The sequence below is a fragment of the Anopheles cruzii genome, chromosome 3 (assembly GCF_943734635.1).
Source record: "Anopheles cruzii chromosome 3, idAnoCruzAS_RS32_06, whole genome shotgun sequence".
NCBI classification, from domain to species: domain Eukaryota; kingdom Metazoa; phylum Arthropoda; class Insecta; order Diptera; family Culicidae; genus Anopheles; species Anopheles cruzii.
The window spans coordinates 28151695-28286809 of record NC_069145.1 but is presented as its reverse complement, the minus strand read 5'-3'; the positions used below and the strand labels follow the sequence as shown (position 1 = coordinate 28286809).

The window sequence follows — 135115 nt, the reverse complement described above, 5'->3', positions numbered from 1 at the left end:
TCAGAGAATGAACCGGTGCCAAATGGCAAAGTAAAAGCTGATGAGCGATAGCTGCCGTGGATTTTTTTTTCAGCTAGCTATTATAAAATCTGGTTGATTCGAGTCGTATAAGAGGCGTCCATTCCGTCGGAAGATATAACGTGATTCACATAAAAATTTAGCTTTATTCCATTTGAACTTGTTCGTGATATTTGTTCTGGAAGTACAGGTATATTTCTATAATTTATATTATCTTCGGTAAATATTCACTCGTTCTACACAATATTCAATATTCACTAGAAGTAGAAATGAAGTGTCTCTCACAGTAAACCAGATTTTTTCTTAATAATGCTAATTACGTGATGTTATCGTAAAAATAAAATAACGTAAATCCGCTTAAGTTCTCACAGGGAAAAGAATACTCATTTCAATACGCGTGTAATAGTTTAGAAGTGAAAGCAACACCAGTCTCAAAATAGAAAGTCTTTTCCACAGCAGCAGCCAACTTTGAATTCAACTTTAACAACTTCAATGGTTGCGAGCCACACCAACTTTCAATCACCGCAGTATGAAAGCGATTCGAGTCTTCCGAGCCTCCCAAGAGACGGTCCTATAATTTGAAGGATTTTCCACAACATACGCGTTTCGTAATGTTCCTATGAATCGACACCCGTAGGACGCTCCGTAGCATCATCTTCTTCTTCGAGTGAGAGTCATCCATCGGCCGCCATTGCCTCGGTTCGCCAATGTATGCAAAACACATGCGTGCGGTTTGCGGAGTGTGTGACAACAGGGAGTCGGGAACAATGTGAAGGCGACGGCTAAAGTGAGCCCAAGCCGGATCATCCCATCTGTAGGATGGAACGATGGGCGAGAATTAGCGACGAGCTGTTTGCCATTCTGCCTTTGTGTGATTTTTGTTCTGGCAGTAACACTTTTCTTTTCCGAACAGCTTTTCGGTGTCCTTGTGTTTGCGTGTGTGTGTAGGGATGACGATGTGGCCCATACGACGACGGGTTGATCCGTCCGTTCGAGGTGCTCCTGTGGACCGTGGAGCGCGTTTCCGGCACACTAAAACACCAGGAAGCGACTATTAACGCGAGCGCGCTGTAAAACGTGGATGAAATGGAAAACGGAAACGGAAGTAGCACCACTAACAATAACACGGAATGGGGCTTTTTATATGGGCCACCCCAGGCACGGGGGTGGCGCTGCATGATTAGAGTGGAGCCGGGCGCGAATGGATGGATTAATGGGTACGGATGGCATGCACGGTTGGCCACCGAGCAGACAATGATGATACGTTTCCGTGTCGGTGGTGGCCACCTGGGATGGGCGCGTTCGGAACGGGGATTTTAATTTTTACATCCTTATCGTCGGAATCGGCAACCGCGAATGGAACAGGACGGAGCGCTCCGCTGGGTTTCTGTTTCACCACTTCACGTTGCACACGAGCCGGAAAACCTGTGTCCAGGATCTCACGTTTTCCCGGGCAGTCCGGGCATTTAACCGAGGCACGTGCACAAGGTGTGCAGGTCTTGGTAATTAAAAAAAGAAAAAAAAAAGGAACGACCGAAAGGACGATTTGCCGTGTGCAACGTTGCAGCCGTGGGTCCGTCGGGAGTGAACGACGAAAAATCAACTCCGGAGGCACGCAGCATGGGCGGGACTCGAGCTTTACTTTTCGACCGGCCGTGGGCCCGTTTGTTTTAAAACAGACACACAAACACAGCACGGCCATAAAATTGTGCCATCCGTTGGTGTCCTCACGGCAGCCCGAGCCGTTGCCTAAGACAACAAACGGAAGCCCCGGCCCCGGCCTAGGCGGAACGCTCAATACGGTCCACAACAGCAACAACTTGTCCCGTTTCCGAAATTTGGCCACCTTCCACGAGGGGCCGGAGGCTGGAACGCACTCGCTCGAAATATGATCTTTATGAAGAGCAAAATGAAGTAGTCTTGTGTGCCTGAAGGCTGTAAACAGGGCTGCACGGCGAAGATACATCACGGTAGGCTACGGGCGGTAGGGATCATCACGGGGCACCAATCTGGGCCCTGGGATTGGTGTCGTAAAAAACGATCAACATTGTGATTGTTCCACATTGTCCCAAACATCGGCAAGGTATCGGATCCCCGGGCTTCACAACAGTGTTCCGGTGCTCCGTGTCGGGCGTATTTACGCAGCCCGAGAACAATTAAGCTAGAGAGCATACCGAAGCGGGGCTTGAAATGTATAAATTTTGTGAAATGGCATTCTCGTGAGCAAGATTCTTGGGCGTTGGCGTTTTGTATTTAAATTCCTAGCCCAAAACCAGCCGGAAAGGTAATCACAATTAATGTTTATCATCTCCGGACACGCTGAAGTTATGATGCGCAGTAATCTACTACTGGTAGGTATGGTATGTTGCTGGCAGTGGAATTCATTCTTCCGAGCCGAGCAAACAGATGGGCGTCAAAATCATAGCCTCCTATTGTGGGGCTTGTGACTTCAACGGAACGGTATAAAAATCGCCTTCGTTTGGAAGGCGAAATAACTTTCGCCATTCCGACGGCACACACTCGGAGGCAACTACTTATCCCACCCGGCACCCGGCACCCGGCACCCGGGTGGTACATAATTAAATCAACAGAAATCAGTTCACATCGACGGCCCGTACTCGTAATCAAGCGCCAGATTGAATGTTTTCTCTAGCCCGGCACCGTGTGCTACTTTTTTCTTCGTCTTCGCCGCGCTACAACTGAACTCAATTATGTGCCGCTCGGAATGAGAAATCAGTCCCAATTTCATACCCAGAATGACACTTGACAGGGAACCGAATAATGCGACGGAGTCTTACGGCGAGCGGGACGGAGCCCGTATTCGAGTCCGACTGATGAGTTTTCTTCTTTACGGCCAGGCTATGAGTGATACCATTGCGAAACGGTCGTACGGTCGCGGATAAGCTTAGATCGGAATCGATTTAAATTTTAAAATCAATCCCTCCCCCGGCCTGATCGCATCCGGTGCCACGGTACAGCCAGGAGCTGCGCGAGGCTTAGTGAACAAATCGGACCGAAACACCGGAACGACATAATTCCCGACTCGAAGCGACCGGAGATGCCGACCGCTTGTTGACTGATTTCCCGTTTTTCCTTTTTTGTGTGCCTAAAACGAAAATCCGACGAAATCCTTTAAACAGCCCAAACTTTGAGCCCTGTGCGATCATGGCACGGTTCGCAATAAACGGGCCACGGCTTTCGATGGTGATCTGTGACGCTTACGGTTGCGAGAGAGCGAAACGAATTGATTTGCTGCAAGGATTCTTAAAGTCCATTACCCGACATCGGCCAGTAACTAGGTGCAAGACGGAACAGACTCGGAGCAGTAGACTGCAAACGATGCCAGCGATTCTGAAGGTGTCCGGTTGCTACTCCCATTGGAGAAGGAGCTCTACCTCCAGGATGGCTATTGCTTTGACCCGGACCCATGTTCAGGTCAACCGGTTCGGGTCCAGTCCGAACGAACGAACCTCGAGCACCGAAAAGAGGAGATAACGATGGCAAACCATCGTCGGCGTCGTGTTTGGGTTTCGTGTTCCTCGTCGGTCTCGGAGGAGCGAGTGTAACGTTAATCAATAGATCTGTTGGACACTTGGACGACGATGGCACAATGTTGGGGCATCCTTATCGGTCGGCCGACTCACAGTTGGCCTTCGGTGACAAGCTCAATCCAATAGCTGCCCGGACCAGTGTCATCGCGTGTCAGTGTGGTGCGAGATTTCCAATTAAGACACGAACACACACTCGATTTCGACCTCCGGGCGGTTGGTGGGGCGAGATTCCTTCAACCTGATGGCATGCTGATCGTGTGCCTAATAACTCGACGGAGAAGCCGATGGCGCTCGGCGCTCGTAGCGTCGACGATTGATGGCGGGAGTCGGGGCGGGAATATTTGTGTCTCTAACCAACGTTTGAACCGCATCAAGGAACCAGGATCGAGGGCGGTGTTAATTTTCTGCACAAACGTTGCTTTCAACAACAAACTAACTTTCTCGATTCGGCCCTGCATCGGCCTGCGGGGTTTGGGGTCCTGCAGCGCCAGCAAAAAGCAACTGTTTACTGGCTTAAGTAAATATTTTGCCACCGAGATTTGTGCCTAATGATATGCCGAGCATGAAGATCACGGTTCGCGCGGGGAACAGCCGCGCGGCCACAATAATATATTCACTTTATTACGCTGCCACACCAGAGCTGACAAAAACAAAGCACAGGCCACGGCACAGTTCAGCCACCCAGCCGCCTCCCCGCTCGAGTTCGGCGAAGATGTTTGCCAAGAAAAACGAAAAAACACCGAAATTCCACGCAAGAGGAACTCAGAGGGTGGTTCACTTTTTTGCGCTCGTTCCTGCTGTTATCGCGCCGTTACGCAAGTCACGTTTCGAGAGATGCTGAGCTAATACCGGGTTTTTTTTGTGTGTGTTGTTGGCCTTCCTTGAGGGAGCCACTTTTGATACACATTTCGCAACCGTTTCGCCATTGTGCGTTGCTATTAACGTGTGTGTGTGTGTAGACAGCTGTCCAGCCGGGGAACAATAGTACGGAGGCGCGTAGTGTTTGTGTTGTTCGTTTTTTTTTTCGTTCGTGAACGTGTAGACTTTAGAGAGGAACACACTCCAAACAGCAGCACGCACCGGATACCTTTCTGGCGGGACACTGCACAAGACGGGGATTTGCCATTTTATGCAAAAGAAAACAATGATTCGAGTGCCTGGAGCGTTGGCTAGGGCCCATTAAAATACCTACCGCTCAAGTTTCAATGGCGGCGACGGTTTTCGCAACCGTCGTCATCGCCGAGTCGAGTACTCTGGCAAAGTCTATTTGATCCCCACCCCCTGACATGCTCGAGGCCACCACCACCCAAGGGAGTCCAGGCAGCGGGCCTTTTCTTTGATGTCGGGAAGCACTCTAGCTGATTTAAGTGTTTGTCGGGAGTGAAATATCAAACCGTGATAAGCAAACTTGCCAGTGGCACGCGATACACTGTAACGGTGGCTTTCGAGTTAGCGAGTTTTGTTTTGCAAAACTCCCGCTGGAATGCAACACAATCCAACCGACCGACCGAGCCGGGACAATAAACCGGGAGTCACACCCGGAGATCGTTCCATTCGCTTTTTGCGTTATTACAATTTTGCCGCAAACGGCACACATCGAACGCTCGGGCCTGGAAGCATCCAAAAGTTCAAAAAGTTCATATGCCAGATGGATGTATGGATGTTGTGCCGGTTGTTGGCCGAACCGGCTCTCGCCAACCAGCTAGCAATCGATTTCTTATTAGTGTCGCACCAGAAACGACATAAGCTCAGTTTTATCTCTTATTTGTGGTCGCAAGGCACAACATTCAAGGGAACGCACACGGAGCACCAGAAAAATCAATCAGAACAACGTCATCGACCCAATCGCTGGGGGCCTGGCCACTGCGCGACTTGCCTTTTATGGTCGTTCGTTACGGAGACGAAAATCGAGGCCAGCATGAAACAATGCAACGGGCTGCTTGCTGCTCGGGCTGGGGTCAAACTTGTCCCTTGCTGCACAAAAGCTGGTTGCCGGAGAGAATTGGGTTAAATTCCTGTAGAAACCGCTGACTCGGGTCGAAATACCTCTTTCATTTTCTATTCAACAATCCTTCATCATTCTTTGCATCGTTAATGTTTGTTTCGAAAAAAACCGAGAGGTCCTTCAGCATAGGATTCGGTGCGCCGACGGTCGGTGCAGTTTTCAACCGACATCTGCCAATCAACGGTAGTTCCATATTTATTGCGATATTAACATTTATTGGCTTGCCCCTGGAACGGTGCATTACCATTTATTGCGATACTAACAGTGGCGGAGGCCATCGGAGCCGTCAAACCGGCGTGACACTACGAACGGCGCGCGCGACCACATTGATAAGCTTGTCACAAATAATGAATTGTCATAATCAACCCACTTAGGCAATCAGTTTGTCGAGAAGCCAAAAATAAACACCCCCTGGGGTTGGACTCCCGAATGAAGCGGCTGGCGGCCACCAGGGCTACGATCAATCACGGCACGGCTGACGGCACGGCACATATTTGCATTCCAAACATTGCACCGAAATGAGAAAATAGCTATCTGTCCGTGTGTGTTATCACTGCATTATATGCACTAGCATCGCGTCCATCGCCGCGGGGCTACAGTTAAGAAACGCACTGCAACACACCGTTTCAAATTGTGTGCGCTTCGGGTCAGCCACCAGGCGTCTCCATTGCCCGGCGAGGCGAGTTAATTAAACCACATCTCACATCGTTTCCCATTTCCGGCGTGGCCTTAGTAGATTAATCGAATCGCAATGGACCTGACGGTGATGACCACCGTCAACGTGCGTGCGGTGGCTAATTGTGTGCGGACAATGGCCGCTTGGTTTCGGTTTGTAGCCGGGTGCGGGTTCCGCTTCGCAATTGCTTCAATAAGTAATGAAATCCTCCTCAGGGCGCCCGTCTCTCGTCTGTAAATCAAACAATTGGCAGTAAAAAAAAACTCGAGCTCCGAGCGGAACACTTGGAACAATCAAAACCAATACGCAACTCCTAATGAACACGCAACGCAACTTGCAGACCATTGTGTGGAGTGATGGGAATTGAGTTCCGTTCCTGTTCCGGCTCTTTCGCTCTCTCCCAGACGGCCAATTCCATCCCTTAATTGCATTCGGGCAGTTTCCCGTTCCGGTCACTGCCAGATCATCCCCGAAGGAGCCAAAAATCCACACGGGACCAGGCGCCTCCATCGCGCCAACGGCCACATGGCGAAAAACGGAAGCAACGGTCACAAGCACAAGAGTTGCAATTTTCGATCAAAGCCGCCGATCCGAGCGCCAAGAAGAATGTCCACCGGGGAGGTCCGACCAAGAATGGTCGTCGTAGTAATCAAATTAAGGGTTAATAAACACCACTTTTTGTTGAGTGCCAAGTGCCCGCCCGGTCTAGCCCGGGGCCGGCGGGTTGGCGAGTGACGGTTTTGCTTATTGAACGAGACGGCGAAAACGGTCCCCACCAGCAGCAGCACACGCTGGTGCTCGCCGTGCCGGTTGCGGTCCAATAACACCGAAGGTTATGCGCAAAATTACTCCCGGGACGATATACCATAAACCAGTGTGGTCCCGTAGCGAAATCCGCTATTCGGGTCCCGCGACCGTCGGCCTCGAACTACACACACACACACACGGGCGCGCCCGCGTAGGCAGCAACAAGCCCGGTGGTTTGCAATCTAAGCAATATTTGCTGTCGCCAAGGCAAGAGGCCACAAAGCTGGCCCGAAAATCTGGGCCACCTCCTGGGCGAAGATGCCGGGTCGGAAGCCGTCGAAGGACGGAACGGAAAAATCTCGCCAGCATTGGTACACCATTGGCCGGGCCTTTCGCGCAATTTTCGCCGCTCTACTTCCCACCCGGCCTCGCCCCGGGAGTGACAGAGTACAAATGGTTTTGTAATTCCCGGGCCCGTGCCGGCTGGGTTGGAGCGGAAGGCGCACAGACGGACGGACGGACAGAGAGACAGTTGAGCACCGTTGGCCGTTGGCCGATTGGAACACGGGGCTTCCGGTGCGTGTGGGGCGACGGCGACGGGCGCACTTCCGGTGAGTTGATCGACCGGCACTCGACGCCGGGGTGCCCCGGGAAAAAAGATAACCGGGCAACGATAAAGGCCGCATTATTTTCTCCAGGGATGATTCCGCCTTTTTATTGGCTTCCTCGCTAGCCTCGTCATTGAATTAAGTGATAACATCGTTTCGGGCGTGCTTCGGGAGGGCTTAGTAGCTCGCGAGGTTTGCGATCGAAACTCATCCAGCTTTCCGAAACGTACAGCTTTCCACGCATCCAGGCCCGTCGGCCAGAGAATGTTCTGGCAGCTCATTCGGCAAACGGCGCCGCAAGACATTGTTCTGTTGGGGAACATGAGACGAAAAAAAAAATGCGGAGATAGCACCGCGAACCATTACCATTGGCACGAATGTAACGCGCCACACGGCCATCACCATCGTGACGGTGCAAGGTCCCTTAATCCCACATCCTACACAGGGCGACAAATGGGTTCACAAACTGGACTCAAAGTGGACTCCCGTGGCTTCGGTTCGTGTCCCTCCATAGCTTCCGTTTTCCAACATGTTGTCAGAGCTACCTACAGTTACTTCATTTGTCAGTCACCCATCAACACAGAGGGTTTTGTGAAAGGTTTCCGAAATCAACATGAAGATGGCAACACCAGGTAAATGAACGCTAGTGAATTTGGTTGTCAATCTTCTGATTGTGTTACTCACCAAAATTTCGGGTTCTGGACGTCCAAAAACTGCAACAACCGACGAAAACATCGCTAAAGTTCACCAAATGGTGATAGAAGATCTCAGAATTAAAGTGCGAGAGATAGCAGAGGTTATAAACACGATAAAAACCGTGTTCGTCTGCGATTGCGACTTCCCAGTTTTGCTGTTCTTTCTTCAATACCTTGTTTTGACACAAATGATGATTTCCAGGTAAATGATTTCAGGTCGAAAACAAAATTATTTCGGTTTGCAACCCATCTTTGAAAGGGGTTAGACCATGTCAATTTTTGTGTCTGAAAATGACGTTTTGCGGGGATTATAATTTTTCTGCAACCTCTCTTGAAAAAAACTGCTTCGGAATCGCACCAAATGCTTGTCGGGACTTGTTTTTGGAAGATCCCAGTGCTTTAAGTGGTTAAAAAAATTCCAAAATGGCGATTTTGATTCAACAAACAAAGAGCGTCGAAGAACTCCAAAAGACGGACTTTGTGATAGGACAGAAAGGCGTGATGCATCACAAACTCGTAAAATCTGATGAAAACGTTAATTCAGATCGGGACCATGCATTGATCGAAAAACGACCAACATATAATTTCTAGTATTCCTAAATGGAGGCGCCTGGTGCCCCATGGTCTGGCGCTTCCATGAGGGGTGCTATCCTTCCCCCCGTTATTCACCAAGCTTGGGTCTTTCCGAATATCATTCTTTTTCATCGATGGGGCACGTATTGGCTGAGCAGCCCTTCGTTTTTCTACGAGGAAGTCGAAATGGGATGATTAATTAGTTTACTTAAAAAGACCAAGAATTCTTTCGTCTGAGAATCCATGATTTAGCAGTAAGATAAAAGAAATGTATAGCTAGCGATGGCACATACTTGGAAAGAATGGAAAATTTGCAAAGAAAATAGAATGGAAAATAGAATGGAAAATTTGCAAAAAAATTTGAAAACATTTTTTGTGTGTTAAAAATAGTCCGGTTCTCAACGCATAGACCTGTATTCTTGCTTCACCACAACCATCGCCTTCAGGAGTTATTGACTGAGTGTTGTGAAATAACTAATCGTCGGTTGATTTGGAATCCCAAACTACTTATTACTGCGCTAATCCTTTCGAATGATAATTTACTTAATATCACCAAGATGACTGCCAATCAAACGCAGAATTCGGTACCACTCGGGTGGCGGCCAAGCCTTAAGCAACTCCTCACGAACGATTGACTTCCGAGTCGTTCCGGCACACGTTCACCACACCGTGCACCGTGTCTCTGCATTATTGAAGCGCGCGTACACGAGAACAGGAACGGCAGCACCGAACAAAAAACCGAAAAACAAAAAACGGAAAGCTACAACAACATAATCGGTTCGGTTGCGGAAATTCCGAAAACGAAACCCCGTTACTGGCCCGGGCTCGGGTTCCCGGGGCGGTGCTTGTGGACTTGCGAATAGTTTTGCCTCACACGCCGGAAACACGTTTTTACGCCATTTTTTTCGCCATTCGCCCCGCTAAAGAAAACAACAACGACCACAATGGCCACGAGGAGAGACAGAGAGAGGGGGAAGGTAGGAGGGAGATAGCGAGCGAGTGAAGAGAATGAAAACGTCAACTCAACCGTACCATGTAAGCCCATCGTCATCGTCATCATCGTGGTGGTGTCTAATGGTTCGGGTGTTCGAAACGACGTACGGTTCCGAGGCGTTCTCCATTCTTACCTTGATTCAATTGTGGCCCCCTCTCCGGCTTGGTTCCGGGTTGGTTGGCGGTATTTCTTCACGTATTTCCGGTAACGACGGTTGCCTGTGCACGATCAAACGATAACGTCATCAGGTGTGCAGTTCGCTCGGCTGCACGCTGTATCTGTCGCTATCCCTGTGTGTGTGTGCAGCGATGATGAATCGGTTTCCCTCTCTCTCTCTCTCTTTCGCGCTCTCTCTTTTTTATTGTTTCACTCGCTTGTATCCTGTTTTACATCACACTCACACTGCACCAAACGAACGGACACTGGCCATCGGCGAGCCGAAGCCGAAGCCGTTTTTCTTTGCCGGCGCGCGGTTCATCCTTCGTTACAATGCAACTTCGACCTCCGAGGTCACCCCGGGGGCCGGCCCCGGGTTTTTGCTTCACTTCCCTGCTTCACTCACTCACTCACGTGACTCACGTGAGCTCACGGGCCGTGCCAGCTGCACTATCTCCCACCGGACCGGACCGACCGGACACGGACCCGAGAGGACGAGAGCCAATCCGACCAGCACACCGACTAATGCATTTCGGATCGATCCTCGAACCCGATTACGGCACCACACTTTTTCGCCCCGCACTGCGCTGACGGTGAGCTTCGCTGATGTTGCGTTGGCCACGTGGGCGAGTTACAAAACCTGAGCCGCACACCTGTGTGCGTGGGAAGCTGTTCGATGGGCGGCTAATTCGTGACTCGGCCACCGGAAGGGAGCATATCCTTCGTTCCGCAGCCCGCGGCCATCACTCATTGCGGGTGTCGCACAATAATTTTGACGCACTCGAGACCGGGTCGCAGCAGGAACTGGCAGGATCAACCGGCACGGTCCTTAACGGTCCCCTCTGCGTACAATCGTCAACACTCCTGAAGCCGCGTGTATGCTCACGTAACGCGTTGGCGCCTTTTTCACTGGCAAAAATATAATCGGATCGCCCGAAACACACGGCACGGTTACGGCAGCAGCGTCTCAGAAAAGGGCCCCGTCATGTGTGGTCAGGGTGGCCCCCGTTGCAGGCCGCACACAAGCTTCGCATCCTTACGGCGCAACCGGGGCTGGCGAGAGGGAGAGAAAGAATCAACACACGTCATTCACTCACACACACACGGGGCGAAATCGTCAGCACGTGCGATCATTTTGGCCACCCGATTTCCGGTCCGATTGGCCGGAAACTGCCCCCAAAAAAGCCTAAAGAAGTGAAAAGCCCCTAGGCTGGAGGATCGTCCCTGTCCGGATCTCTATCAATAATTAACCGGGTTCATTCCGCGTGTGTGTGTGTGTGTGTTTCGTGTATCCGGCCGCGAAAGTGTTCCACTTGGCACGAGTTGCGCTTATGTTCGATTCACGCTGCTGCCAGGAGTGGCTGCGATTACTGTGAATCCTTCCATCCGTGTGTGTGTTCCGTGTCCTTTATTACCCATATTCGTGGCCGGCTGGCCTGCTGCCAGTGTGCGGCTGTTACCGGCCACCGGAGAGTGTCAAATTGATATTTAACGGGGAGCACCATTTCAACACCTGCGTGGCGTGTGTGTGTCTGTGTGTGTGTGTGAATCGGTTACTTTCCTTCTTCGCGCGGAGTTCGCTCGCGGAGGAAATTCTTCCACGAATCGATCCATGGCCACGACGCGTGAAGGCCAGCGGTGGCGGGGTGTACGAGTGCGTGTTTTGGGGCCCTCACTTGACCCGCGTTAGTTCGGTTCAAGCGCCCGACCTCCCCCCGTTCCTGCCACCGGAGACACCGGCTTGGGTGTAACGGTGGCATTCTGCCCAAACACGTTGGACCTTCTTTTATTCCTTCTTTTATAGCGTCTTTTCTGCACACACACACACACACACGCACACGCGGTTCATGGGCGGACGACGGTTTGGCCCCGAGGTTCCCATAGCAGAAAGCCATTTACGGATCACGACGACCGGCAACGACCACGACGACGACGGACGACGACGATGATGATGATGAAAATGACATCCTTCCAGAAAATTGTTTATCTCTTGAGGGCACTGGAGGGGCAGAGGGAAACTGGTACTGGAACGTGTAACGCAGTGGGAGGGAGGGGGAAAGAAAACCGAGCGGCCACAGATAGCCCGGACCGGTCCCGGCCCCGGGGGCGACGTTCTAAAGACGGTCGCAGATAAAGCGCAGCCCCGAAGCGTATCCTGCTTCTGACGTACTCTCGAAATGTTGGACTAAACACGGGCAACGTGCCCGGCCAGGTGGCTCCCTCGGAGTGTGTGTGTGTGCTTTCGCCCGGACAGTTGGCCGTCTCCGGGGAACCCCGGTGGCTACTCCATCATCTTCACTGGCGTCGCCCATTCTTCATCTCCGTGATACGGCGTCGCTTTGTCACGGATTGCTCCAGTTTGCACAAACAACCTTCCACCGGCGACGGGGGTCTTTGTGTGTGTGTGTGTGTGTGGGTGCACACGTACCGAGCGGTGAATTGCACAACCAACCTCACGTCGGTCGGTGAGGCCCGGTGAGAAGAATCGGCTCCCGCAGATGCTGCGGTCGGTCGGTTGGGCGGCGAAAGAAAGCCATGTGGGGTTGGGTCGGCGGGGGGGAGGGAGGTGAAGGAAAAAACTTACACAACACACGAACACACACACACACAGTCGGTCGGATGAGCACAGTAAATCGCATTCGCTTCGCAAGCTCTCGCTGCGAAGCGGCGATCCTTGGCAGTGGCACGGAACGTCCTGGCAACTCTGAAGCATCCTTCACGCGAGTTTTCCGCTTCGAATGACAAGCTCGAAGCAGCGGAGCTTGGCACACTAGATGCTACTGGCACTAGGAGTGGAGTGCAGGGAACAGAATTTAACCTAATCTCGGTAGGCTCTGTTTAATTTCACCGTCCGTTTAGTACCCAACAGCCGGGCAGAGTGACAGCCGCTGCTGATGACGGCCGGGTGTAGAGACGGGGTCCTGCCTGGTTGCCTGGCTGGTCCATTAGGCCGGTTTAGTACCGTTTAGCGACCACTGGCACCGCTTCATTCCTTCCCGGACCATCTCGCCATCTCGACCAGCCGGGGATGTAATAATTTTTACACATTCACACACACACACTCAAACGGTTAGTGGCACACATTTTATGACGTTTCGTGAGGGATAAACAACCGAAAAGGGTGTAGCAGTCGAAGCACTGGCTGACCGACAATCGCTCATCGTCAGAACAGGCACAGGAAAGCAACAGAAAGGACACTGAGCCCGCACTTGCACACATTTTTTGGGGCCTCTCGGTCCACAGACACACACACACACGCACGGACGCACGTGCGCCACTCTATATCCCTAAGCAGCTTTGGGTTGCGATACATACACCATTCGGGGAAACGGGGGGTTGAGCACGGAGTCCTCCGCAGAGCGATAAGCGCGCGGATCGGATCGGCACGAATGGACTGCGCTCCTGTCACTGCTACTCGGTTGCGCTGGCAAGGACCTAATGGCGGCCGATCTGGCAGGATACACCATCTCGGGACTCGCGAATTACTTGACCAAAATCTCTCTCTCGCAAGCTCCGCGCACGAAGCAGCGCAAGTGCTCGGTCGGGTTGGGTTCGGCATCGTCCTCGAAGTCCTTCGGCTTCGTTTGAGTGTCGGGGAGGCCACGCGACGCTCTCTCTCTCACCCACCAGATTGGGGTTCGTTTTCGGGGTGCGGATGAAAACTTGCGCTGAGCGCCGCCTTTGCCGTGCTCTCTCTCCGGAAGTGAAAAAGAGCAACAGTGACGCACGGGAAAGTGTGTGCGTGTGGCAGTAACGCATCATCGGGCGTGCGACACTACCACCACCAGTGAACCACCCGGAATCGGGCACTTTCGGTGGAGGAGTCCTTCGGAGTCCTGGTGGGAACCGCCGTCGTGTGCCGATGCGCAGTGTCGCCTGGCCCGGTCGCCTACGAATCGATGGGTTTGTTTTTTCGTTGAGCCACATCGAAGAACCGAGAGTGAGAGAGAGAGAGACAGGCTGTGTGTGTGGGTGTGTGCAAGCTGTTCCTGTAACGGCCAACACGGGATGAAAGTGCTCGAAAACGGCCAACGCGGAGCAACATCTCTCATCCGGCACGGGCCACGCACATGCTGGGGGGGGGGGGGCGCCACGAAAATGTTACCGAAAGGGCCCGAAGAAGGCCTCTCGCCTCGCCGTCAGGTTGACTCTGAATGACACCACCGTACGCTTCTTCCTTCCCCACGTACTCCCCCGTGCTCATAGGCGCGTGGTTTGGTGATAAGTTTTGAATTATGACCACCGGAAACGCGCAAGAACGGGAAATCTGTCGGTGGGGCGTGCTGATCGAGGACGGGGCACTCGAACCAATCGAACTCGGCTCGGCAAACACCTTCACCGATCGATGGCCGACACACACACACACACACACACACACACACACACACACACACATTCTCATCAGGTGTCACTGAGTCACCGAGGCTTAGGTTTCGAGCCTTTTAACGGACCATCAGCCCGGGTCCGGGCGGGTGCTGGCTCCCACCGGCCACGTCCGAGGGTTCGGGACATACGTTACGGATCTTTACCGTTCCCGGGGGGCTCATTATCACCGGCAGAGCACCGGTTCGGAGCTGGCTGGTGTGTTCGCACTGGGGCACCGTGTGTATGATGCGTGCATAAAACCACCTTCGCCACGACCGACCTGAGCCAGGTTCTAAATTATAGCGGCCCGTATTCCGCCTCGATTAACACCGGAGCGTGGAGCGGAGAACGGAGAGCGAGTCAGGAGCAGGGACGGGCAACCCACCCTCGGAATGCAGCCACCCGTGATCGTCGAGGCGGGGCCGGTCCCGACCCGACGGAACCAATAAATGTGACACACACACATCGCCCACAGAGAACGCCTCCGGGAAACACATCCACAAGCCCCCCCCCCCCCCCTCCGGCCGCCATGTCAGTCACTAAGACAGACGTCCCCGAGCCAGCAGGGAACAGGAGCCAGATTTGCATAAAATCACTTTTTAAGCTGACATTCTTCGACAACGATCCGGACTCGTTGCGTCCGGGAAGGCCACAAAAGTTGACGAGCCGGCGCTCCCGGCGGCCGGCGCTCCGATTTGCGGTTTCGGACGCGGTTTCGGCTGACGATGGCCGCGCCCGAGAGGATTGTTTGCACGTTTGCATACAAAATGAACAGCGATTCGAGCAGCGATTCAAACCGAGCGACCGTCGACGACGACGACGACGACGGTGATAAAGGCGGCCGAGATTTTCCAAGCCACCGGGCAGGGCCAGGCAAGACATTTCAGTGGCTATCCCTAGCAGCCCGGGGGCTGATTCCAGGTGCTGGGTAGTCAAGTGAGCGCTTTAATCCACTCAACAACTGACGACGCATATGAGAATGACGAAATAAAGAACCACAGCTAGTGCGTAGATCACCGTGCGTTAGTTCAGCCTCCCAATCAGAATACTGAATTGGGTATAGAATCCGAATAACCATAATATTGAAGTGAATGTTCCAAGTAAAGCCATCGACGACTCCTTCAAGATGGGTCGAGAGAGAAGGAGAGCTCCGGCAGGCCTGAACGCGCGCCTAATTGAATATTCCGAAAATAAACGCTCCAATAAACGCGCGGTACGACCGGTGCCGGTGACGTCACAAGAAGTATGCCCAAGTTATGCAGCTCATGTTTCAGGTGATCGGCCCGTAAAGTTCCTCCGCAGCCCGCGCAATTAATGTCGGAATGCGGCACACCATTTCGGGTGAATGCGGACGAGAGGAGCGGCTCACTGACACAGTAAGGAAAGTTTTATCACTCATTTTGTAATTTAAGTTAGAAGTAAGCACAATGGGTTGTGCATAAATGGGTTCGGTGGCGTCAATTCGGTCACCTGTGCCAAGGACATCGTAAGAATTGAGTACGAAACACACGAATGTGTCGCGAGATGTTTTGATCGTGACGTATGATGCTTTGTTATAATGTGGCTAATTAGTGCATTCTTTGGGACTGTGGCTTGTATTAATTACCATCTGAAGCTCTGAATATAACTTGAGATATATGCGATAGCTCATACTTAACGGCGTCTAACGAACGCCATCAGCTACTACAGATCTGTAATGAACTGGAAGGAACTGTACTTCATGCCATCACCAATGCAGCCGAAAGGTATACTACTTAGTCCCTTTCACGACCCACCCGTAAGCCCCCGGCAATCCACGCCCATTCGCTAATCGTCCCACGGTTAATGTTTAATGTCAACGACGGTATGGTCAGCAACGCACGCCGCTGATGCCGGCGATAAGATTAATTAAAATCCCACTGTCCGGCCTCCTGTAGGTGGTGAATATTAGATCACCCGACATGTCATCGTCCCGGAATCGGACCGCTGGCGATCGCTGGACATCGATCCATGCTCTCGGGGCCATCTAACGGTGCGCTTCCTTTGGCCGCTCGAGATCGGAATCGAAACCTAAAAACAATTACCACTCGCACCGGAAGTGTAACGGCTGCCGTGACGTGTGTTTGCTCAGGCACGCACGCACGCACGACACCTGCGTCTTGCGGCACTAGCGCATCGTCACGATCAAACTTTAATTCATTAACCCCTAATTAGGTAATTAATTAGTGAACACGATTCATCTTCTTCGGACGCTCGCGAGGGCGGCATCTGGCGTCGGCGTCGAAAGGACAAGCATCCACCCGGCAGCAGCATCGCACCCGCCTGGCCTACGCTCCCGGAATGGTAACTGTTTTTTTGTCCCGGCCCAGACCCGGCCCAAAGGATCCCGAAAATTACGGCGCCAACGTTTCTTGCTGATGACTGTTCCGATTCTCCGGTCCCGTTCCGGACTTCGGACGCAGGCTACTTAGAGAAGTGGTACCCGGCCAGGTGGACAGCAAAGGCGATAAGCAGGCGCAGAACGGGCGGATCTCATTAGAATATCAAAAGCTTCTTACGGGCTGCTGCCCCAAGGCGGGATGATAAGTTTCAATTTGGGATTCCAACGGTAATGAGTTGTACTTTGGGCCAAGGTCGGCCGGCGGCCCTTTGATCGTTGGCGCGCTGGCTCTCTCTCGCTCTCTATCCTCCTCTGTCTCGGTATGTCTTCCAAAAGTTCAACATACTTTCGGGGTGTAATATCGCCCGAAGCATTAACGCCGGAGCCAGAGCGCAGTTTCGTTTTTATCGCGAAATTAATTGAATGTGCGTCGGCTTCGGTTCGCGTCGGCTATCAATTCAAAACGGGGCCTGGCCGCGTCGAATGATGCCGGCGGCCACGAGGTTGGCGCGCAAGTGGTTCGATAAGCGTAAAAGTGTGCTTAGTGTCATTAAATAAAAAAAGTTTACTATATCGTTATCGATAGCCAGTGTGCCAAAAGCGGCGCCTTAAGCGGCCACTTTACGGAGGCCGGTCCCGAGGCCGGGCGGATCCTTGATGATATTGCCACCCCGCCCCCGGTTTGGCTCGCGTTCTCGATGGTTATTTAATGATTTTTTCGTCGATTTTTTTCCCTATTCCCGGTCTATTGTTTTGTTCGAGTTATCTGTGTTCGTTTTGCCGACCCGTTAAGCCGGCACAACAGAAAGCATGATGGGGTTTGTACCGAAAACCGATAAATGGGCTTTCAAGTGGTAGGGATTACATCCGGTGCGTGCCGCAGCGAGCAATAGGCACTTGTTGAAATGTCGGGCAGCGAATCGGATCGGTTTGAGGCCACTGTTTTAGCAGAGTGAAGTGGGATTTTCTATTTATTTTTGGCTGCTTTATTTGCATTTTAGGTAGTGTATGGCTACAAACTAATTGTATTTTTGGTTTCAATCAGCACCGCGAAAGAGATCAAATTAAGGTTGAAGCAGAAGTTTTCGCGTCGTGCGTTTCCGTTCATATTTAGACAATAGACCATTGGGCCCCAAATGAGCCAGTTCAATATACCGTACAATTGAATTAAAGTGCAGTGCGCAAACTTTAAACATAAAATTTCATAATACGTAACTTGGACCACTTCCTTGATAACACATCGATGATCAACCCAAAGCGTTTCGCGTTATCGTTTAGAACCGACCTAAAGAAAAAGAAACAACTTGAAGTTGTTGTCTTGCTTTTCCTGTTTTGAATGCTGCTTCACGCCACTCTGTCCGCTGGTGAGTTGGGATAATGTTTTGCGGGGAAAACTTCTCCGGCACACACGGATCCTGGAATCGACAGGGCCCATCAGCGGTGGGCGCGCGCGCGCCCAAAAATCGACTTTCATGCCCTCTTCAAACAACAACCGAAACAAGCGAAGTTTTATGTGCAATCATGTAAATGCCCAATCTCGTCCCTCTGTCAGTGGACTGTTTGGGCAGCGTGTTTGTCCAAGGCGAAGATTCGCCCGCCAGGCTACACCTGCCACTAGAGTTTGCCTAAACGCTGCCCTAGGCCTGTGGGTTCGACAGTCTGAGTTTTGGATACACAAATTGGCTCGTTTTACCAACACGTACCTTAATTTGTTTGACCGAAATCATTTAACTAGTCGCAACTTTAAATGGTGAATATTTTGTCAATGAAAGGTTGCCATCTCAGCCGTGGCTTCCGTTACAGGAAACTTTGCACCACGCATAGATGCATGACGAGGGCAGAACTATGGCAGCATTCTGCGTGCTCGTTTCCGGTCTGGCAAGCATCTTAGAGCGGAAATCGACTCCGGCAGTGCATGTGTTCGCTGGGACCCCGGACCAGGATAAATTAATTTTGGGCCACATTCGGGGAGCGGTGCACATTAGTCCGAAAACTTTGTGACAAGCTCGCTCGTGGCGGGCTCGGTGGGTGCTGCTTCCGCTTCGGCGGATGCCACACCCAGCCACAGCCGCACCCAAAATTTGGGCATAAATACTTTCGATAGGACAACAAAACCGGGCAATTACCCGGCCATATCAAGACGTTGTCGTCTTCCCGTTGGCCCGAAGGCTTCTTGCTGTAACCAATTAACTGAATATTCCGTTCCGGATGATCTCGGGCAAAGCCGGGAAAGGGCCACGGAAAAATCTCTGGCGCGGAACGTCGATGGCTGTGACGACAAACTTTTCCGATGCGATCGATGTGGACGTTGATTTATTCGGATTACTTCGGCTGCAGAATTACTAACGACCGAAGTTTGCGGGTCGGTTTTACATAATAAATACACACACACTCTCTCTCTCTCTCCTTCGCTCTGTCTCTCTCGCTCGCACTCTCTTTGTGTCATGTTGTCGTCCCGCAGAAAAGTGACCTAAATATCGGTTATTTTATTTAAATATGTCGCTGTCATAGGAGAGTCGTAGCACGGACAGCGATTATCCAGCCATTGGTGCCATTATGGCGTAAGTGCACGAGAACGAAGTTGAACGGATCAGAGAGATAATGTCCCGAAGTGGCTCATGTAGGAATGCTAATAACTTTACCGTAACATGAATCATGGTCTGCTTAATAGAGCGTCACAGAAAGATCGTCATTAAAACGGTAATGGATAGGCTGTTGATGTAGTTAAGTCACTCGCTTCCGGTGTAATAAACACTTCTAAAATAGAACAGGGCATTTGCGTTTCCTCAGCTCGTCGATTTCCGGGCCGGATATAAAATTAAACTCTTCTTCAAATGTTATACTTAGATTCGGTAAACAGACATTTCGAACACCAGCACGAGGTGCCTCGGGCAACGGTAGCTCCTTATCGATCCGATCCGGTTCGTGGTGTGTGTGTGTGGTAAGCCACGTACATTACACAAATAATGCCCAACCACCCTTTGAGGGTTGCATTTTAAAGCATGAATTAATAATTGTACCGATCAATCCCGGTCCGGGCGACCCAAGCTGCACTCGGCCGTTCTCCATTCATGTGAATCGAAAACTGTGTATCCCCCGGAACGCCGTAAAGACGCCGAGAATGGGTTAAACCATCTCCGCTGCCTGTTTGCGTCACTTAATTTACAAAGCTATTCCTGGCTGGGAGACAGCAGCAGCACCAGCACCATCCCACACTCCCGCAGCAAGAACACACAGCAGCAAGCACAAAGGAAAGCCAACCGACCAACGAAAGCCGCAGGCATTTAGGGAGAATTCATTAATTACAAGCGCACGAAAATTAAAGAAGGGCTGGGCGCCAGCGTTTTTGGCCGCTTTTGATCGCCCGCAGGTTAAGCGCTGCATATTTTATGTGCGGCGCGATGAGTCGGTAATGCGGCTCTTAAGCGTTTCTAGCGTTTAGGGGTGGTGAAATAAAAAGGACGCAATGACGGGGCACCCCAAGCCAACCGAGGATCTGGTCGTGTGCTCCTGGGTTGTGTTTATTTATTCAAGCGCTGCACATACAAAACGAATGGGTACAAGTGATCAGCTATCGAAGCATATTTGTTGAAGGAGCTTCGACCAAAAAGTGTGCACATCAGGGTCAGCATGTCAAGCATAACGGTAGTCTTTACGAGGAGTTGCAGTTTGCAAGAAGAAGTCACTAAGGAGATTCAATCACCACATACGTTGGCAGAAGGCTTACGCTACGTTACCCTGCGCCGCACGTAGCCCCAAGGACTCTCTCGAGTGGTGGTCTGGTGGCAGCGTCAAGCATAGCTTTTAATTAATTGACGTTCCGGTCGTGGTTTACATTCAATCCACTGTGGAACTATGCACTTTGGGTCGGCTCTTACCGGATCCGAAGTGTTACTTACCGCATCGGGTGCAGCAATTAGAGAAATGGTCAACTAGAGTATCAGTGTCTGTGAATGCTCTCGCCACAGAAACATGTTTTGCATGGACTTTTCTCCGGTTCCAGAGCAAGGAAAAACAAAACTGTAGAACTCGCTCACTTGGTAGTCGATCTCCCGCACGACCCGGGGACGACAAAAAGGAATAAGTTGAGAAAAAATATAAAAAAGGGATATAAAACGGAAGGGGTTCGGGAACACCAATCCGTCCGCTTTGAGTGGCCAACGTCTTCGCCAACGGAAAATCAATAATCTTGTGCTACGCGAATTCGAACTCCGTAATGCACCCGAACGGGTGGTGATTCAATCACTCGTGTCCTTCCAACCGCTGGCTGGTGGTGCACGAAGCCACGGTACGTTTCCTTACGGCATCGACGTCACGACGCGATGAACATTTGTTTTTATTCGTTGTTTGCTCGCGCGAACCATAAACGAATCTTTCGATTTCCGAGTCGTCGTCGAATTGTCTGCCCAAAGTGAATCGCGCCCCTAGACCGTAAACAGAAGGCCGGCCAAACGTCAGACGCTCAGCGCCACACGACGGTTGGCCGCGATAGGTACCAAACAAAGCGCACCATCGTCGCGTTGCCATGGGCAACGGAAAACAACAAACAACCCGTGCCGACACTTGGTTCCCAAATTTCCTTCCGGCAGTCGACAGTTTCGGTGGTCAACGACGCAGAAATGGTCGTCCTTTTTGGTGGGTGTGAATTTTTTATCACCCGCCACTAATTAAAAGTAAACAGTTCGCGGCCACCCGGCGCTCGGGTGACATAACCTCGAAAGCGTGTGTCGGAACCGTGAACTGGCGAAGGCGAACCACCGATGGACGATTATATGCCCTCGCGGTACCAGCCGCTGGGGCGCATCGGCGAAGGCGTCCACGGAGTCGTCGTGAAGGCGCGCGATCTGCAGGCGGACGACAAGATTGTGGCCATCAAGAAGCTGTCGCTGCGGACCAAGTTCGGGGTGGTGTCGCTGAACGCGGTCCGGGAGATCCGTGCCCTGCAGCACTGCCGGTGTGATAACGTAAGTCGCCAGTGGGGCCGCCAGGTGGCGCCACCGGTCGCCGGGTCTGTGTTGACGTTCGGTGTTTGTTGACCCTTCGCTAGGTGCTGGAGCTACTCGACATGTACCCAGATCTGGCCGGCATCTCGCTGGTGTTCGAGTATATGCCCCACACGCTGCACAGCAAGCTGCGGGACGAGGAGAACCCGTTGTCCCGGGCAAGTGTCCGCCGGTACGCGGCGATGCTGTTGCGGGGCCTGGCGTACCTGCACCGGTTGCGGTTGATGCATCGGGACGTGAAGCCGGCCAACCTTCTGATCGACCGGCACGACGTGCTGAAGATAGCGGACTTCGGGCTGGCCCGTATCTACGCGGACGGGCAGCCGGACAAGCCGTACTCGCCGCAGGTCACCACCCGCTGGTACCGGGCGCCGGAGATCCTGTGGGGCTGCCAGCGGTACGGGCCACCCGTCGACCTGTGGGCCAGTGGGGCCGTGTTCGCCGAGATGTTGCGCGGGGTGCCGCTGTTCGCCGGCGCCACCGACATCGAGCAGCTCGCGCTGGTGGTCCGGACGCTCGGCACGCCCAACCTGAAGGACTGGCCCGAGGTGCGAAGCCTGCCGGATTATAACAAAATCCGCTTTCCGAATGCGCGTGGCGAACGCTGGGAGGACATCTTCCCGAGCTGCACGACCCGCGACGAGCTCGGGTTGGTCGACGGGCTGGTGCGGTATAATCCCGCCAAGCGGCTGACGGCTGACGAGGTAGGTCCGATGTGTCTGTCGAGCCGTTTTGGGTGCCCCCTTTTTTCCCGGTCACGGCCCAGTAGCACCTCCGCAGCACCTCCTTAATCCTGGCCCATCCGGGCCTTCCTTCCTTCCGAGCGAAGGCGAAGGAATCGCCGCTGGTTCCGTCGATCCGTCGATCCTCTCGCTTTGTGTGCTCGCTTGTCGTTTTCCATTATCGCAATGTCCATTCAAACCCCCACCCCACAAGTCCCCTGCGCTGTCCACCAACCGCCCTCGGCGGTGCTTCCGGTGCACGTGCCTTGCCGGGATAATGCCACCATTGCTCTAGGCTACGGTACCCGCTTTCGGTACCTTTTCACGTTTTTATACCCTAACGCTTCCCCCCATTTCTGGCCCCGTCGTCTAGGCCCTACTGCATCCGTACTTCAGCGAGGCGGGCGGAGAGTGAAAATTAATTCGCAACAGGCACCACCACAGATCCGTGGCCGGGAGGGTAGCCGCACCCCGTACATGCGGTGGATCAGCATACTTCCGGCAGCCTATCAACGAACACAAACATCGTCGTCCAGGCGCGACCTGTGACCTGTGACACCGGAGACGCCGTAGTCAGCGACGACGACGAACCGAGTGAAGCAGATACGAGCGAACGGAGCACTCATCTCGGGCCAGCAGCCAGCAGCACACACCATTAAATGGCAATGAACTTTCTGGCACTACTCAGTGCCCACAGCCCCATTTCACCGGGAGGTGTTACATCGTTGCAGTGCCGTGACGGGGGTTGGCGACAACTACTGGCCGGACCGGAGCAGACGGTGGAGGCGAAAGGAGAGCCAGCGCATACTTCAAAGTAGCACGGCGCCACCCGGACAGTGCCAACCCATTGCGAGCTGAACCATTCCGACACGTGACCGGGAACGGGGTATACGTGTGCATGTGCAACGGGAACAGCATTCCGCGACCGCCCACCGGTGCTCCTTGGTGTGCGCTGTTTTCTTATTAATTTAAACGCTCATCCGAAGGCAGGAAGTCACCCGCCAACGGGAAGATAATGTGGGTTAAGGGATATAAATGGGCCACGAGAAACGATTTCTGGCGCCCGGGTTTGATACGGAAAGGAGCCAAAATCCACTTTCTAATATTTATGGAAAACGTCCGGTGGCGCACCAATGACGTCCATGCTGGCGCATCGTTTCGTTCGTAGAATCCTTGCGTTGAATATTGAAACGCCTCTTTAGAATTGAATAAAATTTTGAGTAACCCGACGGAGTCCCGTACTAAGATCCACTCAGTTCGAATCTTGACTGTGAATATCAACTTGACGTTTAGTTGATGCTCAATACGGCTCTGTCCGTTCTAATAAAAATATTAGTTAATTATCTTTCGCTGGACGGTAGATGAAAGAAATGATGATCATAGGAGAATCCGACCGTTGGTAAAATCTTATGATGAACTCTGGTAATTAGAATCTGATGCAGATAATGACCTGGAGCAGTGAAAAGGCCCTACGATGAGGAACTTCGGAAGTTGTTGGATGCAAACCCAACTTTGAAACACAACAACAATCGGCAGAAACACTGAATGTGCCACACAAATTGAGCGGAAAGCAAATGGAGCATTGTAAAACCATTTTTGAAATGCTTCTTTAACGACACCAAAGAATGTTGTTTTTGGTTATCGGATGGTGGCGAAGGCGCCAGGCCATCGCGGACTGGGACGAAGGCGAAGGGACTGGCGAATAAAACAGGATTTATAACGAAACCCGCAAGCGCAAAAAATTATGCTCTGTGCAAATGGTGGGATCTGGTTGATATGAGTGTATCATGAGCTACTAAAACCGTGTCAAACGGTGAATCCCTTCCGGTGGTCAGATCCCTTCCTACAACAAATTAGGGAATTAAATATTGGATTGATGGAAAAACGATCGGCATGGGCCCGAAAATACAGAAAAATGATGTGAAGTGAAAAATGATGAGCTTTCTTCATCGAGAAAGCCCTGTGAACTCAACTTATACACCTGCTACATTAAGTTATTAAGTAAATCGTGAACTAATTAATCAATGGTGTTGTCCGAAGACGCCAACGGGGCTTAAACTTCCCACGGACACCAACAATCAATTCAAACACCTCCCGCTAGTTAAAGATTAGCTTCCCTGAGTGAAAACTTTCGATGCGATTTAGAAAGGATCAACACAGAACGATTAATTCGCACGAAAATGCCTTGCGGTGAACGTAACAAATCCTCTTTTCTGTATTTAAAGTAGCCTCGAGGGCAACAAAATAAAGCAAAATGTAGAAACAACGACGGGCTGGCCGGGCTTTGTCAAATGAAGCTCTTTCAATTCCGACCGATGACGGAAACGAACGATTAAGCTTTCTTTACTAATTGAATTATCTTCATTTTAAATCGCGAAGCGGTCGGCACCACCGGAAGGTGGGTGGCCCGAGTGCTCCATTATTGAACCCTTTCGAGCAGCAGCAGCAGCAAAGTGATTCGGTGGGCCTCGGCCGGCCGGCCATTAATCGTTCGGCTTCGGAGTGTAAGTGATCTAATTATCCTGATCCGGCGTCGCGGCGGCATCGCCGTAAATGTCACGAGCGCACTCGCAACGTGGAGCCATCGGAAGTCGGAGGCAAAATTAAATATGATTCCACTTTGGGCGCCGCCGACGACGACGACCGGTGTGCGCGCACCGGTCGTGATTTTCCGCGTCGTTACTCGAACTTTTCGCGTTAACTTCCCGCCAAGTGGCTGGCAGATTAATTGATTCAACAAATTATATCAACCCGAAATACGCCCGGTGGCCTGGCCGGAAGTTTGCAGTTTGCCGTTAAGCGGTGTTTGCATGCACACCATCCCCGGCCTGCTTTCGATTGTTTTCTGACAGTTTTGTTCACCGAACTCAATTACGGCACCGACGAAGGGACACTAGTTGAGTCATCTTTTTTTTTGTGAATTGCCTACATTGCGCCTTTTTTTATTTCGTTGCCGAGAGCTTCACTTTCGTTCGCGACCCACGGCGGCTGGTCAGTTGCCAGGCGCTTCGGGTGGAAAAAAAGAAGAGTTCCGTCACTTTGACATTTGCTTCATTTTCATAACGCTATTTTGGGGCCTCCTTTTTTCCGGCTGATCCCAGTATGCTTTGAAATTCTAATCCTTCGCGACACGATAGCGGAGTTTGGGGAGTTTGCCATTGTTGGCCTTTGCCTTTGAAAAGTTTCGGCCGGGATTTCGGCCTTCCTTTTTTCCCTGCTTCCAGGTAATTCCAAGTAAATCACCACCGACTGATGATAAAAAGTTGAAATATTAATCATGCTTTGTGTGCGCACGCGGGCCCGTCGAAAGGGTCTTGGGCGGATTTTTTTTGTCGGTCCCTAGTTTTCCTTGGACGCCTTCGACAGTGTCCTGAGAAGGTATCCTTTTTGGGCCAGGCGAAGCAAAACATGTCGCTTCGCGTTCGATTTCTTCCCGACTACGGTGTGCCTGGGCACGTGTGCGTGTGCCGGTCGACCCAGCCCAAACAAACGCGTCAACCGGCCTGTCGGTCTGTCGGGGCATAAACATTAAATATTTAACCACAAAATGGCGCCGTTTAGCGCCATTCTTCGGCGACGCTAACGGTCCGTTCGCTGGCCAACCTGTCCGACTGCTTTCCAGCACTTTCTTTTCGCTCCTTTTGCAAACCCCATTCCGGGGCGACTTCCAGACGTAAGTAGACAGCCTTAAGCCCCCACCCCACATCCCGGGGCACGGAGCTCGTTACACGAAACCACATTTGACTCGCCACGGGACACGGACGTCGCATTTCGCGGGCCCAAAAGTGTCGTTCGGTGGCGAACTCGAAGATGGTTTCGGCGAATTCCTTGGTCGCCCCGCGGTCACGCTGCTTCGCAACTACTCACCGCTGATGGCGATTTGGTTCCGGTGGCCGGTGGCGGGTTTGCGATGGACCGCGCCCCGGTACTTACTCCTTTCGCTGCGGTCACCATCGATTTCTGTCGAGCCCGCGGAGGCTGTGGGCCCGCCTTTATGGCAGGCAGATACGGCACAACTGCGCCGTTTTACGATTTTTATTGTTCGCAACCTCGTTTTTGTTTGGGCCAGTGAAAAAGGGGGAATAAAATTTGGTTCGTCCGTTGCTGATGGCCAGATGGAGACGCGCCATAAAACGCGTGGCGGACGCTTTGGGTTGTGGTTTTACTTTTCGTTTTTTTTTTGTTGTAAGCCGCAACCTCCGGTTCGTAAGGCTCCGCGACCCAGATCGGTGCCGGAAGGTCGGAAGATCGGTTTTGAAAATTCTTTTCGCTCGACCGAAGACCGAGCTGGAAATGATTCCATTTGATTGAGATACGATAATCGTGACACCGATTGGAGCGGATTCTCGTGCGCTCGGCCGTGACGGTGGATCGGCTTTCACCGGAAGGGATTTTTTTTTCTTCGCTGCCGATGGATCTTTCTGGTCGGCCCTGAAAACTTCACACGGATTGCCGATTCTTGTTTTCCCCAACTGGGCGGAAAGACCATAGGAACCGTCCCTTCCGTTTCCTCGGTACAATGGCTACACGGGTCTCCGATTTGATCAGGTTTTTGGTGCTCGCGACCGGTCCCTTGGTTTGGTTTTTCTTTTTCCTCGCCCAATCCGATTTCGGCGCTCGGAGTTCGTTGCGGGGAATCGAGTTAGGACATCGGGTCCCGCTCGAAACCGGGCACTGATTGACTTTCAACAACAACAGAATGGCCCCGGTAAAAACCGAACGAACACCGGCACCGGATGATAACGCCACCCGGACACGCCATTAAAGGACAGATGTTATTCCTTCGCCTACCCCGTGCGGCTGGGGGACCTCGTAACGGACAGGAGGATCCCCAGGGCGTTGGCCCGAATTCTTTACCGCACCGAAGGGCCTACCACTACGTCACGGCACATCTTTCGCTGGGGAAGAAAAGAGACGACATGATCGGGACAGCGACATTCCGTGGTAATTCAATCAGCACTTCAACCCTGACAGGCTGTGATTTTTATACTTCCCGACTTATCCCCGGCAACCGGCCGAATGCAAAGCGAACTATCGAACGAACTGTGGGCCTCTGGGCGGAGATGGAAAACAAAAAAACAGGAACCAATAAAGCAACGATCATCACATTTCATGGCGTGGTTCGTGATGGCGGCAGATAACCCCGCCGTCGACCAAATCCCGACGATTTAGCAGTTCGACAAAGTTTTCACGGGTGGCCGAATGGGTTGCCGATTTTTCGGGTCAGCTGAAAGAGGGGTTCGAGTTTTTGTTGTCCCTCCGTTGCACGACAGGACAGGACGTCCTTCACATTAGTTTCAATGTTTTCCACACGGACACGGAAAGCTTCTTGAGCCAGACATTGTTCGTCCTTTTTTTGCTTGTTTTTTTACAGACTTGAACGGAACCGCAAAAATAATTTCGTACAAATACTATTTTATTAGAATTGACAAAATTACGGGCAACGGAAACAAACATCGCATTCACAAATCGTGCGACAAAGACAAAGTTGTTGTGACCAATTACAAATTCATGAACATAATCATAACTTTGACTTCAAAGGTGCATACCTTCGGCTTTAGCTGTCGACATTAATGAGCTCTTTATGGACGTTGGCACTGTGAATATAGTTTTCAGAAAAACACATGCCTTTTGTTCCAATTAGCTTGCCAACCTCACCATTGTTTCGTCATACTCCGATAATGAAGTGACAATACATAGGCTGCGTTATATTTTCATGCATCGTCGTTATGGTCGAGACGACACGGAGTGTGAAAGCTCGTTTACAGGAAAATTGGTTGTATTTAATTCTCGTAATTCCTTCCTGGGACCGTCGGGCCATTGTGGGCTTATTTCATAATTATGTTTCGCACGGTTGACAATGTAATTTTCAAGAGATTACGCTCGAATATGGAAAACCGATAATCGGGTTCAATTATGCGTTAATCTTATTTAGTTGGCCGTTTATAAAGAATCTCATTAAATTAGTCAATCAGTATGTGTCTCTCGAAACTTTGCTTGTCGCGCGTTCACATGTGTCCCTTAACAGACTGTATCTTGTGGAATTTGTACATTCTGCCATTACATTTAACAACTGTTTACCCATCTCAATCGCCTGACCGGCTGGCCACGAAAGATTTACGGGAAATCCACAAGCATTATTTATCGCGAAACGTTGTTATTAAATCCTGCAACCCAACAGCTGACGGCGGCGCAAAATAGAGCGCATAGTGTCCATTTAAAATTAAATCGATATACACTTAGCGGAGCAAACCTACACCGGTTCTGGGCACGTGTGCGGGTCTCGAATGTGCGCACCGGAGGCTGTGGATAAAAATTACAAATGTGCCCAATATTTCACCGTTGGCGCATTGCCGCCGGTTAGCTTCTCACGAATCTTAAGGAAAAAGCAAGATTTGCTGCGTCCACATTTAATAACTGTGAAACGTTGTTTATTGAGACCGGTTCCAGCACCGGCACCACGCCCTATTCGGCTGTGGCTCATTCGTGTACGATTGCCCGACAAAACAAAACAGAAACAAAAGTTAGGACCGACCCCCCTCGAAACCCGAGGCTTTGGTGAGCTTTTCCTTTTTATTCTCGTCGCATATCCTCCACGCGGGGGCGGCACGGAGTTGCGGCGTTACGAGAGTTACTGCGTAAGCACTGCGTAATGAGGTACCGAAATGTACTTCTCACACACAGCGGGGCAGTAAACTCGAATGTTTTCGGTTGGGCCGCATCATCCGGGGGGTTTACCGGGGCTGATCCTTCGCAAGTAATAAACTTTCTACTTAAAGTATTATCATTTCCTTGCCGTGCCTTCATTAACGCGTGTAACCGGGTTTCGTCTTTAAGACTTTTGTTGCACTTTTTTGGCCACGCTAACCTGCTTCGCACAAAGGAAAACTGCGTCGCCGTGCCGTGGCCTTTAAACTCGCCTTGGAGATGCAAAATTGTACGGGGTTCGAGCTGTAAAGTGATATAATGAAACATTTGGAGAGCTTCATTTGTTTTGAAAATGTATTTCATGTATTTATGCACTTTACAGGCATTTTAATACGGTTAAAGATGATGTGGCTGAATGAATCTCTGGCATTTGCGAAAGATGAACGATTGTTTCGGTTTTGGTTCGGTCAAATTATTCGACAATGGGCAAGCTCCACTGGGATCAAGGGACTCCTGCCACGGTGCGGACAGTCGGTGTCAATTTCCTTCTCCAGAGAGTGGCCGTCCTGGGACTCAAGCAGGACACCGTATGCTTCAGCTGATCCAATAACAAAAATTAATCTCAAGCTCGAAGCTGTTATTCGAAAAGTGTTTCAATTCATCATTCGGGCTCGTGGGGCACGTTTAATGCCATCGCTTGTCTCCCGCGGGAATCCGCTCCGGTTTTCTCTGCCAATGTTTGTCCTGGCCAATGGTTGTTTAATTAAATAGTGTAGTTCGTAATTTACCGGTCGCCACGGGCACCGGTCGGTCCCAGCGGAGCATTTTGTGTGATTCATTCGATGCAATAATATGTCGGTTGCGAGTGGAATGCAAAGTGAATGTTTTGTTTACTGAAAATCAGCCATTCGCTGTAATACGGCCGTGATGGACCATTCAAACGCAGCGGAATGCCATTTTACTAAATATGACTCACATTTCGGGGAATGGGCAGCATAGGCAGTGCATTCCAGTTTCCGATTGTCTACCTTCAAACGGATGTCAGATGGCGTGGCACTCGAATTGTCGAACACCATTTAGTTCGCCCCGTCGTAAATTAAGGATCAAAGTTTCACGAACTTCTGGCCGAACGGCTTCTTCTGTTGTGAAGGTATTTGCTCGAATTATTATTACCACGCACAGCAGAGACATTTTAATGCTTCTCACTTTATTAAATGATTGCTAAATCTTTTACATAATTTGTCCGGTTAGTAGAACATGCCGACCACAGGCCTCGTGGAGACTCAAAAGGGGAAAACCGGAAAACGCGTGCAGATATGATAATGATCAGATGTCAATTTTTGGGTCTATTTATTTAAATTAGTTTCTCACTTTTAGCTTCCTGCTACCGGTGCCCCTAACGCCATCCGCAACATGCCACCACAACCATTGGCAGTGTAGCAAGTTCTCAATCCCGTTCGAAAACAAATTGCGGCTGGAAGTCTATGGGACGAGCGCACGAGCACGACCAGACCACTCCGCAATGTATCTTCATTATCAAACCCGAGACGGAGTCGCAAAACTTCCTCGCAGTCTCACACCCCGCTACCCGGGGCCGGCCGAGGTAAACAGACGCACCAAGCAACGCGATTATAGGGCGGGATAATGTGTAAACTGAAGCCATTCGAAACTTTGAAGATGATTAATTTTCTCCGGGTTAATTTTAATTTTCTCTCGCGGGCGCGAGTGCGCCAGATACGCGGAACGCGTACACTCGGAATCCGAGATGGAAAGACGGCTTTTCGATCCACTTTCCGAAAAGTTATCCGTGTTGTTGCAGAGGCCAGCGTTTCTTGTTTCTTGTTTGTTCGGCGCTCTAATTACGGGCTCCGGCACTATAGCTTAATGCGCTTTCAGCCTCTCGCATCGCCATTACAAGAGCGAGCGCCCGAAGAACACCCATCATCGAACTACAGGCGGCGTCTTTGTGACGGAGCGAAGTTCTCCGATACGCGCGCTCTCTTCCGTGGTCCTTTTATTCGCTGTAGATGATGAAAGGCAATAAAAAGACGTTCCATTCCGATGCTAGAAGCCGGTTTTTATGGCACAAAGTTAGAATTGGGACCACCGGAAACACTCCACTTGATATCCCTTCAACTAATTAATGCAACGTAGAACGCGCTCATACTTACCGTCTGCAGTTGTAGAACGCCACACGCACGTCAACAGTTTACCACGCCGTAGAAGGCGGTGCGGCAGTTCATCTTCATAACACGCTCCAATGAGTCCGTTTTTTTGGTACGATCTTCCACAGTAACATTATTACGATCGTCGTAATACAAAATCACAAAAATGAAACCACAACGCGACCACCCCGTACGCCGATCGATCGAATATGTCATCCACCGTGAACTCTTAACCGCTACTTACCATCCACCAACCGCGGGCGGCTCGGTCGCTTTATTCTGCGACCCTCCTCGGCAGCATCTTTCGGATCCCTTTTCGTCCCGGCCACGGCCAATCGACAGAAATACACATAAAAGTATATGCGAGACACTATTGTCGTTTCGTTATGAACCATTTCTTTTTACAACATTTGCTTATCGTCAACACACACACACAACACGCGCGCCCCCGGTTGCGAACTTTGGCGCGGACACTCTTCCTAGCGATGCCCACGGCTTTGCGTCAAACGGGTCACCGGGTGGTTTCGGGAGGGTTCTTGTCGTAACCATTTTTGCCCTAGGCGTTGGCCACCCCGATTTCTGGCTTCAACGTGCTTGCGGCCCGGGCGGCCACGAGACTTCCTTGCGGGCGACCCTTGCGCAAAACAGAAGACAACCGGTTCGCCGATGGACACGAAAGTCTGCTCCACATCATGCTGCTTTTCATCACATATGTTTCGTTTGCTGCGGTTTATTTCTTTGTCTCTCGCATTTCGTTTGTTTTTTCGTGACCTACTATACAAATACCATCAAAAGGGCTAATGCCATGCCGTTGTAAATATATGTATTTCTGTGTCTGTGTATATGATTTATGCGTAACGCGTCCACTATTTCCACTTTCTGCGAGCGTCTAGAATCCGAAAGTCCTAAGTAAGCGACCACCTTGGGAGAGCTTGTCCGCGGGCCGGCCTTGCGTGCATTATGATTAATTTTACCCCCTTTTCTCTATCTCTCTCTGTGCTCTGTCGCGCAAAAAGGTCCCATAACAAAACGACACACTAATAACAACGGACCGAGCGAGCGGTGCGCGTAGTAAATGCTTTAAATTAGCTCTAAATTAGCGATGAATTGCTTGTTCGTTTCCGGTGCCTCCGGTCCCGGGTCCTTAAATAGTGGAAAACAAAAGGGACAACAACAAAGCGTAGCCACTAAAACCTATCGTATCTCCCTATAGCAGTGATTGCGGATAGCGTATACCGTGCGTCGTCCGTCGTCGTCGTATCGATTTGAAATCATTTGGCAGGAGGAGGTGGGAGCGCCGCAAGCATGTAGGCATGAGAAGGATAATTAAACCGTGGCACGGCACGATCGATACACGGAACGGATTGTTGTCCAGCTACAGACCGAGCTAGGACAGAGGAGTAACCGGATTTCTTAAGGTCTTAAGGTCATCGCGCACGGCTGCCCAAAACAAACTGCAGCGATTCAACACAACTCGCTCCTGCAACCTCGCCCACCGAGGACATTCATTTTTCTTCCGTTCAGCACTCAATTATTGGAGCTATGAACGAGCCGGAACAGCAGCAGCAGCAGCCGTTGTACCTTCCGTTGCCATAAACACCCGCTTCAACACTCAGAGACGGAGACTTGCCGTGACGGCAAGTGAACACCATGGCCATTGGGCTCATAAATTATTCACTTATCGACCTTACCCGACCGCCGGAGTTGTGCCGGAGACCGGAAGGTGTGGGCCACACGGCGCACACCACGCGCGCCCAGATAGTTATGCCGAGTGGTGACAACGGCCAACTGACCAGCGGATGGAAGCGTTTGAAGCGCAAGATGGGTCATCTCTCTCTCTTGTTAGCATTTCGTTACTTATTATGCCGTATTCCGTGCGCACGGTAAGGTGCATAAAATATGCAGAACGATGCGATGGCCAAATGCCGGCGAAAGCGCCGGCGGCAGCAGAGACAGGGCAGGAAATGCAAAACTATCTTGAATCCCAAAGTCCACTCCAGGCCGCGCGCGCGCTCGTTGCGGTATGCACCATCGTAAACGTTACAGGGCAACTGAGTGGCCTCGCACAGTGACAAGCAAATGGCAACCGGGTAAGTGGTTTATTGAAAAATTAACCAACCCACAACCGGTGCTCCGGATCGAAGCCGGACGGTGAAAGAAGAAGAAATATTCAAAACTTGGAATAACACATGAATGACAAAAGTCCTCGGTTCTTGTGCTGCAAATCAATGCAACTGAAGTTCACGCGATCAGACGTGGCTCCAGCGAGACTATGAGATGATTGGCGTTCTGTTGCCGTGTATTGGATTCATCATCCATAGAAATCAATCTCTACGTCAACCTTCATCAACAACCGAACCGGAAGGCAATTTTAAAAGGGTCTCCTAATGATTTGCTTCGTCTGTCTACTCCTGTTCGTTGAGTGTGCTCACGAGAAACGCGGCCGAAAAGCTGGCCACCGAATGGGGTGTGTCCGGTGCCTTTACTAATATTGCATCTACCGGTAACCGGTGCGTGTTTGTCCCATGAAACGTAATAAATAGGCATTGGAGTGAAGCAAGGGCCACCAGCCGATGACTGTGGTGAAAGTTCATAATAACGACGTAAAAGGATAATTGAAATATTCCTCCATAATGAGGCGACCGCTTCCGTCGTCGTCGTTGTTTCCGATTCGTGTCGGGGGGCATTCTTTTCGCTTCCGTTTCCATTCTATTTGTGTGTTGCGAAAGCACGGTACAGTCGTTACGTTCCGCCCACCGTTCCGGTCCACACTTTCCTGGACACGCATTGTTTCGCTAACTAAATATAAATAAGTTACCATTCTAAGGCGCAAGATAAATGAGGCTGTATTGTGTCCATCGTAGTTGCGAAAGTTTGCTCACATCTTTTGCAATTGGTTTTTGTTGTTTCTTTTCGTTTTCTTTTGCCTTCTTCTTGTAGCTCTCGACGAGAAGGGCCTTCTCGTTGGAGGGTTTCGTTTTTATTTTTTGCCGGATGTGCGGTGCTTCCGCAATTGCCGGAACCGAAAGTTCAACCGTGGCTGGCTAGGTGGCTGACAGTTGGTGGTGAAGGCCGGAAAGCAAAACAGGCCCCCTGCCCCATCCCGGGCCGGATGTGGCAATGGACAACGTGATGGTGCGGCATGCCGACTGGCACCCGGGAGCCACACACACACACACCAAAGTCGGCCGGTCAGAAGCGGAAGGTGAAACGATAAGCAGAAGATGATACACAACCCGAATTGATTGCGTGATTGCGCGAGCTCCCTTCCGACGTCGGGGGAAGAGAGAGAGAGAGAGGGATAGATAAAGGAATTAAGGGAAGGAAAAGTTGAAGGAAACCGTAGGCCCGCCGCCACGCACTGAGAGAGGTGTTGCCGTGATCCTAGTCCGAGCGCCGTTTGGACGGTGGCACCAGATGGGGCGGCAGGGCGATCGGCAGTTCGTTGCCATCCATTTTGACGTTGATTAAATGCATCGCCAGTGCGAACTCCTCGATGTCCAGGAACCCGTCCTGGTCGTAGTCGGAAAGTTTCCAAATCTTGCTCAGCACGTTGTTCGGCAGCTTCGATTTGATCAGCTGCGACTTGGCAGCTGAAATGGATTGACGCAAGCAACGCGAGCAGCGCAGGTCAATCCACCGGGGACACCCAGAACAGAAACGGAGGCCATCGAAACGCGGCGGTGGCGGGCAGGAAATAGAACGGAAAAGAGAAAAGAAGAAGAACGCATTAGGGAAACCGCCATTAAATCGAGCCAGAACGATTGATTAATCGCAAACAGCCACTGTTGTGGGATGCGTGCGAGAGAGGGAACGGAAAACCGATTTCTCGGTTCCGTAATGGCGGCGTGATTGCGATTGCGAGACGACGCCACGCCTGACACACTTACCAGCACCGGAAATCTTTCCATCCACCGGCTGCAGCGACTCGAACATGGGATCGGTGCGGGCCCGATCGCGATTGCAAATCCAGTCCACCTCGCCGTACCCGGCGTCGATTCCTTCGCCCTTCCGGTAGCCGAACGGCGAGATGACATCCTCCACTCCGTCGAAAGCGCCACCTGGTGGAACGAGAGGGAGAGAGAGAGAGAGAAAGTGAGAGAGAAGAAGCACGCGTGAAAGATCCGTGAAAGCGACCGCAACCAACCAATCAACCAACCGAACCTGTCGTTTACGATCACCCGAAATACACCCCCGTCGGAAATGGAAATCGGAGGTCCGATTCCTTTGTGGGAGGGGGCAAAATTTTTCTTATCTTTCTCTACTTGCGTCCAATTTCAGAATAATACACACGTTTAGAGGCGTACAGAACACAGAGCAGCCCGGACCCGGACAATCAGACTGATTTCCCAGGCATATCAATTTACAGAGACAAACACACAAACAAACATAAACATAACACAGTATGGTTCCAATTTATGCAGATAGACCAAATAGCCGAATGCCCCGAATTTCTGAGTGGGGAAGTTTGGCGGGAAGTTGGACAAAAGGGAGTGCCGATACACCGGTGAGATCCTAATGATGAAATGGCCGGACAGAGGACACACAGACAACGATCAAAAGAGAATTTAAACAACAAAACAATAACAAGGAAAAGGAATTGCAACAAAATAGTATAGTATTAAAAAGTAAAAGGATATCATCGAACCTGTCAGCAGGAGGTGCCCCAAAAAGTTCGCTCCCGTCGCCGCCGTTCCATTGGATTGTCCTGGAGGAAGGCAACATAGTTTGCTTTAAGGCGAGAGCGCTCTTATTTATTTAAAGCCAACACACACCACACAACATATTGACTGCTGGCAGCAACTTTGACGACTGGCTGACAGAGGAACGCACACAGAGAGAGAACGAGAGCGAGAGAGAACCGATGGAGTAGTATGGGCCGATGATGCGGGAACGTGTGACCGACGTGTGTATGTTTTCCGATGACGACGACGACGACGACGACGACGACGAAGCCCCAACTTGTGGGGGGATGCAAAGTTTTCCACCGTAACAAAGGCGAGAGCGCACAGGGATGTGGCGAACCCCTCTCGTTGTTAAATATTTAACTCCTCCAAGAACACTCCTGCCAGGGAACAACAAACCAGCGGGCCCCCTTGGAGGACCCGTGGCACAAAGAAAGAGCGAGAGAGAGAGAAAGATGGAGAGGAAGAGTTGCCCTTTATCGGCTGCTGGTGGATTCAGGTTTCCGCTTTCGATGTTGGATTTTCCCGGACAACATTGTTTGCAACACCCAAACCAAGCCGGGCCGGCCCTGTAAGAAGCTTGGCCGCCCACGTGAAATAATGCCCGGGCGAGAAAAGCTCAACATTATCTTGTGGCACAACAGGGCTCGGCCTTAAGTTGCGCCAAAAAGAAACATGAAACACATATTTAACCAGTTGGTCAATAAGTGGTTAAGTTAAATTTTAAAGCCACACTCTTTACACATCTCCGTCGGTAGAAGAAATTTGTGGCAACGGTACGTGATCAGATCCCGCAGTGTAAACGTTGTCCCGGTAATGGCAGGAATTGATCCGCGTTTTAAATTAGTATTTAGCTCGGATTTTATATTTTGGATGGTTTTCTGAAACCTTCCTAAACCATGCTCTACTGGTTTGCATTTTATGCTTACTGTCTTCTTCGAAGAGTTGTATATTTTTGATCGAGTTTGAAGCAATGGTTGCTTGGATGGTTATTTTAACAACATACTTTTCATACCGCCTATGAAACATTTCACGCATTGATTCACAATATATTCATATTACTAGAGTGTTAGTAATCCAAACATCATGGTTTGAACTACTTTTCACTTATTCCTAACAGCAGCTGCCAATTAATGACCTTTTTAAACAAGCTTTCAATGGTAGTTTTTGGCAGCTAGGAATAAAGTTCGCTCGTGCCAAAATTGTACTTCACGATACAAGTTTAGTGTCAAAATAACAAACAGTGTCGAAATCAACTTAATTGTACTAAATGGACAGATGATAGTCTAACTGCCAGACCCATTCTTTTTCATTTAATGAGAGGTGTTTAAAACCACACCATCATTCTAGGCCCCACTCTACTCCAGTTAAAGTATTTAATGACCAACTTGATACCTTTTAACGCCGGATAGCACATAGTCTCGTCTAGTCTGAATCGATTTAAATGTTGACGAAAACTGGAATATGATGCTAGTGGCATGGAGTTACGTAACGTGACTTATTTTCGCACACTCCCTGCTGGCCTGCTGTCCACACCTGGCCCACAGCCACCGGATGCTGTTCTAATGGTTGTCATCGCGCTGGAGAAAAAATGGTTTCGCACCGCGTGAACGTGAAGAGAATTTTTCAAGCACCTCCGTCGAGTCCTTGCGTTTTAGCGTACAGTACAATGCCGTGGCACACCGCCGCGGTTCCCCGCTTCGCATCGTGAGTTTCCCTTTTACTGGTCCTGGAGAATTACGTAAGCAGTGTTTGAGCAAAAAAAGCCGGAGAAGCCTTTTTTATTGCTGCCGAAAGGAATTTTCTTCAGAATCGCGATTTAAAAATGCCAACGCCCGGTTTTATTATGGCTACCGATTACGATTCAATACTTACATCACCCACGAAGCGCTACTGTTGGTAGGTGAGAACAGCAAAATAAACAATCTACCCGATTCGCTCTCTCACTCTCTTTCTTTCTCTCTTTCTGTAGAATCGGATTCCACATTATATGGGCTACCAGGCGTCTCCATCGGGCGCGGCATCCACGCGGGTGCGTCGTCAAAATGCAATTGAATCACTTCCCAAAAACGGTGGGAGCGATTTTACAACCACGGCACATCGTAAAACGCGGTTGTTCCGATTGGTGGCCCGAGAGATTGCACGTATTATTTGTAAAACGTGCACTTTCGCGCGACGTGACACGAAAGCTGTCACCGTTTGCGTTTTAATGTCTACCTAATAATGCTTTCATAATACCAATATTAGTGGCCGCCTATCCTGCGGGTGGCAAAAACCCGATTTGGGGCCATTTTTATGACACACACTCGCCCCTCGCCGGCAGCACCACTTCAAACACTGCTCTCTTGGAATAGAGAAACTGGACGGAAACCGTAACGAAGGGTTTGTGGTGCCGAGTGGTATATGGCTGGCAAATTTAGATTGATATCATTCGGCGGCAGAGCAAAATGGGCTTCAGCCGGTCCTTTTCAATGAGTACCGTACCCATTAATACGATGGTAGGCAGCATAGGCTTGGAAAACGCCCGGAGCCTGGGGTCGTGAAAAAAAAACGATAAAGTTCAAAATTCACATACTCCTCCTTTTGGTCGGGTGCTAGGGCAGCCGACCGCCCTCTGCTAGAGCTGTTCTAATGAGAGAACATAAACTGGGTTTGCTATAATAAGCCGTCACACCGGAGGCCAAATCGGTGGCACCGTTTCCGCCAAATTAGTTCACCATCATTATTATACTCATCGATGGCGCCTAATATGGTTATCAAGCCAATAATGAGTTGATAAATTTGATCTGATCCAATTTCAATTATTCATTACCGAGATCCGGTGCGCAGTTTCATAGTTCTCGGTACCCAGCAGTTTGGCAACTGTTAATACTCCGTGTTTCAATTTCGGTGGTTCGGTGGTTTTCCATCCCATCCTGGATCAGCAAACGGACTAAGAGCCACACTCCAAAAAAGCCACTGCCGTGCAAAGTGTAGTAATAACTTTCCTCGGTGCTTTATGGTGTGTGGGGGCGCGCGCAACACACGGCTCAGTGCTGAATTGCAATAACCTTTTAGCTGATTGAATCAACCCATTCATCATCCGATTCGCGTATCCGCACTTCCTCTTCCGCTTATTATTGCCGCGATTCGATTTTAGAATGAAAAAAAAGCGAGGAAAGCGGTATGTCGAACAAGCGAAGATTCCGAACGCCGTCAGCGGATCGCCGTTATTGCATCGCAAATCATCATCGCAGCATAACGCGGGTGGTGAGGACAGGCCCAGACAAAAAAAACAGAGGCATCACCTGTAGATATGCTGCCGCCCGGGGGCCGCCTGCATTCGTTCAAAGCATCTCGCGCCGTGCCCGGTTACAACAACCCATTAGCGTAATGGGGCCTGCGGCTCTGCTGCACTCGACCTGCGGCGGCAGACAGCATCGATGATAAAATGGATCACTTTGAATATCGCTCTGCCACAGACGAGTCCTGTGCCCCACGGGGCGGAAGCGAATGGCAGAGAAATAATATTGTGCTTGGCCCTAGCAGCACCGAATCGATATGGTGGGAAAATGGTGGACCCGTACAGCGATAACCATCCATTTTTCGCTCATCAAAGTAAAGTACAGAAATATGATAAATTATGCATCGTGTATTCGTATTCGATTCCACTTAGTTTGACCTCACAAAACTATAAAAAAAGATAATATCCTGAAAAAGTGGAGATGTTTGTATAAGGCAAAATCCAAAACTAGATTGTCTGTATCATCTAATCTCAAAAACTGCAGTTGTCAGCCTCAGTTCAACGGTTTACAAGTATTATACTTCAAACGGATTAATGAAAAACATCTTAAACAAGGATTGAGAGATAATGATTTAAATGAAATAAAAAACAACCAAAAATATAGATTCGTATGAAGTTGATAACTAAATTGTCGACTGCCGACAGATTGAGAAGTGATTTGCTATCGCTAGTCGGACTTAAGCTGGCGAAGCTAGATGACATAGATGACATAGTTTGCCAGGTATAGAACGGTGCCGAATTTTCACTGTTTCCAAATGTCATCTATTTTGTGAATTCCCGTTTTTCTTACTTTGATCTTTAAAATTGTAGAAATCGCCGGTGCAACAACGCTATTATATTTGGCGCATGGTGAAGTCACTGAATGTACGTCACACTCAGATCACATACCACACTTTATGGAACAAAAACGGGATTTTTAACATGAGTTTCGGGATCGTTATCCACGTCACACAAACAAAGGTAACTTTGATGTGATGTTGGTGTCCTGAAGGGTTGTGATGACTGACTCAAGGGCGTACCGACGTTTACTGGGCAATCGATCCCAGGGTGCTACGATTACTAAATAAAAAAAACGGCGATTCGACTGATTTTTTCATGCGTTCAGTTATAATTTGAAGAGAAATGCTAATGTGAAATGTAGGGTTCAGCCGGGACCATGGTTTCGCTTTTAAATTTGTGAATCCTTGATCGATATCCTTTACATCAACGATTCGAATGTGGTAAAACAAACGACACAAACGGCTTCAAAAAAGATAAAATAAGTCGTAAATCTACAATGAAACAGATTGCAAAAGAGCCCATTTTGACAAACGGTTGCTGACCGGAATACAAATAGTAGTGAATCAGGCTCAGAATGCCAACGTGGCTCCGGCTCCGCGTTCTGGCAAAATCCAACGGTGCGGAAAATAAACGGCAAACGATTAGTCATAAATTTGTTTCCATTTTTCCGCACCGGGGAAATGTGATTTCGGAAATCTCTGTTCATCTGGCCACGTCCACTCGTGGGGTTGTGTCGTTTGCAAATTGAATGAAGTATTCCAAGTGCATCATTACGGACAAATGGTTCGCATAATGCAACCCAACCACATCACCGTTTCACACACACACACACACGGCCCCGCAGACATGATACGCTTTCCAAACGATAAACCGCCAAGTTAACGCCGCTCAAAAGGTAAATAATGTCAGGGGACTTCTTACAGGGTGTGTGTGTGTGTGAGTGGTGTCACAGATGATTTGTGGTACATCGTGCCACGGTACCGTCAAGAATCCACCCCCAGCGCTTTCTCCAGCTCCGTTCCGCCGCTACGAAGCATGATTTGAATTTTTAACGTAAAGACGCCAACATCACTCACTCGGCACGGGGATAGCACCCGGCAGCGCCGCGTCTAAGGCAACCCGCTCAGTTATCGTACAGTTTTGGACACCGTGCGGCCGCACCAAATGGACCACCACCAACACTGAATATGGAGTTTATAGCCCCTCTCGTGGGTCGTTTCTCTTCTAGACTTATTATTTTACGTACTGTCACTGCAGGCGGGATCGTCCTCGGCAGTCCGCGGAAGTCGCTCCCCACTTGCTTGTTACTCTGTCCCTCCTCCGGCCAACCGAAACACGTTCGGTCGTGCGTAAGTGCGGGCGCGATGATCGCCCGGTGGCTGGTGGATGGTAATCTCGATCCAAATCCTATGATCCGCCGATGCTTCCCAGGGTCTGCCTTTCGCGTGTGCCCCAAATTTTGCCCCAAAACTCCCCGGGGAGGTTGGTTAGCCGTGGAAGCGGCTCGTTCCGCACGCCACATTTCCCATACACACCACACACACTTTCGCTCTCTCTCTCTCTTTGTCTCGCTGTCACTTTCTTTCCATCTGCTTATTTGCGCGCCGCGGTATCGTCGGTCGATCCTTTGGCGTTCCATCATCCAAAATAGCTTACCTACCATCATCATCACCAAGTTTGAGAGGAATCTTGGGGCAGGAAGGAAAGTCCCCGGGGGGTGGGTACCGAGATGCCTCAACAAGACCGTCGAGCACGACGGGAACCGCGCGGCAGCCGCGAACACGCACGTGGCACGCACGGCGGCGGCACAAGTCCTACCGAAAATTGCCAATCAATCACGTGCGTGCAACGTTTCGCAAAGTAAAGTGATTCGGCGGTGGCAACTCCACGGGAACGCGCGCGGCCGCCAAACCCAACCGCTTGAAGGTGGCGGCACGTGCGGCCGCGAAGGGTTGGCGGTGCGCAGGGGCACCCATGGCACTCGGTGGAGCGGAAACCGAATTTCTTTTTTCGCTTTCCGTTTCGTTTCCATTTCCCACCTTACTTCCGTTAGGATGGGGCGGAATGGGGCGTTAGCCGGTGTTAGGGAGTGCCGCCGGGGACCACAGCAGACAGAGGCCCCTATCTCTCTCTCTCTCTCTCTCTCTCTCGGAGGCGCCTCCTCGATTCTTGCTCTATTCTTGGCGCGGCTCAATTGTTCCACACTCCCCAGGGCCGAGATCTGCTTGGTGCTGCGAATTAACTTCCATTTCCTTTCGCTCTTCCGTGGCGGGCCCATTAACGTCAATCGCCGGAACGGTTGATAATGACTGGAGTTCGTTCGTTTCGTCCGGATTTTTTGCTTGCCTTCCTAGGGGCAATTGCGTTGGGCAATCGGGGCAACCAACAAGGGAAGAAAAAAGCGAAGGAAACAAGTCCTCAAGGAACGGAAGGTTACGCAAATGTGCTTGGATTTTCATTCACTTTCGCCACACACACACACACAACTATGGTGGCAACGGGCCGGGTACTTTGCGTGCTCGATTCATTATGTGCGGACATGATACTTTGTACTTGGTCGGTGTCGCAATATGCAGTGCGAAAATCTGGTAAACATCTGCTGAATGTGGAACTAAAGGTCTAAAGGGACAGTTTTTCGTCACGCAACTCACGAGCAAAGGGGGATCAACCCAGAAAGGTTTAAACTATAGAAGAACTAGAAGCAATTCGCATTCAGTTTAGCCGTTGATACTAAACGTCACTTTGGCATTAGATGGATTTTTAGATTATAGTACAAGAAGGGTTTTGTTCGATTTAGGTGTAGGTCTCGATACAAATACTCATTCTGTTGGTTTAATTTAAAAGGCATTTACATTGCTAGCTCCTTCACAATATTGTGCAACATTGTGCTTTTAATAATCTCTTGTATGTCTTGTTATGCTAAAATGAAAACAAAACCATTGAGACATTCACTAACGATTGCGATTGCGACAAATTAAATCATTTATAGAAACGGGGGAAAAAATTCACTGGAACCGCGCCGATCGACCGTAATCACGTAATTAGCTCGGTTTAAGAAAGCCTCCAAACGCTTCCTATGGCAATAAAAAGTACGATACACTTTTTCTCACTCTTTCTCTCTCACAAATGGGGTGCTAAAAAGTCGTTAACCGTCGCGCCTCTTTCTATAGTGCGTAGAACCCATAAAAAAGTCCAAAGCAATTAAAGCGATTTATCGAAACCGAGAAGGGAACGAACCCACAAAAAAACCAGAGCCCACGAAACATCAATACTTAACATCGCAAGAGGCTCGTCACGCCATGTGGCTCTTCAGTATTCTTCACCAGCGCGGCTTAGCCGTTAACCGGCACGCGACACGGCGACGTCCGTTGCGACGCGCACTCACCGAGATGAATTATTTATTACGCCTTTTTGCGCTCCTTGGCACTGCTTGGCCGGGCGGGGGGCGCAGAGCTTGATTTTCGCTTTCGGCAATAAAAATAGAATTCGTCAGCACCAGATAGCGGGCCACGGTGGGTCTACGTACGCACGCCTGAGCCATCGACTTCGTCGTCGCCGTCGGTGGGGAAAACTGCGAATGAAAAGGAAATTCCGCCAAGAGTCGACGTGGCTAGGGGTTACCAGTGGCGCAAGCCGAACGTCGCGCAACTGTCAAACTGTTGGCGCGACATGTAAACTCCTGGGCTGGAGCACTGTGTCCGCGCATATAATGTTAGGCAAATTCGGCAGCGACGTCGGTCGACGGCCAAGGACACACGGTGGCTGGCCATGGGACACGCAACCCACCGCAGCACGAAAACGACACGGCCGTTTGATAAATGCGTGTTGCCGTTCCGAAACGCGACCAGAGCAGAGGAACTAACCACACGCTCGCCATTGTCGTGCGGTGTAATGATGGTCGCCATTCCCTGTGGCGCAGTGGCCATGGGAAACTGTCACCAAAACTCATGTGTCACCCTATGCCGGAGCGGGGCTTCGCTTCGGGCTCGCACGGTCGGATGGCTTCTCTAGTTGCATTCACACGGGTGGACGGATTTTCCCCGGATCCCCCCAGGGGTGTGGTGGGCGAAAACCGAAACTTTTACTTTTGCGCGTTTCTAATTATTTTGGAACTTTTATTCGAATTAATGAGCTAACGGATCCTTATCCGCGTTGGATCCGGGCTGGATCAAAGAACACGTTGAACTCGAAGGTAGACATGCCTTTTCTGTAGATACCATAGCAACGTTTGGGTATGCGATTGAAGCGGGCTATGACCAAAAGTGTACTGAGATGGCAAATCTCCACAATTGGAGGTATTAAGCGTACTTACGTATATCTAAACCTTTTATTTAGTTTATTTGGACATGTACGAGGTGTGATCAATAATTTTCGCGACATTTGAATTTTCTCGGGCTACGTATAACCGATTTTCGATTTTTTTGTGGAGTTAGGTTACTACACATGTCAGTAACTTATGGTGAAAAGTTCGGCCATTTTGAGTAATCAGTCAATTTTTGACAGCTGCTTTGCATGGCAGCTGTCAAAAATTGACTGATTACTCAAAATGGCCGAACTTTTCACCATAAGTTACTGACATGTGTAGTAACCTAACTCCACAAAAAAATCGAAAATTGGATATACGTAGCCCGAGAAAATTCAAATGTCGCGAAAATTATTGATCAGCCCTCGTACAGGGTGGTCAAAAACGCGTGCACATTTTGAACTACTCATTATTTGACGTTTAAAACGTCAAACTTGATTCTGGAAAATGTAAACATTTAGTAGACACTTCCAAATTTACGAAATGGGTCGCTTTCCGCTTGAAGAATGCTGGAATATATTAAAAACTTACTTCCAAAGTGATAGGTCTTAAATCAAACGGTAGGATATTTGAAAAGCTCATTTCGTTGAAGCTCATTTCCACCTCGGTGGCTATGGTAATAAGCAGAATTGTCGTTTTTGAGGTTCGGAAAACCCCCACGTCGTGCAAGAGAAGCCAATGCACCCAAAACGAGTGATTGTTCGGTGCAGATTTGGGGATAGTGGCATCATCGGCCGCCGTATCAATGAATGAAGAAGGAGCCGCCGTAACCGTCAACGGCGAACTCTACAGAGCAATGTTAGCTAATTGGTTCTTTGGTGAAATTGAAGCTGAGAACTTAGACAACATTTGGTTTCAACAAGATGGCGCTACGTGCCCTACAAAGACAGCCACGATCGATTGTTTGCGCCGCATCTTCGGACAGCGAATAATCAGCAGAAATGGTGATGTGAATTGGCCTTCAAGAAGCTGCGATTTGACGCCTTTGGATTATTATCTTTGGGAAGCGGTGAAAGATAAATGTTATGCAAACAAACCAACAACTATTGACGACCTTAAGAGCGAAATTGAAATTGCCATTGCCGCGATAGGACCAACGACAGTCGAAAAAGTGCTCAAAACTTGGGTCGACCGAATAGGGTACTGCGAAGCCAGTCGTGGTGGACATTTGAGCGAAATTGTTTTTCACACATAAATTTGATGATCAACCATTCAAATAAATGTTTAAGCATCGAAAAATATTCAGCCGTTTTTGTTTTATAACCAAATCAAAATGTGCACGCGTTTTTGACCACCCTGTATAAGCATGGCAAAGCGATTAATGTTCGGTTCAAGTAAGTTTTTACAAACAATGGTTTAGTTTAGCAACTACCATTTAACGGAAGTTTAACTCAACCTGTAATAAATGCTCCTGAAAGTATGCAATATGCTGAGCCGGAATGGTCGGGTTTTTAATGTTTGCCTGTACTTTTGGTTAAAAGCAGACCGCCTTTTGTAGCATCACTAATCCACTTTATGGTATGTCAACCGTGCCCATAGCGACTCTACCCCTTTTAGTGACCATTGCAATGGCGGTTCCAACCACGAAACAGAAACAACACCATCACGGTGAGAGCAAGCATTTGTAGTATTCCGAAGAAAAGCTGCTGACGGTAGTTCCGGAAGGGATAGGGTGGAGAACCAAATCTAGTGGGTATACCCTCAGCAGCGAGGGGGAGTCCCAATTGCGTTCTCCTGCCTGAAAAATATAAAACAACACAAACACAAAAAAAAACACATTTATAGTAACCAAAAGTTGGATTCCGGAGAACCAAACTAAAAACGGTTGTTTTATTCGCCATTTCATTAACCTTACATTCAAACTAAACTAACTGTTACTGTTAACTGTTTTTTTTTTGCAAAATTTGAATCCCTGGTGTGCCCTAACTAGCCGGGCACAGGCACACTCCAGAATCGGTCCGCTCGACTACGTGAACTACGGCACGTTTCAGTGAGCAGATTACGGAGCTAACCACCGAAAAAAGTTCGTATCATTTCGGTCGGTGCCACACCTTTCACCCGGCTCCACCGGGAGGTCGCACGGCGCAAAGGATAATGGGCCCGGAAAACACGTTCTCAGAACGCCACCACCACCACCGTTAAAGGCACAAACCGTTCTCACGCCTGACTGACCTTAATATGGGGGCTCTCTCGGGCCACAAAAACAAGCGGAGATCACCACAGCATCAGCGCGCATCTGCAGCGTAGCGCACGACCTGCAGTGGAGAGCTGCACGAGAGGTGGTCATGGCCCATCCTTTGCGGAAAACTTAAACGGACGGACGGATGGTTGGCGATGTGGAATGATGAAAAATCTTCGAAAGACTAGAGCGGCGTTCCGAAATCCGGGTGCCCGGCGGCCAAGTGCCCAAGCCCAAGCGCACGTGCAGCATTTACCCAATGGCCAAGTTTGGGGTTTACTTTTCCTGCCAACTTTTTCCTGCTCTGGCGTCTTCGTAACCGCAACGCTGCGACGGCTCCGTTCGGCAAGTGTCCCGCGTGGTGCGAGGGGTGGCAGCTAACTAGACCAAAGGAAAAAGAAAATTGGGACCACAAAAACGACCGAGCGAGGTGCAGGACACGGTTGGTCGAAAAGCCGACAAACAAATCTTCACGTGCGCGCGCGGGACTGGCGACGGGCAAGGAAGACGTACACACAACCCGCAGGAGTGTGTCATGTGGCGAATCATCATCCACACGCCACAAAGTGAGCTGGGCGGACTCTAATGCCCTTTCAGTGTCCACCAGCAGGCTCCAGGGTAGTCCCCCAACAGTGAAGTCCACTCGAGTGGTGGTGCTGCCGAAAACGCAAAATTCATAACTGACGACATCCCAGCGGCGGCGGTGGACGGCGCAACAAACAAACAGAAAGCAACCAGAGCAGGGGCCAGTCAACAGGCCGTGCTGGCCGGACATGGTGACACCACCTGGCAGAGGAAGTGTGACTCCAGTGTGACTCATCAGCATGCACAGCGAGCACCAGTGGCCGGCCGTGGAGGGAGCCAAATTGAAAAATGGCCCCCTAGCCGATGGTCAAGTCCCGCGTGCCGAAAACAAGCAGCTCCCAGTAGGATTAGGAGCCCCCAAAAACAAAAAAACCAGGAGAGTGTTTCGCTCCCAGATACGGGGTGGTGGCTAAAATAATGGTGGCAAAAGCCATGAAATATTATGAAAAGTCGAGAAGTTCGGTAGGGCTCAGCCAGAAGGCCAGAGAGAAGAAAAAAACACACACACGAGAAGTGTTTGCCGTGCCCGCCCGGGAACACGGTGCTGAATAATTAATGCGGAAAAAGGCGACCCGGAGAGAGACAACGGCCCCGGGTCAAGTAATGGCAGAGATACGCCCAGGGTGGGGACCAGCCCCCAGAACCCACACACGTACAGCGGACCCGTCTGTCGGCATCGTCGGCCTCTCATTACCATTAATTCAGCGCCTCGCTGTCGTAAGTCCCAGCAGCAGCAGCATCCTTCTCGGGATCGTTTCCGTGGCCGGAAGCCATTGCGCTAATGTGGAGTGTTTATGTAATTTAACGCAAACACACTCTATGCAAGCCATGCTTCTGGTGGCGAGGGCGGCCTCTGGGCCGGGGGCGGACAGCAGCGTGCGGTGCGGTGCGACACAATGGGTTGTGTTGTGCGACAAATTTTATGCGCGAACATATGGCCGGCTGGCTCAGCGTTCGCGTCTGGATCGTTTGCTTGGCGCTGGACGAGCGCGTTGGTTGGGGTGTGGATGTGGTGCCGCCACAGCTGCGGCCCCCGTTGACCCCCGGGAGTGTCCGGCTGCACATCGTCTCGTCGTCCGCGCGCTCGTTGACTTACATTTTCCGCATGAACAACGGCACGACAACGGCACACACTTTTGCGCGGCATTCACTCTTTTTTCCGCCCTTCCGTTTTCAGCGTTTTCCCGGCCCTTGCGGGGAGCGGTGGCCCAGGGAATGGGCCTTCCTTTCGGAATACCACCGCGCACCAAAACTGAGTTGCTCGCTGCGTGGGACTTAATTTCGTCCAAACCAAAAATCCATTAGCTCACCGCTAACCCTCGAGAAACGGGGCTTCGTTCGTCCTTTTGGCAAGGAGTCCTACCCCCCGGCCGTGTGTCGGAGAAAAGCGCCATCCACTCCCGTACGTGCGATCTTTGTCTGTCGAAGGGGGCAGTAAAGATGGCATTTCCGATCGTGAATCTTTTACGAACGGACCTCCCAATCTTTCGCACCGGATCCGCACCGCCACCAATCGCAGATGGGGCGACTGCCATTAAGTGGTGGTCAAAAGTGTGCCCATAATACTTAGTTACGTTTGAACTATGCGGTCACTGAATGTATCTAAGGTCAGTTTGGTCAGTGGACATGTCATTTATAATACACAGTTGAGCAAACAATTTACAGTCAGTTATTTGTAGCTCCTCTCGATAAGCCATCACTTCGACACATAAATTGTCATCAATTAATAGCTCTCTTTCGAATACACACAACTATATCGTTTTATGCACTTATTATTAATTAGACCAATTTTTTTTAATTTTCAAGTTTGGTCATCATTTATGGGCATCAGTGCGATCTTTGGAAAAAAAATCATGGATAAAGTAGAGCCTACCCTTAAAAGCCTAATTCTAACCTAAAATAGGTGTTTCTTAAGCATAAATACGCTCATTGTTATAGGAATAGTTTGAATGGATGATGTATTCTATTCGAACCGTTTCATATTAAATATTGTGTTATCATTAATAGCTACAACCTTCTATTATTTATTCTATTGTATGCTCCTTTAAAAAGTTCCATACAAATATCCCCATTTCCTATGAAAACTTCCATCCATACACATACAAACACTTTTCAGGGAACCATTGTCTCATTTAAACAAACGGTTCTGCCAACATCATAAGACAAATGATAATCAAGTGATGATAATTATCAACAAGCTTAATCGACATCGATCGCTTGATCTTTAAAAGTTTATACGTAGTATCCATTCAAAATAGTCCTCAAGAGCGATGTGTCAAACCGTCAACGATATGAAGTCTCAGAAGCCGTTTTAAGCGTATCAATCTAAGTAGACGGTTTCGACGGTTGCCTTGACACATCAGTCTATGGACAAAAGACCATTTAGTAGCAAAATGGCTAAAGTTCAGTAATTCATGGCAGTACAGTAATGATACAGAATTCGAACTCGAGTTTCTTTCAGTCGATCGATAGATGCCAAAAACGGATATTGTAGAAATTTTTTCTTTTTTTTTAGCTAACCACCCATTTTCCCATTGTACGCACCCGCGGCCGTTAATGCTACAAATCTCGGTGCAGGGGTTCCAATTTCGCCGCCAAGTCAAACGAAACAAATCTCGTGCCAATAAAGCAATCAAAGCTACAGTTGATTGCCAACGAAACTAATGAAAGCTCTCTGGAAAAATCGGAAACCCAAACAGGATCATCAGGGATCGGGACAAGGATGAGGATTAAGATGCAGCCACATGAAACCATCGCATTAGCAACGTCCTTGCAGCAAACGTGTGAGGAAGGCCTCCAAAGCCGCGCGCAAAGCAAAGGAGCGGAAAAGTCAACAAGCGACCGAGAATTGGATTGGGCCGTTTTCTCATGTTTTAAAAATGACGGAAAGCAAAAGTTCCATTACATAGGCCCCCCCCACTGTCTTGAAGGCTGGCTGACTGGTTGATTGGCTGCGGCTAGAAAACGAACTGGCCACCATCGACGAATGTCGCTCAAAATGTCACTACCTTCTTCTTATGCTGTCAATCGATCCGATTCGCCGGTCCACACGGACGGGTCGGCCGGACATTTTCTTTCCATTTTATTGTGGAAAAAGCCCGGTGCGTCCCGTAGAGTGTTCCGGTTTCCACTAGGGGAATCATAAACGACCCCTCCGCGGTACGCCCCACCGCGGCGGCCGCTCGCGCGTCACATCGCCTTCCCAATTATTAACTAACATGTTATGTTGCGCGCCTTTTTTGTTGCCGTGTTTTGCCTTTATTTGCGACGGAAAATTCCCCCGACATTTGAGACCCCTGCAGGAAAATAATAATAATAGGAACCGTTTTTCCGCAAACCAATAAAACATGGACCCAGCGGCAGTGGCAGAGTAAAAGGGGAGGTCCCGGGTGGGATCTATTGTCAAGAGACCGAGTTTGAACCGTTTGCGGGCCACTGCAAATGCCGTCCCCGGGCTCGGTCAAGGTTCCGGAGCGGGCCGAGCAGTCGGACGGCAGGGTCGCATCTCGCACTTCAGACCCGGACCCGGGTGCATCACTCTTTGGCATACTAATCAAACCTGCACGACCGACCCAGCGCGTGGCCAGTCCACGCGCCGTGACGCATAACGATGAACAGAGGCGACAATTGAAAAACTAAGACCCAAAGTCCAACAAAAAAGCACCCATCTCGGACCGAACCCTGCGGAGGACATAAAGAGGCCCGCCCCGGAAAGGGGGGCGGAACCGTCCGGGTGGCGGATAATCAACAGCCAAAGGTCCGGACCGGGCGGCAAACTCTCGGTGGCCGCTCGGCGAAGCCCATGTTTCTTGGAGATACCCGAGAGCGCTCGGCGGAGCACGATAAGATATCTTAACGACGGTTGACATTGGTTTGCGCTTTGTGAGCGACTCCCGACTACGCCGACGACGGACGACTAACACGGGCCACAGAACCTAAGGCACACAAAAAAATACAGAAAGAAAATGGCAAACACCCTCAGGAACTACAGCGGAACAGAGGCCGCCCCAAGGGCCGGGCCGGGACCGGCCAACCGTAAGCGAGGAAAATGTTTCTATTAGTAACAAGTTCCTTTCTTGGGCGCAGAAAGGAAAAAAAGGGACCATCCCCCTGCCAGTTCCCGCGATGATGATTACTAGCAGTACGGTTCTCATCTGCAGTGCACCGCCCGATGAGAGAGAGAAAGGACAAGAGAAAGGCACAAAGGATAACATAAAAGAGATGTGGCCGCAACAGAGAAAAACGCATCCCGCAATGGTGGTGACAACAAAAAAACGATACTTCAATGATCAATGGTGGAAAAATGGTCTCGTTTTTGATAACCAAAAAAACACTCGGACGCGGTCAATGTTTTCTTTTTCCCCGGTGGCGAATGGATCGCAAAACAACAGAGAACTGGGCAGACAACGCAATCCGTAATCATATATTCATATCGCACAGTAATTGGATTCCCGGAAAGCGCCGAACTCAACGCCCTGGCGAACAGATCGACGACTTCCAGAGCTTGGCAGGGCTCGAATTTCATACTTTAAAAGTTACAATCCATAAGCAAATAATTGAAAAATGGCGTACCGTTATTCAATTACTTGCCAAAAATGTAACCTCACAGCAGGGATCCTTCTACTGCTGTGTGGCTATTTTTAGTGGAATATTTCTGTGGATATTTTAGTGGAACATTGCGTTCGAGTCGGACACTTAAACCTTATATCCTGACTAACCGCTAAACTCGTTACGCAGCCCTGCTCATAGTGCCAATAGTAATTTTTACACCGAATCACTAATAGTTTTTGTGAAAGTGTCTGGATGCCGCTGTATGCAAGTAATAAGGCAAGTCAGTGTGTTCTGGAGAGAAGTGCAATAATACAACCACTTCGTTTTGAAAGCCAAACATTAGTAATAATTCGGCGGAACTCATCATCGTCGCTATCGGCTAATTGAACCATTCCACAGTGGGTTTCGGAGAAACGAAGACTGTGACTGGTATCTTTGACACGATGATGCACCTTGTCACACATCGTCTATATTTGGCACTTACGAGAATGAACCTTTATCATTCGCTGTATCCGGCTGATTTGGCTGAGTGTGACGCCACGCTGCGAAGGCACAGTTTGAATGAGACCATCCAAAAATTGTCGATGAGCTTTATATGACCAACACCGGAAGATGATTCAGAAGATGAAACATTTGCATTACGATTGAGTCATTTTAAAAAGTTTACAAATTCGATCTTGGAACATTCTTGGTGCTCTGCGTGTGTTGCGTTCAAGGTGATTGAAATAGAACTGTAATATAATAGTTTAAGAAATTATGAAAAAAGTGTAACGACTTCCTAATCTCGTCCACTCCGTGTCATAGCCATTTTAATCACGAATTCGTCTGACTCACGACGGCAGAGCTATTTCGCCACCAGGGCAGCTCTGTGAGCGTCGTATCCGTGTGCACGCCTCAATTTTACAGCCAACATCGTGCACTCGAGCGCACACCAAATTATCGCAACCGACCTCACCTCCCCTTACCGTGTTGTTTGCGAGAAGGCCAAACGGAACAACAAGCAAACATACAAAAAGGCGAAACAAATAAAACGATAAAAATGGCAAACAACACAACCCGTGCCGCTGCATGGGTGCGTCGTGTGTGCAGCACAAATTCGAAATTGGACGAACCAGAATGGAAAAGTAATACCCAAGAGATGTTGACTCAGTGTCTAGAGAGGCAGCAGCAACCGTCTCTCGCTGTTTGAATTGGATTCGATCTGATATGGTCCCGCTCCCGGTTGCCGGGGTTTGGTGTTCGCCATTGGCCCCTCGCCTGGAGCCACATTAAATCACGAAACTTTATGCGGAACGAGCAGGATGGTGCCACGGTGCGATCCCACCGCGGCTCCCGGCTCCCGGAGGAAGGATCCCGAACAAGCTGAGTGATTTGTTGCTGGTGTTCGACATATGTTCGAAACACTGTTTCACTTCATCTCTCCTCGGAGGCTGCTGCTGCTGCTGCGGAATGTGGTCGACAGATAGACACAGCGCGCGAGAGAGAGAACGGGAGAAGCGAATTACAGTAAACCGCATGGCGCAACGGCACCACCCGGGCCGGTGGCAGCATATTGTTGCAGTTTAATTTGGCGAAAACGTGTGATGCTTATCACGTACACACGCGGCGCTTACACCACCACCAGAGGGCGATGATGATAGGCGAGCAGCAAACACGGTAAACAGGTGTAGGGAAAACTCGGGTGAACCTCGGGGCGGTCCCCGCCGGTTGGCAACACGCGGTGTGATAAAGCCATCCTTTCCGTGGATTCATCCTCAAACAACGGCCGCTCTCGACACTCCCGACCGACCCATACGCCATATGCTGCGCGACCCCCCCCTTCCGTCATTGGGGCGCTTCACGTTCAAGTGCCATTAAGATGACAGGCCCGATGACGAGGCCGGGTGATTCTGGCAGAAAAAAAAACGAAAATGTCAACAGCATGGCGAAGGTGAAGTACGAAGATCGATTGCACATCACGGCGTCGACACTGTCACTTGAATTGGCCCAACCCGGTTCCTTACGGTTCCATCGCCAACCCGATCTGTTGCAATAAATATTTGTCTAATAAAGTCAAACAGATTATGCCACCCGCCCCCGGGCGTAGCCCACAAATCTTAAAGCAAACCATCGCTGGAAGCGATACAATCGGTTACTGGCCCGCGGCCCCCATTCTCCGATAGCCAGCACCGGAAGGGCCATCGTAGCCCACTGCGTACTGCGACACGTGTTTCTCATAAACAAACATTCGGCTTGCTGATTCGATCCGTAGGAGCGTGAGGAATTAAAGCGGAAAGTAGCGCCGAAACAAAACCCCGAAGGGGATCTGTCAACTAGGAACACTCTGGAAGAAAGAAAGTGACACCAGTGATGCTGGAGATGCTAATTTATGTGCTCTGATCCATTCGCTGGATGCGGACCGCTGCGCTTTGCGCCGATGCTACGCGCGATGCTAATGAAGACGTTGCCGAGCGATACAAATCCGTTGCGGGGAGTCGAAGAGAAGCCACTCCAGGTTCGACCCACCGGGAACCAAGTCAAGTCGGGTGAGGGCGCAGTGAGCAGTACTCCACCACCATTATCAACGGAGAAGCAGCAACTGGTGGTGTGCTCTGTGGTGCGTACCGGGCCCCAACGGTACAGCGTGTCACGCTAGACAGACCGCGCGTCAAACTTTGGCCCCCGTACCACACAAAACGGCCGCAGAGAGAGAGAGAGAGAGAGAGAAAGAGCGAGTGAAGCCATCTTCCTGCAGGATCATGTACGTTCGCCGAACTGTGCAGAGTTGGAAGTCAGTCCCTGACTGGCGGCCACCCTCCTCTCGTGTGCCTTTTGTCAGCGGGAGTCAACTACGGGAGGCCATCGACTGGCGGAACGCACGAACCACAGTGCGGCCAATGCGTTCCTACACCTAGAACTATACGCAAGCAACGACTTGGGATACTTTCGAGACCATTTGAACACTGTTTTGACAGTAAGTTTCTATTTGTTCCGGAATCCGGCCGAAATGTTCAGACTCTTGTCAAAACTGTCAAAGTCTGGTCCGGATGGTTCCTGATTTTGTCGAATTTTCATCACTGCGGTCTGAGTGTACCGTGTTACCGCACCGTGTAACGTGTTTCCACGTGGAGAACGTTACGACGCAGCCACCGAAGCCAACAGAACACACGGTTCGCTACGGTTCCGATTTCAATGAGGTCTCAATATAACTTTTGAGCCTTCCCGTCATCGAAGAGAAGGGCCCTCGCCGTTGCCGTCATGCTTCAATTTAATTTGCACACTCCAGAAAAGAGGAGCCACACGAGAACGTCCCAGTGGCTCTTCGGCCAACTTCTCGTCCGGTATCACCGTCGGCGGCATGTGAGTTCGGTTTCGGCTCTATTGTATGGCCACGGTATGGCCTTCCAGCAGCATACCGCCCCCAAGGTGATGCTCGTCCGTCGAGTGCTCTCTCTGTCTGATGACAAATCGAACCTTCAGCGGTCGGGGGCAAGCCGAATGCTTGATGCCGCCGTTAGTTTCTGCAAAGACCTGCCTACCTTCCTGCGGCTGGCGGCCGGTTAGAAAAACAATAGTGTGATCGTAAATTACCCACTAACCATTGCCAGGCCGGAGCAACACTTTCATTAGCGCGGCACTTCCGGCTGCGGGTGTCATTCGAAAGGATGTTCTTGGACTTGGGACTCCCACCTGGAACGCCCAGCACCACGCAGTTGCCACCTAATAATGGGTTGATAAGTTTTTGCTTTAAACACAACTTTACGAGGTGCCGCTTCCGGTTCACGCCACCCGCAGCCCTAGGAAGGTATTCTTCCGCTCGCTCTGAACGACGAGGTTCTTCGTCGAAACTGGCGGAGAGCCGACACTTTGCGTGCGCTACACGGGGCACCTGTCAGTTCGGAAGCGCAGTAGTAGTAGCGCGGGAACTTGCGTGGACGGGGCGCGCTGCTAGTAGCACTTTTGGCTGGCAGAATAATGAACGTTTGTCACGGAAAAGTTTTGTCAAGAGGCGCACGACCGCAGCGCCGGGAGCTGTCAGCGCCAGCGGGACACCAGACCAGGCCGGAGGGGCCGCTCTCTCTCTTTCTCTGTGTGTGCGGCGATATGGGAGTTACAATGTTACAACCAGTTTTGGAGCCCATTCCGGCTATCTACCGACGGAGATCTCGGCTTTATGGTTGCGCTAAACGTCTTTATTGGCGTGGCGGTGTGGAAGGTGGTGAAACGCGATCCCGCTTCGTCCCCCCGTATCAGCCACTTTCGGCGTAAGAAAATCGTTATTTTCTAATTTATTTTCCAGAATTTATCGTCTCCGACGAGTACCGATGCGGCGATGCTCTGATAAGAAGCCGGGGTTCGAGCATCGCTCGGGATCGCTGGTTTGCAAAGTTAATTTATCCGCTTCTTGCGTGGCACATTATAATTAAACCACAGTTTTAGCATATCACAATGTTGGCAACATTGCGAGTGTGGCCTGGGTTCCTTGGTGTAGCGCGAGTCAATCACTCCAACGCCGGCGGTAAGATGGCAGCAAATATAGATGCATTACGTCAGATGGCATGTCGCTAAACTGAACACACATGCGGTCGGTGGTCGCCGGGGACAAGGGACTGGCTGGTGCAGCCCCGAAGATCACCCGTCAGTTGCCAACTCGCAACCGACTCTACTAAGTCGCTAGTTGCAATCGAAATGGGTATCTTATCTCTTATGTCCGGAGGCCAGATTGATCGCCTGTGAACTTGGGACATGGGCGATGACGTCGGCAGCAGCGAATGGTGGTCGTCCTTCTTCGCCACTTTTAGGGTTAGCTTCTCTTTTTACTTTGTATGTTTAGTTTACTTGCTAAATCTATAATACTATTTTATCTTTCAGTCTAGAGTAATTGACGGTCCCTACTATCCGCTTTTGGGTCAAATTTTGCAGCCAATCTCTGGGTTTAGGGATTCCTACCTCATAAAGTAAACACGAACACGCCTGCAGATAACGGTACCGAAAAGGATGAACGGAAAAATACGGTCACATAAATTACCCGTCGTCGCCGGGTTAGTAAATTTCGATTTAAAAACCGAGATACCGTGAAGACCGGGGGACCCTTTTTTATCTGATTCGCAAGGTGTGGCAATACGACGCACGGCTCACCTTCGGCGCAAACGACCCGTTTCGACGATTATGCGGCGCCAGTTTGCAGGATTTTCAATCTCTGTTTGCCCGGGAGGGTCGAATTTTTTAGTTTAATAAGTCCGATCGTAGGATAACGCCAGCGGGACTTGTGTGTTTTTATTATTTTTTTATGGTAAACGAGCATCGCTGTTCATCATCGCCCCCGCCCCCCGCTCAAACTTCGGTGCGAATGTCTGCCAAGGCGAGCCCAATCAATTCTGCAATTGCTCGACGGCATTCACAATTGGCCAGTTCCTGTGCGCCCGTGTTCTACTATTCGTGGAGAGCGCAAGGTTGTCTCGTGTGCTTAACCGTAATGGCTCCTAACAGTGAGATGGTAGCGGCAACGGTTGCATAACCTTCCAAACGGTCACATGTGCATCTGCTCATGATATAAGACGGTGTTAACCATCAATTATGAAATTAATCTAGGATGCTTTGAAACTAAAACAAATATCCAGTTACACAAAGTTGGTGCACCAGTTTGCCCAACGAATCTTATCGAATCAAAGCAGTCTGACATTGGAGAACATTTTCCGACTTCCTGATAGACTTGAAACTCTGTACACCGTCCGTTTCCCCACCCTCAAAATGGACGTACCATAACGCGGAAAACAGGGAAAATTTAGTGCTCTCTGTGCCTCATCATCATTATTATACTTTACTACAAAACCCTCCGGGCCTGGGACCGGTGGATGGAGAAAAATGATCGATTTTCGGTGCAAATGTAAACGCCACTCAAACGTCAGGCAGCGCGTCAGATACACGGAGGGATGCTGCTGCGGCTGCTGGCGACGGGTAATAAAACCGATCAAAATGACTCGTAGAGTGGCATAAATTTGAACCGGCGGCCATCGCCAGTGTCGTAAATCTTGTGCTCCAAAATATTTGCTTACCTTGCACAGCAGCGAATCAAAAAATAATGATGCACCTTTTTATTCCCGCCAGACTGTCAGATGGTCTGTTCTGTCGAAATGGACGATGCACTGTGCGTTCAAAATGCCATCTCAGCAATCATGTTCGATTTTTTTTTCATCCCCAAAAAGCATCATGCATCAAGCTTGAGCTTTTATCGGGCCAATTCACGCCGGCAGCGGATAGCGGTTATCGATGGAAGTGCACCACGAAAAACCACGCTCGATAAGAGCGTTACTGCAACATTGGTGATCAGTGCAGTGCGGCCGATGTGGAACCGATTTGAGGGAACCCTGACGTGAAGAGCCACGCAGCCGAGAAATATGGCGAATCATATTATGATAAATTGCTAACGAATGTGCGCTACTTTCAAGTGCTGGTACGCTTCAGTCAAGTGCTTCCGACTCCACCGCGCTGCGTGCTCGGCCGAGGTCGCCACGGGTCAGTGATAAATCACTCGAGTCCATCGAGCAAACAGCCATCTCCCGAGCACGGTGACAGCCCTTCGACGAACCACCACCGCCACTCACTTCGCCTTAGGCTTCGGCTCTAACCTCAAAACCAATAGCGGCCCCGACGGCCGGCGGTCAGTACAGTGGCGGGGACAACAATTGCAAATAGAGCAAAACAGTGGCAAGTAAATGGCGGCCGACTCGGCGTATTGATGCCACCGTCACCGGCACAATGCTAATTGTGATCCAACGAACCAGTTGCGAACGTTAGCCGGTAGCCCGGGAATTAACAGTCCGGCTCTAATAGACTCCCGGGTAGCCGATGCCATGGCGGGATGTCCGGAAGATAGCCGCGCAAAAATGGAACGTCCCGCACCGCTAGAACGCCACCTTCCTGTACACAGTAAAGGTTAGGACCCAGCAGCCCGAGCTGCCAGAAGTGGTCGCCATGGAGCTCGGCTCACGGAAGAAACGGATCGACTGACAACAAGAAACGAAGAAAAAGCACACATCGGCCACTGTTGATGAACAAACGAACAAAACTGGCGGCAACATGCGAGGAGTGAGCGAAGTGCACTGATTGATGTGTTGCGCGATGGGCTGCCGCGTGGCGTAAAATTATGGGACCACCGCTGGACGGGCTCGCGGTGCGTTCACGTTTGTTCGATTGGTCTAGAGAGCGCGTGAAATGGGGGAGGGTGGTGACGGAGGGAATAGCAGCACCCGCGCGCTCCAGTGCCCCATTAATCATCCACTACACGGAGCCGCGGAATGTTGGGGCAGTTTCAATTTGTCGAGAATGCTTCATTTCGCTCGATGGCCGTGCGTTATTCCATTCCGCGTGGTGGGTGCGGGAGCTTTTTGTGTTTTTGATTGTTTTCTTTTTTTGGGGCCCGGGATCATGAATCATGCTGCTGGCCGCAATCACGTGCCCCGAAGTCGAACCGATGCTTACACTCTGGAAGACTTCATCCATTGAGTAGAAATAAATAAATATCAAGTAGCGCTAGTACACAGTGCCGTCGGGGCCGCTTGTAAAGTGTGGCAAAAGCGACGCCCCAGTGGCGCTGCACCTGATAAGGCGTTCCTCCACATCAGCGAGCCGAGTGTAACCAGCGCGCTGGCCCTGGTTGAGCGATTCACACAGAAGTGAAACCGGTTTACGATTACTTGCAGTGCCGTCGGCGCTGGCAACGATATCACCATCGTCCGCTATTGGCACATTGCCGCCTGGCAGCTTGGGAAATATATTTTTTTCAGGATTTTTCCTTATCACCATAAACCCCCAACGAGAAAAGGCTTCGGAAAGGGTAAATAGAAGGGTCGAATGGGTTAGATGAATGTCGTTCGATTTAAAGCACAGCGCTCCGACAAAGGAAAAAAGAGATTTACTCGCTAGTCCCATGACTAGGTCGTGAGGTCTCCTCGTGCCTTGCTTCAATTCCCAGCCAAGATTAGATAAAACGGAATGAAGAGAAAAGATATGCACACAGCACACAGCGCGGCCGTAGCATTCGCGTCAACGCCCATTGATCCTCGGGACGTAACGTAACTCAAGGGCGTTGCGTAACCGTAGCCGAAGGAAGCAAAAGGCAAGGTTAATTGTACATACCTTTGACGAGCGGTTCCGAGACGAGGTTCATCTCCTCCTGTGGGATCATACCCATTAGCCGGGAAATATCGATCGCCAACATCCGATCGACTACATCCACTAGCGGCATCTTGAGCGAGTGGAACTTCGTAAAGTCCTGGTTCGCGAGCACCTCCTGCATCTTTTTAATGTCCGGCAGATCGCCGATGGACACCTGATGCTCCCGGCAAACCCGATCGTAGATGCTGCCCAAGTTTTTGATCAATTCCTTCTTCTTGCTGTCCTTGCCGAAGATCTGGGGCATCTCCTTGCGCAGCTCCGAGATGAGGTACGCGTGCACCTTCGCCAGCCGGGCTCGCTTGATGAGATCGTTCAATTTCCGCAAGGCCGCGTTGCGGGGAAGCGACTGCAGATCGCGAAACAGGTCCTGCTCCTCGTCCTCGAACAGCCGCCGGTTGACGTCGTAGCGCAGCGGTTGGTCCCAGAAGGAACCAATGTAGACGCGGGCCACCTCGGGCGTCTGCAGCACCTTGCCCAGAGACCACATGAGCGCGCCGTACACACGCATGAGCTGCTGGTGGTCGATCATGTCCGCCTTGTTCAGCACGATCCGAATTTTGTCGTCGTGCCCGCGTAGCGCCTCAATCGAGCGCCGGAACTCATCCGAAATGTCCAGCTTGTGCGCATCGAACAGCAGGATTATGCGATCGACACGTTCGGCGAACCACTCCAGCACACCGGTAAAATCGTATCCCCGGTCCACGCGTTGCTTCTCACCGGAAAGGATACCGGGCGTGTCGACGATCGATATGGCCCGCAGCACCGGCGATGGAACGGTCGAGCACTGGAACCGGTTGAGAAAAGAGTTCCCGTACTTTTCCAGCGGGCGAAACTGTTTCTTCGGATCAACCACGAGCGCGTTGCCCGGTATTATGCCCTCCTTGTCGTCGTGCATGACTGCGATGAACCGATCGGTCGTCGGTTCCGGTCCAATCCGGATGCCCGGGAAATCGCGCTCCAGCAGGTACCGGATGAAGGTGGTTTTGCCGGTCGAGTACTGGCCGACCAGCAGGATCATCGGTTTCGCGTCGAAGTCCGAATCTTCCAGCTTGGGCGAGTGGAAGTCATGGAAGCTGTAGTGTTCTTCCAGTGGCAGCAGCTTGCTGCGATAGATTTTCTTCAATTCACCCAACACATTCTCTACCACCTCCTCCGTTTTCGGTTCCCGCTTCAACCAGCTGAACATCGTAGGGCCGACTTTGAGCGCGACGAACGCCAATCACATAGAAAAGAAGCAACCGAATGACTAATCCGAAGCACCCGTGACTCACGCACCGCTGCGTGGAGCTACGAACCGGTCTTTTCCCCTGGGGTGGGAAAACGCACTAATATGTTAAGTGGAAACTTGAATCACTGCCCGCCGCACCACTCTACCACCCGCGATGTCCACGCAACCGCGACCGACAAGAAATAATAATAGCCAAAGAGCACCTTCGCCTCCGAGTTGGTAGGGAAGTTTCACGTACTCCCGTTGGCGCCGCACACGTTCTGCGAGCCCCCCCAAGAAATGATCACCAAAATATGAGGAAAAAAACCACCAAAACAAAGCAACCCTGCGACGGGCGCACAATTCCCTGCGGCTGGCGGTTCACTGCGGCACTGGACGGGTTAAAAAATGGCCCTATTCATACGCTACGATGGGGAGGTCTATCGAACCGTTTCGTCCCGGAGTAATTTGCACTTTTCGATGGCTACAAAAAAAGAAACTCTTGACACATCACAAACTTCATCCCGACGTCGAACGTCAATCGCACTGCTCGAAACAATGTTGTTGGCCTCCAAGCTGCTCGAAAATATTCTTCCTTAGGGATGGCCCAGAAACGAACAAAACATGGAGCTGTTTTTCGCAAATACATTTCCTCGAGAGGCACATAAAGCAGATAATTTGTGTTTATAACAAATCTAAATTGAACTTTAAAGTCTCACCGAGGGGCACAGCGTTACGATGGATCAGAAATAATAATAGATTCGCCTGTGTTTCGCCTTTTCGCCTTTTCGCCGGAAACGTTCGCCAGAGCCGCTCGAAGAAGGCGAAAATGCTCATTCGTGCTTGGACCGCTTGAGCATTCGGGCGAGTCGGTGTTTGCCGGAAGATTGAAGTGAAGCTGTGTAAATTGCTGCATTGTAGAAAACATATTTCAAGTGAAAGCGACACGTAAAGAAATCTGTCTAGTGCTTAGATAGCGGCGCTATCTCAGTAAACTCGGATAATTTAGCAAGGTAAAGTACTTGTGGCGGTCTGCAAAACCGGTGCACGGTTGCACACCTCAACGTGTCAGGCTGAAAATTGCCGCCGCCATTTTGGATGTGCAAAAGCCATTCTTACCTCGCTTAGCGGTGTGCGAAAAAAGTGGAACCGAGTGTTGCCGATAGATTTGTTGTGTAGTTAAGTTTGGTTTAAACCTAACACTTGCTATTTAAATAATATCCATTCAGGGCTAACAAACCAGCGCAAAAAAGAGAAAATGGTTGGATCTCGCGTGTACGTTGGCGGCTTGCCTTACGGCGTCAGAGAGCGCGATTTGGAGCGGTTCTTCAAGGGTTACGGAAGAACGAGGGATATCCTCATTAAGAATGGATATGGGTTTGTGGTGAGTAATTTGGACACGCCATCAGTACACCCCGCACCAAACACAGTGGGCGAAATCGTTGTTAACCGGTTTACTTTCCTTTGCAGGAGTTTGAAGATTATCGCGATGCGGATGATGCCGTTTACGAGCTGAACGGGAAGGAGTTGTTAGGAGAAAGGTAAGCTATTTGCATCGGCAGAAAGAAGAAGAAAATCTGTAGGCGAATTGTGCCGTTACTTGGACACGTTACCATATTTGTCAACACGTTTTATTGATTCGAATGTTTTTTTGTTCTTTCACAGGGTGGTCGTTGAACCGGCACGCGGAACGGCGCGTGGACCAAGTGGGTATCGTGAACGAGATCGGTATGATAGGGACCGCCGCGGGGGCGGTCGTTATGACAAGTAAGTAACACAAAAACCGTGATGGGTGTCAAGTAAGGAACCCTCCGATTAGTATTAATAACACGCGATCCCTTGAACTGTTGGTTTAGATATAAAAGCAATTCCAGGAACAGTTCCCGCTATGGACCGCCGCTGCGTACGGAGTACCGATTGATTGTGGAAAACCTGTCGACCCGCGTTAGCTGGCAGGTATGTACTTGATTGAATTCATCCCAATATTTCATATTCGTAGCAATAGAAACGTGTGAAAGTTTTGTTTAATTGTAATTCTTTCGTTATTATTTTTTAAATTTTAAAACGATGTATTATCCGATGGCCTTGCCTCCGTGGCGTGCCATCAATCATCACTATAAAACGCCTAACACAGAAGAAGCAGCCTGGTAAATTGAACCGGTTGCCCAATGAACAGGCTAATTGAATCTACTTAACTAAAAAAAAGGTTAACTGTGTATGATTCGATTCTTAGTGACACTAACCACATCTTGGGAATGGCTTTTTTTAATTTCCTTTGGCACTGGTTATCTAATCACACCTCCTTGGTGCCCAATTGATGCGACATTCTTGTACATAGTTTTACTTACCAGTATTGTTAATCCGAGCGAGCGAAATGCCCTATAATCCTAAGGAGCAAAGATAGATCACCGGTTGGACAAGACTGAATGTTGCAAAAAAGGGTATAAAGACTCCATTGGCTTTTAATATTGATGTCGAACAAGAAGAAGGATGCGCTCTGGAGCAACCCACGGCACGATCGTATGAATCATTCTTTGAGAAAGTATGCAAGTCAATCGTTTGCTGAAAATGCCCAACGCGATGATGAAGGGACCACACCGGAAACTGGATAGGCAAATGCAAGCCAACAACAATACAAGAGTGACCTTTCCCGCCTCGCCTGGAAGCAAAGGAGTGCACCGAAAGCATGACCACCAATCGTCCGCCGAAAAAGTGATCGACGTGGCTATCAGTCGTTACACGTTACCGACTACGGGATACCGGGAGGAAATCCTTACAGAATAAGTCGAAGAATTTATTGAATCATGCAAAACATAAGATCGGCTTTCTTATCGTCGGGTCACCAACATAAATGAAAATGGAGCAGCATCATCGAAACGAAATTATACCATCACAAACACGACTTCATCGCAGCTATCGCCACATCTACAATGCTCTGCCACACTGCGATTAGTACATCGTGCCGTGGATGGATTGCTCGAACGCCACAAGCTTGTTTCATTAGGACCCAGACGCTGCAGGTTTTCCTGTCAATCAGCATGCACACAAGTTATCCGAACTCGCTAAACCTTTTGTTACTGTATGTAATGTATACGCAGACTAACTCCCATATTTTAATACACAGAGCAATGCCATGCTTGTTTTCACCCGGAACGTGGCCTCTACGGTACAGCCCTTTATAATTGCAATTCGTTCGAGTGTTGGGTACAACAGATTAATGAATAATGTCACTGTCCATCTGAGAAAAAGATGTTCCAATGAAGGATCTAATAGAGGAGGAAAACAACTGTTTAGTGATTTTTCTTTGTTTAAACTGAGTGAACAAAATCTCTCGAAGCTGCGTCGTTTATATCAAGTAATGTAGTAAAATGATTTGTGTATTGTATTCTTTTCCTGTAAAGGCGCCAGCCCTTGTTTGATGATGAAAATGCTCATGACACTAGGGTTTACGCGATTACACGGTGCTATGGTCTGGCCTGTCACGCACCACACTTGCGACTAGAGAGCTAGAGAAAGATAACCAAAGAGAGCAAGCACACGTCACAAGGATGCAACCTAACCGGAAACACATCATCTGAACGACAATACACAGCTCTTGCCGATGCCTAGAAGTTCACCTCCGGAAGAATCTATCCCTCGATTACGGAGTCTCGATAAACTACGCAAGAACACGTAAAGAAACAAGCATCTCGCAAGCAATCTTCGGGTGCTGATTGATACGAAGGAAACATTTGCGACTCGTTAGCTGCTCCTTCCGCCATGGCTCATGAAGTTGATTGATCTCAAGACTGCAAAACTGATGGGTGCATCGATTCCCCTAACGCGAGGTGCTCAGCTCGTTCTGGAACCGTTACCAACGCTCAACTCTACAGTAAACGGCAACGGGAAGGCTATGGCTTATGAATGCGGCACCACCTGGGGATGGTCATCCGTGAGCCTTCAACCATGCGTCCCGGGGACGCCACAAACACTCTCGACCCGGACGCCTTGACGTGCTGCCTCGGCATTTGGTTGGTGAACGACCGGTTGAAGTCGCCAGGCGCTGAGCGAGGCCCTAAGATGGAAAAAGTACCGTTACAGTTCCCTTTGTTTATCATTTCTATCATTTTCTTTCTATTCCAAGCTCCGTCACCTCTTTTCCCGGCCTAACCAAACATGGTACACTAATACTTTAAACATTTTCGCATTCATTAATTTTGAAGATCTGCGCGCCCTCGGACACTGACTGCTCCCTCGGCCATGAGATGCTTTAACGACGTGTGCATGCGCGAGCGATAATACAAACAGATCACGGAGCGATGTGTTATACCGTAACGGAGGAGGACACTCCATGGTTCTCTCCAAAGGCGACACGGGTAGAGAAGAATGACGATGAAGTATTTTTCTTTTTCGGCGAAAACGATGTCTCGAATCGATAGAGCCATCAGTTTTGCTTGCATCATTGGACTGGCACGGAACTGATGGAACGGCGAATGCAACACAAGTAGCACGAAGCGGATACTCGGTTTTTCCTGTTATTCATCGCAGAAACGAAGGGAACGAGAAAGACCACACCTGTTCACTGGACAATTGGCAGACTCTCCCTCAGTGGCTCTTGAGACAACAACAATCCATGGTTGGATATTATGCTTCATGAAGCGGAAGATGATAATTCGGTGGAACAGCGGTGGTTATTTGATTGGGCGCCGAAGTACGTGGATCGCAACGGAAGCATCCTGGGCATCCGATGAAAGCCTACTACCGCCAAAAGCACTCCTCTGTGATGGTGACCCTCTCCAGAAGGCGACTAAGATGAGACGGAACTGGCCAAATGACACGCTTCCTTCGGAGGAGGGACCTCTCGGCTCTTGGATAACCGCTCCGCATCGTCTATCCTCTATTCGTTTTTTCTATTTCTATTTTTAAGATTGGTCGTTCTTTTAAACCGTTCTTAGCGCCTTCCCCGTCATCCTTTCACGCCCATCTCAAACAATGGACCGCGTTGAGGCTCGAGAGTGAAGATGCACACGTGTCGCGAGATGTTGGATGACTAGGATGATGATGCCTGAACCGCATTCCTTAACATCGTGTCCTTGTTTGCGTCTTTGTTGCGAGTGGTCATCGTTGAAAAAATCATCCCTGATATATCTGACTGTGCTTGCGCGCTTTTGGCAATCCCCGGCCGCGGAAACAGTGGTTCCATCGTGAGGGAGAAGGATGCATAAGTCCTCCGGTTTGGCTAAGGTTTCATCGCGATTAGTCAACTCCAGGAACTCCAGTTTATGAGCGACACAGAAAGAGCTGAATGCGCGCGCCGTGTCCGTTATGCGGCCAAAACATTTTCGCTTTCAGCTAGCCATTGGCAGCCGAGCGTTACATCCCCCGGCCCCTTCCTTCCGGAGTGCGATGATCCACGACGCATCAACACTTCGGTCTTCGTCCACAGGCACGAAAGAGGTCGGAACATAGCGAGCGAGTGCAGGAGTGAGAGGAAGGTTCTGTGAACATGATAGGAGGAGGAGGAGGAATGATGAATGATTGACTGTCCCAAAAGCCATATCTGTCCGGCCGCCAAGGTAATGGTCGAATTTTCATAGTTTCCTTTCTTTTCTCGATTTTGTTATTCCATTATCGTCCCGTTTCGTCATTGTGCGCTCCACATGCAATGTCCCGAAGTAACCATGCTGTTTAGTTTTCTCTCCCAGGGGCTAGCCCAACTAACGATGAAATAACTATTGATCAACAGCTTCCCTTCGGCTTGTTCATGTACCTTTGTTTCTTTACTTCAAGTTTGTACTTGACCCATCATCCGGTGAATTTGGCTAGACACTGAGATAAGTTACGAACTCTGTTAGCCTTAGTACGATAGTAAGCAATGAAAGAGAATGCGTGCAAAAGTCATAATGAAAAGAATCATGAATATCCTCGCTCTCGTTGTATTCGCCCGACCCCTGCCGCGACGGAATGGAATGAATGGATTCAATGTTGAAAGCACAGCTGTGAATTACGGACGAAGCGCGATACAACACCCTGGACATGAGTATCCTACGGATCAATGCTGGATTCCTCAACAACGCTCGGGAGACGTCAATGATGAGGAACCATTTACGAGCCACACAAGGACGCTGTGTACAAGCGGATCCCCTTGTAGAACTATGAACGTTTTGGGCACGTTCCTACTGTTGCCGTTACCCAATGGAAAGTACGTCATGCTTGAAGCCGAACGACATCCTTCTTGGACGTGTGCAACATGCCAGCCTTCAAACTATCAACGCTCTCGTCAATCGCACCATGCGCACCTTTAACAGCGCCAGGATTACTGCTGTTCCTACTGGACGACTATACAATGATTCTTTTCATTATGCAATACGGTCATGTTTAAATAACAGAAAACAACAGAAAGCAGCTGTAGCACTCTCGCCATTTTTCTCCTTTCATAAATTTTGGATTTTGAATCCCGTCGATGCTGTTTTATCCCATGAAACCGCCGTACAGATGTTCAAGTTTACGATTGGTTTATGACCTTGCCGTTTTCGTAGCCACTTGCTCTCGTCTATACACTATACAGTGATAATAAGGCTTCTAAAATGCTGTAACTGCTGCCGATTCATGGTCTATGTCAACAATAACTTTTCTTTTTCAGACAAACACCAGACGTACAGTCATTCGCACATGATTAATTTCTAAATTTCATTTTCCTTCTCTGTTCGTTGACGAAATTGCCGTTGTTGTCACCACGCCCATACACAAACTAGGATTTGAAAGACTATATGCGTCAAGCCGGAGAGGTAACCTACGCCGATGCTCACAAACAACGAAAAAATGAAGGGTAAGCAAGAGCTTCTGGAGGACCATTAGCTATGTAGATTGACTGAAATTTTGCCATTCATTACATGCTCTGTTCATCGGTCGTTTCGTTGCAGTGTGGTCGAATTTGCAACCCTGTCGGACATGAAAACGGCGATTGAAAAGCTGGACGACACGGAGCTGAACGGGCGTCGAATCCGTTTGGTTGAAGACAGGGGTGGACGTAACGGTCGCAACGGGCGCGGCCGTTCCCGTTCATCGAGCAGTCGCTCGAGATCTCGCTCTCGGCGTCGCTCCCGTTCCCGTTCCAGATCTCGTCGGTCATCGCGCAGCCGCTCCAAGTCGCGCAGTCGCTCCAAGTCCAAGAACGGATCGAAATCTCCAGAGAAGTCACGTTCTCGTTCACGCTCGAAGTATGTATTGTGAGGGTGTTCTACCATTTCATCGATCAGATAAACTTATGGCAACGTATTTCTTTCGATTCGCAGCAAATCGCGCGACAACAGTAAATCAAAGTCCCGCTCTCGATCGCCGAAACGCGATCGCGATGAGTCACGCTCTCATTCGCGGTCCCGCTCAAAGTCGCACTCGCGTTCGCGCTCCAAGTCCAAGGATAACAAATCTCGTTCGCGTTCCCGTTCCCGCTCCCGTTCACCACGCTCTCACTCACGGTCCCGTGATCGTTCTCAGTCTCAGGACAAGTCGCACGACAAATCGAGATCGGCTTCTCCCGGCAAAAATAACGATCACTCACCGGAGCGTAACGAAAGTATGGAGGATTAAACTTTTTCTTATGCCGTAAACTACGCCGACATTTGCGATTCTAGGTCGCATTTTTACTTTAACCAACTACGTTTTCTGTACCACTATCTACCTTTGGATTGTCATTTCCTTCAGTCCCGTTAAAAGAACGTTACGCGCACATTTGAACATCAAAACTATAAACATGTGTCGTGCAGTCAGTGGGAGAACACTTCGATGTGGACCGCAAAAGTTGATCTCAAATGCATCCAATCCAGGATATTTTGTTTCAAAATTAATCGTACTGACATTTGAAGGAAATTATTTGAAGATCAACTCTACGCAAACCAGAACGGCGGAAGAAACAGAAAGGACAAAAGGAATTAAACAATACATAATAGACGACAGGGAGGCGATATTGGCTCGTTTTTACGGTGAGAAGGAAGCAATCGATAGAAATGTGTGCTAGCGATAAAATTAGTATTAGTTTCATTTCTTGAAATATATAGGGCACAATTTTAGTATGCACCTGCCATGCTACAACTGTCGGAAACCCCGTACTGAAGTAAAAATCACAGCAAACAACCATTCAAACAGCTTGTTTCGAACAACCCACAAAGAGGCGCACTTTATTAGTAGGTTGGTAGCATTTGTAGAAGTAAAATGGTCTTCGGTTTTCGGGAAATGAAATCGAGAAATCGTGCTTCACGAGGGATGTGAAAAGAAAATTGTTTTAACTGTTTTTTTTAACATGAAGAACAAATGTAAGGATCGGCAGCAACACAGTTAGTCACAAGGAAACGTGATAGGGTATATATTGCAACAGAGGAAGTAATTGTAGAAGGACTTACTTAGAATGTCTAGTTTGATCATGGCGCATTTTTCACCAATTGTTTATAGTTTCTCGACCTGAGAAACCGTTATACATAAACTTTAGATTTTCCTTTTCTTCAGTAAAGAAGCCAACTACTACAGATCCACTTGGTGTAAACGCGTACTACACCGAGCTTACCACACGTTTCTCTATCTAAATACGTTCTTAAGTACAAATAAACATTTGTGTACATACACATGAACTCCATAGGCATTTATTTCTTATCGCATTATTCCGCTCAGACGCAACATTTGGTAGCCAAGGGATCCGAAACTGGAATAAGGAGCAAAGGTGTTGGATGGACATCCGGTGTTTGTTCCAGATACTTTTGGTTTATTTCACAGATCTCGCCTTTTTCACTTTAGTTCAATATTTAACTAGACAACAATGTTATAACAAAAACTTAACAAATAACGAGATTGTCTTTTCAGAGAAGATTGGTTCATTTTTTGGCAGGTATTTGGGGTGATGACCCTACAATGAGCCCTACACGAGCTGGCATGTTTCATCGTAGCTCCTCAACCGAACCGTTTCCATTACCTGTTCGAAGCGCGTCAGGGAACACGGGCTCTCGCAGTTCGGTATTTCGATCTCTTTCGGGTACTTGTCCTCACTGTTGAAGAAGTACACGATCTTTACCTCGTAGTCATCGTCAAACGTAATGCTGTGGTGAAGCTCGAAGGCGATCGTAGCCGAAAAGTCCGGCTTACCCGTCGTCTGCTCGATTACACCGAGCGCCCGCATCAGGTTTACCAGCGTAACGTCGTGGCCAGCGTAAACGAAAATGTTTCGCTCTGGCATCAATATCCCGGAGCGGCGTCGCAACGCATTATCGAGCAGCTCACCGACGATCGCACCACCCTTGATCTTGCGCATCAGCGGCACCTCGGTGAACAGCGCTAGACTGCGCGCGGCAATCGGGAGCATCTTTTGGGGGAAAATGTCCTCCGTCCAGTCGGGTAACTCTAGACCGGCCGCCTTCTCAATCTCAAGCGTGTTGTACAGCAGCTCCACGTCGAGGATGGTGCTAACATTCTGCCCGGTCGCCAAACTGAGCGTTCGGAAGAGGGCCTCATTTTTTTCGTACAGTTCGCGCACGTCCTTCGGCGGGTAGGCAAGCAGTCGCTGTAGCGTTCGTTCGTAACGCGGGCAGGGTTGCTTTTGCGCCAGGATCTTTTCGGGGAGCGAACATGCAAACTAACGATCAACTAACGAACAGAGAATTAATTACGTCCGCTGCACTCACCGTATCACGATCACGTGGCAAAACGTTCACCGCTGCTGGCTGCCATGGAATGGGCAGTGGATTCGTGTTCTCGAGGGGTGGCAAAAATCCGGCCATAAAGCTTTGCGCACTCATGATGCACCGCTCGGCATAGCTGCTCACTATCGTCATTTGGTCTTTCGAGTACAGGCCATTCGGGGGCAAGAGCCGATAGTACCGGGGGCGCAGCAATTTTCCGAGTTGATACATTTGTTGCGATCCTTTCTGTGCCGTGAAGATAAATGTGGGATCATTAACTTTTCACTTAAGGGCTTTCTGGCTTTCTTACCTCGGAAAGCGCGCCGAGCCCGCCGGTCCAGGCATGGTTCCGATGCGGATCGTTAGGGTAGAAGTCGGTCGGGGAACGATCACCGTGGCGAAACAGTATGCTCACCATGCGAAGCGTTCGGAGGCCCGATTCGTCCGTACTATCACCGAACGCCAGGTAGCCCAGCATCACCGTTAGGCAGGCGCACCCGAGAACCACCACCGAAACGGTGAGGCCACGCTTTCCCGGCTGCAAGCACTCCGCACCCATGTCACGCAGCTGTCGCGGGAAAACAGACGGTTCTATTATTATCACACAATGGCACAATCAAATTTACATAACACGGGACTCGGGACAAGCGATCGCCACAGAACTGTTATCGCGCGCGACCATTGATGAATGCGTAGACGTTGAATGCGTTGAAAACGTATGATCGTAAACTCACGATTCCACTTACAATCGTAGCCTGGATGGCACTTTCAACTCACCTAACTTGTAGCTTCAGGAAGTTCTCTTATCACCACAAATTTATTGCCCAAAGGGGCCTCTCTCGTGATCTGTGACACCGAGATTGCACGAAACGTAAATAAACAAACGCACTTTCCCAGTGACAGTACCACTACACAAACAATAGAACGGTACTGCAGAAATCGGTAGCACAATGGTGGTCGTCAAACCATTTTAAAATATTTGTTGTTAATACTTCTGCGATCGCAATTGCAATGGCTGTAAATTGTAAGGCTGTTCTTACTAGTCTTAACGTTTATTGTTCAACTATGCAAAAGAACCAAAGTACATTCAAGTTGTTCAAAAGCTATGCCAAGAAATTGCATCATTTGAAAGAACATTTCGTAAAAACGTTTACATGAAATTAAACAATGATTACCGTTGACGCAACGATGATATGATATGAAAATAGTATGATCTTGCAACTCGAAGTGCAACGTCGGTTTAACTTGTTCCGTAATAATATTCGCTGTTCTCGGAAATGATGACGCCCATGAATTGTGCGCCAAATTAGGAGCGAATATTATTTTCGTTTATTCCTTAGTACTTCATTTTTTACACACTGGTATTAAACTTTCGTCTGATGTTCGATCGCAATTCTCTCTTTCTGATCCTCTTCTTGCTCCTCACTCACATCCTTTTTGTCTAAATCTATTTCCGTGCAGCTGTCAAGTCGCGCGCTTTCACAGGCGCTGGAAGTTGAATCATGCTCTGGCGCTACTTCACTGCGCGCTTTCCGGCGTTTCGTTCAAGGTGCACTGCCCGAAGTTGAGTCGGACAAGAATTACAGTTTTTAAGATCGTAGCTCTTCCGTAGATCATCTGTTTTACTGCATCGATTAATCGGTTTCTAAACGAAAGACGTCAGTTTGAATCCCAACTATCACAATTTTCGTCAGCTGGTGTTGCAGTTGGCTAAAGCGAGGGGTCGAACTAATGTCTTTCACGTAGAAACCGATTAAGCGGAAGCAGATTAAGCGGTTTCCATTAATAGAGAATGGGACACCCATTGTGCACACAGCTATCTGAAACCCAATACTTCAGCCAAAATATGGCTTACACTGCCTAGGGCTTCTAGTAAATCTATTTCAGTCATTCGACGATTTTCAAATGGGATATCCTTTTTTTTCTATCTTCTCAATCTAGTACAAGGCGTGTCTTTCAGCGAGAAGCGTCTGTTTGCAGATATGCACAAATCTGCTCTCGTTTCTGTTTGCCGAGTTCAAGTATCGCTTCGGACTTGGAGGCGTACGTAAATACGTACCCCGTGTCGCTGAAGGGAATTTTCTGTTGTGTATTGTTCCGCCCGAGCAATGCCATTTCCTCCGGAGGGGCCAGATTGTGCAGCATGCAACAAACCTTAATTAACTTCACCACGTTCGACAGCTGGCGACTTTTCAGGTGGTAAAGTTGGCGAAAGCGTTGCTTTACCATTGTAAACGTGTTCGCATACACCTTCTGCACTGCCGCAAGTTGAGCATTGAACATGATTTGGCCCTCGGTCAATGGTTCTGCCACGCCGCGGTAGGGTACCAGCAGTTGTGGAAGGCATGGATAAGAATCACTGCCAAGAATGCAATACTGATCGGTGCACAGTTCACGCACCGCTGTCAGCAGATCCGGCTCACCGGGATAATCTACAAACACGTCTACGAACTGCTTGTTCTCGTCGAAGATCGCTTGCAACTGCAGTGAGTAATACCGTTTGTGCATCAAGTAAGTGTTGGGATTTTCGCTCGGTTTATCAATACGTATGTGCGTTCCATCCACAACGCCTGGAAAGAGTTTAGAACGCACAAACAGTTTCAGTTTCATTCGTGGCGATTCACACTCCACAGCTTCACACTTACCAATCACTCCAGGTATGGCGCACAACTTGGCAAAATGGTCCACCAGCAGTTGTTTCCGATTCTCGTTCGGTCGTACAAATACGGTTGGTTTGAGTAAGAGCAACGCGTCACACACTCGCCAGATAACATCGTGTAAACAGCTTAGGGACAGATCGAATCGTTCGGCCACATCGCGGTAATGGGCCTTTTCCTGTCCCAAGAACCATAAAAACGCAAGGACATTTGTTTCCACACCAATCGCTGCATATCCACCATGTCCTGAAAATAAAATGGATTTCATAGAGATTTTCGGAAGAGATTCTCTGTGGCATTATGTCTTTAGTACGATTACCTTTGGCCTGTTGGAAGCAACCCATCTTCGCCAGATGCTGACAGAGTTTGTGAACCGTGTTTCGCCCAATACGAAAGTTCTCCAAAAATTCTGTTTCGCTATAGTTGACCACTACGTTATCAATGTAAGATGATTTGTGTGCAGTACACTGACGCCGCAATGCAGTTCCCGATGGAAGCCTTACGATCATGAAATGTTTGGCTGCAATAAAACAATATTCGTTACTTTCTTTTTACTAATTATAAACGAAGGTAAGTTTTGTGGAACAGTACTCACAATCAATCATTGTGGCTTCATGGGACGCCTTTCTTGCTGTCGATTGCATCTGGCCCTTGGCCTTAGGCGTTTCGTTTGTGTCGAGCGTAGAAGTCTCGCCATTCTCTGTCATGTCGCTAAAAATTTAAGCAAATTTAATTTAAAAATAAAAGTTTAGATATTTAAAAACATGTAGAAAGACGTTACGTGCTGTTTCTTTCATGGAGTGTATCGTGTGCATTCAATTCAAGCGGGAAAGTTAAAGAAGTGTTCTCTTGTTGCTCATCGGAGTCGTTGATAGAAACGTGTTCCTCATCGTTTTCAGAAACCACATCCCTTTCATCGTAATCAGTGTATTCGTATTTAATAATGTTCTGTTGTTGATGATCGTGCTGATGAAACAGTTGCGCTTCACTATCATTGGTGCTCTCATCCATCAAAACATCCTCGTAGATTTCGTACTTCACTTCAAAAGATGCATCATCTTTGGTCGACGGTCTGTGTCTGTCTTCGCCTTCGGCGACGTTCTCAATGTACTGAATGTGTTCGTCGTTCAGTTTATTACACTTACGAACACTATTTTCCTCTCTTGAGGCCCCTCGTTTGCCGCCTCGACCTGTACTGGTTGTGGCAGAACCAAACCTCGGCTCTGGAGTGCGATATGAAACTTCTTCTAAGCTCGGATCGGTTTTCGGCCAATCGCTGGATAGTGCCCCTAACTGTGCACCCCTCAGAATGCGCTCGACGTGAGCTTGTGCGTATCGTAGTTGTGTATCGGAGAGTTTTAGGAACTCGTTTGTCAAAGACTTGCAGTAGAGCCTCAGATCTTCCCGTACACCATCGGTAACCTGATCGCTGTGCGTAGTCACGATGTAGTCTGTAAAGGAGAAAATCGTGAGTAAATTAGTTACACCAAACTAAGCCATACAGAAAACAGAAAAGGTACCATTGCTATCGTCTGGACGATCCGAATTTGGTGACTTCAGAAAACTCAACGCATCCACGTACCACGGTGAAGGGCTGCACGGTATGGTGCAACCGGTTGTGGCATTCCGCGTATATTGCAGCTTTTTGCTCAATTCTGCCCGATACGTAGACCGTAACTGCTTTAGTACGGCTTTGATGGAGTCAACCGTTACACTTGGATCGATCTCGCGAAATTTCCTCAGCAGTATGGCGTACGCGCGATCCCGCAAGTTTTTGGAAACTTGCTTCTGTTCGCTATTCGTTGGTTTTGACCACAGCTCCGGTAAGTTCCGATACAGATCGATGAACTGATTCCAGAATTCTCGATCCTCGATAAGGATCTCTGGGGCGGTCATTTTGCCACTACTTCCACAAGGTAGATTTGAAATAAAACAGCAGTAGCGATTGCTACTTCAAGGAGTAACGAGAAAAACAGAATGTTTGTGTCGGTCTTGCCCGAGCGTCTGTTTGTTTTCTTCGGCGTCCTGTCAAATTCTCGAGCACGCTCGAGCTTACATTCGAGCAGTTTATTTTAGTAAGTCGTTCGAAGCGCCAAAAAGCGACACGCTAGACGGCAAACCGGTAAGCCGCATGATACATGTTGCCGTTATGTTTTATTAATAGAGTCCATTTGAATATTTAACAATTCGTCTAGTGCTTCCGCAGTGGGATGCGTTCATCCGCCACAATTACACCTACAATAAATAACTTTCTTTTGCACCGGAGTTACACACTGGTGTCCCGGCGCATGGAAGGCGTTAAATACATTCTGTTCCCGATACCCGTTACGCATCGTGGCTCCCACCCGATTTCACTGTGCAGATTTGGCCATCCACGTTTTCTTTGTACTCTTATTGAACGTGGGGCATGACCCGAAAATGTTGATCGCTTTGCAGCACTTGTACCCTAGTTTAGTGTAAAATGCTTGCTGGTCAATGGTACAAAGGTAGATCGTTTTTAGCTGCAGTTTCTGAAAGCAGTGGTTTTCGACCTCTCGCATCAGCAGTCGACCGATACCCTGCCCGCGATGGTCTCGGGCCACTACCACGCTCTCAACGAACACAGCTTCCCGGTCGGAAGGAATTGGGGACATTTTCGCGTGTGCGAGAACCACGGATCGTTTCTCGTCGCCTGCCGTCAGCACGAAACTGGTCGGCAGTGTATCCTTCGATGACTCCAGGCTCCACAGGCGCGCCGTGTACGAGCGAGGCCATTCCGAGTTGATGAGAGCGATACACTGATCCATCAGCTCCCGGTGCTTATGAATTGGCACCACTCTGTAGGGCGGCTGATGGTGCATGGTAGTGGGGGCTGCCGGAGGCGACATTTTTCGTTCACCTTAGTTTGACACTGAAACTAGATCGTGTATCGAATTCAGTAATTTTCTTTCCACAAAATAGCCCTGTTCGATCGCCCACACTCACATGCTTCGCTGGGAGGAGGAACAGGATTTGACGGGTGTCCGGTGCTGCCGAGCGAATCGGATCATATGGTTCTAAAAATAATCATACGCACGCTGTACCATCCAACAGGGTTTGGCAATCTGTGGATTGTTTTCAATGCAAATGACCGAAAATCGTTGGCTACGGGTCAGGGTTATTATTGATACTCACCGAAGATCGTCTGCCGTTTCTTCGCCCGCCACAGAAATGTTGCCCCTCCGATGTTTTGTACCACCATTCGGACCGTTTTCGATTCGCTGCCATTCGCTGTCGCACCAGAAAAAGAGGAGCAAACATATTCATAACAAAACAAAAACATACAGTCCGACCCCTCTTTATGAACTGTCATAAGTGGGTTTCATGCAAGTTCCCGCTGGTTGTGTGCAAGGCAACAATAATTTTTAGGTCGATCTTTCGCATACTTTATGATTAAAAGCACATTCGGCACAGTGTGAATAGCTAACTTTCATATCTTTTCTTACTTTATTGAATTTACATGAAACCTAATTAAATAAGACTGCATCGATAGGTAATTTATCTTTTCACCAGAACCAGACCTTTTCGGGTATTTGGTATATGGGCATGTCAAAGAGGTATTGATCCTGAATTGAGCAAGGACACAGTGTAAAGAAGTAAATGAGCAGTTTCTCAGTACAATCTTTGCGAAAATCAAAATAGTGTTTTTCGGTGCTTACCCCAAAACTCACACATTAGATAGATTGAGGGACATTGTTACATAAACGGGAGATCATACCGAGGGAAAGATTGTGTCCTTTTGTTGATAACATAGTTCATAGTGAGGATATGTTGACCTCTATTCCAACCAACACAGAAACACACAACATCGGGTATCTGACCTAAATTTGCACGAGGAGCGAAGACGATCAGGTCAAACGCAGTAATGTGCAATCAGTTCGTCTCCATCTCTTCAACAGGAACTAATTGTTCAGTGATCAACGATAAACCTGGTGGTTCGCGCTGACCAAATTCGTTAGCAGAATGTCGTCCGACGAACAGGCTTCGGTAAGCAGAACAAACAAGAAATATTCAGTCAAAATGTATAAAATGATACCACGTGGTAAACTGGACCGCCGATTGCGAAAGAGATACACAGTTTCTGGAAGAGTCGAATTGAAGAATGAGCTTGCTTGCGATATTTTGATAAAAGATCGGGTTTTATCTCCTGAAGCATCCACGAGATAACATGCCGACAGGTGGCTGATCAATATAATGAAATTATCGTTCAACAGTCTATATAGCTACCGTATCAAAAAGTGATTAAAAGGGTCCATAAATGAACCGGACGTGTTTGGGATTTTGGATCCGGTGCTGGCGCCAATTCCGGATAAGTCACAAATCGGTTCAGTTGCTAAAATGTTTCATAAGACGAAGCTGGTGGCAATCTGTATCGCTGTTTTGGTTGTTATTCTTGGGTTAACGTTTGGACTTGTGTTCGGGCTGCACAACGAAGACGACGAAGACAATGTAAGATTCAATTTCTTTCCTCCAACTGTCATCCATTACCATAATCTTATCGAGCAGTTGATAGGGTCTGGGAGCTTCTCGATACAATCCTGCTATCGGTTACCATGGACGCCTTCGAACATGTGTGGTTTAATATGCCGCAGACGCCCCGTCAGATATGCGTGTGGCCGATGTGGTAACAATTCCATTGCCTTGGTATTGCCAAAACGGATGATCAGTTTTTCAACGATTGCCAAGCGTATTGCGTGCCCCAGTCCAAGCTCGCTGTGCTTTTGAGTAGAGCACAAACATGTTGCTACTGCCGAGTGTGCTAGTCATGTGTTCGGCCATCGCAGGCCTTACCGAGGTAACATTAGTGCCAGAAATCGATTCTTCCATTATCACGCTTCCACGCTTCGTTAACGTGCTTTCGATCTATTTTCGTGCTTCTGTGATCGTTCAACAGGCTCAGCGATCCTTCACGATCGACTATGACCGGGATACGTTCGTAATGGATGGCAGAGATTTTCGCTATGTGGCCGGATCGTTTCACTACTTCCGTGCGTTGCCGCAAACGTGGCGCACGAAACTGCGTACTATGCGCGCGGGAGGACTGAATGCCGTTGATCTCTACGTCCAGTGGTCCTTGCACAATCCGCGGGATGGTGTGTACGACTGGGAAGGCATCGCGAATGTGACCGACATCATCGAGGCAGCTATCGAAGAGGACTTGTACGTAATCCTGCGTCCGGGACCTTACATTTGCGCAGAAATTGATAATGTAAGTGAAAAACGGTGGCTTCCATTGCTCTTGGCTCGCTCATCAATGGATTATGGTTCATAGGGTGGTCTACCGTACTGGTTGTTCCACAAATATCCCGGAATTCAAGTGCGTACCAGCGATGCCAACTACCTGCTGGAGGTGAAAAAATGGTACGGTGAGCTGATGAGTCGGATGGAAAAGTACATGTACGGCAATGGAGGTCCTATCATTATGGTTCAAATCGAGAATGAGTACGGTGCATTCGGGAAGTGCGATAAGACCTATCTAAACTTTCTGAAGGAAGAAACCGATCGATACGTGCAGGGCAAAGCGGTGTTGTTCACCGTAGATCGACCGTATGACGATGAGATTGGCTGTGGTCGCATCGATGGTGTTTTCATAACGACCGACTTCGGGTTGATGACCGACGAAGAGGTCGATACCCACGCAGCCAAGGTGCGCTCGTATCAGCCGAAAGGACCGCTGGTGAACACGGAGTTCTACACGGGCTGGTTAACGCACTGGCAGGAACCGAATCAACGACGCCCGGCTGAACCACTTGCGGCAACGCTTCGCAAAATGCTAACGGACGGATGGAACGTAGATTTCTATATGTACTTTGGTGGTACAAACTTTGGTTTCTGGGCCGGCGCTAACGATTGGGGGCTGGGGAAATACATGGCCGACATCACGTCATACGATTATGACGCCCCTATGGACGAGGCTGGCGATCCGACGATGAAGTTCATCGCTTTCCGTGACATTATTGGAGAGGTACCATCGCTCGCATAATTCTTCAATTTCCAAGATTAATTTTATATAAATTTACGTTCCGTCGCGTTTTTCAGTATCTACCGCTAGCTGTTATGCCTGTCCCGGAAGTGGCACCAAAAATGGTGCTACAGTCCTTGCAGCTTAACTTAGTGGATACAATCCTGTCCGACAGCGGGCGAGAGATTCTTGGGGCGCGAGCGAACAATCCTTCGGGCAAATTGCTAAGCTTTGAAGAAATGAATCAAAATTCCGGCTTTATGCTGTACGAAACGACGCTCCCTAAGCTAACACGTGATCCCAGCTTACTCTCGGTCAAAGGACTTCATGATAGGGCGCAAGTGTATTTGGATCAGGTATTACGGGCTACTATGTTACAGAATTTATTGTTTCATGAACTGTTTTTCGACTTAGTTCTACGTTGGCACACTGGCACGCGAAAATGGGATTGAAACACTGCCGCTGACGGCTGGATTCGGTACGAAACTCTCGATTCTGGTCGAAAACCAGGGACGCATAAACTTCGACATTCTTGACGACTATAAAGTGAGCTCATTTCACCAGTCAGTTGGATCAAAACGGGCAACAATGTCGAATTATCTTCATCTTTGGTAGGGCATAATGGATAATGTGACCATCCAAACGTACGATGAGCCATACCAGAAAACATTGGCCGAATGGTCCATTACGGGCTACCCATTTGACGACTACGAAAAAGTACAACAATTCATGGACACAGCTTCGGGAGGTGCCGGTGTAAATGGCCGTGGTATGGCAGCGCATGGTCCAGTTGTGCTGCAGGCAGTGTTCGATGTCCCTGTTGCTGATATCCACGACACATACATCAACATGAACGGTTGGGGCAAGGTAAGATAATAATGAAGAGGAGTTTAAATTTCGTTCAAATATTAGAAGATCGCGCAAACATAACAACACGTTCACTTCCTAGGGCTTCATCTTTGTCAATGGGTTTAACCTCGGACGCTACTGGCCAGTTATTGGACCCCAAGTTACACTCTACCTACCGAAGGAGTTGCTTAAGGAATCCGGCAACACAGTTGTTGTGGTAGAGCTACAGAAAATACCCACAGATCGAATTCTTCATTTCTCATCAAAAGCTATCCTGGACGAAGCCTGAGTGATCGAACAAATGTAAAATGTACGTCCGTAGTAAACAAAAATTAATTTAGGCAGAAAAAATAAATTAAATGACACATCGTACACCAGCCTTAAGGAACTTATTTATCATACAAGCTAGAATTTTTATCACTGGGAAGGTAATATTCATTTTTTCCAGCGATCCAAACAAAGGAGTGACTTTATTGAAACTCATTTAAAGTGATTTAAAAAATAATAATAAACAACAGATTTTAAAAGGCTTTAAGTTAAGATACAAAATTGGTCAATGGTACTTTCGTTTTGGCTAAGCTAAGTTAGTAATACAATGGCTACTATGATGCATTGCTTGCCACATAACTTTGTGACTGTTACACACGAAAACACTAAACCGTGCTACTAGATGTTAATCCTCAACAGATCTGACCTAACGGCCAACGGCTCATAAATTGAATAATTGCAAGTTAACTGATGCACCGCCGGTTACTTAGTGAAAAAGTGTGTGTGTGTTCAGTTGCTGTTTAGAGTTCTCTCAACACACACATCGGTCGTTTGTAAAGCGGGCTACGCTTATCATTGTTTTTGCGCTGGCCAAAGCGAACGATGTATCATCGATAACGCTTCAGTTTATCGCCATACGACGGAACGAGATGTTTGACGATCGAAACCACTGGCCAAAATGTCGGAACAGGTTCAGCAAACTTTTACCGCTGTTGCTACTAACGGTGGCAAGTACGGTGGAAACGGTTAGTATAGTGTTCTGGGTTCATTTTCTTGCGATTTTGATTTAATTGTTGGGCGTTGAACAAACTTCATTGCAGCGTACCTTCAGCATCGATTACGATAACGATACCTTCCTGAAGGATGGCAAGCCGTTTCAGTACGTAGCCGGTTCGTTTCACTACTTCCGGGCCTTACCGCAAAGCTGGCAGTCCATTCTGCAATCGATGCGTGCTGCGGGACTCAACGCAATCACTACGTGAGTGTGTCAAAAGACCAATCGAGAGAGGGAAGAAATTGGAGGTCAACGAACTCAGTGTTGTTTACCAATAACGGCCCGATACCTGGACAGATAAGGTCCGGGGGTTAAGTTTTCTTGCACCGAAAACGTCAATTTTAGAATGGTTAAGCCCATTAAGCTATCTTAATATTTAGCTAAAAATTACAACCATTTTCAGTTACGTAGAATGGTCGCTGCATAACCCAAAGGACGAGGTGTACAACTGGGATGGAATGGCCGACATTGAACACTTCATACAATTGGCCGCCGAGGAGGATCTGTACGTCATTTTGCGCCCTGGTCCGTACATCTGTGCGGAACGTGATATGGGAGGTTTGCCGGCCTGGTTGCTGCACAAGTATCCCGACATTCAACTGCGGACCAACGATATCCGTGAGTGCAGGCAATGCCGTTTAGTTTCCTATTATCTAGAATGAAACTTCCCCGTAGGCTACCTTCGTGAGATAAGATCGTGGTATGCGCAACTTTTCTCGCGCTTACAACGGTTTCTGTACGGCCAGGGTGGTCCGATCATCATGGTGCAGGTGGAAAACGAGTATGGGTCGTTCTTTGCCTGCGATCACAAGTACTTAAACTGGTTGCGCGACGAAACGGGTACGATCAGGAAGGGAAATGTCAACCAGTGCTCAATTAAGCTATCTATTAACTATTCAAACGTCTCCAGATCGTTACGTTAATGGAAACGCAGTGCTCTTCACCAACAACGGACCGGGGCTGGAGCAGTGTGGTGCCATAGAACATGTGCTCAGCTCACTAGACTTTGGGGCTGGAACCGGTAAGCAGGATGATCGTTAAATTGTCTTCCAATTTTCATTTACTGTTTGCGCTTAGAGGAAGAAATCAATGGCTATTGGGCACAGCTGAGGAAAACGCAACCAAAAGGGCCACTGGTAAACGCGGAATACTATCCGGGCTGGTTGACCCATTGGCAAGAGACACACATGGCCCGTGCAGACATTAAAACAGTCGTCGACAGCTTGGACTTTATGCTGCGAAACAAAGTCAATGTTAACATTTATATGTTTTTCGGTGGGACTAATTATGGCTTCACGGCTGGGGCAGACAGTCAAGGATCTGGTGGCTATGTCGCGGTTGTAACGTCTTACGATTACGATGCCCCGTTGTCCGAAAGCGGTGATCCCACTGACAAATATTTTGCCATTCGTGACACCATTCTCAAGTACTTTCCAACACCCAACGTTACTGTTCCATCAAGGGGTAAATATAGTCCAGACGGAGAATTCTGTATTTTTCCAACACACTCAGCAAAAATATGTGCTCTTTAGGACCTAAGATGGAGCTTCCACCGTTAGCCATGTGCCCTGTGGGTAGTATATTGGAACCGGAAGCTCTGGGGCGTCTCGCCACGGTAACTGTAACCAACAAGGTACCAATGTCGTTCGAGGAATTGGACCAAGTGTCGGGCCTTGTACTGTACGAAGCACTCATACCGGAAGACATCAAAACCGATCCGTACAAACTGACCGTGGAAGGAGTGCACGATCGTGGATACGTATTCGTCGACGACAAATTCATTGGCGTACTATCCAGGGAAAACTTAGTCAACTCTCTGCCAATAAGCTTAGACATGGGACGAACGCTTCGGGTGATGGTGGAAAACCAGGGACGCATTAATTTTGCCATACCAAACGATTTCAAAGGAATTGTCGGTGAGGTTTACATCAATACGAAGCAAATTTTCAACTGGACCATGTATGGAATTCCACTGGAAGATTCTCGGACCGTAAAGCAAATGATTTTTGACCAGCAGAAGAAGGAATCGAAGCAGTTGAATAGAAATGACATGTTCAGCAATAGTGGCGAGCAGGGTGTCCAGCCCATGACTTTGTACTATACAACGTTTGATATAGCCTCTGAGATCGACGACACCTATCTCAACCCAACCGGATGGGGTAAAGGACTAATTTTCATCAATGGCGTCAACGTCGGAAGGTATTGGCCCGTTGTAGGACCGCAGGTAACACTGTACGTTTCAAAGAACATTTTAAAAGCAAAGGGCAACGTTCTAGCGCTCCTAGAGTATCAAAAGCAATCCGCAACCATTCCGACAGTAAACTTTACTTCCACTCCTATATTCAATTGACTCCAGCCATCTGTTTAATTATGTTCGTAAATGTTTAATGTTTTTAATAAGAAATTTTTTTCAAATAAAAATTTGTAATCCATCAAGCATCACTATAACCTCACACCGTGGCATAGAAAAGATATGAAACTAAACTGCGGCATATCCTATCTTATCAGGTTTGACCCGGTTTCAATAGAAATAAATCATCATTCGTGGTCGATCATAGTGCAAGTACTTATCACGAGCAGAACCACTGAAACGTAAGAATTTCAAAGGTGCTCTTAAGTTTTCTATACCAATACTTTTAAGCTACACAGACCGAAAAGGAAAATCCGGAAAGAATACAAAGGTGCCTCAATCGGTTCTACCTTCCGCCTTAACCACGTGCCTCTCTGAGCGCCACTTTCAAACAAAGCGAACTCGAAAACACGGCCCAATGGACGTGTTGCGACGGCAAAACATGACCCGAAGTACCATACTTAGTATAACCGCCTGCCGATTGAATGAAAATTAAATGTAGAACGCCTGCAAACTGAGGTCCCATCGGTGACGATCGTGTTGGTCCCGCGCACTTTTAATCGTGGCGCGAACAGCGAAGCAACGGCACAGCAAGACAATTCACGCCAGTTTCGATTAGACTCGCGGGTGATAAGTTCGGTTAGTTAGCCGCGGTTAGGACTTTCGAGTGAGGCTTAGTGTACGAAAGCACATCCCACAGTTTGCTCGAGTGTCGTTGGTCTTGTTGATTGACGGCTAATAGTAGAGCACTACCAGGCAACAGCACGACAAGTCGACCCACTATAAAACATCGGCCATTCGATCGGACACCCTCGCGGTAGATGTTTCTGATTTGAATGTCCAGTAAAGTTTTTAATAACCGATGGAAAGCCACATGACATCGTAACTAACAAACGAGGAAATTTAATAAAAAGAAGGAGAAAAGCCTGATAAAGTTTAACTTCAGTCCAAACTGTTCCGTCAATTTCCGTCGGTTTGTTCCTGTTGTGTGAGTGCGCTTCGAAAGTGTATCGCGGAAAGTTCAAGGCCAAGATCAAGTTGTATTTTTAATTCACCGTTCGCGGAATTTACATAAGTTCTGCCTAAATTAGTTTGAAAAAAAGCTCTCGCTGAAAACAAGTTGCACAACTGCACCCAAAGGAGGGGTCAGGTTGAATGAACGGTCGAATCCGATTTCGTACGCGTAGGTTGCACACTGGTAAAAAGACTGAAAATAGACAACCGGTTTTTTAGCAGCACCACTTATAAGTTCTCATCCTTTCGTCGTTGCGATCTGACCGGCCCGCTGGCAACAACAGTGCTGTGAGAAAGTTTCAAACGCGCAGATGTTCCCGGTGAACCATTGTTACCGGTACCTACTTCCAAAGACCTTACAAGTTCCGTTCATCGCAACTCGGATTATCGGTCACTGAAAATGAAAATGTACGCAGTGTTGCTGACGCTGGCGCTGAGTGTCTACTGGATACGGCCCATTGAAGGGCATCAATTTGTCGTAAGTGATGGTTGTCTGCGCGGGCCCAATGAAAGGGCATTTATAAACCGTTTCTTTAATGTTTAGCGCAAATTTGATATCGATTTTGAAAATGACACCTTCACCAAAGACGGCCAACCGTTCCAGTTCATCTCTGGTTCGTTCCACTACTTTCGTGCCTTGCCTGAATCCTGGAGACACATTCTCCGCTCCATGAGGGCGGCCGGCTTAAACACAGTCATGACGTAAGTACACAAGGAGATGAACTAGAGGAAAAAATGGACAGCAGGATCAGGTTTCCATAAGCACCTGTAGTGAACATTATTTTTTATAAGGATGCCTGACCATAAATACAGTAATACGTCAATAGCTAGCAAAATGTGACACCCATTCCTGTGTAGGTACATCGAATGGTCACTTCACGAACCATTGCCGGGACAGTACCGCTGGGACGGGATTGCTAACCTGGAGGAATTTATTACCATTGCAAGATCGGAGAATCTGTTCGTTATCTTGCGCCCGGGTCCATACATTTGCGCCGAACGCGACATGGGTGGCTTCCCACACTGGTTGCTTACTAAACACCCCAACATCAAGCTGCGGACTTACGACGCAGGTCAGGTCAGCGTGCATGATAAAATAATGTAATGAAATTAACATTTCCTAATTTTATCACAGACTATCTTAGGGAAGTTCTAAATTGGTACAGCCAGCTGATGCCTCGCATCACGCCACATCTGTACGGTAACGGGGGACCAGTGATTATGGTGTCGATCGAAAACGAATACGGATCGTTTAGTGCGTGCGATAAGAAGTATATGGAGTTTTTGAAAAATATAACCGGTAACACATAGTCACACGGCACTCCGCTTAGCCCAGCTTATGTTAAACGAATTTACTTCCCTCAGTGCATTTTGTGCAAGACAAAGCTGTGCTCTTCACCAATGACGGGCCGGAGCTGTTGAGCTGTGGGTCGATTCCTGGAATTTTACCAACGTTGGATTTTGGTGCAAGTAAGTTTTCGTCCCCGTGCACCGTTTAGCTACGTCCTTCAAAACCATACGTCCGTTTCCCCGTATGCAGCGGACGATCCAAATGTTTTCTGGAAGCAGCTCCGCAAGTTTATGCCGAAAGGGCCACTGGTTAACGCGGAGTACTATCCCGGCTGGCTAACTCACTGGATGGAGCCGATGTCACGCGTGGACAGTGGACCCGTGATCCACACTTTGCGCTTGATGTTAAACCAAAAGGCGAATGTAAATTTCTACATGTTTTTCGGTGGTACTAACTTCGGTTTTACCGCCGGGGCAAACGATGTTGGTCCGGGTAAGTATAGCGCGGACATTACCTCGTACGACTACGATGCCCCACTGGACGAGGCCGGTGATCCGACGGACAAGTATTTCGAAATACGAAAAGTACTCATTGAGGTAAGGCAACCAGCATGCTTTACATATTGCTAGATTTCCGTACTAATGGTCTGCTGTTTCTATTTTTTTCCAGTACTTTGGAGATCCGGGTGTACAGCCACCTGAAAAACTTCCCAAAATGTCCCTCGACACGGTGTGGCTGGAGCGACGGGGTTCGTTGCTGTCGAAGCATGGACGGAGGAAGCTTTCGAACCAGATAGCCGCCTCGTTGGTACCTGTTACATTTGAAGCGCTCAACCAACGTTCTGGATTTCTGCTCTACGAAACGACACTACCTGCAGACTGGAACCGGGATCCTTACACGTTGAAAGTGGAACAAATTCACGATCGAGCATATGTGCACGTTGATAACGTAAGCAGTTTTTTGTTTCTTCCGAAATTACCATGTTGTTGAACTATATATCGATCTAACTGCAGGTTTTCTGTGGTATTCTCTCGAGAGAGACCAATGCTCATACTATCCCTCTCAGTGTGGGGCTCGGAACTAAGCTGCAGCTTCTGGTGGAAAATCAAGGACGAATCAACTATAACATTCCCAACGATTTCAAAGGCATGTTGGGATCCGTGATGATCGACAACACGCCGCTAAACAATTGGACGATTACTAGCTATCCGCTCGATAGCTATCATTATATCGAAAACTTCTTGAAACATCAACCGCAGGACGATTTACCTGAAGCCGGGGCGCAGATTTACTACGGAACCTTCCTTATAAGCAACGATACCATCCACGATACGTATTTGTATCCGAACGAATGGGGCAAAGGGTTGGTGTTTGTGAATGGGTTCAACCTCGGTCGCTACTGGCCCTTGGCTGGACCACAAATCACACTGTATGTTCCGAGACATATTTTAATGAAAGGTGTTAACAAGCTTGTTATGATTGAGTACCAAAAGCGCATTCAGCATCCCTACGTGCAGTTTATCGATAAGCCAATATTTGGCTAGTGACGAAGGCACTTTTATTTAACCGCCGGCAGGCGAGAAGGGTGAAACTAAAGCAATAATAAATTTCCTTAGCACGGAATTCGAGAATTTATTGTGCTCTGCTAGAGTTCTCTTTTAACGTACTGCTGCTGCATCGTAAGTACTAACTTCTACTTTTACTTTCACTTTTAGTTTACTTTTACTTTCGTTTCAACCATGCTGTTAGCACGAAGACACCGGAGAGGAGCACCAGCGGAACGGTAAATTTTGGCATCCATGCTTTGCGTTTGCTACTTGCATCAGCACCGCCTAAAACTGTGCACATGCCGTCCAACCTTTCACAGATTCTATCACACAGCGATAGGGACATCTCGGTCGCATAGTAACGGTCGTCTAGCAAAACGTTATTTGGAAATGTAACACTAAAGTTTAGCTGCATCAGCCTAACCAACATCCGCATGCTCTCCAGGTGGTCGGAGGTGTTTTGGCAAATAGTTGTGGCGTACTGGTAAGGGTCAAACTCGTGCTGAAGAACACTGAAAATGTAATGCAGAGCTGAATACAAACCGATGCTACGATGAAAGCCAAAATCAGTCCATAGAACGCCTTTACCTGCCGTACATTCGCCTTTGATTCAAGAGCTCGCATAAGTCGGATAGAATCTCCTTGATTGCATTCTCGTTTGTCATTCCCATTAGTCGTAAGTCTTCCGCCTCGAGACCGCTTAGCTGGTCGTAAGTGACCGAGCATTTTCTAAAGAAAAGTACAACTCATTTATAACGTCTCGTGCCAATATCTAGTGTCTTACTTTAGCTCATCTGTGAGATTCTTCGTGTCGTAGTGAATACTGGAAAGAAGAATGGCTACCGGGTCGTAGTATTCCGACACCAACTCCTCCAACGCATCGTCACCGTTGCCATTCGATTGTGAATGATCCATCTCCCAAAAAGATACAGGTTAAATAAAATGTTCACAAAGCGTTGATCACGTTCTTCAAAACTGCCGCGGATTGCGGTATTGTTATGACAACGCGTTAATTACAAACATGGTTCAAGGTGGATAGTAAAAAGATACGTCTATCAGCTGCTTGAATTTGTTTCTAGCTGACGTAGCATTGCTTTTACTTACCTTGCGCATCGGTTGTCAACGCGGAAATGCAATCGGCGTGTTATTGTTGCCGCGGACGGTGCGTGTGTATTTTAATCGTAGAATTAACCAAAATAATTAGTTGCGTTTGCCGTGAGTACAAAGCTTTTTACAAGCCAGCACATTCGATTAAGTGAACAAAAGTTACGAATAATTGTTTGTAAACTCCTGCAACCCAGACGCTGGCCAGAGCGCGTTTTGATACGTATGCAATAAAAGAAGTTTGGTTAGGGAGTTGACATTGAACTTTTTTACGCATCGAATTGCTGTGTACTCCAGCACTAATTTTCAACTTTTTGTATGGTACGGCTCTTTTATTCCATCTTGCTAATGCTCTAGAACGCTGGTCACGCTGGTGTTGTGTGTGAAGAGTGGGCACAATGATGGTTGAGGATCCACATTTTATCGACGCGATGGTCCAGGAGCTGAAGTCGCAAGGGCTTTTCGATCAGTTTCGGAAGGAGTGTTTGGCCGACGTAGACACCAAACCTGCCTATCAGAACCTGCGGCAGCGCGTGGAAGGAACTGTGAATAAGTTTTTGGTGCAACAAGAGTGGTCCGATAACATACGCCACAAGAACCAGCTTCGTGAACAGCTGCGAAAGAACATAATCGAGTAAGTGGAAGAGGTTCGGATGGTGGATTTCCTGTTCAGCACCGTGTTCTTTGTCGTACTTTTAGCTCGGGCTTTCTAGACACCGGTGTCGAGCGGATAGTGGACCAAGTGGTCAATCCCAAAATTTCCAGCGTGTTTCACCCGAAGGTGGAAGAAATTGTGTACAACTATCTGGGAATTGAGAAACCAAAGTCTTCCGTCAACGGTAACGAGCTCGGTGGAAGATCCGAGTCACTTCTCGAAGATTTAGAAGCGGTCAGTCCTGATTCAGATAAAAAATCGGAGGGCAGCCTGACGCCACCGCCGCCTGCACCAGTGCCCGTGGAGGAAATGGTCGAAGATATGGACATTGATGACGATGACGAGTTGGATGAATCGAAAGAACAGGACGATTTCGAATCGCCAGCTTTCGAGCCGCTCGAAGTACGATCACCGGCCAAAGTGAAGGAAGAGGAAACGAACGATTCCGTTTCATCCGCCATCAGCGGTTTGACGTCGCAAGAGTCGGTGGAGAGTGACGAAAAAGGTGACGCTATGGCGGCGACAAAACCTACGGAGACTGCAAACGTGTCTTCAACAGAGGAACGGGATAATCCGGCAACCAAAGACTCCGAGTTCAGCCAGGACATTGCACCGATCAATGATTCACAGCTTTCCCAGGTGTCGAGCAACAGTCAACTACCGCCGACCACTGATCCGTCGGTTTCCGAAGAGTTGGAGCGGTCGGAAGAGAACGAGCGATTAGACATCACCGAAGAGGCACAAATGCCAACGCTGTTTTCCAGTTCCCCCGGCAAGAAAACGGATTCATGCGACGGTCAAAACGATGATGAAACTGGTGAACCAAAACCTCGCTTCGATTTCGATAAAGATGGTTATGAGTTTGTCGGCACGGAACGACCAACAGCGAGCGTTGGCGAGGATGAAAATTCGCCAAACACTAATCGCGACCAGGAACCAGATGGTAGGTGCCTTCTTGTTGTCGGGATTCGTCTTTTTCAGAGATTCAAATTTATTGTTGTTTTTCAGAAGAAAGCTCTCAACCAACACCGGAAGAAACCAAAGAAGTGCAGCAGCCGAACTTTACCACCCAGGATGATACCACGTCGTTATCGGAGCACTCGTTGAAGATTTGTGAAGATACGCTCAGTGACGAGGATACGAAAGGATCACGATCCGTCGACGCACGCTGCTCGGGTGAGAAAAGTGCAGCGAAGGTTAGTAACCTTTCGGATGCCAGCAGCTGCAGTTCATTCAACGAACGGGATGTGAAGCAAAAGCGTGAAAGTTCCAAAGAACAGACAAACGAGGAAGTAGCAAAGGGTGAGCAACAAATAGTGGAAGAAAAGCAAAACGAGCACACCATTGCGGAAGATGTGGGAGAATCCGATCGTAAGACCAAATCAGAAACCGACGACGATCACTATCAGGAGCACTTGAAGCGGCAGCCGAGTCGTCGATCGAGCGATACGGACTCGGATGGTAATGACGAGAAATCCAAGCCACAGGAACCGCAAGTAGCGCAAGGTGAGAATCAAATTGGCTCCACTAGTAGTGGCACCGACGCGAACGCTGAAATCACTGGTCCTGGACAAGAAAATCCGCCTCACACCGATACCTCAAAATCTGTACCGCAACAATCGCCAGATTTGGATGCTATGCGCGGCACGCTAACTCCCACGAGGGAGTGTGGTCGCCTAGATTCATCTTCTTCCGGCATACAGTCCGGTGATGATTCCGAGAAGAGTCCCGAATCGTTGAAACTTTCGCCAAAACCCATAGCGATCGTGAGACCCGTCCAGCCGGTTGTCATTGATCAAATGCTAACGAGCGCGGACAAGTCGAAGCTAGAGCAACTGCTGAATGGGGACGCTTTCACAAACGACGCAACATTGGGTTCGATCCAAAGAGAGTGGCGTCTGATAAAAAGCCAGCTCAAGAAGCCAAGGTTTGCGTCCAACTTTTCCGAGGCGCGGCGCCTCACCAAGGTACGCAAGAAGATCGAGCGCGAGGGACAGAAGCGGCTAGAAGAGACACTAGCGCTAGCGAAGAGGTACATCGACGAGAAGAAAGAGTACGGCGGACAGATGGAGGATCAGGGCATCGAACTCGAGTTCGTGTGCAACGATAAACGGGAATCGCCAGGACCAACGATTTCATCGCCGGTACCGAAAACAGAGGACGTTTCCGAGCCCGACCTGCACTACTTCCCGGAGCCGGAAGAACAGTTCAAAACCGACGAACGGTTGTTGCACTATTTGCGATTCAAAACGGATGGCGTAACGTTTCCTCGCAGTTTCAAAATCAGGCACCATCAAACGCAAATTTTCTCGCTCGGGCCAGCGACAACACCCGCTCGGAAGCCGAATAAACGTTCCGCAACCCCGAACGCTCTGACCACCAGTGCAAAGATAAAGCGAAACAGTGACGCCGGCAACCTGCCAACGGTCAACGGGTCGGCACAAAAGCTGAAATTGAGTGTGAATGATGCGAGTTTGGAAATGAAAAAACAACGTTCCATCAGAAATGGCCACACTCACCCGATGCTTTCGAAAACCACACCGCCGTCGGTGGGTACAGATGCGTGACCACCGGGCGACGGTGAACGGTGGATAGCGAAAGGTTAGGCAGATAGAAAAGACAAAACATATAAGGTTTTAGTACTGACCACACATGTTAAGGGTGAATTGAGAAATGATTATGCGTATGTTGTTTTTTAACTAACTTGAACCGTTGGCGTCCGTAGTTCCCTTCAATAAAGTATGCACAATAAAGCAACATCTGCCGGGGGTTGGTTTTTCGAAGCATTTTTGTTTATTTTCCATTACAGACCACAACAGAAGCAAAAACGTAATACAAGGGTAACCTAGCCTAAAGCATTAGCAGACTTCCGCGGGTACTTACTTCACTAGGCTTGCTATTCATGTACTTGGCCGGTGGCGGTCTTTCCATACAGTGCTTGTTTTATGTTTTTTTTGGGCGAACCATAAACGGCGCCTCAAAGAGGCTGGCCCACTGATGTAGCAACTGGACGCACATATTCTCTAACCGCCTTGCTTTTTGAACCGATCAAATACTGTTAAACCGCTTGGTGTGGACCATATACTATATAGAGCTGATGATTATTTATTATTTACAACAGATTTCATAGTGAATTAGCTCTTATCCGCTGATCTTCTCTCCGTAGCCCGCGAGTTCCGGATGCAAAGGAGCGTGTGAAGTGCAACGGGGAGGGAATGGGGGCACAAATATACCGAAAACCCGTGTTTGGAACCTTAACCTCTACTGTTATTGTTGGTGGTTTAGGAAATCGAATCGAGCGGGGCCACTGGGGACAAGCGTAAGGGGTGCATATAAAGTATGCGTTTCGGCCCTCCAAACGTATGTGAGCGCTGAGCGTTACTCAAACATTCTGTCAAGGGCGCATCCTTTGGGGGCGGTGTTACTTCTTCATCTTTAGCCCGACTAAACACAGCAGCAATAAGCTGACGATCCACAATCCGACGGCCCCGTAGCCCATGTACACTTGGGAATTGGTTATGCTCCAGCCCTTGGAAAGGACGTTACGCACTGCGATCGAGGGTATGGTGAACGGGAAACAGTACGCTACGTACTGCAGATACTGTGGCATACCCTCTAGCGGCCACAGAATTCCTGCAATGCAAACGAAGATAAACGATTACACAAACACACTGGAAAAATGGCGCCACAAAACGATCGTCCGCTTACCGCACAAGATGATCATCGGATAGAAGCTACCGGTCGCCATAAAGTTGGCCGTCGAATGGGCGTCACAGAATATTGATATCAGAAGACCTGCAACAGTGCACAAGCCATAAACAATTAGAAAGCGCGATTTCGGCCACTTTCCTGCCCTCAGTTTACCGTATAGCATGCCCGCAAAGCCGAGCAGCATCAGCAGTCCGACGACGGTGATGTTGTTGCCCTGATTTTGCGCATCAAACAGAAAGGTGGCGAGCAGGATAATTTCCAGACACTGCAGCAACATAATGGACGTTTGTGTAATGATGTGCGCCAGCAGCAGTTCGAGCGCAGTGATACCTGGGGACCATTGAAAAAGGGGTATCTAATTATTTTAATGTTCTGTGCTCGCATCTATATCTACTCATTACGCCTGGGGCCGCTTGCACATCGCCCATCTTCACGCTTGTCTGATCACCTACCTGCCACGATCGTGCGATCCCACACCCCCTCCAACCGATCGGTAATGAAAATGGTAGCGGTAATTAGCGTGGCCAGGAAAAAGATCATTCTGTTTGCGATCGTTTGCGGCGGTGTCAATTTCGAGGCCGAAAAGCGGGTGTATGGAAAGAAACGCGGGAAAAACAAACACGTGAGTACACCGATAGTGAATCGAAGCGAATCCGATGGTCGGCGGGGTAGCGACTTACGTCATCACCACACCCGGCGCCATGAAGGCGGTGAACTCTTCGTCGAACGTGCCGTAGACGGGCGTCTCGAAGGAGATAGGAATGCTCGCGAGCTGGCGCGGCAGCCGGCAATCGTCCATAAGGCTCTCGGCAAACTCGCGGTACGTCTGCAGCAGCTTCTTCTCGATGAAGAACGTGATCTGCTGGTCCGATTTGTCCAGGTACACCTTGATCTCGGACGTGTGGAACGACCCATCGTCCGCGTCCCGCACATTGTCCCGCACGTCCTGCAGCGATTCGGTGAAGTTCTCCGAGAAGTGGATGAAACCTAGGATCTTTCCCTTCCGGGCATCCCGATACGCGTCGTCGTACGTTTCGTAGTACTCCTGGAATGCGAAAACGAGAGTTAAAGCAAAGCACTAACCCCGCTTGAGTGGCCGGAAACTGCTAGCCCCCGGCGTGCCCGGCAGAGATACCTGTATCGCCACGCTCCGGTTGAGCTTCTCCAGAAACCTACACGACACTTTGTACAGATCACAGTCGTAGTCGTCATGGTAGTAGGTGTTAATGAGCGATTCGTTAAAGCACTGCCGGATGTTGGCCAGCTCGTCGTTCACGATGCCGAGCCGCAGGTCCTTCGGGTTGCCACCGACCGCCACGTAGAAACTTACCAGTTGAAATATCGGGTACAGAAACAGGAAAACCATCCCACTGAATGTGTGTGTATGTGCGTGTGCCCGAGCGGAAGGTCCGGAAATGAAACAAGAGTCTCGGTTACTTTCTACAGAAACTGAAGAGGGTACATGAAGGGGCCAAAAGCCAGTAAACGCGAGAGGTCCTGTCATGCACAGAGGTTAGGTTTGCTATCGTTTGGACTCGGTGTCATCTAGAAAAATACGGTGGTCTCAATCTTATGTACTGTTCTTATGTACTACTGTTCTCAATCTTATGTACTGTTCTTCCCGTCAGCTTGTGTGCCATATGCATCCGTTTTAAGAACGGTTTTCGTCCAGCTATTTAAATGCAAACCAAAGTTAGTGGTTTGTTATTATGGAATAAGAAAAAGGAATGTACCTTATTAATTTCCAAATATCTATACGGAGCGAATGATAGTTAAAAAAGCTCTGTTCATTTCATTTGAACATGAAACACCAACTGCAGTGGTTCCACAGATGTGGCTAGTAACGTCCCCTAACCTCATGCTCTAACATGAAGTAGTAAGCTTTAGGATGAGGCATTAGAAGGTTATTTGCTTTTAGCTAAGACTGGCTATTGCTATGTACAAATAAAAAAAATCATTGGAATTGTCCTAGTTCGATCACACATCACAATTGTCCCCTGTCGCCGTCACAGAAGCTGACCAACCACAGTTCACACTCCACACGCACCATTGTGCGTGTGCGTGTATTTTCACAGTTCTGAGTCGTTTTCTGAGTTGTTGTTTCGTTGGTTGTTCGATGATCGTTCTATGAAAAATGAATAATATGCAGATGGTGATGAAACGGGTGCCATCGGTGCGATCTCAAGCACGCCCTGCGCAGCCACACGGTCCTACATTCAGCCAACCATTCAAACGACCAAACATGCCGAGTTTCGTTGCGAATGTTGAAGAAGCTAAAATACAGGACACACGGTGCGCTACTCACGCCGGTTGTCGGACCATCTGGAGGAAGTTCTTCGACAGCAGCGCGTTCATGCGCCGCTTGGTCGTGAAGCTGACCAGCTCCTTGAGGCTGGTGGTGAGCGGTTTTCGCTTCTCGTCGAACATGCCTCGCTCTGTTGGCTTCTTCTCGTTGCCCGTCGTCAGGGCTGGTATCGTGTTCTTGATGTCCCGAGCGTCACCGATCGCCCGCAGCGTCTGGGTCTGGTGTGCTGTCCGGTCGGCCTCCTCCGAGGGGCCGTGCTTTTGGCAGAGGTCCAGAAAAGCCTCCTCGAGCGTGCTGCAGGAGAACCGTTCCAGAATGTTAAGCGGCTTGTCTTCGGCCAGTAGAATGCCGTTTCGCATCAGTCCAATCTGGAATGGATCGCCGAAGAGTCGCTAGAAACAGATCGTTCGCCGGTGATCGGCCTCACGCCCACTTACGCAACCGGCTTGCTTAGCCTCTTCGATGTAGTGGGTCGTAATAATCACAGCCATTTTGTTTGTACTCGTCGCTTCCACTAGATACTGCCAGATCTTCTCCCGCAACAGCGGGTCCAGCCCAACGGTCGGTTCGTCCAGGATCAGTAGCTCCGGTTCGTGGACCATGGCGGCCGCGAAGGACACCCTCCGCTGCTGGCCACCACTGCAGTTGCCAACATATCTGCGATGTAGAGGAAGTGCGGTTAGTGGGAACGATTCAGAGCACCTACCGTGCGTTTGGTCACTCACCGATCGTCTCCTGGCAGCTCTAGGAGGTGCTTCAGTAGTTTGTACCGTTCGCGGATTTTCTCCTTCGACATACCGTATATTCGGCCGAAGTAGTAGATTGTTTCCTTGATGGTGAACTCCTCCACGAGAGCAATGTCCTGCGGCATGTACCCAATGCGGGGCCCCGGCACTCCGGAGCCTGCCGTGCCGGGTGTTCCGCCGAGCACATTGATTTCACCGTCGTTGAGGAACTTCCTTCCCACTATACAGGAGAGTAGTGTCGTTTTGCCACAACCGGATGCTCCCAGGAGGCCATAACTGTAAATAGAGTTTCACCAAATCGTTACACTCTGAACCGAACTGGGGCCACGCCGCACATCCATTTCTAATGATACAGAAAACCGAAAGTAAGGTCCATACTTTACACACCTTTTGTCGCTTTGTAACGGATTGGTGCCGAATCTGTCGTCATAAACAATACACTCAACCCACGCCCGCTGATCGATGCTGATACGGCGAGCGTCTCAGGTGAACCATGAAACTGTGCTCGGTTGAGACATTAAGCAATCGGTAGTGAAAATAGACACACAACAAAATACAGTCCACCATTTGAACATGAAGGAGGTCACAGTGGCCACAGTGTGCCGTCTGTGCTACCTTTCAAAGCCTTCACCATCTCAGGCTTACACAGACTACCCTCGGCCAATTAATGGGGCTTTCGGACTTCGGCTCCCCGCGTAATTACTCACGGTTTTTGGGGAGACTGCAGTGGCTTTGGGGTTTGGTTTTGGAGGTTATGCGAATTTTAACCGTGCTCACCAGCGCCAGTCTCCAAGTGATTTATGAATGTGATGGGCAAACACATTTCCCGGCGCAAAGTTGCCACAGATATGGAAGGTCGCGTTTCCTTTTTGTCGTCCGTCACCAGCAACATTGAATTATCCCAGGGCCTCTCCGTTGTCCGAGCGACGGTGGGCTCACCGGGTCATAGGCGTTAATCATTCTGTGCAAATGGTCAAATAATTAATACCAACTGTGGTTGGGTGCGCTGCTGAGCATTAGCAGTTGGAGACGCAAACTACGGAGACGGAACGCCGCTAGCCGCGCCAGTGACCAGTCGTCGGTTGCGGCACCCGAGCCGGTGTTAAGTAAGTTAAGACAATGGGAGTGCAATAAATTGGGCCTCCAAAAACGCAACCGTAGCCGAGTCGAGGAAAAAGTTTCGACCCACCTTTCGACGCAACCTCAACCTGGTTTATGATCTTTGTCTCGAGTAACCGAGGTCAGTCGCTGTTGGGCTACGAACTGTCCGCGAAAGAGCACTGCTGCATTTTAATGCGTTTTGGGGTACGCATTTTGGTCACCTAATGGCGGAGTAGTTGACCGTTTCATGAATATGGCCAGAATGAGAGATTCTTTTATCTTGGGCAGTGCAATTTACCTCTCATTTTTCGCCAACGACTCAGGCCGAGAAGTAGAATTTAAATAGGTTTTTTACTTGAATATGCTGACCACCACATTCCTACGAATAAAAGTACTCTTTATCATTCCCATTTTAAACTTTGTCCCTTCTTCAACCTATCAACCCATTGACAACTCATGCTGACTCAACCAACACGGTACCAGATAACTTTAAATTTGACCCCATAAAACAGTCAAGGGATGCGCTTTTTCATTGGAACGCGTTCACCAACCTTTTCCGATCGGTTTTGTAATGGTGATCTTTACCCGTCCAGCATACCCGAAGGGATCTCGCGTTTTTGGTCCATTTATTAACTGAGAGGTGTTTTGGTCACTCTACTAATTGCCATTAGCTTTCAGTTTCATTTCGATGTTTTACACGTAAATTGGCCATGGACCGACGGCCACGACCGCCATTACGCGTCACACTTGGAGCCAAATCGACCAGATCTCGTAACGATCGAGCCGAAAGTGATGGCCGTACAATTGGTCACAGGCATTCATCATCCCGCCGTGTTGGCGGCTTGTCGCCTGCGCGCTCAATCCTTCAACTGTCTTCGACCTCTTTTCATCTGCGTCGGCACCAACCAACGCGAGTGGATTCTTCGTCGTCTTCTACGTTTTATTTAAATGACCCATCCCGTTCGAAAGGAACCAAAAAAAAAATTACGTAAACGATGTGGCCTTGACACGTACTTTCTTGTGTTCATCGTCGCAGTCGGCTGCGACGGCTCGAGGCGTTCCGGACAGGGAGGTGTCACTTTTCTACGAAAGCTACTTTACAAGTACGCGAGGCAAAGGTCGCGTCCCTTTGCCCGTGGTGTCCTTTCGGAGTGCCTCAAAAGGAGATTTCACCTCGCCGGCTCACGGACAAACCATTGAAGACCGACAATGGTCGCGGCCCTCGCCAGAACCGCGCGAGAATCCAAGGCGTTCAAGGTACGACCTGAGTGGGACCTGGGGTTTGAACTTGAACCAGGTCACCCCGCCCGAAAGCGGCATCGAATTAGAGAGCCGTGCGGGTTGCCACACACCCGATCGCGGCGCTGCGCTAGGAAAGTCGGAAGGTCGCCGCATATGCTAAGTTCCTGATACCCGTGGGCTGTACGAGGATGCGGAATTGCCCCGTGCGGCCAAGGAACGACCGGCCACGGCCAGAAGAGCAGTTGCCGAAGGGCAAGAAGTGAAAACGAAAACGCATTCACGGTGGAACGGGTTAGGCCGGGTTGTTGTGCTGTTGCGGCAGTCGGGTCATCGTCGCGGCAAGGAGAGCGTCTGACGTTGACCATGAAACGGCCCCAATGTCACCCGGTGACACCCCGGGTGAATCCTGTACCCGGCCCGGCACTAGTCGGGCCACAAATGTTGCAAGCGTGTGGAGGCAGTTCCGAGGAGAGTTTCCTTGGCGCCGCTTCGGGGGAACTTCAACTTCGTCTACATCCGTCATCCACTTTCCAGAGGACCACCATCTGAGGGGGGGGGGCCTGCGAGTGTGTGGCCTTCAAACTAGGAAGGGCACCCCCGAGAGGCGCTTGACTTCCACGACGATTGCCTCACGCGAGGTTGGCCCATCGCTCTCAGTCCACGCCAAATGACACGCACCTGGCCGGAGTTCGAGAGCTTTCGCGCCTTTTAAATATTCATGTTATGCGACATGACCGATAGCGGTCCTCTCTTTCCCCCCACGGGGTGGACCGTGACGATGGATTCTGGTTTCACTTTCCTTGCGCAACCGGTCGCGACAAGGATCGCAGTGTCAGAGAGGTTCTCGCTAGTCCAGTGCCTTCGGTGCGACCGCTCCCCGGAAAGCCCCTCCGCGGTTCGGCGGAGACACAAAGACGCTACTTACATCGATCCACGGGTGACGCTCATGTTCAAATGATTCAGCACGATCTTCTTGTTGGGATCGTTCGCCTTGCCATAGTATTTGTAGCCAGATATCACTTCCACCGCCGTCATTTTGGGGCCGTTCTGCTGCTAGCTGCCGGTCTTTGGAGAGAGAGAGAAAGAGAGAGAGAGAGAGAGAGTTAGAGAAGCACACGCACCAGCGTTACAGGCATCCAGGCTCGAAGTTTATCCAGGATACGAATGGACCGACGACTGAACCGTTTCGACTCCACCTGAATCACCCGAATGTTGAATCGACCCTATTCCAGAGATCCGAGCGGAATAAATCAATCTTAAATCATACGCAGCTAACGATCTGACTGGTGGTCGGACAAGAGGCCGTTTTGATTTTACAGCCGGTGTTCTTGATTGCATTATCCAGAGTCAATATGCAAATTAGGAAGGAAGCCGCCTAGGACATTGGTTTGTAGTTTCCTTTTGCCAGATTCACACGAAAATTCGACGAACAAACAAAGCATGAATGGCGAATTGTACTGTAAACAGAACCCGGAACCGGTTTGGTAGGCCAGCTCGAACAGTCCTCTTAGTTGGGGCCGAAACTGTCGGCAGCAGTTTCGTCACAACATGTTTTCGAAATTACCAAACGTAAGTGTCGCTTCGTTACATACTTTCCGATACGGGGAGCTAGAAAACGTATCAAAATTTAACGTTCAAAGTGACATGGAAGTCATTTATACAAGCTAGAAATTTGCAGCGTCGGAAGAAATCAGAACTCGACACGACTCGTTCCTGTTTAATTAACAGATCCCACCAGAGGTTCAAGTTTGCCGCCGGCAACAGAGGCGTCGTCCATCATTATCGTTCCGCTGCTTGACATTGGTGGCTTCTTGCGGAAGCCCGAGCACGGCCACACGGTGGGCGGACAATGACCTAATGATGATCCTTGAACAACTTGCCGACGTCAAACAGGTTGCCATAACCAGCGATCCACCAGCGATCGGTCGGGAGAGTGTTTTGGAAGCCGCGTCAGAACGACTGGATCACTGCTACGCATTTGACGTTTGGAACCATTTTTTGATTTTACGACACCAATAAGCTAACACACTCCACAGTTATCGTCCAAACGGGGTGGTCCGGGTCCACCGAGTGGATCCACGTGACTTTACCTATTCCATCTGGCCCGGTCCCCCAGAAGTGATGTATGTGAAAAGTTTAAGCAAACAGTCAAATAGAGTAATTCTGACAAAACGGTGGCGACACACGGCGAAGATTTGGCCGTGGAATTAGACAGACAGCGAGGAAGGTTTATATAACTCCCGACCGATCGGTCGATCGGCAGTGCCCGAACAGTGCCCCCGGTCGGATCAATATTTTTCCGTCCGTTGTGTGAGATGGCTGGATTTGGAACTGTGTCACAGTGGCCACCGGAGGTGATGTAAGGTGTGTAGCTAGACATTCATTTTTTTTACGCCCACCCTGCGCCAGGTCGGCATTTGCCGGCACTGTATCGGTTAGCTCCCGGCGTGTACTTCCCTGCCCGCGGGCCCAGGAATGTAGTTCCCAGTAGCCACCGTTGAACCGGCGTTCCAGTTGACACGGTGTCGCCGTGGCTGGTTCCAAGCTCCAGGAGAGGTCGCCCTTGTACCGTCGCGCGCTCCGTGCCGACGCCGTTGTCGTCGATTAATGAAGCAAACTTGAACATAATCGCCCGTCCAAGGTCACGCACACCCGGCTGGGGGACGGCGGATGGTTCGATAAGTTACTCGCGCTCAAGTACTTGCCCCTCGCCCCTCGCCAGGTGGTGCTCCGTACCGAGCAGGTACCGCAGGATCGAGCGTGATCGATCATCATCAAGTCGGCTCTGAAGCGGTCCCAAGCGTCCTCGAAGGGGCTGTTGCTTCGGGATGCTGCCATTTTCGGACCGGTTTGCGAACACTCATGGATCGCGCCGGGTGACGGACAATTGCTGCTTCATCTTCAGCTGTGTAATCATCGGAAGACGTCAATTGCGGAACCAGCGGGCGCAAGTCACGCCAAAATGTGCAACCTAACGCCTGCTCGGCAATCGGCACGCAGAAGCCTCCGCCTGAGCAGTACCAACTCCAACCTCACCTCGCTCTCTCTATCTCGCTCACTTCTGCAGTCCTTCCGGTCGTTTAAATCCTCGCGTAATGTGTGTATGATTTATGCAATCGCATAGCGCTTGTAATTAGTCCTCCGCCATCATCATCATCGTTGGCGGCGGCGGCGAGGGCAGCGGCGGCTGCTGAAAATCGTGCAGCCCGTGAGCTACCGAATAACTGCCCCTCCCCGCGGGGCACCACCACGTCCCCCGGGGGTCGCCGTTTAATTGGTTCACAGTTCACTTCACGGCGGCCCAGCCATTGCGCCACACACTCTCGCACCGACGCGGGCACCGCTCAAGGTGATTAGACGCGTTCGTGGCCGATAGTTGCGTGGCGCATGTCGCTCACCACCCGGCCTACCACCTACCCGTGGGGCGGCCCGCGCATGATGGCAATTGTTGGTGGCCGCCGGTGGCACCACCGAGTGGCGCCCCCCGCGAACGGTTTGCGCGAATTTCCAAATCAAACTTCCAATACCGTCGCGGCCCAAGGCTGCCAAAGGCTGGCCAACCGGTCCCCGGCACCCCCGGCCCGCAAGAACGTGGCCCGCACTCCGTTCTCCCCCTAGAACCGGTTCGGTCGCGATCGCCGGTTGCGAAAACAGCAACCCCAGTGGCGGCGGCGGCGGCGGCGGCTAAGGTTCCTGTCGGCGGAGGGGCAGTGGAAGGGGCCGGCAAGGGGCTTCCATTGAAGTTCATTTGCTTCGCGCACCGGATCACCTTCAAAAACGTAGCGATCCGCGCTGCACCGGGTTCCCTCCTCTCGGGCTCCTCGTACCGGACGTCCTCCCCTGCGCGGCCCCACGACGTATGCGTCCCCGTACGGGCCGGGTCTCCGGATCACCTCGCGCGTTGCGTCAGGGATGCCGTTTGATCAACGAGTGACACCGGACGAAATGGCTCCGCCGAGCGGTTCTGGGCACTGGAGGCCAGAAATTGGGTGCAGCAGATGACAGGACGGAACCTTCGTTGAGTAATCAAGAGGCTCGACGAGACCCCTGAACACCATGCTCAACATGAGACCCCTTGTGAAGCCGTGAAGCGTTTCGGCAGCCACCGAAAGTTTGAATTTTTCGGAAAACCGAAGTTACCGAAGGCACTGAGCCTAGCCGTTTTTGGGCCAATTTAGTGTAATTGACTTTATGATGCTCCAATCGCTTCTCGGGGTCGGCATGCAATGAAGTGTGCGGTTCGAATGTCCCTCATCGATGCTTGGCCATCCGCAAATACACCCAGACCCACCCCATCCTTGTGTCAGACCCCGAGAGGAGAATGACTCTAAGTTGTCGCTGGTGGCCTCCGCGGGCTTTCTCTAAGCTCCGGTTTGTTCGGTGTGACACATTTGATCACTGAGCTAACTGATTGCGTTATTCGAAGGTTAGATTAGAAGGTTTGAAGGCTCTACATACGTGTTGTGTTTGATTTATCGTTTTTATTGTTTATTGCTAACCGACACCGTCAACTTCGTTAAGTCAGAATGGATTTTTTGGGAAATAAAAACGTTAATCGCACCCAACACTAATTCTTTTATTGAGCATAGTTGAATCAAGGCACGGCTATAGGGCAGGCTACGATGTGGCATGGTTTATTTAATTGATTGATAATAGTCTAAAAGTAGTTGACCAAATTCGGCGAGAAATTTAAGACGAAGTAAATGGGTAACATTTTCCTCTCGTTCGGGGAATCATAATGCGTTAGCACTACTTATAAGAGTAATCGTAACATTTTCGATTCTTTGCACGTAACACAAAATACGTGTGGCTGTCGAAGATTTGATTGATGAAAGGTTTGGCGTGCTATTAACGTCAAATGATCCCTTTCGTCGGATATCAGTTGCTTTTTATACATGATCCGCCTTTAATCTACGTATAAATTCCAATGGCGAAACATCCATTTACTAGACAATGTTCCAAATAACCATCAATTAAATGATGGTTTGTTGTGTCTGTATCGACATTCAGTTTGTTAAAAAAGTTCCAGAAATTACCGGTTTTAGGTCAGTTTTCAACCATTTTTATGTTTCAACTGCCCAAACTGTCAGGTCTAACAAGTTTGTTCGTAACAGCTCAATTTATAGTGCCATCTAACGCGATAAAGAAAACGCTATTGGGAACGGTACACGGCAGGAGACCAGTCGGTAGGCCAAGAGCCCGATGGGAGGACAGCGTCCGTAACGCCAGCGAGGACCTGCTCGGTGTAGCAGACTGGAGAGGCAGGGCAGTAGGCCGAGACAGCTGGAGGGTCTCGATACAAGCGGCCATAGCCCGAATCGGGCGTTCGCGCCACCAATAGATAGATAGATCTAACGCGATGGAACATATTCAAACTAATCTTGGAGAAGCATCTCCATAAGATAATACAATATCTATTCAAAAAATAAAATCGAAAGAATGATTTTGTTTCTTTCTAAAGAACATGCGGGCTTGGTACAATACGAAACCATGGCTTATTGAAAGGTCGACTCCTCGCCAAACCTAGCCGTTAACGGCGAGCTGGCAACAACCCCTTTTTTAATCACGAATTATCGCACTCCTTTGGTGATCCTCTCCTCTCAGATCATCGAATCTTTATTGGGACGCCCTATTCTAGCGTGTGACTGTGAACTTCCTTACGAGGTTTATGTAATCAGGCAGGGCCTATGAATAATGTATGAACATGGTTCGACCACCAGCAGGTGCCACGTAGCTGCGTAGAGTCGCGACTCCCCGCTGCTCGAGAATGGTGATACAACTTTTCGTAAAGAACAGACCCTTTTCGCCAGACAAATATGTAAATCGCATTGGGCCGATGTCCTTTGCCTCAAGCTGGCTTCGTGGAAATAATGGACTGCGGCATACGCATTAGATAATTTAAAATCGATTCCCGGGTGGTTGTTTATAATTATACAAAACTGTTGCTACGTCTCGGCTACGGTGGCGGTTCATCAGAAAACGATTACGCGTAGCGGAGCACTATCAATCGCGCGTCTGGCCCGCTAATTGCGCTCACGTATAGGAGATGAATTCGGGCGATAGTTTTGAAAGCGCAACGCATGTTATCACCATTTTCCATCGGGGCTCGGTAACTGCTCGATTCTATTCTGCCGGTTTCCATCGTAGACGCAACTCGTGTCCGCTGCCATTGCTTGCGATATCAATTCACACTCCGGCAGCGATCCATTCAATCCGTTTCCCACCCCGATGGCGTAACAGAAAACGAAACCCCGGCCGTGGGACGTGGTGTTTGTGGTGACCATTCCCGGCCCTGTTACATGGTGACACACTTCTGGCCACCCGGTGGCCTGGTTAGACCAGTGTACCCCTCGGCACCCAGGTGCCTCACAAAATAAGAGAGAGAGACGCCCCGGAATGGTTGAACAAGCCTTTCAAGATCACTGACATCCGCCTCGGCGATGGGCGGTTGGTTTCGAGTTTCCAGGCAGCCACCAGCCCAACCCCGGCCCAAAACCGGTCCTGTTTGCCCTACAGCATCCGCGATTGGCGGCGATCGTCGCATGATCGTCGGCTCGGTTGCCTCAGCAACGCCTTTCGACGTATTTCTTGGCCATGGTACCACTACTGGAGTCCCTTTTCGAGCGAAAGCCGCAACAATTCGGGACCGGCGATCGAACTGACCGGCCCCTTGATGGACCACCGTTTAAAAATAGATTTAACTCTAAATGAGTGCATTATTTTAATGTGATGGTCCAAAGGAACTAAAAGGATGTGTTGTTTGCAAACACAATTAGTCCGGGTAGCCAAATTGGCCGCCATGCGCAAAGAACAGAATAAGTGGTCAATCTGTTCACTCATATGTAAAACAGATAACCAATCGCTGACGGCTTGTAAGTGCCAGAGAGCTACCGCGTTAAACGGACGTTAGAACAGCCGAACGTAATGAGCTTCCGACTAATTGTTCTCCATCTCGCTTGCTGTCGGAGCTGACGAAGTAAATTATGCGTCGATGCGTCGTGATTTTGATGAGAATTTTCCACGCCCCGTCGATCATCGTAACCGATCGTCGTTTGGTCCCACAAACGCTCAATCCCGTCCCTCACGCTTGACCACGCTTCGTGGCGGACGCCAAGCCTTCAGCGGTGGGTCGGTACATTATTCCGCGATCGTCGGGTCCGCGCGGCGCAATGTCGCCCAGCTGCTGGCGACATTAAGCATGGCGAACGTGAGAAAGAGAAATCCAGAGAGAGAGAGAGAGGGGAGTGAGCGAGTGAGTCGGTGACCGACAGCGATCGTGGGGGCACGCTTGCAATCTGCGCCTCTGCCTTGAACGCGCCCCGCCGCCTTCCACGGAGCGCTGCGTACACGCTGTCATAACATTTCAGTTGGCCACCGCCACACTGTTGCATCACCGGTGGCCGCAAGGCCATCGGGTTTGCCAAGAATAAGAAAGTCGAAAGAAATCGCTCAACCGACCCGCGGTCCACGCCGGCAGCCAGCCCGGGTTTGCCCGGTGCCGGCTCCTTCCGTCATTAGCCGCGCGTACTGACGGCGTGCAATTGTACGTGAATCGGATTTGCCATATTTTTTGTTGTTTGCTTCCAAGTACATTTAACCTCCGAAGCACCGATGTCTCATTAGTACTCTAACGACGCTTCGGTAGAGCGCAAAAGCGAACGAAAGACTGCACACCGCCGTGTGCAGGCGACGAACCCTTTCGAATTTCAAGTTCAATCCACTCGGTTTTTTTTCGTATTCCTCCGTACTAGAAAAGAGTCCGTCATCAGCCGCCCGGGTCAGCCGAGAGTGATCGATTATTTAAGCATAATTTTGCACACTAATGAGTATTGTTTTCATTTCTTTTTTTCTTCTTTTCGTTAACTGGGTTAATTTTATAATTTTGAACACACACACACACCACACAATATTCGGATACACAAACACACAACACACTCTTTTTTACGCAAACACACCGAGTATTGCAAAACAAATACGCTTAGTCAAGTGCGTTGTGGGCGCGCCGTGTGTTTTCGATAATCCTCTCGCCCGCAACATGCAACACGAGCACGGGCACCATGAACCGGGACACGCGGCACACGAAACTAGTTCAAGTTTAACGCGACTCGCGACACACTCGCGGTGGCCAGGGAACGAACGGCTTCGTTGACGGCTGACGACGGCACTCACTCACTCCGCATCGTCCTCCACTGCCGCTCTCCTGCCCGGTCGGAGCGAAACAGATCGCGCTTTCCCGCGCCGGGGCATTTGGGTTTGAGTTTCGAACCGCGAACCAATTGCGCCGCGCAGCTGCCTGACGGTGTCTTTCTTTCCCGCCCGTCGGTGGTGGTTTTGTTCCTTTCGTCGCGATCACCTTCACTTTCGGTAGGAAACGAGCCAACACACAGACACACACCGCAGCAGCAGCAGCACAGCAGCGATCCCGGCGACCGACGACTGCGTTTTCGCGCTGGCTGCTACCTTCTTCAGAAGTCGGTCAACAGGTAGAGGAGGCGAACCCGTCGCCACAGGTTGCAAAAATCACTTCGCGACAAAAAACGGCCCACTATCAGCGGGCGGGCAGCCGAATCGTCGGGATTGCTTCAGTCGGCGCCGGGAAAAATTAGACAATATTCCCTTATGTAACGCTCATCTCTCGGCGCGCGGCGCAAAGGAAAGCATAATGCGCGTGCACGCGCCCGCAACCGGTGGCCTCCTTCGGATCAGTGTGCGAGCGATGATGATGTCTTGAGTGATGAAGTCATGATACCGATCGCCAAGCTTGCGTCTGCTGCAGTGTGTGTGATCGGTAGAGGAACAGAAATGGAGTAGAGACGCGCACACGGCCAAGACAATGGTCACCCGGCCCCAAGAAACCGCATTAAAATTAAGATTAAATCAAAACGACAACTGACAAAGATACAGCAAAAAAATACAGCACACAATGCAACATTACACCGCACTCGGTGGCACTCAAAGAGAGCGATAAACCAATTAAACCAACCGAGGAGGAGAGATAGAGAAACAAAAGGAGAACACGACTGTGTGGGGGCCAGATGGCCACACAACAACAATGCAAACTGACACAACAACACCAGCGCAACAGCATTGACAAGTTGGCGAAGAAACGGCGAGCAACATGTGAGAACACAGAAACTGCAGTCGCAGCCTCAGCAACAGCATCAGTGGCCGCCGACGTGTGCCAAAAGATTCACTTTTGTTTGTGCTTCGCCTTCTCCCCGTTTTGCGTTCGCGGTTCGCTTTTCCTTTCTTTTCACTTGTCCCCCTTTTCTGCTTTTCGTTGCTGCCGCAAGCTGCACTCCACGTTGCCGTCGACAAACCGTGCGTTGCGCAAAGCTGGCCACGGTTCTTTTTGCTGTGGCCACACGCCATCGGCACGTTTTTTGCAAGTCCATTCACGGTCACCGAACCTTCTGGGTTGGGTTTGTTGTTGTTTATTTTCGTTCCATTTTTTGCGCATCCTTCGAACCGTCCAATGTTAGTCGATCGCGCACCATTGGTGACTTCAACGCACGCCTCGACGACGATGACGGCGGCGGCCAAAGTCTTCTCGATTGATCTTCAAGAGTTGAAGGTGTCGAACGAAACGAAACCGCCGCTACGTCGGGGAGTGTGACCATCGCCGCCGGTGAGTGAAAGGAACAAGTGTCGAAGAAGAAAGAAGTCACAATCACCTCGCGCCGATAGCCAAAAAATGCCATCGCTAAGCGGGTTGGCTGGTGAGGAGGTGGAGGTGAGAAAAGTCAAAACTAGGCCGAGGCCGGGGAGCGTCGGGAACCGCTCTCGCTGTCGGGAAGAGTGGTATGTTGCACCCTCCTCCGCGGTACGTCGTCCTGTGGGTGGGAACCCGGGGGGGAAAACCAGGTGGCCAGTTAGCCAGCCAGCGCGGACTCCCCGAAGTTGCGTATTAATCGGTCACCGTTAGCTGATCGTCGCTCTCGGCTCGGCACCGACCGATTGACGACGGATCACGCCGAACGGGGGGGTGCGCCGCTGCGGTGATCGGTACGAGCGTGCACGGGGAAAGGGTACCGAATGCGACCGACCGAAAAGGGGGGAAACCACTACCTGGACCTTCCAGGGGTCCGTCGTCGTCCGTTCGCCCGCACGCGGCACCGCGATAGGCCCCGCGGGGTGACACAGATTTACCCCAGAGCAGAGGGACCCGCGAGGGGAGGCGTAGAGGGGTAGTAGAAAATGGCACTAACCACACCAAACCGACGCGACGCGACGGGTACACGCTCCGGTCGGTAGTAAAGCACACCAAGGAGGGGAAAGGTTTGTTCACACACACGGGAGGTTTCGGGCGCTCTCCAGGAGAGCTTCACACGGCTAGTAACGCTGGCTGGTAACGACCCGAGAAGTGCACCAACTCGGTCGGTGATCGCGCTGCAACTGATCTCCGGTGGACGAGCGAACCGAAACTGAGGCCGCCGCCATCGTCGGCTGGCCTCAGGGGTGGTGGGTTGCTGCGTCCACCTGCGGATACCGCTGGTTACCTCATCGGTTGGCGTGTGGAAGCGAGAGGCAGCCATCGTCGCCGTCGCCACCGCCGAAGGACCGCCACCATCTCTGGGACGACGGAGTGCGATGCCGAACGGTTGCGTTACGTCGCTCCATCTCGTTCTCCGATTCGGGATTGTTTCGCTTATGTTGAATGGATCCGATCGTATAGTGTTCACGCGTGAGTGTGTGCGGCCCCTCTGTCTCTCTCTCTGGTTCTCTCTGTGGTCCTGTGGTAGTCCTCATTATGCTTAATTGTGTATCTTTTTCGCTGCGCTCCGAAAAACTCGCGGCCTGCGTTTGTTGCAATGTCGCGCCGCCGCTACCAACACACAGGCCGGCGCGGGCTAAACACTGGAAGATCGTCGGATGATCTTGGGTGCTGGATGCTGGATCAGTCGTTGTGATGGTCGGCAATTTTCGACATACCGGTGGGTTTTTTTGCAGTTACTTTCACACGCACCCGAACGGCGGAATTCGGAGCAAGGTGTGAAGTAATTCTCCAAAAACACAGCATAGCCCCATCATCATCGGGGAGACCATTAATTTTTGCATAAATTAGGCTATGTTTGGCCGTCGCGAAGAAGTCTCCTTGGCCGGAGTCGAACGAAACCGAAGCCACCGAAGCAACCGAAGCGGTGGTCCGCAGCCAACACCTTTCCCGGTGGTGCGTCATTTCGCGCGAAAAGCCTTCGCCATCGCACGCGCCACGCTGCGTTTTGAGTGTTTACACGTTTCACGGCGTTCGGTGAAGTGCCGGAGCCGGGGCATCAAGGGCTTGGTTTATCGTTAAATCCAACCGGAGAACCGGACGCGCTGGCAAACTTGGGAGTTGGCTGGCAATCGGGTGACCGATCTCGGTTTGTTTACTCGATGGGTGGCGTGCCTGCGCAACATGTGTCGCCGCCTGAGGCGCAAACAATTAGTATTCTCGCATTTGCAAATCTCCCGGTGATAACACATGCTTGAGACCGGCCGGCCGAAGATTCGAGACAAGGAAGTATTGTTTTGTTGTTTTTCTTTCCGTGTGCTAATCCGCGTTGTGTAATCGAATGTTTTACATTCTCAGACGATTCATGAAAAAACGAGATTTCCGTTAGATCATTCATCATCTGTGATGGTTGCATGACTAATTAGCATACGATTATCGCGCCTTGTGGAGCGGCGATCACCGAGGACGTTCAAGTGTAACAATTCGCACAAAGTATGTTTCGTTCTGTTTGGGCCGGACTTTTGGGCCCAAATTCGTGCGATCGTTGATTTCCACTTAAAGTGTATCGCAAGACACAAATTCATCATTTAAGCGTGTTTAAACGAAGTAATTCTTTAAGCACATCCTCAGTTGTTTGGTGGTTCAAATCTCTGTGGGCCATTTGCCGATTAAGCAGGAACATATCCTGCGCCATTCAACATCGTATACGCCGTCCAGCTCAGGCATTTATTTTTCTACAGCGCATTTTCTAGCATCGAAATTTATCGGTCAGCAACTGAGCTAAAGCAACGGCCGTTTCATTGTTAGCTCGGTTTCGCGGGTTGAAAAGTAAATTGGGCGCACACGAAACGTCTCACCCTGGCAATACACACCTTGGGCCGATGACAGCCGATGACATTGCTAAAATCTCGCTTCAATCGCGTTCGTGAGTTTCAGAATCTACTGCGACTTTCATTGTTGCGTGTTTATTTTTACGAATTTCAATCTGTTTCCGTCGCATCCGGGTAATACGTATTTCGATAATTGCCGTTTGTTAGCAGAAGCCGCAAGTCTATCCAAAATGCCTGCCGAGAACCTCGAAGAGCAGGGTTTGGAGAAAAACCCTAACCTGGAGCTGTCGCAGGTCAAGTTTCTCCTCAGCTTGCCCGAGTTCCGGCAGGACAAGAAGCTGTCCGAGAAGCTGCTGGCGGCGATCCGGGCCGAAAATATGGCGCCGTGGTACGAGGAAGTGTGCAACGATCTGAGCTGGCCCGTCGACCAGAAACTGCTGGGCGAAATGCGCGAAACGAATCGCAAGAAGCTGGAGCAGCTAGATGCCGCAATCGAGGACGCGGATAAGAATCTCGGCGAAATGGAGGTCCGGGAGGCGAACCTGCGCAAATCGGAATATCTGTGCCGGATCGGGGACAAAGACCGCGCCATCTCCGCCTTCCGCACGACGTACGATAAGACCGTTTCGCTGGGCCACCGGCTGGACATTGTGTTTCACAACATTCGCATCGGACTGTTTTACCTCGACCACGATCTCATCACGCGCAACATTGAGAAGGCCAAGTACTTGATCGAGGAGGGCGGTGACTGGGATCGGCGCAACCGTCTGAAGGTGTACCAGGGTGCTTACTGCATCGCGATCCGGGACTTTAAGGCGGCGGCCAACTTCTTCCTCGACACCGTCAGCACCTTCACGAGCTACGAGTTGATGGAGTACTCGACCTTCGTCCGCTACACGGTGTACGTGGCCATGATCAGTTTGCCGCGCAACGAACTGCGCGATAAGGTCATCAAGGGTGCGGAAATACAGGAGGTGCTGCACCAGACACCGGACGTGAAGGAGTATCTATTTTCGCTGTACAACTGCCAGTACGGGGATTTCTTCAAGCACCTCGCCACGGTCGAAACGGTACTGCGAAACGATATCCTGTTCCATCCGCACTATCGCTACTATGTGCGCGAGATGCGCATTTCGGCGTACACGCAGCTGCTGGAGTCGTACCGGTCGCTCACGCTGCAGTACATGGCGGAAGCGTTCGGCGTCAGTGTGGACTACATCGATAGCGAGCTGTCGCGGTTCATTTCGGCCGGTCGACTGCACTGCCGGGTGGACCGTGTCGGTGGCATTGTGGAGACGAATCGGCCGGACAGCAAAAACTGGCAGTATCAGGCCACCATCAAACAGGGCGACATACTGCTGAACCGCGTGCAGAAACTGAGCCGTGTTATTAACATTTAAATATTAAATTTTGCTTTCTTTCATTCGCTGCCCAGTCGCGTGTATTTTGGGCCGGCAACTTTCTGGCAGATTCACAATAAACTGACACCGTTATGGGCACACTTACAGCTGTATTCGGGGTCACCTCCTAACTTATGGTTCTACTCGTTACTTCTTGCTTTTATCCTTGATCGTGTACTTATCGTACACCTTCGTCGGGTCGTACGGTTCCCAGCGGGATGCGGGGAAAATGTGCTTGTTCCGTTCGTACCACGACCGCAGCAGCACCTTGCCGGCGTGTGAGTCCTCTTTTTCGACCGTCGCATCGCTGATCATACGGATATCGTCGAACACGTCAAAGTTGAACAGCGGACCACTCTTACCGCGCGCTTTCGTTACGATAAAGTCGTAGAACGTGTAGTGGTGCGGCAGAATCAAATCCTCCTTCACGTACATCAGCTGGTCGGCCATCACCGTCTTTAGCTCGCTGAAGTCCTTACGCAGCATCTCGAGGCATTTCTGCAGAAACTGGTAGATGGAGTTTCCTGTTGGTCGCAAGAAAGCAAACATTAGTTAGGTGTGATGAAGAAATATGATCCGGAGGGGCGGCCATTTCGTACCCTTCTTCATGGCGACCGATTTACGATGGCCAGAACCGTCCCAGTAGCTGAATGTGATCGTAATCTCTTGGTCCTTCAGGGTCGCCTGCTTCATGGCCCACTCTTGGCGCAACTCTTCGCGCAACCGATTGTCACCCTCCTCGCGCTCACGGTCCGGCAGGAACGAAGTGTCCACGTCGGGATTTTTGCGAATTTTCTTGGAGCCACTCGGTACCTTATCTCGCCAGGATGGTATCTCCTCTTTCTCGTCGGTTCCACTGTCCTCGCCCGAATGCTTTCTCTTCCCAGGCTCCGTTTCTTGGTCGTCGCCTTCGTCGTTGTCGTCGTTGTCGTCGTCTTCCCCGTTTTCATCGTCCGGATCGAACGAAAGGGCCAGTATCTGTCGCTTCTGGCGATCCTTCTCCGCCAGCTTCGCCTCGAGCGCCTTAAGCTTCTCTTTGTCCTTCTCCTCCTTCTTCTGGGCCAGCTTTTTCTCGCGCTCGCGCACGATGTCCTCCTGCTTGGCCTTCATCTCATCCAGGGTGACCAACCCGATGGTGGAGCTTTTGAGCTGCTGCTCCACCGCATCGTAATGGGCCGCAAATTTGTGTTCGATGTTGCTCACCTTCAGATCCTCTTCGATTTTCTTTTTGCGAAACTCGACCTCCTGTTGGGCCAGCTCGCGCCTCTTCATCAGCTGGGCCGCGCGGCCACCCTCCGAGGCTGCTCCCTTGTAGTACGCCATCCTTGGTGCGCTCTGTGCCTGGCTTTTCACGTGAAACTATTATTTCTTTCGGAGGTCCCCAGCAAAATCAGCTTCTCGAAGGTGTTTTCTCTGCAATGTTTTCGTAAACAATGCAGCTGTCAACTCAGGAGCCTTGGTTATGGTGTTTTCCGCCAGAGTGCGCTGCTTGACAGACAACCTTTAGAGCAAACCGTAAACTTCCGGTTGCTGTCATTCCTTTGCGCATGTTGTGTTCCGAAATCACCCCGGTCTTGTGGTGGTATGGAGCAGTAATTTTGGACGATTAAATAAAGAAAATAAGCGTTGTTTGTGTCCACTTTTGGTTTGAAATTTGCGCAGCAATGGTAGGGTTCTTTCCGCGATTAAAGTCAACGATCGTTGTCTTCATCCACAATCTGATTTATGTTTGTTTTGATTCGTCTTTAGGCGCTCCATGTGCTGTACGAGCACGCGGCAGGGTACGCACTGTTCGGCGTGAAGGAGTTCGAAGAGATCGGTATGCTGCTGCCGCAGGTAGAAGCGTCCATCCTCGACCTGTCCCGTTTCAATGCGATCGTAAAGCTGGTCGGTTTCCATCCGTTCAAAACGGCCGTGGCCGCGCTCAACAATGTGAACGCCATCTCGGAGGGTCTGCTGCCCGACGATTTGTCCGCTTTCCTCGACACAACGCTACCGAAATCGTCAAAGAAGAAGGCAGCCACACTCGGTGTTGCCGACCCCAAGCTGGGTGCGGCCATCGCTGAAGCGCTCGGCGTGCAGTGCTCGCATATCGGTGCAGTGCCGGAGATTTTGCGTGGCATTCGCCACCATTTCCCGAACTTGGTGAAAGGGTTTTCCGAACAATCGGCAGCAGTTGCCCAGCTCGGTCTCGGTCATAGCTATTCGCGCTGCAAAGTGAAGTTCAATGTGCACCGTTCGGATAATATGATCATTCAGTCGATCGCGCTGCTCGATCAGCTCGATAAGGACATCAATACGTTTTCGATGCGTATCCGCGAGTGGTACTCGTACCACTTTCCGGAGCTGGTGAAAATTGTGCCGGAAAACTACATGTTCGCGAAAGTGGCGCACTTCATCAAGGACCGTAAATCGCTCTCTCAGGACAGTCTGGAGGGGCTCGAGGAGATACTGATGGACTCGGAGAAGGCTCAAGCCGTTATTGACGCATCGAAGATGTCCATGGGCATGGACATCTCGGTAATCGATTTGCTGAACATTGAAATGTTCGCCAAGCGTGTCGTTAACCTGTCCGACTACCGGCAGCAGCTGTCCGGCTACCTGCACTCGAAGATGCACAATGTCGCCCCGAATTTGCAGACACTGATCGGTGATCAGGTCGGAGCACGCCTCATCTCGAAGGCAGGCAGTCTCACGAACCTGGCCAAGTACCCCGCTTCGACCGTACAGATCCTGGGTGCCGAAAAGGCTCTGTTCCGGGCGCTGAAAACCAAGAGCAACACACCAAAGTATGGACTGTTGTTCAATTCCACGTTCATTGGCCGCGCGAACGCAAAGAACAAAGGACGCATCTCGCGCTTCCTCGCTAACAAGTGCACTATCGCTTCGCGGATCGATTGCTTCGCCGAGAACCCGACCACCGTGTTTGGTGAAGCGCTCAAGCAGCAGGTCGAGGATCGGCTGAAGTTTTACGAGTCTGGTGAAACGCCTCGCAAGAATCTGGAGGTGATGCAGGAAGCCATTGCGGTCGCTTCTGAGCAGCAGGCCGCAGCAAAGAAGAAAAAGAAGAAGAACAAGCGTAAGAACGATGAAGCGAACGTTAGTGCGCAGAACGGTTCCACTAACGGTGCAGACGAGTCGGTGCTGAACGGTTCCACTGTCGATCTGGACCAGACGGCCGACGTTGCGAACGGCGAGCCGAAGAAGAAGAAGAAAAAGAAGAGCAAAGTCACTGAGGCAGAATCATAGGCTTTTTTTCCTAGGGTATAGCTTGTACAGCGTAAGCTGAGGACTAGTTGTGGCATAAGGCATTGACAGCATAAGTTGATAGTGGCCCTTCTACTCTGCAAACTGATTTCCAAGTTTCACTTTTGTTTTCAAATATTATCCTTCAACATAACATGTATTCGGGTCATTCGTGTCTTGTAACGAATAAAATTGCCCATGTAAACGTACGGGAACAGGTTTCTTTATTTTATAATGCGAAATAACAGATTTATAATGACTTCTAGGCGTCTTGAGTGACTTTCTTAGGTTACACATCAAGATGCTCTACCTTTGTTAACAAAGGGGACGGTTCGATGCTCCTGCGGATCTTCGTCGTAGTGAAATTCCTTGAAACACGACCTACAATAAAGATCATCATCGCACCCGCGGCACCGAAGAACGGCATCCTCATTGCAAATTGTGCACCACGGCAAAGGTGCGTCAGGATCGTCAGGCAGAGAACCGGAACTCGGTGTGCGATCAGGAGTATCACTTGTGCCCATTTTCGAGTCCAGTTTGCTCTCTTCGACGTACCTTTGCGCCAGCTTGCGTGCCATTTCTTCGTCTTTCAAGCTATCGGAATCAGAATCGCTCTGCGGCAAAGGCGTAGTTTTCTTCTGCGTACCACCGTCTGTTTGCCCAGCCACGGGAAATTCCCTGAGCACTTCCAAACGTTTCACAATTTCCTCATCCTGCTCTGTGCGTCGGCTGTCCAGCGCGCCATCAAGTTTGGTCTCGTTCGCAAATTGTCCAAGTAAATCCTGCACTTTTTGTTCCTCCGTCCGGCGATCGGGAGCCATAAAGTGCTGCGGTGCATTGGTGTAATCCTTATACTCGACGCCTTTCAGCGCAGCCAACCGTCGTTCGATGTCGATGTTTCCCCCCAGCTCGGTGCATGGCAGCGATGGATCAGTCACACCAGGATTCTCGCTGTCGTTTACTTTCAGTGCCGCTAGTTTACTTCTTATAAGCTGGTCATCGTTCTGGATTGGCCCCTCCGGTGCTGGTTCTGGTTCGTTCTCCTTGGGCTTGCTTGGCGTTTGGCTAACTGAGGCGCCCTTTGGTGCTGCTGAGGGTTTTGTGACATCATCGCTGGCGCCAGACAGTTTAACACAACGCAGACAAACGTTCAGCTTTTTTCCATCACGGACTAGTTTGTGCTTTAGACAGCCCGAGCAGAAGGAATATTTGCAAACCGGGCAGCCGTGCTGAGTGAGGCATCGAGGAAAGAAGGGGGTGAACATTATCTTTTTATATTTCAAGCAGGTAGGTCTCTTTACCTCTTTGTTGAAGAATCCAAACGATTTCGCACAACTGGTACAGGCCATAGTGACAAAACTCTCCACGGACGTTTTAGATTAGAATAACAGAGGTCACGACTAAACCCGTAATCATGCCAAGCCTTTCACAAGATGAGTCATCTCTTTGCTATGTTCTCGCTGCTCTGTTTACGCTGTACAAACGTGCCGAGAGATTATTGATTGATTTTACAACTGATTTGCTTGATTTTAAACTTACTGTTTTCGCTATTCCATCAAATGCATTACACCGAGTGTTCTTTTCTGTGTGTGTATGACTGTGTGTGTATGAGAAAATGACTCCAAGACGAACACTGAAACAGTTTCGGCTCAAACAACCACCTAACAAGCTATGCAATCCCGTGGTGTATCGTTCCGTCGATCCACAAAATATGATTTTCAGGCTTTGCCGGTTTTTTCATCACGGGTCCACAATCTCCGAACCACGAACGGAACGCTCGTCAGCTTTGTTTTGCTTAAAAATGTCAACAAACGTCAACAGCTGACGTTCCTCTGGAGAAGATTTGCGTTGCGCTTCGATGCGCGAGCGTTAGTGCTTGGGGCCGCTTGCGCGTTTGCGATAAATGCGCTAGCGTGCGCCGGTTTCTCCATCGAATTTGGAGCATATTATCAAGCAGTAGCCCCACACGGAGCATACCAAGACAATGTACCGTTAATTGTGAATTGTCTCACCGCATTGGCTGAACGGAGTGTGCGCGCGCTACTTGCTCTCGTTGGCGATCTCGTTCCATTACAATGCTCTAATTAATTGAGGTTTGTTGTTACTCGCCTTACCTCCTAACTGAGTCTTATCAACCGTTATCACAAAATAGAAATCAGATACATCAAGACGGCTCGCGTCGCGCTAGCACCGTTCGCACGTCCGCATTAGAACGTGCACCATCCAGCCGCGTGTACTTTACTAATCTCGCCTAGCGCGAATGGGACAGTGTCAGCTCGCGCCGGAAAACAGTCGCCATGAGGCAGGAAATCACGAGCGCTCCTGTGCCGGTGGGCAATGGTGTGGAGGAAACGATCGAGCTGCGAACCGCCAGCATTGCGACGATCGAGCAGTGGTTGCAGCTGGAGCGACCGTCGGTTCAGATTCCGCCCGAATCGAAGCTAATTCTATACTTCCTACGGACCACGAAGTACAACATTGATAAGACGAAACAAAAACTCACCACGTAAGTACGCGTTTCTCAAAAGAGTGCAGTGGAAACGTTAATCGTGATGGATGCTTATTTGCAGATTCCTGAAGAACAGAGAAAAACTGACGGAATGGTTTGGTGATCGGGATCCGTTGCGGCCGGAGCTGCAAGAACTGTTCGACATCGGCGTGTTTCTACCGTTGCTGCAAAAAGACCAACTAAACCGCCAGGTCGTGATCGTTCGCACCTCCGCCCATGATCCCAAGCGCCACAAGCAGGACAATGTGTTCAAAGTGGACAAAATGATTCTCGACCTGTTGATGCACCTGGACGAAACGATCTCTCTGCACGGTGTGGTGGCCATTTTCGATATGCAAGGCGTCACGCTTGGCCACGCGCTGCAGCTGCCTCCGTCGATGATCAAAAAGTGTGTAAAGTGTTTGATCGTATAGCGCTCCGACACGTTTACCAGAAGCATTCTATCTGTGTTTTGGTTTCAGATCCGTGGAAAGCTGGGAAAACTATCCCTGCAAACCGAAACTGCTCGAGTTCGTTAATGTACCGATTCACGTGAACATCGTACTGAACGTTTTTAGGTATGATTTTCCCACTTTTCATCCGAAGACGTTACCGCGACACGCTAATGATCTGATTACAGGAGTTTTATGAGCGCTAAGCTGAAGGAACGTGTGATTATCTCAAAGAAGGGCTCCACGATAGAGGATCTGGTGAACCTGCCGCCGGAGCTGGGTGGCAGTGGCGAAACGTACCAGCAGCTGGCCGATCACTGGAAGCAACTGGTCCTCACGAATGCACCCTTCTATGCTCGAATGCAGCAGAACGTTTTTGATTTATGAGCGGTTCCGTTTTTAGAAAGCGGACGAAAAACAAGAAATTTATATTTATAAACCAGTGTTCAGAGACGAGTCGTTTAACAAAATATAAGCCCAATAAGAGTGATTAAGCGCGTCCAAATCACAACTGATAATGTGCATAATCCTTATCGTGGCCACGATGAGGTTGTGATTTCCCACGGTGCATAGGGGCGGATTTTATCAGCTTTCGGACAGGAAAATCGGACAGGCCACGTAACCCCACCAACAACGAAGAACTACAAAAGTGGAAGACAAAACTCAGTGAAACCATTTAAAAAGAAAATCTACAGTTATCATACTTTAATGCGTTCACATTGCCGCCGAGGTTGAAACTCGCCAACATTTGGCGGTTACTACTTTTGAAATCTAAAAGTGGCCCTCTTAAGCTATATCTTTACACATTGGGCACGCAGGCCACGCCCTGGGACAGTGAATGATCCTGGGCGGCGAAGCGGACAAAACACTCCACCGCAGGCGCGCCGCGGCCAATCGCCGCACTCCGGTATACCACTTTGTTCGGTTGCTCCCTGCGCTGCTGAGTCTTCTGTTTGTATTATTTAAAAAAAAGCTACATCTATCATGTATCTCGCGCTGTCTACACACCTCTGCTGCCCTGTGCCTTTTTCCTTTTCAGTCATTGTTGGCGCTGCTTGTAGCATATTATCGGTTCGTTTTTTCCCATGTGTTTTGCATACGGCTCGTCGCACTTCTTCGGCATTCCGTGCCACGCCCAAGGGGCGAGGCGAGAAAAGCGATTTTTCTTTGTTCCCACGACTGTTTTCGACAGAATTGCTCCCCTTAATCGAAGCATGAAAGTGTATCCGTTGCACTCGGGGGCAGTGCGTTGGGACGAGCATTAACACAAAACCTGCTGCTTCCTAAAGGCGGCTACATCAACATAGGTTGGCTAGTGAGTTAATTTCGCTTAGGGGGTAAAATGAGTATGATCACCTCAACTTGCCCACCGCTTTTCTGCTATACACTTACGATACATTAGCTCGAGTGTCTATTAACGATTGCCGAGCTGCTTTCCCAGCTTCAAAGCCCAAATTCTTCATCTCATCCGAGGCGGATGTTACTGACACACACACCGACACTAGTTTGGTTTGCTGGCCAAATGTGCAACAAGCACGACGAAACCAGCGACAATCACGAACGGGGACAGCAGATCGCTGAGTATCCGAAGAGCCGGAAACGGAGAATTGGCTTTCTATCAACGGTATGTACAATACGCACGCAGTCAAACCCGCGGCGCACACCGGGACGCGGCTGGACGAGCACGTTTTCATAAAACGTTACGATTACGGTCCCTCGCTGGTAGGACCAGAGTGTCCACGGGTCGGATCGGAAGCTTAAAATTAAAATCGTACTTTAATCGTAAAAATTCGAGAACTTCCAGCGAAGAGTGGGTAAAGGAAATAAATTAGACACATGATGATGAGTGGTATCGTGGTCGATTTGGTGCGCCAAGGAAGGTGGGATGACAGGGATTAGTAGTGTCTTGGCGGGACAAACTCCAAAGAATCCATGGGCATCGCAGTTCCAGGGATGGTGTTAGCTGTTAGGCTATCGCCACCCAAAACGGGGCTAGCAAACGGGTTCCCCAGGCTTCAGACTCCCAGTGAACGCTTCTTATCGACCGTCCTTCGTGATAAGCTTATCGATCAGGTCCTGCAGTGGTGCCAGTTCCCGGCGATCGATCAGATTAAACTCCTGCACGAAGTAGATGAAGTGCTTGAACGAGGTGTTAAGGTGCGCCTCCTCGCTCAGCCGCACCACCTCGGAGAAGTGCTGGTGGTAGATGTGAGCGTACACCCGAAACAGCCGCTTGAGGATCGTTTTGGCGATGTTGATGAAGTTCTTCGGGAACGGTACACCGATTTTGGACGGAAAGAGCGTCTCGTCGTCTAGCTGGTCCTGCACCCACGTCATCAGGTAGTCGATGTACTTCGGGGCGCTGCACTTGATCGGCTTCTTTACCGTTTGGCCGTCCGCCCAGTGGTACTCGTACTTCGGGCCAGCCGACATGATGGCGCAGGTGTCCTCGGTGCAGAACTCCGTTATCGTGCCGTACAGCATGTTGATTTGATTGAAGAAATCCACCGCTGCAACGAGGGAAATGAGGTTGAGCATGATAGTGACGGGCAGCGGGCAAGAAAAGTAAACAAAAGCCATCGTGGTGCCTCGGAACTGCGGAACGTGACTTTAGTGAAAACCCACCACCCACCCTGGCGGGAGGACAGCACGGCGATAAGGCACATTTTGTGACAGTACCACCACAGCACGAGGCCAGAGCCACCGAGGCAACGATGCGTGGCCACACTTACTATTCACTGCAACCCACTCGTTGAGGTCTTCGCCGTCCGGAAGCTGCACCGCGTTTCGTAGGTTGCCAGAACCGAGCGTGGCGGCCGCATGTTTCATAAGGTCATACTGGTGTGTGCCCTCCGGGATATTTTTCTTTGGTTTAAATGTTTTGCTCGAACGGCTGCGATTTTGGGTGGGGTTTTTCCGGGGGTGGTAAAGGAACACATTAAGTTTGGGTTTGGTATTGCGAACGTCCTCCTCCTCGCTCTCGCGCTCTCCGGTGGAACGAACACGGAAAAGTCCGCCACGGATGATTACTTACAACAAGAAGCTCATCTCGCGCTGGGTGGATCTTCTCGATTCAGCAGACACCCCGCACACTGCAAAACAACACACGGGACCGATCCGTCCCCGGCGATTCCCACCTGAGAACCTTCGTCGAATTAGCCTTTCCCGTGGGGTCTGGGGTTCGATGCCTTCGGGCAGAAGGAAGTTCCCTGGCTGGCCACACAAAGTCACGCAAACCGAACCAAACCGAATCGAACGAACCGATCCAAAAAGGTAACCGAGCGAAACCGGGCACTACTACGGGGTGACAAACAACGTCCGGCTGCACAACCTACGGCAACGGCGACGAACGCAGCAACAACATCAAAGCTAACGGAGGGACGAAAATTAGGAGACGAAACAAAACGGAATCTTCCGAACACTGGGGCACCAGGCAAACAATAGGACTGCTCTCCCTACGGTTCGTGTGCGATTAAATCTGACGTTTTTGGCAGCAAGCGAGCAAAAACGAACGGTAAAAAGAATCACGGATGACAGCGGTGCGAGCGAGAGAACGAGCCAGCAGCAGGTGCGGTGACAGAGAGAGAGAGCGAGAGCGAGATGTCCCGTGCTCCGATCTGACAGCCGACTGCGAGCAAGGTGTATTGCGAAAAGGTGAGGTTCTAATTTTCATGTTGCGGATCGAAATACGGACGATATGAGGCGTTTCCTTGCAGCGATTTGCAGTATCGCAAAACAATTCGCCCAGCTATATGTCCTCACTTCCTAAGAGCAGTCGCCGTGGTCGTTTTAAAGTAGTTCCATCTTTCCCCGGATTGGCAAACGGTGTGAACTCCAGTGTAGTTACGAGTGTGCTGTCAAATGCGGCATGCGCCCCCCAGTTTGACATGTTTTGAGTGAAACTCTGCGCCCGCTAGCCGATGACCTCCGGCTGGTTGTAGAATTTCTGGAGTCTATAACTTATTGATCGCTGGCTGGCTTAGCATTAGAATAAACAGTAAGTATCGGGCGCGTTCGAGGACGATCGAGCGACGATCCGTCCTGGCTGCAATTCCCCGCAAACTTACACTGCTTGATGCGGTGGTGTCTCAGGCTGATAAACATATTACATAAAATGTGTATCGTGAACCGGTAGTGGAATGTTTTCTTTAATGTCGTTTTCTGCTTTCCGCTTCAACAACAGCTATGATTACCGTGCGATTTATCAATCGCTCCTTTGGGTACTGCTTAAGTGCTCGTGGTTACAGCATATCGACGAGCGCCGCGGCGGCCAAAGTACTTGCACCGGACGGTGGCAATGGATCGGAACGGCGGAAAGTGCAACCGAACGTCACCCGAGGAACGGTGGTCGCTGCAAACGGAAGGAAAAGTGAGTAACTTTTTAACCACCGTCAAGTGGGATTAATCAACACGCTCTTTTGTAGATCCGATTGTTGCGGCCGCGTTCGCTTCCTTGCGCAATGAGGATACGGGCAAGGAAGAAGCGATCTTACCGTCGGCGGACAGCAAGCAAGACATTCTGGTCGATGAGATGATTCTAAAGGCAAACACTGTCGCGGAGCTGCTGGCTGTGGCGGATGCTACCAAAGTGAACCGCAAACAGGCGCTAAAGGTAAGGGACGGTGCAAGTGGCGATCCGGTTGGCTCGCACGTGATAAGCACACCATGCACACGCCTACTCTTTTCAGATAGTATCAATATTGGCCGAATGGAGCTCCATCAAAAAGGCGAACCTTTCCGACTTTGAGGCCGATGCACGGTTTGTCAGTTTGTGCAGTCTACTCGGGCGAACCGGGCGCGCGGGAAAAGCACCCCTGAAGATTGCGAAACGGAAGGAGTTGATGGGAGACGATTTGAACACGGTGCTGGAGATTGCGGCCAACGATGAGGCAGCCAAACTGATCGCTGGCCTAACGCTGCCGCAGATGATCAAGGTAATGGGATCGTTGGCGCAGAAAAAGAAACGAAGCATTCCGCTGCTGCGCTCGCTTTCGTTCAACATCGCCAGCAATCCGGGCCGCATGGACCTGAAGGAGTGTAGCGATTTGCTGTACGCCATGGCCAGCCTAAACTATCGGGACGTGGTGCTAACCGGGCGCATCTGTTCCGATCTGGACGGTGAGTTGGCGAAGAACGAGGACAAAGTGGCACCGATCGTGTCGATCCTCACCAGTCTCGGCATGCTGCGGTACCGTGATGGCACCGTGCTGGACAGTCTGTGCAGCTGGGTTGCGACTCACCACGAGCTGTGCAAACCGGCGCAGCTCGTTTCGCTGCTTCTGTCGCTGGCGACACTCAACTACGAACCGATGTGCATGGACACGCTGAAAGCGAAGCTGGTGATGCACGTGTCCGAGAACGACTTTATCCGAACGGCCGACTGGTTGAACACGGTTTGGTCGCTCACGGCACTGAATGCGGTGAACGCCGAGCAGCTGTCGTCGGTGCTGAATGTGGACTTTTATCGCCGGCTACAAGAGGAACGGCGCGGCTCGGTGCTACCGTCGATGAAGATGAAGCTGTTGAATCTGGCGGCAGTAGCGCCAAGTATTCCGGGTGCCACCGAGTCGCTACTTGCTTCGCACCAAACGGAGCTGTTCGTACCGTTTGACGCGACCAACGAGAAGCGGGTGCTCATTACGGGCATGCTGGATGCACTGAAGAGTTTGATACCCTCGGAGAGCATGGTTAAGATTAGTCAACCCAGCAAGATGGGATTTTCGATTGGTATGCAGTTCCGTGAAACCTACCCGTCGGTGGCCGTTAATTCGTTCCCCCCCTCCTTTCAGATGCCGAATGCGTCCTCGATAAAAAGTGCTTACCGTTGCCGGTCGACAAAGAACACCCACAAGGAATAAGGTAACGTGAGACAACCGCACCACAAACCCGGAGTGACCCTCTGACACACAGTGTTTATTTGGATTTCAGAATTGCGATCCTCGTACACGACTACCACGATATGTGCCAGGGACCGCATCCGGCACTCAATGGGATGCAGACGCTTCACATGCGGTTACTGGAGGGGCGTGGATATACGGCCCTGTCGATACCGTATCACGAGTTCAGCACCAGTGATAAGCTGCTGAAGCGCGTTGAGTATTTGCAGAAACAGTTCAAATCGATCGTTACCGGGAGTAGTAAGCAGTAGTTAAGGGGGCACGCTAAAAGCCACGTGTAGCAGCGAAGGTGGTCGTTTTCGCTGAAGAAACAAAAAATAACAGAATGAAATAAACTAAACAAAAAATTGGAAAACAAAACTAAAAAACTCGTCCGGCGTGCTGGCAATTTCTCAGTGCGCCAATCGGCTCCGTGTCCGCTCCTAGACCAGTTTGCCATCCAGGCCGACGGCCCACCAGTCGCCGGATTCGGTGAACTCTTGATCGATTTCACGCAGCTGATTGAAAACGGATCGGGCAAGGGCGTGCTTGCTCTGGATCTCCTTCATCACGCTCGGCTGGTAGTGGCGGTCGAGGCGCTGCAGCTTCAGGTGAGCCCGTGTCTCCTGCTCCGTCAGACAGACGCAGTTCCACGGTGCCCAATCCTGGGACACGTTCCAGCGCGGCAACATCAGATCGGACCGGTCGGCGTCGTTCGAGATGACCGAGTGGCCGTGCCAGATGCGCTCGACGATGTGCTTGATGTCGTTTTCCTGGATGATGAACGCGTACGAAGCGAGCGACCCGCGCTTCCGTTCGTCGCGCCGAACGGCTCGCAAAATCGACCGGTACACGGCAATGTCCACCGTCGAACCGAGCAGCGAGGTGCAAGTTTCGCACACATCAGCCGACCGCTGGCGAGTGTGCACGGTAAACGCGTTGGCCGGCCGTACTTTCTTGCACTTGCGGCACAGCTTCGTAACGGATTCTGGTAGCGACCCCGGCCCGGACGTTTGTTTGTTGGCGAAAGAAAAACAGGAACAATTGGAACTAAATGATCGCGCACCAAAATGGGCAGAACAGTGGAATGGACACTCACTCTTGCGTGCCTTGGCCGGATCGGAGCGTATGATTTCCGCCATCAGCGTTAGCTGGCGCTTTCGCAGCAGCGCCAGATCGTCCGGTTCCATGCGGCACAGCAGCAGCTTGCGTTCGCGTTGCAGCAAATTCTCCAGCTGCGGGAAAAGTCGGAAAAAAACCCGCGAAGCGGCGGTCGGGACAGACATGAAAGCAATCGGAAACGGAATCGCGGCCGTAATCTGTGATTAAGTCGCGCAAAACGCAAAACGGTACCTCTTCCGTCGCCGGGTGGCACTCCTGGACGATCACGTCCGATAGCTCGTCCAGCAGGGCGATCCGTTCCTGCGGGTCACCACCGGCATCGCCCGGTACCTGGGCGGCCTCCTTCAGCCGACGGTAGTAGAGCACCAGAAAGTGTGCTCGCTGGGTTTGGGGTGTTTCCATCTCGATTACACGGTCTGTTTCCACGTCCCAAGACCGACCGACCGGTGTAGATGGAATGGAAAAGGAGTAGAGCGATGCAGGCGCGTTGAGCTCGACGAGAGAAACGGAAGCGGACAGCACAAAACGACACTTTAAAATGGCGCACTTACTGTTACAGCCGACCCATCGCTTCGGTTCGCTGATTTTGGCCAGCTGCCGCTCGACCACCGCGTCGGACTGCTCGCGCTGGATGGCGCGCCGCTGCCGCTCGACACCGTTCAGCAGCTGGATTTCCTTGTCCAGCAGGATGTTCATCTCCGCGATCTTGGGCGCCCCCGAGTAGCGCTCCCGGATCAGCTTCAGCTCATTCTTCTTCCAGCAGTGGATCTGCGCGAACAGTGCATCGAACTCTTCCTTCGTCTTCGGGAAGGCGCGGGCCACGCAGCTTTTGCTGTGGGCCAACGCCCGCGACTGCTGCGCCGAAGACTCGTTTTCGGTTTGCCGTTGCTGCAGCTGTCTGGTGGAAAGACGAGAAAGGGTAGTGTTAAAACCCGATTCCGAATTGATCCACCACAGATCGGACATTGTTAGGCTGTCGGCGGTGGTGGCGGCCGCTAAATGGACTAACGATCACAGACTGCAGCGGCACTGCAACGAGCACCGTTAAAGAAAGTATCCTTAGTTCCGTTAGGGTCGTAAAACTAACTCGAGCTCTATCTCTGGCCCGCGGTGCGACCGTTTTCCGCATTGTTGTCTTCTCCTGTGGTGGGCTGGAGGCTACGGCGGCGGCCCGCAGAGGCAGATAGTTAATTACATTTGTCAAAATTACTATTGTAAACCTGACGCCACCCGGGGGGGCGCCAACTGCGGGCTCCGTGTCCGCCCGAAGGAAATCAATTACTTTAACAAATTTCACTAATAAATTAATGCACTCCACCTCCGGAGCACCACGCAGCGAGCGTAAGTGCGGTCGTTAGGGCGGCAAAGCGATTCGTACGGTCGCCGGGATGATGGCCCTCCCGGCGGGCGTAGGACGTAAGACCGTAGGGACTTTCGCCTTTTCGCCAAGACCGGCAGGCTGGCAGGATCATCACGGGCAGGAAGCTTTGATAAGCTAGTTAATTCCCAACCGACCGGCCTGTCGATCGTGCGGAGCGCGCGCGCGCGCCTGGAGAGGTGATCGATAAATTCTTCGGCCGTCGGCGAGCTAGTAATCACGAGATGGGCCCGTTCCGCCCACGACCGGCCGAGGCGCGCGTATCGTGGGTAGTGGGAAAAGTCGTCCGATTAATCGGATGTGATACTCTACATCCATCATCCACCGAGCGGATCGAATCGGTCCGCTAGTCGCGCCGTGCGCCGCGCGCGACGCGGTAAGTGATCAGAAGTCGGCGCGCAATTATTTAAGACACCCTAAGTACGTAACGGACTGCCAGTAATGAAATGCGCCCGGGCGACTAACCGGGGCGCGCGTGCCCCAGTGCGAAGCAGCGGCACCCAGGGCACCGATTCCGATTCCGGGCGCCGCTGGAACGTTCTAATGAGCGCACCGCTCCGGGTCCGCGCAGCTAATGGGACGTCCTACCACATTCCGCAGTCACGCTCGCACGGGGGTGGGTGAGTGGGGCGATGGACGCATAAAAGTGCGCCATTAACTGCATTTTGATCATCGAACGTTTTTCTAACGGTGACGCGTTTCAGCGAAGCGTCACCAATCGGTCGCATCCCGGAACTCCCGGCACTATCTTCGGGCGAGAGTGTGTTTGGACACACACTTGAAATTCGCAACTCCACTCGAATCGGTTCGTGGCAATTAAGCCAAACCGGGAGAGGAAATAAATCGGGGAAAACACCGCGGTGGGTCTCGCAGGGCGAAAGAGTTATGCGAACGCGCGTGTAGCATAGCGCGTAGCATAGCACGGCTGCGTGGTTGTAGAACGCACCACCGGCGCTTTAAGGGCGCCCGGATTGATAGACGATCGCCACGCATCGGCTGGCGAGGTGCAAGAATCGACTACCGATCCGGGGTGTTGTTGGCAGGTGGTTCTTATCTTATTTGCGCGCGCGCATGCAAAACTGGCCGCAAATGGGCGTTTATGTTTCGGGTTTACGAACCACATCGGGCCCCCCGTCGGATCCACCGGTGGCTTGTGCATCGAAAAAGAACTAACGATGGCCCGAACGCTAGCCCTGCCGAGATAGTCGCTGCTGCTGCTGCTGGTCGCTCCAGATAAGTTTATGGGAGTTTGAAGTGCTTTCAATCAGTCCGTCCGTCAGGCCCCTGTCGGTGGAAGCGTCCAACTTTTGGACGTGACCGATTCGGGGCCCATCCCGAACGGTACGGATCCCGTGCTGCTGAAGCTCATTACGCGGATACGGTTCGCAACGTGTGCGCCGTGCTAAACTAACCCAATCGGCTGGGCCTCTCAATTCATATCATTCTGATTTATTCATAGATCTCTGGCCGGTTGGACCATGCCTTGGGCCGAGGGAGCAGCAATATTTGTGAAAGGCGGTCACCGTGCCCGGAGCGGTGCTTCTGGGGAAGTTTGTGCACTATTAACTTCGGAACGGAATCGTTCATCAGCCATCACCAGTTAATGGTTGAAAAAGGGAGGCAACCCGGCGATCGGTGGGCATTAGTGAACTGATTTTGTCAGACGCTTGCTAGAAACGTGACGCTCGGAGCCTACATTTCACCGCACTACTGATATGTAGCTTGGGCATTGGTGTAAAAAAGTCTAGTCTTGATTTGAAAATGAATGAAACATGTTAAGAAATGCTCCATGTGATGCTCTTGTACCAAGAAAAACACAAAACCGCCACCAACGCTACCCGCAAAAGGTGTGAAGTTCGCCGTTAGTGATCGATGGACTCCGGGGTGGTTTGCTTGATTCCGTTTCCGGAATTTTCAATGCTGGGAGGTGGGTCGGACGCTATGGTCGGTCAATCAGTGGAACAGCGAATGAAGGCATTAGACATCAACGATATGACAGTTAAAAATATATTAGTTGGGAAGAAGCTCGATTTTTGGGTGTAATATCAACTGATCGGAAAGACCGGAAAGAAGGTCCAATTGAATGGAGCTTTCTCGAAGAAGCGACCACAATTTTATAACAGAAGAAGAGTTTAGCTCCATCACGATGTCAGACCACACATCTTTTGATGGCTATTAACAAGTTCACGGAAGTTAGAACGAACAGATTTAATACAGCTAGAATATAGTCCGTAGCCTCTAACCATCAGTCGTTTTGAAAAGTCGCCTATGGAAAGCCGCAAAATGGCAGAAAGGCTTTATGATGTAGTTGATAGAAATTGATTTCCAATCAAGCATATTTTTCTTCCAAAACTCACCATAGAACCGAAGCAACCCTTGCCATGACCCAATATACTAAGCTAGCCTAATCTACAACGAAAAGAAAGCGCTCCAACTCAGCCGCGAGCACAAGCCTACTGAGACTGATGCTTCCACCAACGTTCATTTCGTAACACAAATCACTCGAAAATCGTGCCCTAAAGAGGTGCATCCGCAGAAAATGGCACACAACAGCCCTGTGTGGCCGCTGTGTACTGATAATGCACGTGAGAACTAGTGCCCCCTACACCCGCCTGTCCTACAGGCCGATGCGACCACCGAGCTATTGCTCCTGTCAACGATGCCGCCGCGGGCATCAATCAGTGTCTGGCCATTAGTGGGCGCATCGGTCTAGTTTCCCGGCCACCCGCCTGCGGCCCGCACTCCCTACCTACCTCCATTCGGCGGCACTTTTGCGGATCAATCGCTGCCACAGGAGCCGCCGGAAGTTGCGCTGGATCAGTAGCACCTTGCCGACGGTGTCGGTTCGCTGCTCGAGCTCCTGCGCCGACTCGTACGGGTGCGGTACGAGACACGGCCCGCTCGGTACCTTCCGTCCGCTTTCCACATCCTCCAGCTCCAGACTGCACAGCTGGGCCGATTGGTCCCGCGGGATCGCGGTGCTCGTGTGCCGCTCGGCAACCGTCTGCGTGTCGCGGCTAAACTTGGCCCCCGGCCGACCGACCGGCGGCCCCGTTTGACTGAACGCGTGGTGGTACTCGATCTCTGTGGGGAAGTTTGGCATTTAGTTGAGCATTTTAGGAGCGCATTGAGTTCCAGTGTCCCATACTCGTTTGCCTGTTGATGAAGCCACCGACGAAGGGTTTGGTTATCACCTGGTTTTCGATCTCGACCACCACGTCGCGGCTCGGTTTGCCGTCCTCGCCCGGAATGCGCACCGTGATGATGTCGGGAAGTGTGAGGTTTCTGGAAGCGGGTAGAATGAGGCTTGGTGCTATGGCGTTTCCGGCCCTCATTCCGACTTACTTGTAATAGAGCTTCAGGTTGAGCTGCACGTGCTCGTCGCGGGCCGCCTCCGTCAGCAGGAGCTCTAGGTCGCACACGCTGTACTCGCTGACGCAGATGTCCCCGAGCCGCCGGTAGCCGGCCACTTCCGCGCCGGCCTGGCGCAGCAGCAAGAATTTCGATTTCACCTGAAATTTGCACGAAATGTGCTCGCGCACCTCGTCCACCGTGTAGTGGCTGGGGTAGGCGTGGGCCACCACTTGTGATTTCATGAGATGGAACTTTACGGTTACGTCTTTCCGACACGTCTTCCGTCCGCCGGCATTTTGGAGCGCCGACCCGGAAACCACTCCCGGTACCGGCGAGCACGATTCCAGGGCCCCCGCGGCCTGCTCCATCCCCGGGGCGGGAAACCGTTTGATGACGGGCCGTTCGATGAGCTGAGACCGCCCTTCCGCGGAACCGATGCCGATGACCGCCGGTGCTTCGCACTTTCTCCCCACGTAGTCCGAACCGCTCGGGTTTTTTTTTGTTTCGGGAGACCGGGAAGTTCAACGGGCAGCGATCTCGTAGCGTAGCGTCCTCGTCGGCCAATTTCCTGCCACAGGCCGTATACGAACTGCTCGACTGACGGCCAGGGGTTAAGCGTGACGTGGACGCTTTTCAGCGCGCGAACCTCCGCGGGAATGACCGATGGAAAACAAACGCGGAAAACAACTTCCACCATGACGATGACGGACGGGTTGCTATGGAGCGGTCGCGCGCGCAGGTTACTAGGAGCTCGACGTTCGGCTGTTTACACCGCTGACCAAGAACAACTTTCTTCCCCGGGCCGGCCTTAAGACGTTACCGCGCGGTTTTGGGGTGCGGGGTCGGCGCACGTAAGGTGCAGTGATGATAATCATTACCCTGACTAGCTCTGGCGGCTTCCGGCAGCGGGTTCGCTTTCGGTGAACTGTGTCGTCCGCTGCCGGCCGGGGCTGGGCTTGCGGGGGGATGGAAATAATTTCTAAAATAATCATCCAATCGGCATCACTGACCCTGGACCGGCCTGATCCGGACACCCTAAAGAGGGCAGTTAAAAGTGCTGGCGTTCCGTCGGCATCCGCTCAGAAGTCCGCTGACCGCACGCTTGGAGCTCGGGCAGGGTGTGCACCGTTTCGGCCAAGAACGGACTCGACTTCTGCGCGCCGGGGCCGTCTTCTTCTCACAGTATCTCGTTCTTGGCCTCTCGTTCGCTCTCGGAGCTGGCTGGCTGGCGGTTGACTCTATGGAAATGGACGACGACGACCGGCCGCCACCTAACCGCTAATTATGAAATGTTTGCCATCGCATAAATAACTGTAGCCGACTCTGGGTGTGTGTGTGCTTATGTCACGGCGACGGCCTCTGGCACCCGCCCGCCGCATCCATTAGGGGCCCGCTGGTGCTCCCATTTCCCATCTAAACCCTGCCCTCCGGTTATCCGATCCGTGCGGATTTCGTACCACGCCCTCTGCTGGTGTGGGGATTCCCGATGCGATCGCGGTGGAATTATGCGCACGGAAATCACAAATCATTCATCTCTCGTGCCACGGCCACGTTCGAGAACGGTTGCCGGCGTAGATAGGCCCACTGAAGGTTTTGCCCAAAGACCTCTACGGAGCCTGGTCTGGAGCGTAACGTGTGACGCGTGCAGTGCAGTGCGGTAGCGATAATCCTTCCGCGCGCTAATAAACACGCGGTTTAACCGGCACCGAGCAGCTGATGGTGGCGACCCCCTGCAGCACCACCAATTATGTTGCTGCTGTGCGCGCGCGCAACTCTCTACGTGCAATAATAATAATCTCGATGGTCCTCGGCCACACGGTGCGACTCAATGCGGACGGACGTGAATGATCACCTGGGCACCTTTTTGGTGCGGAACCTCTTACTACATGGGACGCAAAGTGCGTACGCGCCCTGCGACGGCATTCGTCAAGTGTTGTTTGTTGTTCGTTAGTTTGTTCTTTACATTTTTGAGGCTATAGGGTGAGCCGATGGCGATCGAAACGGTCACGCGATGAAAACTGGATTTATTGTGAGAATCCTAAGCGGAAAAGATCTTGGGTAAGTCCAGAAGAACCATCAATCATCCCGGGTTGCCGAGCCAAATTGCCAATGGTTGGATCTGAAGGGTTTGATCTACTATGAGCTGCTCTAAACTGGTGAAACGGTTGATACACAAAGCCAGCAATAGCAGCTAAGCAAGTCTTCTTCTTCTTCTTCTTATGGCGCTACAACCGCTGAGCAGTCTTGGCCTGGCACCAGAGACAATGTTAATATCTCTGATGCTCTTCTGTAACATTTAATTTTTACGGACGGGATTGTTAGCCCCGCGACCAACCCCCCTGTCACGCCGGTATCGGGAATCGAAACCATGGCCGGTTGAGTTACAACCGATCCCGGGATTAGAACCACGGCCAGCTGCGCTGACAGCGAAGAGCGTTACCGACTGCTCTATCAGCGGGGGTCAAGCTAAGCTAAGCAAGTCACCCGGAAATAAAAAAAGGAACTTAAATCATATCCAGAATAAATTTCGTAAACATAAAACGTCCATCCCTATATTCTTCGTAAACGGTTCTTTGATAAATATCGTGTTTTCATATTCTTTGAAGCAAATTTGGCTACAAAATGATGCTCTACTTTCTATAGTTACCCAAAGAATTAAATCAATCCAAGAATTTCCCAAATACTGTACGTGATCAGCAACTTCTTAAATAGCGGTCAAGTGTATTTTATCCCCAAATTTTGGTCTATTTTGAATAAATTTTATATAAATAAACTGCGAGACTAGCCTCGGGTAGCTGTCAAACCATGTACCTGGGCTGGGCTACAAAGGAGCATCCAACTGTAAATGGCTCGTTGGCACCTCTCGGCGAAGAACGATGCCAGAGATCGGGGCCAGGAATTTCCAGCCAGTGATAATATCGAAACGTTACGCTCTACGCCCCCCTTTTGTGTGTGTATGTGTGTGGGGCGGGCGCAACGAAAGTGAAAACCGAGCCCCTCAACAACGGTGGCCCAACCGAGCACAGCGACAAGCACCGGGACCGGGCTGTTAACCCCGGAGCGATGGCGGTGCAACGGTTAATCGATGCGTTTCGTTCGCTTCCGCTGCCCAATTTGCACCTAGCGCCACCCAGCCCCACCCCACCGGTGGCGCTGATTCGCAAACCTTTTTTCGGTGCCAACCGGTGCCGATTCCCGAGTTTCCCAGCCGCCCAACCTACCGGGCCGTCGCATCGGCGACGTAACGGGAACTAACCGCGCAGTGTGGGGTGATTTGCGAACCGCGGGCCGTGTGGGTGGACGAGCACCCCTTCCGCCGTCCCGGGGCCGCGTTTCCGCGGATGACAGCGCGCCCGGCCTCAAATCTTTGTCAGCCGATCCAACGGTGGCCGATCCGCGTGCGCGCGCGGTGGCGAAGACGAACGAGAATATAATTAAATCCCATTCTGCGGTTTCGTTCGCGTGGGAAATACGGTTTTTGCACCGCACGCGAACCAATGGGCGCACTGAATGAGCGATTGAGCGTCACCAGCGACAGAGGTACACAGTGCCGCTGAAGTACTTCCTTCAACCACCACCGGCTGACCGGCCTCCAGTCAAATGTGTCAGTAATCACTCCCGTTTGGCTCTGTCTTGCTCTCTTTAGCGCGCAGAATGTTTTCTGTTGCTTTCCCCTCACAACACACACACACATAGGCACACGATCGCCCGAGCGTCCCCCCTGCGGTTAACTGTTTATGCTGAATTATGTGCAACCATTGATTTGCAGCCGTGCGTCACCGAACCGTGGCATCGAATGACACAACCCCACCCGTCCACCGGGCCACGCGCGGGGAGGGCTGCAGGGGTCCCGCCCGGGGCGGCGGAGGCGTCTTGCGGATTACGGACCGATTTGCGGTTGCCGCGTAAGCGGGGAAGTGCCGGCGTATCATGTTCAGCATCTGTCGTTGCTGCGGCTGCGGCTGCGGCTGGATCCGTCTCGTCTGAGGATCCGCGGCGCAGGACTCCGAACCGGACTGTGGCGGATTTCGGCTTCGGAGTGTTCCGAATCCGTTCCGAAATCGAAGTCGGCCGGCATGGACCTTGGAATGTGGCCCCCTTTCTTTAGATGGCGTGCAGCGCCCGGTACCGGTTCCGGCCCGGTCCGACGTCGCGTGGCCGCCAATCGGCCGAGGCCGGGGCGAGGATCCCGGGGCAGACACAACGAAACTCATCAATCTTCACCTCCGGCAGTGGGTCTCATGCCGTCATGCAAAGTGCAGTCAGAAATGTGCAGTTACGGTCTTCCGGAGTTGGCGCGACGCAATGCTGCGGAGGTCGTTTAGATTTGTTGGGAGCCTCCGAGCCTGACACCTGATGTCTGGAGCGAAGATCTCACGGCTCGAGCGGGCACTTAACACTCTGTCCGACCGCCCGTGTAAAATGCGTGCGATTTGATCCATTTCAGATTGCGAATGAGAATTCGGTCGGCACGCACCATCCATGGCTCCATGCTGTTGAGTCGATGACATCTTTTAGGGGGCCCATTATGTCCGATTTACGCGGACGTGTCTTCCGGTTTTTGGGGTGTCTTCAGTTTTACCGGAAGACTGTTCGAATTTCTTCCATTTTTTTGAATAGCTAAGCATCACTCAATTCGTTCTTACCGTACATCTTCTTAAAGCTTAACAGTTCAACACTTAAGAGAAAAAAAACTATAATCTTTATTTAAATTAAACAAATAATCGAGTAACAGTTGGGAAAAAATTCACATTAACTCTTCCCCGTTTTGTATGACTTTGTAATAAGTTAAGGTTTTCTGATTGCGTGTAATTTTCGTAACTTCAACATGTGATTCAATTGTAGTGAATTAAGCCTAGCTGCTTGTTAACATGGGCTTAATAATGAGTAAATAAAAATAATTTCAGGTGCATGCATTGGAAAAGTTCCATAATAAGGCATATAAAAGTCCTCCCTGGAAAATGGATTTTACTTACAGACGTATTCTAAAAAGATTGATTTCAAGCTACAAACATTTAGGTTGCGACTTAGTTATAAGTAAAAATTAGAGAGTCACGTTAAAAGTTCCTTCTGAAGTAGGTAAAGTTTTCTTATGCTATGAGAAGAAGAGTAGCTGTTATTTTCGGGTCTTATGACGTAACTGATCTGTAGTCTGACTGCAACCAGCTGGGCTTAGGTAACTTTAACCTACTGGAAGGTAGTACCAACACTTGCATACTTGGGCATGCGATAGTTTGAAATCAATTCCAAAAAAGATCGCTGTCTTCACAGGAGGAATTACATGAATTATGCATAGAACAAGCCGAAACATGATCTACAAAAATTTTTTATAACGTTGGTAAGGAATTGGTTATGCTGTCTGCAGACTTTGTACTGCATCACTGATCATTTGTTACGATCCTTTTCGATAGATAAAAAAAAACCACAGAGGTTAATCATGGTTGAACTAAATCTTGATAAAACCAGCCGGTTATTAGCAAAAATATTCAAAACGAAAAACG

At 50.1% G+C, this 135115-nt stretch overlaps 20 protein-coding genes across 21 annotated transcripts; 10 read left to right on the top strand and 10 right to left on the bottom strand.

The window, feature by feature from the left end:
* Window positions 1-21507: 21507 nt before the first annotated feature.
* LOC128270161 (cyclin-dependent kinase 20) lies at window positions 21508-22887 on the top strand. The gene is made up of 3 exons (XM_053007566.1): window positions 21508-21711; window positions 21795-22454; window positions 22846-22887. Exons 1-3 carry the CDS (start codon window positions 21508-21510, stop codon window positions 22885-22887), a joined length of 906 nt encoding a protein of 301 aa, XP_052863526.1.
* An 8792-nt stretch (window positions 22888-31679) lies between these two features.
* Window positions 31680-61233, bottom strand: LOC128275067 (EH domain-containing protein 1). Its single transcript, XM_053013447.1, has 3 exons — window positions 59770-61233; window positions 35176-35346; window positions 31680-34878 (listed from the first exon to the last, which is right to left on the bottom strand). The coding sequence occupies exons 1-3, from the start codon at window positions 60992-60994 to the stop codon at window positions 34670-34672; spliced, it is 1605 nt and encodes a 534-aa protein (XP_052869407.1). The 5' UTR covers window positions 60995-61233; the 3' UTR covers window positions 31680-34669.
* A 638-nt stretch (window positions 61234-61871) lies between these two features.
* LOC128273686 (serine-arginine protein 55) lies at window positions 61872-69618 on the top strand. Its single transcript, XM_053011710.1, has 8 exons — window positions 61872-62028; window positions 62245-62399; window positions 62486-62556; window positions 62681-62782; window positions 62872-62971; window positions 67750-67823; window positions 67918-68214; window positions 68290-69618. Exons 2-8 carry the CDS (start codon window positions 62274-62276, stop codon window positions 68582-68584), a joined length of 1065 nt encoding a protein of 354 aa, XP_052867670.1. The 5' UTR covers window positions 61872-62028; window positions 62245-62273; the 3' UTR covers window positions 68585-69618.
* Window positions 69619-69718: 100 nt separating this feature from the next.
* LOC128273685 (lysosomal acid phosphatase) lies at window positions 69719-71567 on the bottom strand. Its single transcript, XM_053011709.1, has 4 exons — window positions 71437-71567; window positions 70970-71227; window positions 70663-70905; window positions 69719-70589 (listed from the first exon to the last, which is right to left on the bottom strand). Exons 2-4 carry the CDS (start codon window positions 71216-71218, stop codon window positions 69903-69905), a joined length of 1179 nt encoding a protein of 392 aa, XP_052867669.1. The 5' UTR covers window positions 71219-71227; window positions 71437-71567; the 3' UTR covers window positions 69719-69902.
* A 1047-nt stretch (window positions 71568-72614) lies between these two features.
* On the bottom strand, window positions 72615-75212 carry LOC128270160 (uncharacterized). Its single transcript, XM_053007565.1, has 6 exons — window positions 74837-75212; window positions 74533-74767; window positions 73912-74027; window positions 73636-73836; window positions 73305-73562; window positions 72615-73229 (listed from the first exon to the last, which is right to left on the bottom strand). Exons 1-6 carry the CDS (start codon window positions 75210-75212, stop codon window positions 72616-72618), a joined length of 1800 nt encoding a protein of 599 aa, XP_052863525.1. The 3' UTR covers window position 72615.
* A 303-nt stretch (window positions 75213-75515) lies between these two features.
* LOC128273525 (N-alpha-acetyltransferase 80-like) lies at window positions 75516-76568 on the bottom strand. The gene is made up of 3 exons (XM_053011505.1): window positions 76470-76568; window positions 76281-76399; window positions 75516-76212 (listed from the first exon to the last, which is right to left on the bottom strand). The coding sequence occupies exon 3, from the start codon at window positions 76181-76183 to the stop codon at window positions 75668-75670; it is 516 nt and encodes a 171-aa protein (XP_052867465.1). The 5' UTR covers window positions 76184-76212; window positions 76281-76399; window positions 76470-76568; the 3' UTR covers window positions 75516-75667.
* A 1504-nt stretch (window positions 76569-78072) lies between these two features.
* On the top strand, window positions 78073-80434 carry LOC128272976 (beta-galactosidase-like). Its single transcript, XM_053010870.1, has 7 exons — window positions 78073-78129; window positions 78229-78543; window positions 78607-79299; window positions 79374-79652; window positions 79711-79842; window positions 79912-80163; window positions 80246-80434. The coding sequence occupies exons 1-7, from the start codon at window positions 78073-78075 to the stop codon at window positions 80432-80434; spliced, it is 1917 nt and encodes a 638-aa protein (XP_052866830.1).
* A 574-nt stretch (window positions 80435-81008) lies between these two features.
* Window positions 81009-84443, top strand: LOC128271806 (beta-galactosidase-like). The gene is made up of 7 exons (XM_053009459.1): window positions 81009-81158; window positions 81234-81391; window positions 81591-81805; window positions 81863-82027; window positions 82098-82208; window positions 82265-82651; window positions 82720-84443. Exons 1-7 carry the CDS (start codon window positions 81063-81065, stop codon window positions 83535-83537), a joined length of 1950 nt encoding a protein of 649 aa, XP_052865419.1. The 5' UTR covers window positions 81009-81062; the 3' UTR covers window positions 83538-84443.
* A 443-nt stretch (window positions 84444-84886) lies between these two features.
* On the top strand, window positions 84887-87457 carry LOC128271420 (beta-galactosidase-like). Its single transcript, XM_053008953.1, has 8 exons — window positions 84887-85029; window positions 85096-85253; window positions 85410-85624; window positions 85687-85851; window positions 85917-86021; window positions 86092-86438; window positions 86512-86790; window positions 86856-87457. The coding sequence occupies exons 1-8, from the start codon at window positions 84952-84954 to the stop codon at window positions 87384-87386; spliced, it is 1878 nt and encodes a 625-aa protein (XP_052864913.1). The 5' UTR covers window positions 84887-84951; the 3' UTR covers window positions 87387-87457.
* On the bottom strand, window positions 87443-88314 carry LOC128271421 (uncharacterized). Its single transcript, XM_053008954.1, has 3 exons — window positions 88174-88314; window positions 87978-88118; window positions 87443-87901 (listed from the first exon to the last, which is right to left on the bottom strand). Exons 1-3 carry the CDS (start codon window positions 88302-88304, stop codon window positions 87565-87567), a joined length of 609 nt encoding a protein of 202 aa, XP_052864914.1. The 5' UTR covers window positions 88305-88314; the 3' UTR covers window positions 87443-87564.
* A 571-nt stretch (window positions 88315-88885) lies between these two features.
* On the top strand, window positions 88886-91899 carry LOC128272056 (biorientation of chromosomes in cell division protein 1-like 1). 2 transcript variants are annotated; one of them, XM_053009783.1, is made up of 3 exons: window positions 88886-89127; window positions 89193-90091; window positions 90160-91899. In XM_053009783.1, exons 1-3 carry the CDS (start codon window positions 88892-88894, stop codon window positions 91713-91715), a joined length of 2691 nt encoding a protein of 896 aa, XP_052865743.1. In that variant the 5' UTR covers window positions 88886-88891; the 3' UTR covers window positions 91716-91899. The 2 variants fall into 2 exon arrangements, with proteins under 2 accessions (XP_052865743.1, XP_052865742.1); XM_053009782.1 differs by having other exon boundaries at window positions 90157-91899.
* A 146-nt stretch (window positions 91900-92045) lies between these two features.
* LOC128271629 (ABC transporter G family member 20) lies at window positions 92046-108578 on the bottom strand. Its single transcript, XM_053009228.1, has 11 exons — window positions 108462-108578; window positions 99179-99318; window positions 95890-96186; window positions 95602-95821; window positions 95165-95532; window positions 93995-94229; window positions 93540-93904; window positions 93312-93400; window positions 93013-93189; window positions 92857-92943; window positions 92046-92781 (listed from the first exon to the last, which is right to left on the bottom strand). Exons 2-11 carry the CDS (start codon window positions 99286-99288, stop codon window positions 92570-92572), a joined length of 2160 nt encoding a protein of 719 aa, XP_052865188.1. The 5' UTR covers window positions 99289-99318; window positions 108462-108578; the 3' UTR covers window positions 92046-92569.
* A 1831-nt stretch (window positions 108579-110409) lies between these two features.
* Window positions 110410-111803, top strand: LOC128275412 (26S proteasome non-ATPase regulatory subunit 6). Its single transcript, XM_053013904.1, has one exon. It carries the CDS (start codon window positions 110529-110531, stop codon window positions 111696-111698), a length of 1170 nt encoding a protein of 389 aa, XP_052869864.1. The 5' UTR covers window positions 110410-110528; the 3' UTR covers window positions 111699-111803.
* Window positions 111449-113097, bottom strand: LOC128275413 (protein FAM50 homolog). Its single transcript, XM_053013905.1, has 2 exons — window positions 112298-113097; window positions 111449-112222 (listed from the first exon to the last, which is right to left on the bottom strand). The coding sequence occupies exons 1-2, from the start codon at window positions 113019-113021 to the stop codon at window positions 111846-111848; spliced, it is 1101 nt and encodes a 366-aa protein (XP_052869865.1). The 5' UTR covers window positions 113022-113097; the 3' UTR covers window positions 111449-111845.
* A 148-nt stretch (window positions 113098-113245) lies between these two features.
* On the top strand, window positions 113246-115147 carry LOC128271932 (nucleolar protein 56). The gene is made up of 2 exons (XM_053009620.1): window positions 113246-113365; window positions 113448-115147. Exons 1-2 carry the CDS (start codon window positions 113363-113365, stop codon window positions 114945-114947), a joined length of 1503 nt encoding a protein of 500 aa, XP_052865580.1. The 5' UTR covers window positions 113246-113362; the 3' UTR covers window positions 114948-115147.
* Window positions 115148-115212: 65 nt separating this feature from the next.
* LOC128273072 (abscission/NoCut checkpoint regulator) lies at window positions 115213-116398 on the bottom strand. Its single transcript, XM_053010987.1, has 2 exons — window positions 116246-116398; window positions 115213-116173 (listed from the first exon to the last, which is right to left on the bottom strand). Exons 1-2 carry the CDS (start codon window positions 116291-116293, stop codon window positions 115241-115243), a joined length of 981 nt encoding a protein of 326 aa, XP_052866947.1. The 5' UTR covers window positions 116294-116398; the 3' UTR covers window positions 115213-115240.
* Window positions 116399-116829: 431 nt separating this feature from the next.
* On the top strand, window positions 116830-118374 carry LOC128273189 (retinol-binding protein pinta). Its single transcript, XM_053011116.1, has 5 exons — window positions 116830-117037; window positions 117097-117450; window positions 117515-117841; window positions 117915-118010; window positions 118073-118374. The coding sequence occupies exons 2-5, from the start codon at window positions 117242-117244 to the stop codon at window positions 118269-118271; spliced, it is 831 nt and encodes a 276-aa protein (XP_052867076.1). The 5' UTR covers window positions 116830-117037; window positions 117097-117241; the 3' UTR covers window positions 118272-118374.
* Window positions 118375-118599: 225 nt separating this feature from the next.
* On the bottom strand, window positions 118600-121211 carry LOC128269693 (MOB kinase activator-like 1). Its single transcript, XM_053007079.1, has 3 exons — window positions 120919-121211; window positions 120617-120777; window positions 118600-120394 (listed from the first exon to the last, which is right to left on the bottom strand). The coding sequence occupies exons 1-3, from the start codon at window positions 120930-120932 to the stop codon at window positions 119922-119924; spliced, it is 648 nt and encodes a 215-aa protein (XP_052863039.1). The 5' UTR covers window positions 120933-121211; the 3' UTR covers window positions 118600-119921.
* Window positions 121212-121764: 553 nt separating this feature from the next.
* Window positions 121765-124092, top strand: LOC128272330 (FAST kinase domain-containing protein 3, mitochondrial). The gene is made up of 6 exons (XM_053010118.1): window positions 121765-121881; window positions 122068-122253; window positions 122309-122496; window positions 122573-123611; window positions 123674-123743; window positions 123813-124092. The coding sequence occupies exons 2-6, from the start codon at window positions 122070-122072 to the stop codon at window positions 124030-124032; spliced, it is 1701 nt and encodes a 566-aa protein (XP_052866078.1). The 5' UTR covers window positions 121765-121881; window positions 122068-122069; the 3' UTR covers window positions 124033-124092.
* Window positions 124093-124203: 111 nt separating this feature from the next.
* On the bottom strand, window positions 124204-129982 carry LOC128270159 (IQ and ubiquitin-like domain-containing protein). The gene is made up of 7 exons (XM_053007564.1): window positions 129606-129982; window positions 129409-129545; window positions 129014-129344; window positions 125434-125780; window positions 125114-125298; window positions 124860-124995; window positions 124204-124748 (listed from the first exon to the last, which is right to left on the bottom strand). Exons 1-7 carry the CDS (start codon window positions 129980-129982, stop codon window positions 124204-124206), a joined length of 2058 nt encoding a protein of 685 aa, XP_052863524.1.
* Window positions 129983-135115: the final 5133 nt, after the last annotated feature.

What these genes read in the sequence shown, in the direction of transcription:
- LOC128272330 (XM_053010118.1), top strand. Translation starts at nt 122,070, where the DNA reads ATGATTACCGTGCGATTTATCAATCGCTCCTTTGGGTACTGCTTAAGT. An exon ending in ACCGCAAACAGGCGCTAAAG is followed by an intron (nt 122,497 to 122,572) that starts GTAAGGGACGGT and finishes TACTCTTTTCAG; the next exon opens with ATAGTATCAATATTGGCCGA. An exon ending in GAACACCCACAAGGAATAAG is followed by an intron (nt 123,744 to 123,812) that starts GTAACGTGAGAC and finishes TTTGGATTTCAG; the next exon opens with AATTGCGATCCTCGTACACG.
- LOC128273525 (XM_053011505.1), bottom strand. Translation starts at nt 76,183, where the DNA reads ATGTCGCCTCCGGCAGCCCCCACTACCATGCACCATCAGCCGCCCTAC.
- LOC128269693 (XM_053007079.1), bottom strand. An exon ending in CGAGTGGGTTGCAGTGAATA is followed by an intron (nt 120,395 to 120,616) that starts GTAAGTGTGGCC and finishes CCCTCGTTGCAG; the next exon opens with CGGTGGATTTCTTCAATCAA.
- LOC128270160 (XM_053007565.1), bottom strand. Translation starts at nt 75,212, where the DNA reads ATGACCGCCCCAGAGATCCTTATCGAGGATCGAGAATTCTGGAATCAG. An exon ending in TATCGCACTCCAGAGCCGAG is followed by an intron (nt 74,028 to 74,532) that starts GTTTGGTTCTGC and finishes TTAAATTTTTAG; the next exon opens with CGACATGACAGAGAATGGCG. An exon ending in TGAAGCCACAATGATTGATT is followed by an intron (nt 73,837 to 73,911) that starts GTGAGTACTGTT and finishes GTTTTATTGCAG; the next exon opens with CCAAACATTTCATGATCGTA.
- LOC128271420 (XM_053008953.1), top strand. Translation starts at nt 84,952, where the DNA reads ATGAAAATGTACGCAGTGTTGCTGACGCTGGCGCTGAGTGTCTACTGG. An exon ending in TTGAAGGGCATCAATTTGTC is followed by an intron (nt 85,030 to 85,095) that starts GTAAGTGATGGT and finishes TTTAATGTTTAG; the next exon opens with CGCAAATTTGATATCGATTT. An exon ending in GGCTTAAACACAGTCATGAC is followed by an intron (nt 85,254 to 85,409) that starts GTAAGTACACAA and finishes ATTCCTGTGTAG; the next exon opens with GTACATCGAATGGTCACTTC.
- LOC128270161 (XM_053007566.1), top strand. Translation starts at nt 21,508, where the DNA reads ATGGACGATTATATGCCCTCGCGGTACCAGCCGCTGGGGCGCATCGGC. An exon ending in AGCACTGCCGGTGTGATAAC is followed by an intron (nt 21,712 to 21,794) that starts GTAAGTCGCCAG and finishes ACCCTTCGCTAG; the next exon opens with GTGCTGGAGCTACTCGACAT. An exon ending in AGCGGCTGACGGCTGACGAG is followed by an intron (nt 22,455 to 22,845) that starts GTAGGTCCGATG and finishes CCCGTCGTCTAG; the next exon opens with GCCCTACTGCATCCGTACTT.
- LOC128270159 (XM_053007564.1), bottom strand. Translation starts at nt 129,982, where the DNA reads ATGGAGCAGGCCGCGGGGGCCCTGGAATCGTGCTCGCCGGTACCGGGA. An exon ending in AACCTGAAGCTCTATTACAA is followed by an intron (nt 129,546 to 129,605) that starts GTAAGTCGGAAT and finishes ACCCGCTTCCAG; the next exon opens with AAACCTCACACTTCCCGACA. An exon ending in CTTCATCAACAGGCAAACGA is followed by an intron (nt 129,345 to 129,408) that starts GTATGGGACACT and finishes ACTTCCCCACAG; the next exon opens with AGATCGAGTACCACCACGCG.
- LOC128273685 (XM_053011709.1), bottom strand. Translation starts at nt 71,218, where the DNA reads ATGGGTGCGGAGTGCTTGCAGCCGGGAAAGCGTGGCCTCACCGTTTCG. An exon ending in GGCTCGGCGCGCTTTCCGAG is followed by an intron (nt 70,906 to 70,969) that starts GTAAGAAAGCCA and finishes TTCACGGCACAG; the next exon opens with AAAGGATCGCAACAAATGTA. An exon ending in TGCCACGTGATCGTGATACG is followed by an intron (nt 70,590 to 70,662) that starts GTGAGTGCAGCG and finishes CTCCCCGAAAAG; the next exon opens with ATCCTGGCGCAAAAGCAACC.
- LOC128273686 (XM_053011710.1), top strand. Translation starts at nt 62,274, where the DNA reads ATGGTTGGATCTCGCGTGTACGTTGGCGGCTTGCCTTACGGCGTCAGA. An exon ending in AAGGAGTTGTTAGGAGAAAG is followed by an intron (nt 62,557 to 62,680) that starts GTAAGCTATTTG and finishes GTTCTTTCACAG; the next exon opens with GGTGGTCGTTGAACCGGCAC. An exon ending in CGACCCGCGTTAGCTGGCAG is followed by an intron (nt 62,972 to 67,749) that starts GTATGTACTTGA and finishes TACACAAACTAG; the next exon opens with GATTTGAAAGACTATATGCG.
- LOC128275412 (XM_053013904.1), top strand. Translation starts at nt 110,529, where the DNA reads ATGCCTGCCGAGAACCTCGAAGAGCAGGGTTTGGAGAAAAACCCTAAC.
- LOC128272976 (XM_053010870.1), top strand. Translation starts at nt 78,073, where the DNA reads ATGTTGCTACTGCCGAGTGTGCTAGTCATGTGTTCGGCCATCGCAGGC. An exon ending in TTTGCGCAGAAATTGATAAT is followed by an intron (nt 78,544 to 78,606) that starts GTAAGTGAAAAA and finishes TATGGTTCATAG; the next exon opens with GGTGGTCTACCGTACTGGTT. An exon ending in ACATTCTTGACGACTATAAA is followed by an intron (nt 79,843 to 79,911) that starts GTGAGCTCATTT and finishes CATCTTTGGTAG; the next exon opens with GGCATAATGGATAATGTGAC.
- LOC128271421 (XM_053008954.1), bottom strand. Translation starts at nt 88,304, where the DNA reads ATGGATCATTCACAATCGAATGGCAACGGTGACGATGCGTTGGAGGAG. An exon ending in AATCTCACAGATGAGCTAAA is followed by an intron (nt 88,119 to 88,173) that starts GTAAGACACTAG and finishes ACTTTTCTTTAG; the next exon opens with AAAATGCTCGGTCACTTACG. An exon ending in CAAAGGCGAATGTACGGCAG is followed by an intron (nt 87,902 to 87,977) that starts GTAAAGGCGTTC and finishes TTACATTTTCAG; the next exon opens with TGTTCTTCAGCACGAGTTTG.
- LOC128275067 (XM_053013447.1), bottom strand. Translation starts at nt 60,994, where the DNA reads ATGTTCAGCTGGTTGAAGCGGGAACCGAAAACGGAGGAGGTGGTAGAG. An exon ending in CTCGGAACCGCTCGTCAAAG is followed by an intron (nt 35,347 to 59,769) that starts GTATGTACAATT and finishes TCGTTCCACCAG; the next exon opens with GTGGCGCTTTCGACGGAGTG. An exon ending in TGGAAAGATTTCCGGTGCTG is followed by an intron (nt 34,879 to 35,175) that starts GTAAGTGTGTCA and finishes AATCCATTTCAG; the next exon opens with CTGCCAAGTCGCAGCTGATC.
- LOC128273189 (XM_053011116.1), top strand. Translation starts at nt 117,242, where the DNA reads ATGAGGCAGGAAATCACGAGCGCTCCTGTGCCGGTGGGCAATGGTGTG. An exon ending in ACGAAACAAAAACTCACCAC is followed by an intron (nt 117,451 to 117,514) that starts GTAAGTACGCGT and finishes GCTTATTTGCAG; the next exon opens with ATTCCTGAAGAACAGAGAAA. An exon ending in ATCGTACTGAACGTTTTTAG is followed by an intron (nt 118,011 to 118,072) that starts GTATGATTTTCC and finishes ATCTGATTACAG; the next exon opens with GAGTTTTATGAGCGCTAAGC.
- LOC128271629 (XM_053009228.1), bottom strand. Translation starts at nt 99,288, where the DNA reads ATGACGGCGGTGGAAGTGATATCTGGCTACAAATACTATGGCAAGGCG. An exon ending in AGCGTCACCCGTGGATCGAT is followed by an intron (nt 96,187 to 99,178) that starts GTAAGTAGCGTC and finishes CTCTATTTACAG; the next exon opens with TTATGGCCTCCTGGGAGCAT. An exon ending in AGGCTAAGCAAGCCGGTTGC is followed by an intron (nt 95,533 to 95,601) that starts GTAAGTGGGCGT and finishes GATCCATTCCAG; the next exon opens with ATTGGACTGATGCGAAACGG.
- LOC128272056 (XM_053009782.1), top strand. Translation starts at nt 88,892, where the DNA reads ATGATGGTTGAGGATCCACATTTTATCGACGCGATGGTCCAGGAGCTG. An exon ending in CTGCGAAAGAACATAATCGA is followed by an intron (nt 89,128 to 89,192) that starts GTAAGTGGAAGA and finishes TCGTACTTTTAG; the next exon opens with CTCGGGCTTTCTAGACACCG. An exon ending in TCGCGACCAGGAACCAGATG is followed by an intron (nt 90,092 to 90,156) that starts GTAGGTGCCTTC and finishes GTTGTTTTTCAG; the next exon opens with AAGAAAGCTCTCAACCAACA.
- LOC128273072 (XM_053010987.1), bottom strand. Translation starts at nt 116,293, where the DNA reads ATGGCCTGTACCAGTTGTGCGAAATCGTTTGGATTCTTCAACAAAGAG. An exon ending in TTGGATTCTTCAACAAAGAG is followed by an intron (nt 116,174 to 116,245) that starts GTAAAGAGACCT and finishes TGCCTCACTCAG; the next exon opens with CACGGCTGCCCGGTTTGCAA.
- LOC128275413 (XM_053013905.1), bottom strand. Translation starts at nt 113,021, where the DNA reads ATGGCGTACTACAAGGGAGCAGCCTCGGAGGGTGGCCGCGCGGCCCAG. An exon ending in ATCGGTCGCCATGAAGAAGG is followed by an intron (nt 112,223 to 112,297) that starts GTACGAAATGGC and finishes TGCGACCAACAG; the next exon opens with GAAACTCCATCTACCAGTTT.
- LOC128271806 (XM_053009459.1), top strand. Translation starts at nt 81,063, where the DNA reads ATGTTTGACGATCGAAACCACTGGCCAAAATGTCGGAACAGGTTCAGC. An exon ending in TGGCAAGTACGGTGGAAACG is followed by an intron (nt 81,159 to 81,233) that starts GTTAGTATAGTG and finishes ACTTCATTGCAG; the next exon opens with CGTACCTTCAGCATCGATTA. An exon ending in AGACTTTGGGGCTGGAACCG is followed by an intron (nt 82,209 to 82,264) that starts GTAAGCAGGATG and finishes GTTTGCGCTTAG; the next exon opens with AGGAAGAAATCAATGGCTAT.